Below are 118,137 nucleotides of genomic sequence, written 5' to 3'. Positions count from 1 at the left end.
AAAATCAGCAGTGGTCACTAATAAACTCTCAGTCTTCTTTTTCATTTCTATATGATACAATGCAAAATTACAATGGTTTTGATGGTACGTGATTTATTAATTTCTCTAATTCTGCATGGCTGAAAACTAAGAAAAACAACATGATGTGAAAAAACATTTTTAACTTTCAGTTTTGTTAAATCTACTACAGATTTTCAAAAATAAAATCAGGAAAAAAATATATAGGGTCTTTTTTCATCTCTAGATTGTACACTACAAAATAATCACTTCTTAGAACACTGATGAGATGCAAGTCTTAACGGTCCAGTACATTAATCAGTCATTTAAAAAATAGTCATTTACAATGTAAGCTTTAATTACAGACACAGTGGCAGAACACAAATAGAACAACATAATATTGTGAACTATATTTTTTCTAAGAGGAAAATTGATGAAAAACAAAACTGTTCTACAAAGGCGGATTGTTCCATAGTTTACAGTGAATTATTGTATATAAAAATTACAGATCGCAAGACATTAAATTCTATTAAAAATTAACACTTAAAATATAAATTATATATTATCAGCTATTTATTTTTGTATTATACTGGCCACAGATAAATTGGGTGAGTCTTTATTATTATTTATTTACAATCATTTATTCAGAACTTTTTCAAAACATTTTAATATTTTAATATTTTTTATCGATTTTTTAATCATTCAGTTAATAATAATACAATATTATATATATATATATATATATATATATATATATATATATATATATATATATATATATATATATATATATATATATATAAATAATAAAATACAATATATTATATAAATATAAAATGAAGAATGGGTGTCTACAAGCAACTACACTTACCCTTACCATGCTGACCTAAATTTTAGTACTATACAAGGTGTCCTATAGAAAAATCCATCTTCCATCTTTAAAAAGATTTTTATAGGAGAAAGAATCTTGCAGAAATTGCAATGGTGGCAAACAAAACTTTTGAATGTGACTCGCTTGCAAAAAAAAATGCTCAGTGCTTGATCACTGTCTCAGAGGTAAAACATGCTGATGCAGCACAGCCAGTGGAGAAGTCACGGGAGCGCACCGTGAAAATAGTACACCGTAATCATGGCAACTGCATTTCCCCTCTCTCTCTCTCTTTCTTTTTCTTTCTTTCTTTCTTTCACTCTCTGACAGCTTTAACAAAAGCTCCAGATTATTCTGTCCACTCTTTAATCAGTTTAATACTGTAAATGTTTATTTGCCTCCGTACTATTAAAAAAATTAAGGGAATCGGCTCCACCACAAACCAGAAAACAAAAGGACAGAAGAGAAGGGTAAGTTTAATTTCCTTTATGGTGAATATTGCCACTTCCATCCTCCCTTAAAGCTTTTCCCCCCTGTCCTCCAACCGAGCATGCCATTATACCATTCATTTTATGGCTAGAGGTCATAATGTCAGCTTCAATCTCCCACCTCAGAGTAAATGTTAAGAGGATTGACAAATTTATTGAATGTATCCAGGTCACTGTTGTTTTTATCTAATTATATTATATTCACATATACTCAGAATTATGACTCCAGGAGGAAGGTCAAATATTCAGAAGCTGGACAGAGCAGAGGCTGTATTAAAATTACCCCATGCTTAACAAAGACATGCTTTCATGTTCAAAACAAGATAAATAAATTGCAACAAAGATTCAGCAGTATGTATAACAGGTTAGTTGTTTAAATGGTTCATTCACTATGTACGGCGCTGGGAAAAAAAAAAAAAAAAAAAGACCACTTAAAAATGATGTTTTTGCCAAATAGAAAAGCTCTAGAATATAATCAAAAGGAAGCTGGATGATCACAAGCCATCAAACCAAACTGAACTGCTTTTTTTTCTGCACCAGGAGTGTGTAAGACTGGTGGAGAAGAATATGACAAGAAGCATGAAAATTGTGATTAAAAAAAATCAGGGTTACTCCACCAAATATTGATTTCTGAACTCTTAAAACTTTATGAATAGGAACTTATGTGAGGTCTGAAAGCTCTGCATCTTTTTTCTTATTTCAGCCATTTCCCATTTTCTGCATTTTTTTTATTTGGAATTTGGAAGAAATGTTGTCTGTAGTTTATAGAATAAAACAACAATGTTAAGTTTACTCAAACATATACCTATAAATAGCAAAATCAGAAAAACTGATTCAGAAACTGAAGCGGTCTCTTAATTTTTTTCCAGAGCTGTACTGTGTTTGTGATTATACAGTGCGATTTGTTTGTATCAACAAGAAGCTAAATTCGAACGAAATTCGAGAATTCATAAAATAATACCCAAACTCAAACAAGAAAAAATATTTGAACACTACATGAATGAAAGTATGAAAAATGCAAATAACAATTTGAAAAAATGTGTTTCTTCCAGTGTGAATTCAAGATGATTTACCGTGTTTTAAAATTCGCCACATATTCTCGATTAGAGATATATCAAGACCACAGGCAGGCCAGTCCAGAACCCATAATCTCTTCAGCAGCTATGCCTTTGTAGTGTGTGCAGCAAGTGGTTTTGCATTGCAAAATATGTTCATAGAATATGCAAGACAATGTTGAAAGATTAGCTGTAAGATGTGTAGTGAAACGGAGCTGCAACGTCACTACAAAGATCTGCCCCCTCTTTGACTGTAGTGCAAATGAAACTGTTAAACATCTCTTATTAGAAATGTGTAAGAGCGAAAGAAATGTGTGTAATATGTAAAAAAAAAAATTATGTAGTATAAATTGTAAGTTCTGTTTTGTATGGTGTCTTTAATGAAAATCTAAAAAAAAAAAATACTAAAGAATTCTATTGGCTTGTAATCTATGTTGTAAGGTGTAAATTGTGGAAAACAAGATGCAAAATAATCATAAATCAAATGCAAATCTCCTCCCAAGTTGTTTTTAAACAGGTTGGACGCGAACTGAAAAGATTTAAAAAAAATAAATAAATTACAGACGAACACCTGTGGACCCTAAATTGTCAATTTTTCTTTTGTATGTAAACTGATGTGTTTTATATATGCCCCTGTTTGTTGTGATGCTTAACTCTGTATGTGCTTGACATGTCTAATAAAGTTAATTTAAAAAATAATTTGTTTACATTCCTCCCCTGTTTCTCTATAGCGCTCGGCGTGACTTTAGTTTCTACACATTTCCTCCAATTCTTGATCTCCCTATCTCCTTATAAGGGTGTTTGTTTTGCTAACCATATCCTAATTCACTAGCTGGGGCAGGATTCGATCCTGCTTGAGGAGCGGTGCGTTTATTTATTTATTTATTTCCTTTTTTTCTTGGGTTTACCTGCTTTGAGTCAACTGTTCTGAATCTGGGTTCAACATCTCTCTGGGCTGGAGAGCTACTAGTCTGTAGCACTCCATCCCATTACATTTCATTTTCCAAAACCATGTGATGGCTTGAAAAATATCTGGCCCATGGCCAAACCTAATTGCTGACCCCTGACATAGAGCATCTGTGTGCAATTACATTTGTGAATGTAACTATGTAAGATCTGTTTAACCTGCAACTGATGACAGTTCTTGTGCCCCTGCCCAGACTGTGAAATATAAAAATCTAATCATTTGTTGTAGAAACGTTTAGAAAATGTATTTTATTTGCATTTACATACTCACATTTTCTGCTTTTGTGTGGTTTAATAGCCAAGAAAAACATTTTATTAGTCCTATAGAGCACACATCACATAAGCAACAACAGACTAAGAAACTGCAGCATCTAAACTGTGTAAATATTGTACAGTAAAGTTAAATAGATGTGCTTACCCAGAAATAAGAAACGTGTTCTTTAAAACACCCGGAGCTGGACGAGCCATCCTAAAATGTGCTTCTAAATTAGCATGATAAGTCTTGAAAACCAAATTAATGCCACACTAGCATGTTATAAAATATTGTACTGCTTAAAATGCTAGCTGGGATTAATCATTTTTATGTTTTCTACATGTAATTATTTATAACTCTCAATTAGCACTATAGTCTGGAAGATAAAGAAGACGGTGTAAATAAAGACAAACTCATTTGTCATCCAAACCTATTTGCTAATGTATACAGACTGTATGGGCTGAAGTGTGCATTATTTACAAACTGCATTCAACATCCACATGTAAAACAGTTGGCACAGAGACGTATAGTGCTGTTAAATAGTATATTATACACCATAGAGATTTCCTTAGTTTTTTTAGTATCAAGCTGTCACACTTTGCAGTGTGGGTAGTAGAGTCAGTCACAAGGTGAGCCTCTTTTAAATAAAACTGCTACAAACATGTCCACTTCTTCACAAAAAAAATGTAGCTTAACAACATAGCACCCTCAGTGCAAGAGTGATTATTGGTGCTTTAGGGAAAAATATACAATCCAAAAGATAATGATGACAAAATGTTTATAAATATATAAAGAACTACATATATAAAATTCAGAGAGCTTTAAAAGACTCTTTAAATTAAGCAGTGATCCACAATATCACCCTTTTACTACTCTTCTCACACCCCCAGCCATGAAAGACTGGCTCCTTTTGTAGGGCCTCCACTATTGGTTAACTGAGGAAGGACAAACCATTCTAGAGTGGAGGGGGGAGCCAAACATTTAAACACATGGTTGTACACAAATATATCTGCCACATTCAGACTATTAAGTAGAAAAGTACAACATTAGGAAATCTTGCTAAACATAGGGCTCAGCAACCCAACCATGACAAACAAAATGTAAAAAAGAAAGAAAATATGTAAAAACTCCCCCACACTGGGCATGCTCCAACTTGCCCTGGGCCAATAAAAGACCAGGTAAAAAAAAACATTTTGGAATCATTTTCTCTTCCAGCAAACATAACTTTACCCTGTGTAAGTATGTATGCGCGATTACGCCCAAAATATAAAATCTCGGTTCAGCAAACCCTGCAGTAAGAGTAAGAATTCTCTGAAAAATTATGGAAATGGCTAAGCTAGTATAAAATTGTGAGTACTACTAAACAGACAGAGGCGGTTCTTTAATTAGGCATCAGTTTGTGACTTTAAGCTCAGGTGTACTTGGGTTCTCCAAGTGGTTTTAAAAAAAAGAAGGTTTTGGAGTGTCCTAGTCAAAGTCTGACTGAAATGCTGTGGCATGATCTTAAACAGCCTGTTCAGCTCAAAAACCCTCTAATGTGTCTAAATTAAAACAATTCTACAAAGAAGAGAGGACCAAAATTCCTCCACAGAGATGTGAAAGACTCCGTGCCAGTTATCGATAAAGCTTGATTGCACAAGCAAGTAAGTAGGTTTAGGGGCAAATAATACTTTTTCACACATATCCAATGTAGATTTGGATAGATTTTCTTCCCCTTAATAAATTAAATCTTTATTTAAACCTGCTTACTGTGTTTACTCAGATTATCTTTGATATTAAAATGTGTTAACTCCCTAACAGGCTTTTTGTCAACTGCCTGACTTTACAGAAACTCATAATTGTAATTGTAATGTCAAAATATAATGAATAAAAAAAATAAACTTTTTCCTGAACTCCATTTTAAAATCAATATTTTCCTGAATACAAATTAAACATCATCACACCTATTGTTTCACTATGTCTAGTTTTTACGTCTATTTTCAAGCATGCAGAATCTGGGTTGATTCCTGTTACTGATCTGGAATTATTAAGTGGAGTAAATGGAAAACAGACAGCTTCTCCAAGTTTCCTGTAGGAAATGTCAAAGCCCACAAAACTAACTTTAAAAATACATTTTACTGCAGAAAAAAAGGGTTTTGTATCACCTACACCTGTAGCCTGTATACAGGACAAGGCATGTTAAGAGATTAATCTAAAAATGTAAGTATGATAAAAAGTATTTGCATCCCTACGGATTTCTTTTGTTTTTGCTTTTAAACAGCACTGTATATTTGTATTGTGTTTGTATATTTACCAAAGACTCTTATTTTTACAGTGTAGGCAGCAGTGCTGTACATGTTACTAAATGACACCAAACAGATGTAAAAAATGAGGAAATGAGTTTTCTAAGATATGGGCCATTTAAATTTTGATTCGAGCACAGCGGGGCCAGCGAATAGTCGCTGCACATTCAAGGCCGTTCTGCTGAGGTCAAGGGCCAAGGGAGACAATATGTGTTCTGCTGAAGGGCACAATGAGAGTGATGAGAGCAAGGGTCATCTGAACCTGCAGCAAACCAACATCACTTTGAGCCTCATTTGAGATTTAAAATCAATAACCTGATCTGAAGTGCAAATCCATGAGCTGCGGATTTCTGCTAAACAACGTGGCCAACAAAGCACAGCGAGTCGTCATGTGATGATCTGACAAGCTGAATGGATTCCATAATGTCCTATAGAGCCAGCCAAACATCAGGTGCAATTACATTTGCCTTCTATCAGGAAGTACATTGTGGTCAGGTTGAGGCTGGTGTACTCATCTGCTGTAAAAAGCCTGTGATAAGGAGATTGAATTACATACAGCCCTTCGTCAGACAAGACAACCGTGTGCTCTGACCCCATTGATTTTAAGCTGAAATCCAATCCGTCAACACAAAAGTGACACAGGCCAAATTTTACCCCTGCAGGAGGATGGAGTGAGGTAAGACGGGTAGTTCAAGATGCAGCCTATCAAAATAAATTGTACCGTTCATACTTTACAAAAGTCTGCATAAATATGATTTCTCTGAATAAATAAATAAATATACTTTTTTACTTGGCTTGGCTTAATTAAACTGAAAATTCTGGACTAATAGGTGGACTATTTAACAAAAGTTTGAACTTCGTTGTATGTTTCAAACACCCCAAGTTCATTTTACACTGGATTTCTTTAATTGCATGTCAGATACAAATGGATCCAAACCATTATCATACACTTTTTCATATAAAATAGAGAGATTAGGTTAGATACCATTTTTAATTATACAAATTTAATTAGATGTCTCATGATATTTGGCACATCAGTGTATAACTTCAAAACTTGTAAACAGCAACACAGTTTAACACAAATAACAAAAGTTAAATAAAAAAAAAAGATACAATCAACAGAACATAAGTTCACACCAGGGTGAGATCCCTTTTTTAATATCGATACTGAAATCTGGTGTACTGGTAAACACTGTTATTTTTAAGGTTAAAGTAGTACATGAGTAGTACATTTTACAATAAACTACTTGCAATACTTCCAAATAATGCACTAACAATGTTGAATACTTAAGTACTTGAAAAACACTGCAATATCTGCTCAATAGAGCACTTGTGCTTTTACTCAAGTCTGCAATTATTACTAATTATCTGCAGATTTCTAGCAGAGTAAAAAAATACATATATTTAAAACCTAAAAAGGGACTGTTTTCCCCTTGTTGGAGGCCTTGACAGAAAAAAAATGTTGTCTGGTCTTACACAAACAATTTTTACCTTGGTAAGAATTCTTGTAGAATGCCATTAGGCCAAGTCAGCAATATCAATTGGTATTAAATGACTTTGTGACAGTTTATCTATTGTATTATAACTCCATCACCATCACAGTAAAAGATACTACAGTAATGTACTTTACAAAATGCAGCTCATTTTACCTCGTGACCTGCAAAGTTAAACTAAAACTTTCTGTGGTTCTACAATCAGAAACTCGAGGACCTAACTAATTAAAAAAAAAAAACATTTAAGCTAAAACCCCTAAAACATTTATAATTGATTTGTAAACATTTACTCTGCTTCTTGTTTTAAATTATTTTCTACTTTTTAATCTATCTAATTAGTCCATCTTACCCAACTCTTACCTATAAAGCAAAACACTGTGTATGTATCAAATGTCTCTGATGACCATTTCAATACAGTCGCTGATCTCTTAACTAACCAGCATACTACGTTATAAAAGTCACAGATACAGTCAAAAGACAGTAAAAACTAAAGCAGACATGATTTTCAAAAACATTTATAACCTTATAAAACAAATAAGCATATCCTATTTAGGAGCAGCATTCAAGTTGCATTTTTAATTTTGTCCTGTGAGGAAACACTAGTTAAAGTGACTTAGAATCAGCCATAATTTTAAAAATAGGACAAAGAAAACCTCATAAAAATAACACTTGACCTTGGCTTAAGATTGCAAAACAGACAGACAGCTGTTCAAGCTTTCAGTTACCCCGACTTGCTCTCTGGCCGATGCTTCTGCAACAGTTCCTGTTTCTTCTCCAGATACAGCTTAACTAAGTAATCATCAGGTGTGATTTCGGCTTCTTTCAGCTCCGCCATGATCTTCTCCAGCTTCGTCAGGGTTTTGGCACTCTTTACTTTACGACCAGTGATGTACAGTGTGAAACGCTCAAAGTCCATGAGCTCGCAGGAGTCCACAGAGCACAGGTTCTTCAGGGGGTGAGTTTGATCAAGTTTGGGGAAGAAGGTCAGGCCTGACATTCTCTCCAGTTCAGACAGGCTCACCTGGTACTCCTTCAGCTGGTGATCAAATCCAATAGGGGCATTAGGAACCACAAAAGCTGCCATAGCCAGAGGCTCAGCCGACATATCTTTCCGTACAAGAACGACTTTGTAGAGATGAGTAGGAACTGCGACGTCGTCTTTCCCGATCAGCTGATTGAAACATATGGATGAGAAGAGAAGAAAAAAAGAAAACAATTGAGTCATGAACCAGTTTGACACAGCAGGGCTCAGCCAGACAGACACAAAACACCCTGTTCAATAAAGCCTCCTCACAGCCAACAGGTGGATGATTTGCAGCTCAATTTGATCATGCACCTGGTAAACAGAACATCTGCTGAGAACACACAAGTGACTTCAGACACTTTCTCTTAGCTACTGTTTCAGTGTCTGTCGGATTAGATGGCACTCAAACGACAGGTTAACTTAAGACTTAAGACCTTTGAAAATGCCTGCTGGCTTATCAACATGATCCTTTTTTAGTTTGTTGAAATCAGAGCCAAATACATGCATCATAAATGCATCTGAATTATAAAACATTAACATTAAAAATATCTGCAAGTAGGCCTGTTACGATACCATTTTTTTTTGCAAACAATATGTTGTTCCAGAAATTATTGCGATAAACGATATTGTTGGCATTTTAAGACTATTAAATGGCACTTATATAATGATAACACCCTTTTAAAAAGAATACACACTGCGAAGTGCAGAGGCATGGAAACCGTGGGTCCGCCCCACACCATGACGTGCAGCCCCAGTCTGTCCCAGCTGGCCCGCATTGGACCAGCATTAAAACCGTGCCTCAGCCTTCACTTGAGAAATACGCAGACAGACACTAAATGTAAGCGACTAGAGACACACTGGGCTGTTACCATGTTTCTATGTTAGTTTTGGATGTTGATAGAGGGCATTTTTTCCCAAATAAATGGTATGTTTTGAGTTTATTCACTCCCTGTGTCTGTCTCTTTCTGGGCTTTCGCACTACTGATTCATAGTGGCCATGCCCCCATCCACAGAAGCACAGTATATGCACGATATATGTGCATTTTCAAAGCGCAAACACAATAGACGATTCAATATCACGATTAATAAAATGACTGAGGTCATGTCCATTTATTGAACGATAAGTCGATAATGTAATTGTTGTGACATGCACAATAATAATCTGAAAGTCACATGCTGTATTTACATAAATACAATAAATTATTATTATAGAGAAACTAGGCATGTAAGGAATACGGTTTTAACATGCGTTACACTCAGAACCTTAAGCTGCATAGCGTTAGTGTGGCAAGTTAGCCAGTTAGCAACAAGTCATGCTAACCTCAATAGCTCAAGCTGATTGGCATCTGACTATGGCCAGTGCAAATTGGGTCTGTCTCATACTTTTGCTGAAATGACGATAGAACTGGAGGCTTGCTCTTTTTGTTGACATCACTAAGTTAAAGGAGAACTCCGGTGTGAAATGGTATTTAGGTGAATTAAAATGTAAAAAGTAAAAAGAAAAAAAAATGTACCTTTGTTAAAAAGACCACCTCCATTCTCCCACAGGTTTCTGGGATCCAGTATTTTGTGCACTTTGCACAAACAGGCTTTAGAATGAGTAAGATGGGGCATATTTTGCCCCTGCAGATAAATCACTTTTTTCACTGTTATTCAGGATCCAAGTAGCTCCACTTTTCATTGGTAGAATCTGGAGAGCCCTGAAATTTAAAATGAGGCATTTAGCACTTTAAAACTGTACAAGAAGTTTATTAAAAGCCACTGTTTACATCCCAAGGCATAAGTTTGATTAAATTAATTAAAATTAATTCCTTGGAAATGCATGAATTCCAGCTGTTGCTGAAAATATCTGGTTACTGTCAATATTAGAAAGCAAAGAACCAACAACAAATTACATAAACATTGCTCAAAATGTTTTACTAATCATGCTCGATGGATGATTATTGTGACTTACAGTTAAGACGAAAGCACCCAGAAATGTATCTACCCTATGTGATGTAAACAGTGTCCTTTAATAAACTTCTTGTGCTGTTTTAGTTCCTAATGCCTCGTTTTAAATGTCTTTGAGCCTGAATAACGGTGGAAAAAGCAATTTATCTGCAGGTGCAAAATATGCCCCATCTTACTCATTCTAAAGCCTGTTTGTGTGCACAAGTTCACAAAATACTGGATCTCAAAAAGCTGTGGGAGAACAGAGGAGGGCTATTCAACAAAGGTAAATATTACTTTTTATCACATTTTAATACACCCAAAGTCCATTCTGTCACAACTTGGCTGCTGAGGACTCTGTCCTCTAGACAAGGTCTTTTCTCTTCAGAGGATGATTCATTAACAAGCTAGTTTGTCAAAGTAAAATATTTTCACCTTTTTTTGACCCAGCTATCAGCAAGCATAGTTTGTCTAGTTTGAAATAAATATATGCAGGACAGTCCAGTACAGTGTGCTTCTTAGTTATGCCCATAATTAATAGCTGTAAAAATAAAATGGAGATCAGTATTTCACTATTTTCACTTTTTACACAATTCTCCCATTATAACATGTGTTGCATCCTTGCAGTCATCTCAGTATTTGAATATGGACACTGTGGAAAGATAACTGCATACTTGAATAGCTTGTTGTTTTACATTTAAACATTGAGATCATAATGTTTAAATGTACAATAGGCAAACATCTGCCCACATGTTTTACTTCAATCCTGGATAAACAGTGAGCATTATTCATTGCAGAACATGCCACATCATTATAATGACATGCAAGGAATTTGGTAAAAATTACTGTATTTTTCAATATAGAGTATTCCAATGAATTATCAATACAGTAGAGGAAAAATTGCGCTGGCATAGATATACATTTCCAGAGCTGATACATCAGTACATAAATATTTCAGATAACAGCAAATCAAACAGAAATCATTAAAACATTTTATGTAACAATAGTAAGAAGACGATCACTGGCTGTGTTACAAATTCCAAATGTTAAAAGTCATTAGTAGCTGTCATGCAAAAATCTTGAATCTCTATTTTTGGGATTGTGGTTTTTAAATATATAAATAAATAAATGTTACAATTAAACGTTTTCTTTCATACTGAATAAAAACATCAACAGGATCAACTAATAAATAACTTGGAATATTTTTTTTTTTATTTCTGACATTAGATATTGTTCTTTTCCAGTAAAAGTTGCCATTTTGGATATTTTACACGACAAAGACACACATCCATTTCTGTGTAAACTGTTTACAGTGTGACTTTCAAAACTCAAATTCAATTTGATGAACAGTGTATCTGACTTTCTGCAAAAACTAAACCTTCTATAGACTTTTATTTTATATTAGTCACAAGCAATATGTTTACGCTTGCAGTTGCAAAAGAAAAGTGCAGTTTATCATCATTTTCAGCAAAAAGGAAAGAAAGCTCTGTTCAGAGTCAAAATAAAGTAAATATCAGCAGCATTTTGAGGAAGCCGTCAGAACCCCAGCGCCCTGGGGCACCGCAATGGCATAAGCACCTCATTCCATAGAAGCACAAGGGAAATGAGAGGGGTATCTAAGCTACAGTCTCTCCTAGGGCCAGAGTGTGTACAGATCGAGGTAACATGGCTCCTGTCGCTGCCAATTTGCGATACATACTAGCCCTGGGGGCGGCTGTCTGTGTCGATTTAGCCCTAACGGAAAACCAACTCTTTCCCTGCAAGGCAGCTGGAGCTCCGCACCGGCTATACACAGCAGAGCTTACGGGAGAGTCTGAAGCCCAGCGATGGTTCTCATGAGAATAATGTGTTAGATAATCTAAAATTACAGGTATATGATATGGTTTTACATGTTTATGTTGTTTGTTTAGTAGCAGCAAAGAGCTGATGAAGATCACAGCATGCAGATTCATACATGCAGATGTGATTATAGAGATTACTCTGTATGAACTTTACTTCAGGGTCATGTCAGGCCCTAGGCCAGATTATAAACACGTACAGTAAAAACATGTTGAAAGTGAGCCAAAAACAAGTACAACACTGACATCTAGTGGACAGTTGCTGGAATTGCACATGTCTAAGTTAATTATTTGGCCATTGTCTTTTTAGTTTTTTTAAAAAAAAAAGGTAAGGGCTTTGTACTTAGTTTAAAGAAAGTGAATTAATCAACACTGGACTATTCTCTAATGTTTAGTACTCGGCTGTTTGGTAAAATGTAATAAAAAAAAAGAATATATATGATCCTTTTATGATTTGATTCAATTTTTAGAACCACATTTACAGTTTTAAACCTACAGAAAAATACAGCTTTTGTTGGTTTAAGATGGTCTTTAATAGTCGAATGTAAGCCTGTCACGATAATTACTTTATCTAATTACTGTGCAATAAATGGACATGACCTGAATAATATTTAATAATCGTAATAAAATCAATTGTGTTTATTTTATGTTTATTCACATATATACTACTGAACAGTATTTTATCTTCAATAACTGAGACTCCATGCACACAGTCTGGACTGCAGTAACGCTTTGTTATGCTACAAAAACAGAAACTGGTTTACCAGCACAGTGGATGTTGTGCTTTATTGTGGGCATGTTTGGTTACACTTATGCAATGATAACACAAAAAGTTAAAATATTGATAAAGTGTAGCACTAAAATGTGCAATATATGCATGTACCTGATATGAGACTGCTTTCTTTCCATCTTCACCTACACGTGGCAGAGTAAGTGGTCCTGAGATCACCCACACATCACTGAACCGCTCCGTAAGCTCTCTGCAGTACATCTCCAATCTTTAAAAATAAACCAACTGTTAATACAAAAACAGCACACACACACACTTACAAATAAAGATCTTCAGGAGGTTCTATTAACAGTGACATTTTTGTAAGAGATCTAGATCCTTCACTGAAGTGGAAAACTAACTTTTAAAAGGTCTAGTGAACCATCACTTGAAAAGGTTTTTCACACTCACATCTATTATAAATATGTGGTTCTTTAGTGGACAAATTTTCTTTAAAGGCTCAGTTTGAATAGAAGTGAATGGAAAACTGCAGTTCATCATGTCTTTTAACAGTTTTAACATACAATGTCAACATCAGCCTGTCTTCATAAAAAAAAAAGCAAAGTTATATAGTAAAATTAGATATGATTGGACTTCTTCTGTTTTATATACGAAAAATAAATGGCTAAATTATTTAATATTAGCCAACATTGTGATCAAAATATTCATATCTATAGCATATTAGGCTAATATTATTAACACTACTCTTATCCATATCCTTATTGTTCTGCATCACTGTGAATCAAATACTCGCTATTTCATATTATTATTACTACAGGGCTCTAGACTATTTGCACTGTTGTGCCCAACACAAACGTGCCTAACACAAAAGCACAGTTAGGTGCACCCACATTTTCAACTGCATTACATTTAACACTACAGTTTGATGTGTTTTTCCCCATTGCTGTCCATATAGGTAATATTGTAATGAACAATAATCTGTAATGAACAGACAGTAAAAGATGATCTCCTAATACTGTACATCTCTTACAACTCTAGACCATTTTTTATAGATTGAGGCACCTTTATTCGCCAAAATGACTTTATAGGAGAGGGTCACACATGCCAGAGATTATTTTAATGAGATTCCAAGCTACTTAAATACTAATTACACTCTAATAATTTTTTTTTTTACATCAATAGCTGAAACATCTTGCTCTGTAATAAAAAAATATACCAGTCAGACATAAAATGCTTAAAATTATGCAAATATTAAGAGAAATTAGATAGTTGACCATATTTTGATAAAGTTTACTAAGGCACAAATGAAATAAAAAAATCAGATGTTCTTTATTGTTTTTGGTATACAAGTATATGTATACGAGCCTGACTGAGGACTCAAGATTAGCCACAATGGCTAACATCTAACTGGCAATGCTAACTGTTTTCTTAATTAATTCTATTGATATCTAAGTAATATCACTGCCCTGGCTAGATAGAGGAAAATGTGCTGTTAAATATGATGTGTATAGCTGTATGTTATTCAGTCTTTCATTACTAACGTCAGAAAACTGGCATATAGCTACCCTAGTGGCTTAAAGGTTCTGAGTAATATTGAAATATAGAAAAGAAATCAAATTCACTTCTATTCAACCTGAGCAGAATATATTTCCTCACAACGGACATGCTTTTCTCACGATAATGTAAAGTGCTCTGCATCTCTGGACTCTTTCGAAGAGCCCCTTTAAAACCCCTTTATTTAGGAAGGGAAAAAAAAGTGTAACATTCTTATTTTATTGGTTGTCTTTATTTACCTGTTCCAGAATCCAGCATTGTTTTCATAATTCTGTGGGACGATATTTGACAGATAGAAACTTTCTTCCATTGATTGCTGTTAAAAGATGTACAATTAAAGAGACATTAGAGATGAGTAACTCCTTTAGTAAGAATCTTCAGTAATAGTGTATTTCCTGTGTACACTCTTTAAAAAAAGGGTTTTTCAAGTGTTCATCAGTACACTTAATAATGGTAATGCTTTGTTGATCCATGCCAGGCTTCACACAATATTTATTTTATTGATTTATTGTATCGTACTTATGTATCATAAACTTCTTCTGACATCAACAACTGTTAATGTGAGTGAGCTGATATGTTGAACTTATTTAAAACCAGTGGGTTTTATATACAATCAGAAAATGGTCAAAGAACACTTTTAGCTTAGAGTGTACCCATGTTTTACTCGTTTATGAGAATGAATGTTGCCTTGCCTCAGAAAATTTATTGTCCCCAGCTGGTGCCATGTGTCCCCGAGACCAGCCACTGCCAAGGTAATCTTCGTTGTGTGCAGTGAAGCACTGTGGAATATTGGGGTCTGGTTTGAACTTGCAGTGCTTTCGGTCTGCCCCTCCTGATGAGATTAACACAAGTCTGCATTATGTTGTGTTTGTTCACTCATTATAACAGCACACCAGTGACAATAGATACATTATAAATGTAGGTTCTGAGTTAAAATCAATCAAACAAACAAATACATAAAAAATAAAAACTATACCAACTAGTTTGTTGTTAGACAGATGCTCTGCCACCCATCTAGGAATCCTCCGGCTCTGATCATACGACAGGATATGGTTGCTGTAGCTTCTGGTCTCGGCTCCAGTCAGAGGAAGTCCATAAAGCTTTATAAGGCTCTGTACTGCACTCTCTGTAAAAACAAAGAGACATACACACATTTACAATAACATTCAAAGGTTGAATAGTTATCTGTCTGAATATAATCTAATTTTATGCACAGTATAACACAGATTTAAAGGATCCGATCGTTGTTCATCTGATTATCAATACCAGGGGACATTATGTAATCATGGTCTCGAGCCTCAAAGTCAAAAGCTCTAAGCTACGCAAGCAGGCGTACGCTACGCAAATGGCGCAGCACACTGTAGCCGTGGCTGCTCAAAGAGCAGCCCTTTCTCCAGAGAATGTGGACACTCTCATCTTCTTAAAGAAAAACTTGAAAATATAAAAATAACTGTTGTTTTGTCTAGACTCAAATATAATAATAGTTTTGGTACCTTAAGGAGCATCTTTCTCTCAGATAAAGCTAATAATATATCTTTGTTAAAGAAAAAACATGTCATTCTCAGGGACCGAAAAAGTCTTAAAGTCTTATTTTTCATGTTTAACTGTTATATAGTAGAATAGAGTTCAGTTTGTTAAGGCTCTAATTGTTCTATTATTTTGTACATGACTGTTCCTGTATTTTTTAATTATTTATTTTGTTATGTTGCACATTGCTGTTTTAATAGCGCACACTGCTGCTACCAAAAAAAGCCACTAGATGGCATTACATATATATCTTAATTAAATTATTTAAATTTGACCATTAGTGCCTAATGAGGTGTATTACAGATCACTTGTATCACTTTGCATCACTTATATCAAAAACCCACCTTTTTAAAACATTGTTTATACTGTTTATATTCAGTTGTCCTTATTTTTAAGAGGAGGATTTTGCACCTTCCCCTTGTAACAAAGTTCATTAGTTAGCTAGCTATTAAGATGATAGGTTTTTAGCTTGTTATGAATAAAACAACCGTTAAACATAGAAACTATACCTTCAACTAGGGTAATATAGTGCTTACTGCAATTTCTAACATGGAAAATACTTAGATGTGTGGGTTTTTTTTTTTTGGCACTTGTGCTGCCATCTTGCCAGCGATTTCTCATAGCTCTCTGTTTTTAATGTGCCTCTGAAAAATCTCTGTTTGAAGGGCTTTGTAGCCCTAACACTTCCCCCTACACCTCCAGCCTAACAAGAAGTGAGACATTCTACCTCCAGATGTGCACACGCAAAACAGAGGGGTATTGAAATTAAATGGGATTGGACCTAAAAAAATTGGTGCACAATTTCATTTCACTTGAAAAGTGAAAGTGAAAAGTATGTTACTACTTTATATGTTATGCTAAATTAAGTTTGCCATAAAAATATATATAATAAAACATGATAACATACTTAAACATGTTGAGAAATAGGTATTTTCTGTTGTCAATTCACTTCAAAAAGAACATTGAATTCATACATGTGCTATTTCATGATATATAAAGGATATGGAGCAGACTATATATAGGGATATGAATTTTGGGTCATATTACACAGCTCTATCTCAAGGTCCACTGGATGTTTATCTGCAAACACATTTTTTATTGAAATATCTTAATGACTTATTTCTGGACTGGAGAATCTAAACACACACACCTGCTGGACAGAATACTTTATGTAACAGGAAACCAAATCTTCAGATTAACCAATTATAGGGGGTTAATCTAGGGTTAGCAGTAAAATACAGTAAGGCAGCTAGTTATAATAATAATCTTGTTATTAACTAGTTAGTAACACAGCACAGCACGTGAGGTAACTTAGCTAAAGCTGTTACTGTTACTGAATAACACTGTAGATTAAACACTGAATAATAACTGTATAATAATCTTAGTGGGGAGGCTCTTAGCTTTAACGTTTGAGCAGCTTTGTGGGAATTTGCTGGAAATTAAATTATGCATTTTTATCAAGCCTAAACCCCTAAACCACCGTCATACACGACTAACTTGTGCGTGTAAGAGAGAGAGAGAGAGAGAGAGAGAGAGAGAGAGAGAGAGAGAGAGAGAAAAGATACCTGTCTGCGTCTCCTCGTGCTGTAGTTGTTGTTTAGTCAGGTAGAGTCTGAGTGCAGTGATACAGGCTCCAGTGCTCACACCGACCCCGCACACAAAACCTCCCACAAACCTCCCGAACTTCAGCCCAGAGGCCATGTCTCATTTCCCAGCTCCTCTCCCAGTGTTCTCAGTGTTTCCAGTGTTCTCAGAGCTTCATTCCTCCACATGACACTCAGCAACACCAGCAGGAGGAGCCCCGTGAAATGAGCAATGTGACTTTCCTGTCAAAATAAAAGTCCGCTCTTAAAACTTCTGAAATCCACTGATTTGTACTGTTCGCCTAATATAAAACATGCTGTCAGTTGCTGAAAGAAATATATTTTTCTTTATAATGTTACTTTTACTAAAGAGTCATGTCTCCTGAGTCAGAATATATTGATAAAGTGCCAGCGCAAAACTGTGTTACCCAGCAACACTAGTTTTAGTACAATTTCTTACTTTCTCTTTTATTATCTACATTATTTAAATGTGTTTTTAAGTTTTGAAAAGATTTTAATTAGTTTTAAACTCTACATATATCAAACTAGTTCATTATATTTCATTTACAGCCTCAAAACTAATTTTCATTCAATTTTAGGGGACTTTTATTTTGAGAGGAAATCGTTTTGGACTCTGGCCAAGTGTTGCTAGAACCATTAAAGTTGTTTGTCATTTTGTAGTCTGAGCGGGTTTTCCCTATGAGAAAAATGAATAGGGTTTTCAAAAACCCACCTCCATCACATTCTGTGGTAAATAAATCTGTTCAAACCCCTGTACGTTTTATTCTGTGTACATTTTACTTCTGAACATCACTGGATTCTCTGAATTATGAGATTGTTTAAGAGTCGTAATGAGAAAAATGCTAGCTATAAGCTAATGCTACAGTGGAACGAAACGATATTAAACACAGCTGAGCCAACTAATGAACTAACTGCCATTACTGAGGAGAGCTGAGAGTCTCACAGCATAAAATCACTAAAACCGGTCAGTGATACTCCAGAACCAGCTGTCACACGTTTTAACATTTAGCCTCTTTATTATTCAGTGAAATAAATTAGTGTTTCTGGTTGGTTGTTGCCTCAGTGAGGGCAGGTAATTAGTTGATTAGTTGATTAGTTAGTTGTTAGTTGATTACTTGGGTCAGGTGTTGTAATAAGTATAAACTAATGACCGTAATTAAATTCTAAACCTGCAGAGAAGCGCTGCTGAACTGAGAGCCACTTTCTCTTATTATCTGCCTTTTCTTTTAAATAGGCCAGTTTTTGAAAAGCCCATTCAAATTCCCCATTGACAGGAACGGCTTAGACACGGAACCCCAAAAATGGGCATAAACAACATGGCGCCGACTACAAAATGACCACACGACTTCAGTGGTCTTTGCTAGCAGGAGGAGGAGGAGGGTGAGGCACCGGGGCTGAGTGAACAGTACAATACAATTAATTAATCAATTAATATTTAATTGCTTTCTTAATGCCTATCACATTGAAAGCAATGTTTAACATTTTTATTTTAGATTTGATTTCACACACAATCCCTAAACATGTACATGTTTTGTTCAGAATCACGATAAAGGAGTTAAAATGAGCTTGCCTTACTTTGCTTTGTTGGCTCTAGTGCTATCATGCCCTAATGCTTGATATGAATGAGTTGATGTTGTTTTCCAGTGCAGTGGGCAGGGCTAAGCTACTGTTGCATTGCCTGGTTCATAATCTATTCTGATGGACAACAGGTCTGAATTAGTGTTATGTGCAACAAAACAACAACAAAAAAGAAAATACATGGTCTGAAAGGGTTAAGATAGAAAAAGCAGTTGTTAACGTGTTAAAGCTCGGTTAAAAAAAAGGTAAAATGGTTATCTGGCAGCTTGTATAATTGTAATATGTTCAATTTAGCTCACATTTTAGATGATCTATAAACACATTTTAAATTAGAAAAATATTTTCTGAACAATGGATTGGGTATTTTGGCTGAAAATACACAGAAACAGATACATAGCCAATTAATCTTTCAGCTCTATGAAAAACTGAAGTTTGAAAGCTTTAAAATGTTGTCTTCGGTTCTGAAACGTGATATTCTTCTGGAAATTAGTAAATTGTTCAGTATGAAAATTATTTAACATTTATAAACCATGATTTTGCTCAATTGCTTCATGTGAACCCATTAATTTTTGGCACCACGAGAGAACACACGTAATTCAGCAGTGTTTAAGCTAGAAAAAATATGGTTAAATGATTATCAGGTAGCTAGTATAATTTTAATATGTTTAATATTTCTCATACATTTTAGATTACCTATATTATAAACACATTTTAAATATTTAGTTAAATATTGTGTAATAGTAAATTTAATAATAATAATAGTAAATTACTATTTTATTTAAACTAAGTTAATAAATTGTTCTGTGTGTTTTTATAGGCATGCATGCCTCTCAGAAGCAGACTTTATTGGGAGGGGTTATTCTAATTAAATGTACAGTTAGAAGCTTACCATTATGCTGTTGCATAGCCATTCTTTGCACCTTGCTGGTTTGTGTGCTGTTCAGATAGAGATGGTGTTAAACAGTACGTCTGTTTAGCTTTTTAAAAAGATTGCTTCTTCCTCTGTCTACTTGGCAAAAGCTACAATTCTGCAGGACCAGAGTTGAGAACCTATAATTTACAGCTCTGGTCATCATTCGGAGTTCACACTGTATTCTCAAATCTACTTTATTCCTTAGATACAGATTAAAGTATTTTTTATAGTCTTTTCATAATGCTGTATTGCCACCTGTGGTAACATCGCCCTACACCTTCAGCTGGTCAGATCAGATGATTTTTTTTAGAATAATGGTCTATGTCCAGAATGTGATTTAAGCTAATTCATTATTCCTAAATCAAAATAAAATGTGACTTAGCAATTTTAATAGCTTTCCAAGAATGCGTCTACCTTTGCTGAACTCTACAATTCAGAGCTCGTCCCTAATCGGTAAGTGATAAGATTTTAACTATAATATAAAGTGTAATGTTACTTCTTATTTACAAAGTCTATACAAATTGCATAGTTTTTTTTAGTCTTATTGAGTTTAATTGAGTTTTTGTATGCAATTTTAGTAAGTAAAATAAAGTTATCTAGTGTCTTTGTGTCTGTAAATGTTAACCATTTTCTGTCTTTTCAATCAATACAGCCCCTCGAAAACAGTTCTAATGATGCATAAGTATATTGTTTTTTACATATATATAAAATATATCTTTATATAAGATCTCAATCAACAGCTAGGCCTACTTGTTTCATGTATGTATACTAAAACATTCTCAAAATGTTACCCTGATGATTACTAATTGGTAAATACATGCTCAAAAAGCCAGGAACCATTAGTTGTTCTGATGTATTTATGCAGGTAAATATGTCAGACTTAAATAAATACATGAAGTATTTTCCTGAGGTCCACTTATGATGCCAAAACAACCCTAATTCATTTTCATATGAACATTCTCCAATCTGTTTATTACCACTGGATTCAGTCCAATAGGAAAATGTTAAGATTTACCTAAATAAGGACAAAACCGCTCAGATCAGCGTTTTTCAGACAGTATTTTCAAACCAACCTGAAGTTAAATTCAGAGCTCTAAAAGCTAAAGCTGAAGTAAGAAATCTTTCAGTTTTAATGGACAGTGCTGTTCCAACAATCTTATACAGACTTAATCAAAAACTCATCCATGCTTTTATATGCAGCAGGGATAACTAATGCAATGGGCCTGGCTTCATAAGTAGATTTCCACAAAAGAGCAATAAATACAGCTCAAGTTTATTTAGACTGCTGCTGCTGCAAAACACAATACTTCAGTTCTTAAAACGTTTCACTGGCTTTCAATTAGTTACATAAGTTACTAGAAGAAGCTACTGGTCTTTAAGTCACTGAATTGTTTACTAATTCTTGTAATCACTGAAGACATCACTAATATGTTTAAATACTATGAGTCAGGCTGTGAGATGCAAGGATCCAAAAATTATTTAAGCTAATAGAGCCTAGAGTCCAAACGAAACACAGTAAAGCAGCATTAAGTTCTTACATATTACTGGAATTTATATCTAGATGATCTCAGATGAGCCACAAAATGTAGCACTTTTAAATCCAGGTTAAAAACAAGCAATTCTTTTCATTGTAACCGAACTTTACAAATTACACTGCTAAACAGACACAATCAAGAGTTTAAAAAACAGCAGACAAACCATGTTTTGTCAGTATTTTATTGTTTACTTTCATATACAAAAAGATAAAATTGAAATAATCCTTTCTAGTACTTTTTTTTCTCTAACAGTCAGGGTGTAGTTGTTTCACACTGGGCAAATACTACATTCATACTGGTTTATTCTGGCACCAATGAAAAGCAGAAACAGCCACATCCCAACCTCTAGGCAGATCTAGTCCAAACTCTGGATACGGAGTTCTAAAATTACCACAGGAAAAAGGAACAATGATCCACTGCAAATTAAAGAACTATGTTACAATGATCATTCAAAACAAAAAAAAAGAGCAAAAAGAAAAGAAAAAAGTCCTCAGTTCATTACGGCAATACAATGGATGTCTGACTTTCCCAGGGCATTTAATATATATAAAACTTTTTAACATACTTTTCAATCCAAAAAGAGGGGTTACAGCAACAAGCTCAACTCTCTGTATACATTTCGTCTTATACAGATTTTTAGTATATTTGTTAAAATCAGTAGTACAAGCCATCTCTGTTCTACAATTTTAGCTACAATAGTGAAACATAACCTACAACATGTACATTTCACATATTCTGATATAGAAACAGCACTTAAAGGATGACCCCTTGACAAGACAAGTGAGAACGCCTTCTTTCATCTCCTGTGTGCCAACTCGGAATATCAATTCTTCTTCTGCCTTGGAGGAATATAAAGACATAATAGAGCCACTACTCGTCAGTAACTGTGTATTGAGCTTATTTCGATTTTAGATTTTGTAGCATATGCTATGCTTTTGGCAAACTCTTGGGTTAAAAAAAAAAAAAAAGTCAATTAGGTTAAGTTAATACCACCTCAGACTGGTAAAGCCAAAAAAGGCACTATTGAGGGGAGAGCAATTTTTTATGTCATTGTGGATTAAAAAAAATAAATACGGATTAAAAATTAATATTAATTCCCCTGAGGGAAAGGTTTCATACTTGAGTACTTTATCCACTTTACACTTTATCCTGGCTTTCAAACTCGAACTGCTACACTTTGACCTGAACATTTGTCTTGAAAAAACATGAGGTAAAGAAACGCACCGAAACCAGCTCTTAAACCCACCCTGCCTTACTTAAGCTTAGTTGAACAGTAATGATAGTAATGGCAATAGTATAAAGGAAAGATCAATGCTTAAAATGTATTAACACCTGGGAGATAAGATGGGAGAGATGTAGGAAGCACTCAAGAGTTTCCCTGTTTAGTACCATTTATTTGCTTTTCAGCGAGTGGCAAGAGGCTTGAGAAGAAAGAGGCTTTTGAGTTGTCAAGGGGAGCGTCATACATGTCACACCAGTACAAAAGAGGTTCTCCTGTTTGTGTTTATGATAGTGTACATTATCTCTGTAGTGTCGACAACTAATCCAGCTAGCAACACTGATTCACATGAGCTCTGAGGTAATCGGTTCCTGAAAACCTGGATCTAAGACTGCATCCAGAGTTACAGCTGGTCACGTTTTAGAGATCTTATATTATATATAGATATATATAGAGTTTTCTGAAAAAGTAGCACAACAGAAGCAGAGAGAGAGACAGAGAAAGCGACAAAAAGAGAGAGAGAGAGAGAGAGAGAGAGAGAGAGAGAGATAGAGAGATGGAGGGGGAGAGAGGGGAGAGAGAGCGGTTGCTTCAGTATAAAAATACAAGAACACACAGGCACAGAACACATGACACCTCTGAAACCACTTCAGGAGGTTTACAACGTTCCTGATATTAGAAATGACTGAAATGTCGCTCCATGAGGCCATCTTTGTTAACATGAACCAGTAAGCCAAGCAGTTCTCCGTACATGAATAAATGAATGCACCTAGAGTGAACATTCTCAGGCTTTCAAAAATAAAAAAAGAGAGGCATATTTAACGAAAAAAAAAAAAAATCATGTTGATTTAAAAAAAAAACAAAAAAAACGATTGGTTATGCTGGTCCACACCATTTCTACAGCTGAACGATTCACAGGGAGGAAAAGGAGGGGGAAAAAAAAACACTCATTCAGTTGGCACATTTGATGATGAAACACAGAGGAAATACTTGTTATTCCCTTAACGTCTGTGAAATCTGGAAATCGGCTTGTGGTATTGCATATACAGAATTCACCCTGATCATATAAAAGAAGCCAGGCTTCGCTAGTCATTCTGATTGATCCTAAAACTTCTACTCAGTCTCGTTTTAAAAGAACCTCTTCAATCATTAATTGTTTGGAGAGTAGACTCTTCTAAAAAAGCGTAAAAAGGTCTAAAACCAGAGAAATACTTTAAGACAGAAACACTTACACCAATTCTAATAAAAAAGGTGTGCAATGAATGATAGCACATGAGTATAACCCAAATAATAACTGCCTTAAAATCATAGCATTTTAAGATGGAAACAGTTACACCTTTCTTAATAAAAAAATCATAATTCATCCAATAGAAAATAGCACATGAGTATAACTCAAATTATCAACTGACTTAAAAAGGCCTTAAAAAAGACGCTTTTCCTAATAATAATAATAATAATAAAAAAGTCCAATGGAGGCCACCACAGGAGTATAAGCCAAATAAATGTCTGCTGACAACAAACAAGTTATGAATATGCAGGACTAAAAGACTTTATCAAGGTAAGAGGGTGTCTTACTTTTATTTTTTCTTTTTTTAATAGAATCACGGATAGTAAATACAGAACAAATACTGAAAAAAAAAAATACTGAAAAAATACCGAAAACATCACCACTTTGGTTACCCTCTTGCAGATTCAAAATGCAAGCAATTTGGCTACATATTTTGTCGTAAAAAAAAGAGGTCAGTTAACTGAGGGATTGTAACGGCCCTCCCTTAATGGACATCTTTACCAAACATAACTGGACGACAGCAGCCCACAGTAGTAGATCACAAGGACAAAGAGATTTGGTAAGTTGCTTGTGGATCAGGAACAATGCCCAGAAGGTCTAACCCTACACTATTGCTGTGGATATTGCTTGCTACACTGTCCGAGCCCAATCAAAACACGCAGTTCCTGCAGTCGCTAAAGGCAGCGAGGAACCTGAAGAAAGATGACGAAGCTCCTGAATGTGTTGGCACCTGACAGACATACTGTAAAATAAGTGATAACCCAAGACTCGCCCAGCACTCGCTTTGAACGAAGCAATGAATCTAGTCACGCACTTCCTGTTTCCATCTCTGGTTTGGCAACTGACATTTTCAATTGCCGCAAAAAAAAAGTGGTCCCAAACGAGCCCTCATACAAAAAAAAGCCCTAAAACGACAAAGCTAACAAAAACGCATTAAAACACGCATTACATTGGTTCAGTTCTCAACCTCTTAAAAAAAAGAGGATGAACTTAAAAAAGGAAAGAAAGGGGGACACAAAACAAAGCACAGCTACAAGTCCATGAGTGCAAAGATGGCCTCTAAACATCCTGACCAACACTCTGATCATGAGCTGCAGCTCCAGTAATGCAGCTCATAGTAATTCAGACTTTTTTTCCCCACAGCAAATGGAGGTGGACATCCCGGAGATAATCTATGGCACCATGAAACAAACAAACATACCCAAAAAAAAAAAAAAAAAGGAAACTTTTTTTTTTCCTTCTAACTTAAAGCTCTGGTCAGGGAGAAGAATTAGAAGTAGTAGTAGAAAAAGAAGAAGCAACCGCTGCAGAGGCTTATGGGTACGAGTGAGAGGACAGGGAGGAAAGTGCACAGAGGACAAGTGAAGGACACTAAACCTTTATATATTTCAGCCCTGAAATAGCATAGCAATCAGCTGTATGGGGTTCATGCTGTTTCACTACAACCACAAATTTAAATTGGAATCGGCGTTAAAGGTCACATTGGAAGGGAAGCAACTGCACAACAAAAGGTCCTTCTGATGGTTCTTTTTTTTTTAAAGAAATGATGAGAAGAAGAACCACATTTGATATACAGTAATAAAGCATGAAGGTGGAAGAGATGAGTCAGTGTGAAGACTGACCCAACTCTTTTACATTCATGGTAAAAATGTGGTTCTTCTATAGCATCAATGCTAAATAATAATAATAATAATAATAAAAAAAGAACAATTCAGTGGACCATTATTTTTGTGTTTAGTTGCACAGCAGTTGAAGTATTTTTCATATAAAGGACAAAAGCAATTCAGCTAAAATTGATAAAGGCAGTAAGTCTCAGAATGGGGAAGAAGAAGCCTTTTAGATCTCAGATAAATATCTAAACGCTAAAGGTTTAATGTCCCTAGAGGCAACAGAGAAGAAAGGAGAGGATGAAGGAAATAGCCAGCACGAAGAAAAATAAAGGAATAATGCCCTGGTTTTGTAGATAGGCAGAATTCTACAACTGTTTACAGCTATTTACATGTTTTTTTTTCTATTTATACAACATAACTTGGTAGCACTTCTTACAAGATTTTGGACTTTTTTATTTCTCCAAAAACTCCCTAATCTTAAAAGCCAACTTACATCAAAATATACTTACTACAAGTCAACACAACTAACAGAATATATAACAGAAGTCATACACATAGAAAAATCTGAGGTATTTCTGGTTTGAGGTGGTCTGTGGTTCATGAATAATAATCTTTTTTTTTCGTCTTCTTCTTTTTCTAAACCTTTGTGTGTGTTTGTCCTCTCACTACTAAATTTATTGTTTAGAGTTGCTCTCGTTCACCTCGGAAGCCTTGTATGTTTTTTTTTTTTCTTGACATAGTGTTTTGAAATGCATTTCTGAAGGAGTTCTACTGAGAATTTGCACGTGTAATGCACAGAAGAAACTGAAAAAAGACAGAAAATACATCTTTGAGTTGAAACAGCAGCATTGTGGACATTCACTGTTACATTGTGGCATTCAGGAAAATACGGGATTCCTCACCTGCCACTGTTAAGTCAAACGAAACAAAAAAAGAAAATACAAAATCCATGTCCGTTTCTTCTTTTCTCCCTACCGAGCGAAAGTTCAGCCACTTTAAATTGAAGGTTCAGCTGGCGATCACGTGAGGACCCGTACGCCGGTCCGTTCTCAAAGTTGGTCCCTCTGAGCCACAGGTCACATGGGAAAAAGGGACAGGGCTGAAATGCACTAATTAAAATCCACCCTACAATCCGCTCCCAATCGCTTGTGTGAGCGCAGGCTTTCTAAATGAAGGTGAGACTAGTCTCTGCTGTTTCAGTCTAGGTCCTTAAATACAGATAACTAGTATGTGTATGGACGTGAAAAAAAAGAACTTAAAGGAAGTAAAGAGAGGAAAAAAACATAATAACATTAATAAAATAATAATAATAAAAAAAAACACTTATTTTGAGAGCCACTTGGGCTGAAACTTCCTCACCGTGTATTTTAGCATGCTCAGCAAACTCTCATACACACACACGCACGCACACACACACACGCACGCACACGCACACACACATGCCCACACGCACGCACACGCTTTCATCCTGCTCTTGCATGTACTATATAGTGTTAAAATTTATTAGGGCACCCTTTGACGTTTCTCTTTCCATCAATTGCTAGGGATAAATGGCAGTTCACCCAATCCCTCACCCCCCCGCCCCACCCCACCCCACCCCACCCCAGAACTGGATACCTGAGAAATAATTCCATACCAAACAAAATGCTTTACCCAAAACTCGTCGCCACTATCTCTAAACGCAAGCCAATTTCTAGCATCTAGATTTTGAAATTCTCATATCCACACAATACTATTCTGTACCAACCCCTCTTCACAGTCTCCAACTTCAACACCAAAAAAAATCATATGAGAAAAAAAAAAAAAAATTAAAACAAAAGTCCAGTTGTCTTCCATCTTTTGTTGTGTTCTTGAGACACCCGTTAGTTCCGTAAAAGACACGTTTTCCATAATTTTGAATAGCACACAGTCAGAGAGGAAAATGAAAAAAAGAAAATGTGGAGAAAAAAAAAACTAAAACAGAACTAAAAACCCCTTGAGGAAGGTTAATTGTGTGTAACAGTCATAATGTTCCTCTCAGGTTTTGCAGCATTGTTGTATTACCCAACATGGTGAATGGTCGGTTGATGTGTTGGTTGGTTTTGCCACAGGCAATCCTGTCCGGAAAACAGAAAAACACTGAATGAAAAAAGTTGAGGTACCTGCACCTTGTCAGCATTCATAAGTCGGCACCTGAATGCGCTTTGAGATGTCCTTTTGCTGTTTTGATATTTTTTTTTTTTCTTTTTTTGTTTTCCTCTCTTGATAAAAATACAGTAGAGAAGTGTGCTGGTAGAATTGATCCGATCACAATAATAATAATAATCAGAATCATAATAATAATAATAATAACAATAATAATAATAATGATAATAATTAACTTTAAAAATGTCAGGATAAAATAGCAGCTGCATTCACGTTGTTGTCTGAGATCCGCTGAGTCTGGAAAGACGAGGGTTGTTTCATTTGCTTGTGTGTGTTTTGAGTGTTTCTTCACTGTGTGAGCTCTGCAGGAGGACTCAGATACTGGACTCTTTGGGTGGCAAGTCCACGTTGGTGACCGAGGTCACCATGGATACGAGGCAGTCCGAGGTAGGGGGGCTGGTGAGGCGGCGGATCTGAGAGATGCGCTCCTCTACGCAGCCTGCTGACAGTCGCGCCTCAGCGTCGTGGTCCCAGCACTCCTCTATTGTCTCACACATCTGCTCCAGACCCTGTTCACACACACACACACACACACACACACACAATTAGATAACTTACACACAGATCAGCCTTCACATTAAAACACCACCTGCATAATACTGTGCAGTATGAGTTCTATAGCTCTTCAATGAGGTCAGGCACAACAGAAGTGTGTTCCTTAAGATTCTGAGATTAATTTTAAGTTCTATCTTAAATAACACATCAGCTACACTCTTTATTTACACTGAAAAAAGGTGAATAAAATCAGGAAATCACTGTACACTGTACTTACAATATGCTTTAACCAGCAGTCCTTCAATGCTGGTCGCAGCTTTTTGTGGACTACCACATCCTGCAGGTCCTCCAGGGACGGGTGCTGCCCAATTTCTTCTTCGAAGGGCAACATATACTCATCCACAGGACCTGAAAGTCCAAGCAGACCAATGTTAGAACCACAGAAACAATGGTACCTGTAGCAGCGCTTCAGAACCTCGTCCATCTGAAACTCAAATGCTGAATAACTGTATAAGAAGACCTCATCCTGTATTAGTTTTTTCAGCTGAACTCTGTACTGTAGGCTCGCTTTACATTTGAAGTAACTCATCTGATCTCTCAACAGATCCCTCAGCTCAGCACTGTAATAACAGCTCCTTCGTACCAGTAATTCTTTACTGTTCACATCCTTATTCATTTTCTGTTCATAGGAAACCTGAGTAACTTTATAATACTGTAATTTTTCCTAATTGCATAATTACAAATCAGAATTCCTTAACTTGTTACATTTGTGTGATTTCCTTTAGCAGTTCCATAGCTTGTCACATTACTACATAAGAAAATCCTTTAACTTGATGCAAGTATAAATTCATATACTTTTTTTAACATGCCAGTTCAAACGTATCAATTCTATTGACTATCTATTGAGATCTATTGAGAAGTCCATGCTTAGGTTAAACAAAATGTCATTATAGTGACATTGTTAATTGTATTGTTAAAAGACTATGTGAGAACAAGACATGTAACACTAATCTTAAGCTGATTGAGATGATATACAATCCAGCCTTGAAAATTCTAGATAAGTCACATCGTCACCATTAATGTAATAAAATTGTAAGAATTTTTTAAGTCAAACTGAAAAACCTGGTCATGTTTTTAAATTCAGCACTGGTCTTTTGCACGTGTGTGTAAAGCCACAAATAGGTCAAGTAGGTGATCTATAAGAAGTGATTGCACTATACTGTTTAGGTTGGTTGGTTGGTTGTTGGGGTTTTATTGCCACTCCAGCACAAATTAGGCTATTTGTGGCATACACTTGGTTTTAAAAGCGTAGATATAAACGCACAGTTGATTCAAACATTACATAGGCCTCTACGTGTGTCATATGAGATGTTTAAGATTAAGAGCCGATAAAAACTTTAAAATCTTCCCTGGTGGGTGTTTCCCAAAAAGGTCCTTTATGTTCTGTTCTTGATAGTACAATTTTCTTATATGGTTATGGGCTGGACAGTCATTACATTACATTACATTACATTACATTTGGCAGACGCTTTTGTCCAAAGCGACTTACAATAGTCAAGTACAATGTAAAATAAGTTTAAAGGTAAAACATCTTTGGATAGGGATAAAAAGAGGTCATAGGGGAATAATAGGATAGAGGAGTGAAGGAGGGGAAGAAGGAAATGAGGTTAGAATTAGTTAGTTTGTTAGAGGTGTTAGGAGAGTAAGTGCTCTTTGAAGAGCTCTGTCTTCAGGAGTTTCTTAAAGATAGTGAGAGATTCTCCTGATCTGGTAGTGGAAGGTAGTTTGTTCCACCATTGGGGAACTCTGTATGAGAACAGTCTGGATTGCTTTGTGTGAATGTTTGGCAAAGCGAGGCGACGTTCACTGGAGGAGCGCAGCGGGCGGGAGGTAGCGCAAGCCTTCAGGAGCGAGTGCAGGTAGGAAGGAGCCTGTTCTGTCATCACCTTGTAGGCGATAGTAAGAGCTTTGAATTTGATGCGAGCATCAACTGGTAGCCAATGGAGCTCAATGAGCAGCGGGGTGACATGTGCCCGTTTTGGCTGGTTGAAGACCAGACGTGGTGCTGCGTTCTGGATCAACAGTCGATGAGGATGTGTTTTATAGTTAGTGGGGTGTTACACGATTGACAATATGGTATTTCAGTGTTTGTTAAAAGGTGTCCATGTGTTATTTTTGAGTGGCCTATACGGCATCTTGTGTAAACTGTTTGATCTGATCTTGAGTTGTGTTTGAAGGTTGTCCGTCTTAACAGAGGTTGAAGTTGGGGTGTGTGCAGTTTTTGATGTATTCCAATGTAAGCAGCAGTGCATATGCTTCAGCTGTGAAGATGGTACTATGGCTTGGTAGGCGAATGCTTTTGTGAAAGTTTGAGGTTGAAAATGCTGCTGCTACATGAGTTTCCGTTTTTGATCCATCAGTGTAAATGTCTTGTGGGTAGGGTACATGTTTTGAATGTCAAAGAATTGAGTTTTATAATCATTTGGGTGGGTGTTTGATTTCTGGTGTCCGGTTAGTTTTAATATGACTGTTGGTTGGATAATTTCCCAAGGGGCTATTGGATTGTGTACTTTTTTCAAAGTTGTCATGTCAATGGCCAGCTTTTCCAGTTCTGGCTGGATTCGAAGTCCTAACGACTTGATCACGTTTGGTTTTCTTTCGTACAGGTCTGAGAGATTGTTGTTGAAGACGGAGGAATGTGCTGGGTTTCGATCATTTCCTTGAAGTTTTATAGTGTATTGAAGTGCCAGTTGTAGTCTTCTGAGATGGGGTGGAGGCTCGTCTGACTCTACGTAGAAGCTGTTAACTGGAGATGTTCTGAAGGCCCCCAAGGCTAGTCTCAGGCCTTGGTGAATAATGGTGTTCAGTGAGTTTATATAGGATTTTCTAGTTGCTCCATAGATAAAGCTGCCATAGTCCAGTTGTGATTGGATTATTGTCTTGAATAGATGCCTTAGCAATGAGTATTCAGCTCCCCATCTTGTTTTAGCCAGAATTTTTATTATGTTGAGAGATTTCTGACATTTCTTTTTTAGTTGCTGAATGTGAGGAATGAAGGAGAATTTGCTATCCATCACCAGGCCTAGGAACCTGGTTTCCTTCTCTACCTTGATGCATTCTCCATCTAGAAATAGGTTTGGTTCAGGGTGAAGTGACCTTATCTGACAAAAATGGTTACATACTGTCTTTGTTTTGGAGAGTTTAAATCCATTTTCTGTTGTCCATTTATGTATGTTGTTAATGGTCTGTTGCAATTTCCTTTCCAGGGTTGGCATATATCTGCTGCTGCTGCAGATACAAAGATCATCTACATACAAGCAGCACAGAATACTCGGGTCTATGGATTGTGTGATGTTGTTAATTTTGATGCTAAAGAGGGTTACTGAAAGAATACTTCCTTGAGGTACACCTAGTTCTTGCACGTGAGGTTCAGAAAAGGTGTCATTTACCTTAACTCTAAAATTTCTGTCCATTAAGAAGTTTTTAATGAAGATAGGCAGGTGCCCACGAAGTCCCATTTGAAACATATCCTTAAGTATACCATATTTCCATGTGGTATCATATGCTTTTTCAAGATCAAAGAAGACCGCCACTACGTGTTTTTTGTTAAGGAAGCCATCTCTGATGTACGTTTCTATCCGGGCTAGATGGTCTATTGTGCTTCTTCCTCTTCTAAAGCCGCTTTGAAACTTGTTTAGAATGTTGTTTTTTTCCAGGAACCACACAAGTCTGTGATTCACCATCCTTTCAATAGTTTTGCATAAGCAACTTGTCAGGGCTATGGGCCGATAATTGTTTGGGTCCTGGTGGTCCTTTCCGGGTTTGGGGATAGGAATAATATTTGCCTCCTTCCAGGATGTTGGTATTTTGCCTGTTGTCCATATGTCATTTATACTATTTAGGAGCATCGATAGAGCAATATGAGGGAGGTGTTTTAAAAACTGGTAATGAACATTGTCTGGGCCTACTGCAGTATCATGTGAGCTTTTAATGGCAATTGTAAGTTCCTCCATTGTAAAGGGTTGGTTATACTGTTTAGGAAAAGTGCTTTTGGCCAGACTGCTTTATCCTTTCATGCATAACATGAGAGGAATTCTCTCCCAGCTGAAGTAAAAGGGTTACCAGCTGTTGGACTGTTTTACAGAAATCTGTAGTCATGGTTATTGAGCACACAGATTTGTCAACATGATGTTGTGATTTATTAGTTACTTCAGCTGTGTTTTGTATGAGACTGATCCTTTTTATACCATCAATCCGCCCAGGGACTGCAAATGAAAATGGTCCATTTGGGTAAATCTAGCACATTTACATTATGAAATAATGATGCTGATTAATGCGCACTGTCCATGTTATTTAAATACATAAATCAAATTAATATATCTGTATTTCCAAAAATGCTACAAATATGTAGTAAAAAAATGTTTTATATTCTAAGTAACCTTGCACTAATCTTGCAGGTCTACAGGCATCTTACTTTAACCCATATATTTTATCTGGCACCTGAAAAACCTGAATGTCCTCCAAGAAGGCCTCAGTACTCACCATCAGCAGCTGTACAACGGGACACCAGCTCCCACAGCACCAGTCCCATGGCGTACATGTCTATTCTCAGGAATGCATCCCTCTGGAAGTTGATGGCTCCCTCTAGCACCTCTGGTGCCATGTACCTCCGTGTGCCAACCTGACAGAAGAGTAAAAAAGATAACCTTGATCAATAAAAAGTTATATTCTACATTATACTTCAATAAAGTCAGTGCACCTTGTGTATTCATTTTACCAGTCAGGTTGTAAGGAGCAGTAAAGCCACTCTGCTGAAGTGCAGCATTATACAGTAAAGTTTCTCCAGCACTGGGGCTGGACTAGCAATAGCATTAGCCGCTAACCGCTATTTCCCTGTTCAGAGGTGAGTATTAACGGACTGTAACCTGCTGCTTACCCCGGCTAGCACTGTTAAAACAAGCTACGTGGGACGAACCACAGGCTAATATCGCCCTGGTTTACTGGAACACTCAGCGTTTTTTTAGTGTGGTGTAGTCAGGCACTGTCAGGCAGCAGCTAACAGCTAGCAGTTACCCACTAATGCTAATACCCCAGCCTCAGTGCTTTAGAAATTTGTGAATCTAGGCTTACTGTAAATAAACGGAAGTGATTTACTCAGTTGATTAACTTCCAGCACTTATTAGACTTTAAAAGAAAGTCTTTTATTTTAATACAGTTTTGTTTACTTAGCTTAGATTAACTTAATTTAGTTAGCTACCCCCCACCACCACCCAGTGATGAGACCTGCTGAACTAGAAGTTCCTTATAGTGTTATAATCCGGTGCACTTTTTGTATGAAAATAGATAATCTAGTGCACCTTCATAGTACGAAAAATACAGTACTCATCATCTTTTCACTTTTTTGAGAATTTTTGCTCCCCCCCATGAAAAATAAAAATAAAAACCTAACCTAATCTAACCTCATTTCCTTCTTCCCCTCCTTCACTTCTCTATCGCATTATTTCCCTTCGACCTCCTTTAAGCCCTGTCTAAAAAATGTTTTATCTCTAACTTCTATTACTTTTGTACTTGACTATTGTAAGTCGCTTTGGAAAAAAGCTTCTGCCAAATGTAATGTAATGTAATGTAAAAAAAAAAAAAAAAAAAAAAAAAAAGCAATAGTGTGATTTGATAACTTTTCCCATGTGTACATTCTTACCTGGCCATGTGTGTCTCCTGGGGGCTTCCCAGGCTCAAACTTCACCGCCAACCCAAAGTCACCAACGACAGCAGTCAGATCATTCTTCAGCATCACATTTTTACTTTTGAAGTCCCTGTAGATCAGCAGAGCAAATATATGGAGAACATGAAACTACACCATATGGACAAAGGTACTGGGACATGTTGTGAATTTTAGTAAGCAGAGGAACAGCCCTGAACTGTTCAGAATTTATCTTGACGGTACCTGTGAGCAATAGCAGGTTTGGGGCCTTCTCCTTTGTACCGTGGTACATCTTCATGGAGGTAGGCCAGCCCACAAGCCATAGTTTCAGCAATGTGGCACAAGTCATTCCAGCTCACCACACTGCCCTTCAGATAATCAGTCAGAGAGCCCTGAAGAACAGAGGAACAGAACACATGAAGCAGATGCACGCAGACAACAGGGTATTTTAAAACTATGAACCAGCATTCAAGTATGTCATTTCAAATACAGTTGTTGGAAGCTTTAAAAAAAGTGCAGTTTTTAGATGTGCCAATCAATATGATAAACTAAACTTTGGGTTTTTTGACATTGAATAGAAAATCTGTACATACTTGTATAAAATAAGGAAATGTACATCTGCCAAATAAAACATATTTTAAGAAACAATTCCAAACTTCACAATAGTGAATTTATTTTATTGATATTAAAGTTCACTCCCTTCCCTTTCCTGTTGTAATGCAATGTAATGTAATTATCATTGTGTAAATCACCTAAATCATGTTAGCCCTGTGCACTCTAGGATTATGCTTCAGTTATTATTCCCAATGCAGAAATGATTATGATTTATTTGGTGACTGTTTGCATTAGCATACAGCTCTGAAAAAAATAAGAGACCACTTCAGTTTCTGAATCAGTTTCTCAGTTTTTTTGCTATTCATAGGTATATGTTTGAGTAAAATTAACATTGTTTTATTCTATAAATGACGGACAACATTTCTCCCAAATTCTAAATAAAAATATTGTCATTCACAGCATTTATTTGCAGAAAATGAGAAATGGCTAAAATAACAAAAGAAGATGCAGAGCTTTCAGACCTCAAGTAACGCAAAGAAAACAAGTTCATATTCAAAAAGTTTTAAGAGTTTAGAACTCAATATTGGTGGAATAACCCTGGTTTTTAATCACAATTTTCACGCATCTTGGTATGTTCTCCTCCACCAGTCTTACACACTGCTTTTGGATAACTTTATGCCACTCCTGGTGCAAAAATTCAAGCAGTTCAGTTTGGTTTGACGGCTTGTGATCATCCATCTTCCTCTTGATTATATTCCAGAGGTTTTCAATTTGGTAAAATGAAAGAAACTGTATAATGCTGTATAATGTCAAGTTGCACAGGGTTCTATGTTAGGGCCTATGAGAATTATGTTAATACAGGTTCCAAAGGCCTGTACTCAATGCAATACTGGCCCCTGTAGTAGTGTCCAGTAGCAGGCAATGAAACTAAAAATGCAGTATTATTACAAAAAGTTTCATAATTAATTATAAAGAACTATTAATAACTTATTAACTGAGGAAAAAAAATGTCATTTTAAATGCAATATTTAGTACTAGTAACTAGTACAATGAATCCAGGAACCTGGTTTTGTATTTATAAGAGTTCAAATATGTATAAAACAAGGCCTTTTAAACAGAATATGAGAGTGAATGAAAGTGACACCAGAGGGAACAGCAGCATAAAACAGTTATGAACTTAGTCTGCTGACCCTCTCATGGAACTCTGTGATGAGCCAGAGCTCCATTTCCAGGCTGGCCCCTCGTTTCTCAGCAGCGATGTACCGCAGCAGGTTGTCGTGTTTCATCCCTGGCGTGGAGAAGATATCTCGCTCATTCTGCCACGACTGCTTGTCCTGAAACATAAAGAAAAAAAAATACCTCAAGTTCATATGTAAACTACTCCTCCACTATCTATATGTATGTAGAACATTATTTGTATTACGACTAAGACAGAACCTTCTGGAAACAATATCCAGGCACAAACCTGAATAGGGAAGATCTTAACAGCTACATATTCATTCATCATCTGGGCCTTCCACACACAGCCGAAGCGCCCCCTAGCTTTAATCTCCAGCAGTTGTAGGGGTTTCAGTCCTACCAGGGGAGATGGAGGGGTTGGACCCGGATCCTGATTAAAGAGAAAAGGAGTTTAGACAAAACACTAAACTGTGATTATTAAGACAAACAAGATAAATCACGGCATTTGAGGCAACATACAGCTCTGGAAAAAAGTTAAGAGACCTCTTGATGAGTTTCTTTGATTTGACCAAATTTACTCCTCTGGAATATAATCAACAGAAAGATGGATGCTCACAGCCATCAAACCAAACTGAACTGCTTGGATTTTTGCCCCAGGAGTGGAATAAAGTTATCCAAAAGCAGTGTGTAAGACTGGTGGAGGAGAACATGCCAAGATGCATTAAAACTGTGATTAAAAAACAGGCTTATTCCACCAAATATTGATTTCTAAACTCTTAAAACGTTATAATATGAATTTATTTTCTTTGCATTATTTGAGGTCTGAAAGCTCTGCATCTTTTTTGTTATTTCAGCCATTTCTCATTTTCTGCAATTAAATGCTCTAAATAACAATATTTTAATTTGGAATTTGGGAGAAATTGTATCTGTAGTTTATAGAATAAAACAACAATGTTCATCTTACTCAAACATTATACCTATAAATAGCAAAATCAGAGAAACTGATTCAGAAACTGAAGTGGTCTCTTCATTTTTTCTAGAGCTGTATGTGCAGGAAAGGGGGAGGGTGGATCAGAAAGAGCGGGAGGGATGTGGAGGGTTTATTATTGTGTTTCAGATCTTATTTATCTGTTTGTAGTGTTATGTAGCTTTGGCAACTGTTGAACTAAGGTAGAAAACTAAAAAAAAAAAAAAAAAAAAAAAAAAAAAAAAGCATGAGAATCTAATGTGACAAGATGGTGGGAGCTAGACAAACCAGAGCTACCTTGGTAATGGTTTTATATATATATATATATATATATATATATATATATATATATGCTATACAGTGATTCTGCATTCACGTATATACCTATAATAGCTGGAGTAGTACCACTTGAGTAACAACCACTAGATGGAGACATGCATTAGCAAAGAGACTAAAAAAATCAGGACAGGCAAGACACAGGGAGAGTGAGAGAGAGGACAGTAAATAATGACAATAAGACCCGAGGAAAACAAATCAGAAAGGGTTATATAAATAGTGGTGTAACCTCATTGATGTCCACGTGGCCGTAGGGCGGCTTGCGGTGGCGGTACATCCAGAACGCCAGCAGCAGCGCCATGGAGAGCATGGTGATGGGCATCAGGGAGTAGACCAACACGTTCAGCACAGAGAGAGCAGGGGAAGGGGGCTCGATAACTGAGAAGACACCATGTGGAAAAAGGAGGGAGGGAGAGAGAGAGAGAGAGAGAGTGAGAGTGTGTGAGTGTGAGTGAGTACACTGATGAGAGCTAATGCTATGGATTAACCCCCACAGAGAGAGTGTGTGCCGGTTGTACGAGGGCTGATAAACACACATAAACCCTCGCCTCGTTAAAACTGGCAAGGACATTGCTGGCACTACAGAGTCCAGAGAGCAGCATGCCAGCCAGGGGGCGGCTCACAGTAAGCTATAGAACACTCACACCATTCTCGTGAAAGAGGAATACCACATATTTACCCAAATAATTCATCTCGAGTCTGTTAATAAGGAACAAGCCAGCTCGTGTGTAGCAGTGTGTATTCCCATTCACTGGATTTCCAATCTAAACGCATTCAGCTGTGACCGTGAACCGCCACTTTAGCGATGTAGTGCTTTAAAAGCCGAGGAACATCTAATATTTACAAGGTTCCATATCAAACGTGGCTCAGCAAAGCATGTCACAGGTAAAATCAATAGTGAAATATGAAGGTATGGGGTGTATTCTGTCCAGCATACACCTGCTGAATGAGCTGAACATTTCTAGCCCAGATTTGTGATTCAGTCTTTTAAAGGAAAAGGAAATTACTATGATTGAGTTCTATTCGTATGTTAATGCGGTAACTGTGAGGCTTGACCACAGCAGGAATTTTGAGGCTGATACGACATGAATTTTAAGGCATAATAAGCAGCCTGTATCAAATATCACAATTTTTTTATATTTTAGACTAAAATTTTATACTTCAGTAGTTTAAAGTAATTAGTGCTTAATTTGCTATCACAAGTACTAGTCCTACACTTTAATTCAAACTACAGAAACACATATAAATATTATAATGATAATGATAATTAAAGGTAGAAAAGCATATGTGCTAAAAACGTGGTAAGAATTTGCCAGGTGGCTATATATATATATATTTTTTTTAGGTCAAACACTGCATGTTAATCTACACAGATTTCTCTCCTGACAACTGTTTATTTGGGTGAGTAAAGCGCTTCTATATATTTCCAATAAGCTTAGATTGCCAAATTTCTCCAGTACTAAAGCTGGAGCATTAGTGGTTAGCAGCTAATGCCACCTAACAGTGCTACATTGAGGAATCCTGAGTGCTCTGGTAAGCCAGGGCAATATTAGCTATCTACGTTACATGTACCTTGTTTTAACATGGAAAAAGTGCAGGCTACACTCCCATATATTCACCTCTGAACACCGAATGCTAATGCTACAGCAGGTTATAGGCCGATAATTGTCACCTCCGAACAGGGAAATAGTGGTTAGCAGCTAATGCTAATGCTGCTCCAGTCTCGGTGCTGAAGAAACTTCACAGAAACTCCTGTATAACGCTGTACTTCAGCGGAGAGGCTTTACTGCTGCTTACAACCTGACTTGAAAAGGGCACTGACAATTTTTGGGAAAATTAAAGGATTTTAAGTGCGCCTTATAGTGCGAAAAAAAAACAGTGTTTTTCTGTCAATGCTTTTTGTGCAATATGTTTTGTATTATAATTTTATCTAAATACTAAAAGTTGGGTATACTAACAATGCTGGTATTTGCATACAAATTCAGCTCACAATATATTAGTCATCATCATACATTCACTATTAAAATATAGAATAGGCAGACCATGTTAAGGAAAGCAATAGTTCACTCACCTGGTCCACTAACATCAGGTAAGTGTGTGAACCTCTCGTTACAGAAGCTGCCCTCACAGCAGCAGAAGAACACCTGTGGGTTCTCCTCAGTGGCCACACACTCTTGCCTAGGGGATGAGAGAAGAAACAAAGACCTGTAAGTTAACTGAGAAGGCATGTTTAACGTGCATACACATACAGCCTTGCTGTGTGTTCATGTTCTTTTAAAATCGACTGCTTTTTTGCATCGTTCAATATTTATCAGCTTTAGATTTGTTTTTTTGGAAAGAAATTTAATTTGCTGCAGTATCTGTTTAAATCTGTGGGCCGAGTTTTCACCAGATTCTCACTGTTTAATTGGATGATTCTTGAGGACAACAATTTTGTAGCACAAATATTGATTCTCAGATGGATTGAGATCTTTGACTTGGTCACTGTTGGTTAATTACCTTTCGGCTGTTCTACCATTCATACACTTGAAATTACAATCCTGGTGAAAGGTGAAGTTGCTGAGAGTAAAGCTTGTAGTTGTAAGGAAATTATAGCAGATTGTTTTTTCAGTCTCTCTTTGCAATTTGCTCCAGTCCCCACTGACAAAAAAACATCCCCAAAATATGAGACAGCCACCCCCATGCTTCACAGCCGGAGTAGACCTGTCAAGATAATGGCTTTTTAATGACAATACATTGTTGTAATAAACAATACTTGCCATTTTAAGAGCATTTTATGCCTCAGTACACTGTTTTGAATCTTTTAAATATACTGTGTGAAATTATGCAGTCTTTGCTCATTTAGTCTGAAGTAACATATCTTCATTTGTCACAGTCCACTTTGTGTGTGTATAGAGACACTTATTGATGCATTGGGTACTGCACTGCTTTCCTAATATTAATAGGATTTGTGTGTTTTTGTTCATATCTTCAAGAACATCTGTATTGCAAAAAAAAAAATATATATATATATATATATATAAAAAGATACCGTAAAATATTGTAATATTATTTCATAGCTATATCGCCCACCTCTGCTGACCACAATCATTATCCCATGTTTTGGCTCGTTCACTGTTAACTCTTAATGTGTTTTGATCAGTTTTTTTCTTGCGTAATAGTTTCTGGCCTGTAGTAAGCAGAGATTTTGATATCACTGACTGTACGAACACAAAGAGAATGAACCAGCCTCCCCTCTGCAGAATGAAGCAGAAGAATGGCCGCTGAGCGGGCACGGCAGGAGTGCACTACTGACCTCAGCAGTGGGGACAAGAGGGAGAGATCTAGCACTAGTGTGATGATTCTGCTGATGGGGCACACCCTGACTAATGCTCAGTCAGCGCTCTGTGGCACACAGCCCGTTATTCAGCACTGCTCTATTTGTAAGGCCGGGACCGAGCGCAGGCCTTTGCCCTCGTTGCAGGGGAGCAAGAGGTGAGCCGAATTGCCCGAAGGAGACCGTTCACCCCTCAGAGGGATCAGTTAGGGGATAAAGCTGTGTCTGAAATGGCTCCCTACTCCCTCATCAGTGTTGCACTATATAGGGAGACACTATTTAGTTCAATAAGCAGAGGTGAAAACAGGAATTGAATTCAGAGAGTTCCTCATCATTAATGTGCGCTGAGCTCTGAATTTAAGTTAGTGACTGTATATAGCTGGACAGAGCATCGTCTCTCAGAAGTGAAGCCACCACAGCTTGGGCGCCCCCTGCTGTTCGGTTGCAGAAAGCTGTGTAACCCCACCCATCCCCATAGGTTTCAATGGCAAAACAGACAATTTTCAATCACGTTTTTTTTCAATATACTGTTATTCTACCTCCTTTATTTAAATGCAACAGATAGTGTAACCTCTGCTTATATTGTATTTTGTATATCCCCACAGAATTCGTTTTTTAAACCGTTATTTAGCTCTATTCAAAAAGGTGTGGTTATTGTAAAAGGGCTGGGTTACTTGCTTTAATTCAACATTCACAATATTTTATTTTAAGAATAAGCTACTATTTTATTGTCTTATACTGAAGAGGAATAAATGATTATTGCAGGGCATAAATAACTGAATGGTCTATTGAGGAGTAATTTTTTTGCTGGGGGATCCCCAGAGGCTGACACAATCAGAGAACAATTTCTGACATCCCCTGACAGTATCATAATATTGAAGTTTCCCCAGCAGGAGATACAAGCTGCTTTTATGCACATCATTAACAGAGATGAAAATGCCATGAACTCACACTAGGGCTAGGTGATATATTAAAAAAAAATAAAATAAAATAAATAAATAAATAAATAAATTACATCTCAATATGCTTCAGAGGAATGGCAATGTATAATAAAATATGATAAAAAGCTTAATAAAGAAAATTTTACAAATACCAGTATTTATTTGTAAGACCAAACACGCTGGATATTTAAACAGTAAATATCTAAATGTGTATTCAAGTAATAAACATTTTACATTTTTATAATGAATAAAAAAGGCACTTTTCATATCATACTGTATAGTATAATCTCTGAAGGATTTTAATAATTATATTCCATGGTAAAGTTCATAGTTAGAGAGTGGGGACGGGTAACAAATGCTATTTTTTTCAGTGTTCGAAGCAGTTTTTTTTTTAGTTACATACTATGCTTACTGTTTAATAATATGCTTAATAATAAAGTGTATTTTAAAGTTATTTTGTGTGAACATATATACATGTAATTTCCTGGGGACAAAAATTCGGCAGAATATGCCATATATAATAATAATTCTTTAAACAAAATTAAGTGTTTAGAGTCTCTTATTTCTGCAAAAGGAGGATCTACTAAATATTGATGTAATTTTTCTGTTGGGGTGCCCAAATTTATGCACCTGCCTAATTTTGTTTAAAGAGTTATTGCACACTTTATAAAAAAACTATAAACTTTATTTTACTTCTCAAATATCACCCAAACCCTTTTTAAAACAAATTAAAAATACAATATTTATGATGTGATTTATTATTAATGTAGTTTATTCCAAAAGGAATATATCGCCACTGTCCAATAAAAGCACTTATCTCCAAAATAGCAACTTTACAGGAGAGAGAATGGAATAGAATTTTAATGGAAGTCAATGTAAAAAGAGTTTATTTCAGGTGGTTTGGGAGAATTTCTATTGGCCCGTTGGCACAGTGTAAGGGACATTTTGTTCAAATTATGTAGTAAACTAAAAATCGACAAAATTGGAGATAATTGTTTTTCATAGGACAGCGATGATATGCTAAACTAGAACAGATTTATGTGCAAGTGTGTCTGCGTAAAGTCACAAGAATCAATTACAAGAAATCTGTTCAAAAATAAAAATAATAATAATAACAAAAAAAAAAGGATCCTCAAATAATATTCGATTCAGCCGCTGAGAATTCTGTTCAATACTTATGAATTAAGCTGCTCTTTGCTACACTACACTCTAATCCCCCTTCATCATTTTCAATCCAGGTACTGACATTGATTCTACATCCGAATGAAGAAATGCGATGACTATGAATAGAAATCGAGCTCTAAAATGAAGGCAATAGATAAGGCTGAAAAAAATCAGAGTACTGTGCAGCTCCATCTCCACCTTCACCAGTGTGCTTTAATACCCTGGAGGTGTGCGCTTATCCACGGACAGCCCACACCACGGCGGACAGACAGCGCTGCTTTCTCACAGCACAAACCTCTGTACGAGCAGCATAATCCAACACAGAGACTGATGCCCTAAAGATTAGGCAACCTGGGATTGCTTTAGTAATCTTTTTTAAGCAGCAGTTTTGGTGACTGGCCCACTTTCACAGTATTACAACTGCAGGGGAAACTGTTTCGCCAATACTCCCAGGGTGAGGAGCTCTTCGGAGCGGAGCATTAGGCGTTATGAAGAAGTCGTTCCTGTTTATATGACCAATTTCACAACATAAACTAGAAATCTTTCATTTTGTTGTTGCAGTGGAGTACCATAATACATAAAGCACAGAAATGTGCACTGGGAGACGATCCGCTACCTTCTATATCCCAGCGGATTCATTCACCAGTGCTGTTGACCTGTATAACTGGGAACTATGTGTTCTTTAAAACAATAGAAGGCTTTTGTTAAGATCTTGTTAAGTCATGTAGGGGTAGCAATATCAATTATATCATAAATACAACTATCTATTAACAGGATTCTTCATATAAAAGCATTACATTTTTTCTAAATAACTTTTGAAACTTTTGAAATTTACACTGTAAAATATATATCTTCACTGATCTGCAAAAAACTTTTCCGTTATTACCACTTTCATTATTGCCATTGTAATATTCAATGACAACTTAAATGGCAATTTCTTTTTAGGTTGTGTCAAAGAGCTGGCCAATATGATGGTATGATATATCGTGTCATGATAAATCTGCTTACTAAATCAACAATATATTTTTACGGAATATTATAAGTACTTATACAGCTGACCCAACTGTACATTACTTTAGTTTAATAATTACTGTACTTGGCATAATTATGCAGTTTTTTGTAGTAGTAGTATCTGCCACTGCTTATACATTATGTCTGTCAATACATACAGCTCTAGGAAAACCACTTCAAAATTATGAGTTACTTTGATTTTACCAAATTGAAAAACCTCTTTTGCAAAACCTAAAGACTAAATATGTAGTTTGTTGTGTTTGGGCACTTTTGGAGACACAGACCAAGCTGAGTGTAAACTGTGTGAGTGAGCCCTTTACCCCTCTCCCGTTGCACTTCTGTCCCTCAGCACTGTGTGCAGGTACTAAAACAAATTAGTCATATTTTTATAATCAATACGGTCAATGATACTGACTGATTGTTGCAGCCCTATTACAAACTCTTTATAACATTTAACCGTTACACTAATATCAGCACTTCAGGGTATGTTTGTTGTACTCAGACTACGGTGGAAACAATACCCTTGAATGATTTCAAATTTAATGGCACATTTCTGGAAATCTTTTCTTCTGCCAGTTCTACCAGTGTACAGGTAGTCACAAAAGTAGGTCAGCAGTGAGTACAGTGCAAAAAAAAAAAAGTAGCTCTACTTAAAAAAAGTAGCTCTACTTAAATCTTAGCTGAAACGACTCAATGATGTTTTTTAACGTTTTTAACTTTCAAACACAATACAGTTGTTAAGCCTTGGGGGGCAGGGTCATTTTAGAAGAATATCTTGCTGAAAAGATGATCTCAAACAGATAAATGATCAGATGATGAAACAGATAAATTCTCAATCATAAAATTTAAAACATTTCAAATCGCCTAAGAAACAAAGCAGTGTGTGTGTGTGTGGCTGTGTCCGACCTGTCATAGCAGTTGAAGTCGTCCAGCCAGCATCCTTTCTTCACCAGTTCGATGGTACCCGAGTTGTTGCGCCAGGAAGCGTAGCAGTGTGAGCGTTTGTCCTTCTCGCCCTCGCAGCGCTCCACTCCGCTCTGGTTGGTCTTCTCAATCTCCCAGTTGATGTTGTAGTACAAACACTCGCGTGTCTCCACCTCTCCATGGCTGGGTCCTACACAAACACACAAACAAAATGTAGGTCAGTGGTGCTCAGACTCACAACTGCTCTGTGTGGAAAGTCTTGGAAAATGGAGAATACTATGTGACTCTAAAAATATATCAACTTTGTGACACCAATCTTTAGTAGCTAAAAATCATGATTCCTTTCTTGATTCCCTGGGACAGAGCTTCCTTGGATTCTTAGCAAGTTTGAAGTCTCTTGCTATGCTATTATATTATCATTATGTCACTGGCATTTAATGGTCCTAAAATATTTATAATATTGTTTAACGCAATAATTTATGGAACAATATTTAGCACCACCAAAATTGTTAAGGGCCTAGTCGAATTGTGATACATTTTCTAATCAAATGGACTTAATACTTTTTTTTAAGCATATTGAATACATTATTAATGCTTAAAGACCACTGACCCAATAACAAATTCTGTTACAAATACTGTAGAATTTGTCCTGTTTAACTGATTTAAGGATATGACAATTTGAGTCAGAACAGTTCATAGTAATCAACATTTACACATTTTTACAATAATTACCATCTAAAACTACAATTAAAGACACAAAGATACGTATCAATGTTAAACAAACACCTTACTGGAGAAATGTCAATGTAAAAAAAACATTTAGTCCAGGTCATTTTTAGACTCATCATGAGAAAAAAAAAAGCTACACAAAGAGCAACTAAAAAAAATAATCTTATTTTTTACTTGCATTAATTATTAAGGACTGAAATCTACAAAGTCTCCACCTTAAATTTCCTAACATTATGTTTGTTTGTGTTTAGTATTTTACCTGTTACTGGCTATATGGCTTTAAAATGATATCACGGTATTTCATGTTTTTTTCACGATAACGATACTTACGATACGAAACACTGAATTAGAAGAATTATTTAGAATTTTATTGTTGCATATATGCAATATGATATGCAATATGATATGGCTAACTGAGATATTAAAAAAAAAAAGAATTTTATCAGATTTGTAACAAAAGTCTATGATCCAGAATGTCATGATACTAATAATAATGCACTCCAAATATATCCATATATCCAGGATTAAAGTAAAGTAAATGATACTGGACAGATAGATACTGGTAGATATATAATAGGAAATGAGAACAGTGTGAATTTTTCTTTTGCTAAAAACGGCAAAAAAGTAGAACCCTGATATGATGATTAGAAGTGGGTAATATGGCACAATATTTCAGGGTATAATATTGTTCATGATATTAAAATTGTTGCCAATATTATCACATACGATATGATACGGCACACCCCTAACTGTATTAACCAGAAACAATAATCAATCAAACAATTTACCATTCTAACTCTCAGACTGCAAGAAAGCAGACTACATAATTAACATGTGTCCTTGTGAAATACCCTATAGGTCGGTACTTCTAAAAGCTTTGAGAACCACTGCTCTACAAGGTTATAATGGACCCAATTTACTCAAATCTGTGCTAACTGTTCAGCTGCTGCAAACAGTCTCAGATCTGACACATATTTCTCCAAAAATCTAGGATTTCCAGGCCACTCAGTTTCACACAACCCGTCAGTTTCTCAGAACTAGCGCTCGCTCTCAGGCAAAACCATTCCGTGCCACAGCCTGCATTTGGCTATGTGTCAGAGATGAGCAACACAAGACCTCCATCCAATCATGATAGAGGAAGCTCTGGTTCCTTGTTTTGCCAAAACAGCATTTCAGAAACCGCTGGAATGAAAGCTGAGAACATTATTAAAGGCTAAATAACTGTGTGATCATGTGAACAGACCCACAGTAACCCCACAAACTACATAATACAGCGGGGCCACGGAGGGCCGAGCAGAGGCGGAGCGGAGAGAAAATCACACCCAGCGTCGCACTTGTAGTAAAGTCTCAAGATCTGGCTTTGAGAACAGGTCTGGAAGCGGTTGGGCCGATTTTGTGATGCAAGCCAAAGCAAAAGAAAGTCTGGGTCAAGCTGACCTTAATCTCACAATTCAGAATGTGTGTAAATCTTACACTCAGCTCAATTAAAATTCTGTGAGCAGGCCACTTCTACCGTGAGCTGGGAACCGTGCCAGAGCTGCGCCCCTCCTCTTAAAAAGCTCTTTCTTTTTCCAAACACTTAATGCTCTCTACAAACAGAACCTCAACTGCTAAAGTGACACTGCTGCTGCTGCTGCTTTCACTCTGCACTGACTCAGTGCAGATTCTGCTATTTATAGGTATATGTTTAAGTAAAATGAACATTGGGGTTTTATTCTATAAACTATATATATAAAAAACCCCAATAAAAATAACGTTATTTAGAGCATTTATTTGCAAAAAAAATCAGAATTAGCAGAATTAAAAGAAAAAGATGCAGAGCTTTCAGATCTCAAATAATGCAAACAATACAATTTCATATTCATAAAGTTTTAAGAGTTCAGAAATCAATATTTGGTGGAATAAAATCATTATTTTTAAGTGGTTTAATTTTTTTCCAGAGCTGTAGATTCACATCCATATAAATACTATATGTCCAAAATATCAATGGGAGAACAATAAAACAAACCAAGACTTCTTAACTTTTAATGGAAGTCAAGTAAAGATTTTAATCCGATTCATTTTGGAGCATTCTTCTCATTCACTTATAATGAAATTCTAATACACTGTAGAGAACAAATGCCAGATTTACACTGTGTTTAAAAGTAAAAAACAGCAAAGACGGAGGAGATACACCAGTGATACTATTTAAAACCAATTTCTCTCAGGGAGGAGAATGGTTTGGCTTGAGGAAAAAAAAAAAAGTGCAAAAACATTTTTGATAAAGCTAGGTTGATCTAGTTTGGTGAACAAGGCTTTATTCCGGACTTCTGCTGGATACAGCAAGTCAATTCCATAAGCAGCTCACCTGAATTAACAGCCTTAAACACTGATTTATCAAACCAGGCACTGTTTAATAACTAATGCTAGACATCCATGTTTTCTATTTTATTACTCTAATATTAGTGTTTTACTGAACTAATAAAGAAACATTTACTACATAGATAAGTCATAGTTTAATTTTAATCTTCATAGGTGCCTAAAACCTGTGCAATGTACATAGAATACATTCAGAAAGAAATTGTAATGCTGTATTAAATCCAAAGCTGATTAAAACAAGCCATTTCATTTTTAGCATTAATCATCATCATATTATACCTTTATGAAAATGATTGGACTGATAGTGCCATGATAAAGGCAGATTTAATCATGGAACACAGATCAGAGGTTAAACAGATTAGGATTTGCCCAATTATAAAGATTGTTAAAATAATACTAGTTAATTTACTACAGTGCAGAGTTAAAATACAGGCCAAAAGTTTGGACACACCTTCTCATTCAATGCGTTTTCTTTATTTTCATGACTATTTACATTGTAGATTCTCACTGGCATCAAAACTATGAATGAACACATGTGGAGTTTTATGTACTTAACAAAAAATGACCTGTCCTCCACAGTCACCGGACCTGAACCCAATCCAGATGGTTTGGGGTGAGCTGGACCGCAAAGTGAAGGCAAAGGAGCCAACAAGTGCTAAACACCTCTGAGAACTCCTTCAAGACTGTTGGAAAACCATTTCAGGTGACCACCTCTTGAAGCTCATTGAGAGAATGATGCCAAGATTGTCAGAGCAAATCACAGCAAAGTGTGTCTATTTAGAAGAAACTAGAATATATATCTATATATTTTTTTATTATTTCACCTTATTTGTTAAGTACATAACTCCACATGTGTTTATTCATAATATTGATGCATTCAGTGAGAATCTACAATGTAAATAGTCATGAAAATAAAGAAAACGCATTGAAAAAGAGAAGGTGTGTCCAAACTTTTGGCCTTTACTGTATGTTTGAAAAAAAAAATCTGAGATTTGATGGTACTTTTTTTTTTTTTTTTTTTTACGTGCGCTTGCATGTCAAATGTCAGACAAAAATAAGCACAGTGGCATATAATATATTTTCTTGACCTATAATGATATTACACTTATTCCATATAGCCCAGTCCTATTGTAAGGTTCTGTCAGGCTCCTGTTCTTTCTCACAGAGGTGTGATAGTGGGACTGAGGTGTCCTCAAAGCATCACTCAAAGCTGAAGTCTCAGAGGAAGGCAGTCTATAGGAGGCCAGCGTGGCCTATCTATAATGAAGTGAATGACCCAGGATAGCACGTACGCTAACGCTGCAGAGCCAGTCCCAGCACGACGACAGGGGGTTGCGTCACCCTCACGAGCGAGGCTGCGTATCAGAAAGCAAAGCTCAAGGGTGACCGGGAGGACTGTGTGCTAGAGGTGACGTCCTTTAGGAGAGACTCGGGCATGTTTCTGTGTCACCACATATCACAAATCAGGATAATGAAGATGCCTGGACAGAGAAGGTGGCTATAGGGATGATCCTGCTTTACTAAAACATAAAAAAATAAAATAAAAAAATAAAATATAAAATTAATAATAATGCGTTTATCCAGAATAGAGGAGAGCAATTCAACAAAATTTTGTTGTATTTAGGCAACTTATCTTACATGTTGTTTATTGTGTTTATTTGTATTTTTATATACATATTATATATATATATATATATATGACAGTGAACAGTATTTTAGCCAGTCACGTAATGACCAACGCAATATAGATTGCAGTAGGTGAAGAAAAACATGTATATTTCCCAAAATACGATAAATTACCAATTTGTTGTCGTTAAAAGGGTTTAATTGTTTTGCTACGCTATTCTATTATCATTATGTCAGTGGCATTTAATGGTCCTAAAATATCAATAATATTGTTTATTGCAATAATTTCTGTAACAATATACTGTATACAGCTCTGGGAAAAATTAAAGAAACCACTTCAGTTTCTGAATCATTTTCTCTGATTTTGCTATTTATAGGTATATGTTTGAGTAAAATGAACATTGTTGTTTTATTCTATAAACTACAGACAACATTACTCCCAAATTCCAAATAAAAATATTGTCATTTAGAGCATTTATTTACAGAAAAAAAGACCTCATATATTGCAAAGAAAACAATTTCATATTCATAAAGTTTTAAGAGTTCAGAAATCAATTTTTGGTGGAACCCTGTTTTTTAATTACAGTTTTCATGCATCTTGGCATGTTCTCTTCCACCAGTCTTACACACTGCTTTTGGATAACTTTATGCCACTCCTGGTGCAAAAATTCAAGCAGTTCAGTTTGGTTTGATGGCTTGATATCATCCATCTTCCTCTTGATTATATGCCAGAGGATTTCAGTTTGGTAAAATCAAAGAAACTCACCATTTTTTAGTGGTGTCTTTTTTTTGCACAAAAACAATCTTATTGTAACAGGTCTAGTAATATTATGATACATTGTCTTAACAAAACAGACATAGTACTTTTTTTTAAGCATATCAAAGACATCATCGTACACTGACCCAACAGCAAAATCTGTTACAAAGACTGTAGAATTAGTCCTGCTTAACTGCATTAAATATATGAAAATTAGAATAAATGGAATGGGACAATAAATCGATATTGCAATATATCGTATGTTATTTGGATAGATCTCCATAACTCGAAGACTCGCCATCGATTTGCCTTAGTAAAGTTACTTGTTGATTACTGGTTACGTAATAAATTGGATTAACCTGCAGTGAAGAATATTGGTAGTCATATTCAGACGCAATTTGTGATATTGAAACCAATACATTAATAATAATAATTCCTGATTTTTGCTTATTTACAGTCAGAGTATTTCATCCTATTTAGTAACACAGATGCTGTGAAGTATTGTAGAGACTTGTCTTTATATAAATATATTGAGTATCACAGAATCACAGTACCGTGGTATCATCATCATTAGTGTGGGCGATGTATTATAATAATATTATATTTTTGGGAGATGTCTTGTGATTCCTATTTCTAGTGTTTGTTGATGCATTTGATTGAAAATAGCATGTACTGTATTGAGAAATATGGTGAATCATAAAAATGTTTTTTTTTTAATATCATGATAAAAAATAATAATAATAATAATTTTGACCATATTGCTCACTCAGGCCTAATCAAAGAGCATATTGATCAGGAAAAAAAAAAAAAAATCAGACAGCCCGCTTTAACATCCTCATTATAAAAAGACAGCTGTTCATTTGATTTAGTGCAGAAATGCATCACAAAGTACCCCGAGAACTCTAAAGTTCATTAACTCTGATGCAGTCACTGTTAGCTGACAATTAAAATGAATAGCTGCTCACTGCAAACGCCGTCTTCTGCCACAGTCTGGAAGAAGCAGTGAAGAAAATCTGTATAATTTCTAAAGCTGTTTCCCAGTCTGGAAATGAAGCTCACCTCTGACGGGGTCGGCTCAGTATAAAATAATGAACTGCGCTGGGAATGCGTGATTACAGCGCAGAAGAACTATCAGCACATATTCCCCACGTAGACTGTAGGCAGATTTGTCTACAATCAGCTGGGCTGAGCTGAGAGAACCAGAACTCTCGGACAAGGGCAGCGTATCCTTGTGTGCGAGCCCGGTGGAGGTGGGGTCAGGGTTAGGAAGATAACACCTCAGGTGCATCCACAGATCCGAAGAGGAACTGCCCTATCATACTGATCCAAGATCAACAACCTTCAGGAGGTTTATCTGATAAAACCTTCAGAATGACTCGTATCGGGGGCTGTGGTGCAGCTGCTTAAGCTGTGTTTAAATAAATGTGTGGGAAACAAAAGTTACGTTTTAATAGATGCGAATTGCTAATTTGCTGATTTATATTATTCTTATGATTTTCTGCTGGATTTTTGATATTTTAACTTCCCTTAGAAATTAATGGGGTGGAGTGAAAACTTTTAAGAATCTTTTCACTGTAACACCTGTCCATCAACATGGGGTACCACAACAACCACCTGGTATAGCATAGCAACCTCTTACTGTACTAATCACTAGGTAAAATCATAGCAACCACCTGAAACACCATAGAAATTCCCTTGCCACATTGTAGCACCCATATAGCATCCACCTATATAGCAACACCATAATAATCACCCTGAGATACTCAGTTCACTTAACATGAAATTCTGTCTCATTGGCTGAGCGCTGCTACTATGATCAGGAGATTGCTGGTTCGAATCCTGTTCATGTAGCTTCCCATCAATGCCACAACTAGCATTGCTCTCTCCAAAGGGTGATGTCCACAGAACAAGGCGTCTGTGAGCTGATTTTTTACTTAATTTAAAACATACATACATACATACATACAGTAATAGGGGTGTCACGATTCTCTAAATCCTCAATTCGATTTTATTACCGATTTTAGGGTCACGATTCGATTCTCGATTTTATTTTTATTTTTTTTTACAGCAGAGAGGCCTATGCCAATTTTAGATTAGTCTATGGTCAGTCACTGGTTTGCAAGTTACAATATCTTATTTCAAAAGGTGGGCTTGATATAAGTGATGCAAAGTGATACAGGTGATCTGTAATACACCACATTTGGCACTAATGGTCAAATTTAAATAATTTAATTAAGATATATTTGTAATGCCATCTAGTGGCTTTTTTTTGGTAGCAGCAGTGTGCACTATTAAAACAGCAATGTGCAACATAAAATAAATAATAATTAAATACAGGAACAGTCATGTACAAAATAATAGAACAATTAGAGCCTTAACAAACTGAACTCTATCCTACTATATAACAGTTAAACATGAAAAATAAGACTCGGTCCATGAGAATGGCAATTTTTTTTCTTTCATAAAGATATATTATTAACTTTATCTGAGAGAAAAATGCTCCTTAAGGTACCAAAACTATTATTATATTTGAGGCTAAACAAAACTTAGAGCTTAGAGGGAGGGATCGTCGATCCTCTTTTTGACTTCAATGCTCGAGACCATGACATAATTTCGATCGATTTCGATGAAATATCGAAATCGTGACACCCCTAATAACTAATAATAAAACTGGCCTTATCAGTAGGTTATGGAGAAATCAATTAAAAAGCTCCAGATTTTGTGAAGGACACTAGAGATTCAAACAACTCAGAGACTTTCTTTTTTTAACTCTGAAAGTTTGATACATATTTTCGTTAATGTATTAACATTGAATAAAGCCAGTGAAGGACAGCTCATTAGAGACACCGGGTTTTTTGGTAAGCCAACAATTTCCTAGTTTGTTGTGACTGAGAATTTCATCATGTAAAGTCAGATCCTGTGTCTGACCTCAGATTAGAATAAAGGTGGTATGCTCCAGACTGAGTGTGTGTTTGAGGGGAAGTGTGTGTGTGTGTGTGTGTGTGTGTGTGTGTGTGTGTGTGTGTGTGAGAGAGAGGGAGAGTGCAGACAGAACAGTAGGCCAGTGAGCTGTTCATCCCCTGCCTGGCGGGACCTGCATGCGTGGAGTCCGTGTTTACTATATAACGTGAATTTGGCAGCGGCTGCGACGGCAGATGTTCTCGCCAATCTGTGCGTTGCGGTTGCTAGGTAACGGCGAATGTGGGAGTAGCACTGTCACCTCACCCCCCCAGACAAAGGCCTTTTTTCAGTGAATCGCACACACACACACACACACGTACACAGACACACACACACTGCTGGGCTGGGCTGGGCTGTAAATGAGGACAGGCAATGCCAATGTGCTGTTTGAGTTGCTGTACTACTAGGGGCGCATACTAAAAGCCCCACTGCCTCAGCAATGGACCCTCTTCAACATTCAGGGCCTTAATTTACGAGCTTCCATGGGGACACTGAGGCTAATGGCGATAGCAGATGTCAGCAACACAAAAGGAAGCATGTCCTAAAAACATTACTCGAGGAACCGGACCCTTTGAGACGAGTCTTATTGCCACTGGTCAGCCTGTACATTATGTGGGCAATATAATTTTAGTGTAACCAGGCCATTTTTGCAAGCTTTTTACATCAGCTGGCAGATTGCCACAATAGTTCCTCTTGCCCCTACTCTCACGCCCACTCCCCCTATTCTGAATGCAACACGCTCCTATCAACAAAAACAGTCAAATATCTTAGTGTGTTTCAGAACTGTCACTATCGATTTTTAGTAATTGAACAATAAAGATATTTGTTTAAATAGCAAACCCTTCATTGATTTTTTTAATGATTTTTTAAGCAGGGGTATGCCATATGGTATTGTACGCAATAATATCAGCAACATGTTTTAATATCACAACCACACAACTACCATGAACAACTGATTCAAAAATAAAACAGAAAACCTGATAAACAAGGTTTTTGTGCAACAAAGACAATACATACTTACAGGTTTAAGTTAATTAAGCACATTATTTAAAACCATTAATTTCAATAATATGATTATTTTTCTAATATAAACAACATATTACCTTAGAATTTATACACAAAAAACATAAAAGTAACAAAACTTTTTTAATTCAAGAAAGCTAGCCTGAATATTTCTGAATGCCCCAAGAGACAAACATTTAAATTCTATTGCCATCTCACCTGATTATGATCATTAATCATTAAGAACTGATTATTTATATATACACAAAGAATTTCAGTTAACAGTCATAACACATCAAAATTTTAATAATTAATTTGGACCAATAGAAATGCTTTAAAATGACCTGGAATAAAATATATTATCTTAAGTTTTCTCTCTGTTTTTCTATTAATATGCTTAAGTTAAGGAACTTTTTTCCTTACATTATAATTATGTAAACTACAAACTAACAAATACATTTTTTCACACATGTTCATTTCATTGACTTAATACCTTTAATGTGCTCATCTCAACTGCTTTAAAACTTTTTAAATGTTTTAGGATGAACACATCATGTATAACAAAAAAAAAGCTCAGAAGTCACAGCACAGCTAAGAGGCAGCTGGACATCAGATATGAGTATATTCCAGGTCTGAGCACCAGTGAGACTTGTGTTCACGAGTCTGTACGTGATTAAAGAACTGCAACCATAAATAAGCCACCAAAGTATGCCTGTCTGCAGTGGCGTAAATAGACAGAGCTGCTGGTCTAGTTAGAACATGTAGATCTCAGAACCAGTAGTAGGATGGGGTTATATGAACTTATCTAGATTAATCTAACATTTTACCTGGAGCACGATTCAGATAATTCATTCAAAAAATATTATTTAATACATGTTTTGTATTAGAACTGTAGAATGGGCAGAGTAGTGTCATGCTGAATATGCTATGCTTCTGACTTCTGACTGTGTTTTAAGGAAAGAATACATGAACATTAACACTGGGCAAATGCATCAACTATTTTTTTTTTAACTCAAGAAATATCTCTTAATCTTGACATTCAAGATTATTTCTACTCAATATCTAACTGCTGGCTTTTGATAAATTTTTGATTATGCTCTTTATAATGCTTCAGCTCTAACTATAGCTCGGTATCACTCGTGGTAGGGCTGCACAAATTCTGCACAGATTCTGTCTTTGCATGTGCTAAAATGTTCTGCACTACATTATTTTTATGTTATAGTATTGGTAAAATTATGATCGTTTAAATAATAGAAAAAGTTTACAGATTTAGTTTTTTAATAAATGTTTGAAAAAGATTATACACTAAACACAATTTAGACATTATGAGCTTTAATTTGTTGCAGTAGCCAATATTACAATAATCACAAAAATATACAAATTTGAGATATTATCTCATCATTTAATTAATTCAGGGAACAATATTTTGGTGAAATGGCAAAACACTAACATTTTTTGCAATAGTATAATCAAATACTAGAGTTTTATTTAGTATAACAGTTTTAAACATTCAGTAGAAAATCTTTAAGGTTTGTGTATTGAGTACACAGAACTTGACCAAGATTTAGTAAGAACATTTAGTAAGAAAATTATGCACAAAAAACATAAAATAATGCATATGCAAACAATCAATTGAACAAAAAAACGCTCTTTAAAATGTTACAAAATCATAGCTTTTATGACAGAATAGCACCATTTCTCACAATATAGATTTATTTTTTTTTATCGCAAACGATACAGTGTGGAGCACTGTACTGGACAGATATAATCTGTCCCAAAAAAAGAAAAGTGAGAAGATTTATTTGCATCATGCAGCAGAAAAGAAAAACTAGCGTAACTATTGTAGAAGTGCATTGAGCTGAAGTGTTATATTGTGCAACCATAATTAGTGGTCACTGGTTTCATAGCAGGAACTTTGAAAAGTAAAACAAATTGAAGAGCTAGTGAAAGTGTAGGGAGCAAAAGAAAAATAGTGAAAATAAGAGTGAAAGGAAGGCCCAACCGTCCAATCCTTTCAGTGGAAGCTGCTTTATGTTGCTGGCAGTGACGGCACCAGCACAGAAAGTCAACATCTGTTTCTGCTGTTCCTCTGAAACTTACACTCTTCCAAACCACACAGCCTTCTTTAAACTTCTCGCCTCAACCACAGCACAGCTCACTCACTCACACGCTCCAACAGCAAGCATCCAGCCACGGAGCAGAAATCAGAGAGCAATAACCACATACACACACCACAAACATCCACGCTAACATTCAAACCAGCTTACTAACATCTCACACTCCCACAACACTTTACAGAGAGCAGAACGCTGAAAGAGCTGTTACACATTAGCTTGAGGAATGTAGTGTGCATATCGTGAAGAATGATATTAACTGCTAGCTGATTCAGCTAGCAACGATCAGCCATCCAGGCCTACTGTACAGTTTGATCCAGAGGAACATCATCACTTTGCCACAGATAGAGGGCAGACAGTTTGGAACTTTGTCTTATTTACGCTACTACACAAGGAACTTTAGAGCTTGGAGGCCAAATGTCCCCAATGAAAAACAAAAACAAACAAACTAATTGCGATTTTTACATAGAATATTGCGATTGCGATTTAAATTGTGATTATAATTGTGATCCAATAAAGCCTAAAGCTGTATTATTTCGATTGGTTAACATAATATTTAATATAATTATATTTGATATAAATTATATTTTAATATTCTTCGGTTAAAGGCAGTTGTCAGTTTTATTTTTAAATTTCAAGGAACACGGTGACGTCATGGCATGCGTGCCACAACGTTGTGACGAGTCTCTGGAAGAGCAGGCTGCATCGTCACACACACACACACACACACACACACCCACTGGCGGGCTATTGGCTAATTCAAATCGTAGCTCCTGCGACTGAAAAATTGTGTCAATTCAAATCGCGATTTCAAATAAAAACGATTAATCGTTCCACCCTATACACAACACTATGGATAACAGCTCCTACTAAAGTGTAAATACACCCTTTACAGCCATATGTGTGTGTTCATTGTGCAAACCATCTCGGTCTCTGGTGAAAGCTTGGTTGGCATTGAAGGTGCTTTCACACCCACCTTGTTTGGTCTGGACTTTTTATTTAGCTGTGAAGTAAAACAGCAGGTGAGAGGGCTGCCTCAAATAGCAATACACTCCAGACCAAATGACCAAAATCTGGTCCAGCTAAAATAGCTTTGACTGGATTAGAATTTCTTCTACACTGCAACTAAGTGAAATATGTCGTAAATATAGAGACAAACCGCTAGTTAATATCACCCTGGTTTACTGGAAAACTGGAAAAAGGGTTTCTCAGTGTAGCACGGTCAGAAATCTGTAAATCTAAGCTTACTGTAAGTAAACGGAAGCACTTTACTCTACCAAATAAACAGTTATCAGGAGAGAATTGCATGTACAGTGCCCTCCATAATTATTGGCACCCCTGGTTAAGATGTGTTCTTTAGCTTCTCATGAATTGAGTTTTGTTCAAAATAATATAGGACCACGATGGGAAAAAAAAGTAAAGTCCAACCTTTAACTCAAGTAAATTTTAAGGGGGAAATAAAATCCCTGACTAAGAAATAATTATTCTTCATAAAATCACCTGTTCCACAATTATTGGCACCCCTAACAATTCTTAGGAAATAAATTTAATAAAAGTATTTCTGTCACTTCTACAGTAGTTTACGAAGTTGATCAGAGTATGTAGGAACATTTAATTAGTAATTCACAACTTCCTGTTTCCCTGGGGTATAAATATGACGTGACACAGAGGCCATTTATCTTCAACATGGGAAAGACAAAGGAACATACCATTCAAGTGAGGCAGATGTGTGTTGACCTTCACAAGTCAGGCAATGGCTACAAGAAAATCGCTACTTGCCTACACCTGTCCATATCTACTGTCAGAGGAATTATTAAGAAGTTTAAAACAACTGGAACAGTGGTAAACAAGCCTGGACGAGGACGCAAGTTTATTTTGCCACCACGCACAGTGAGGAGGATGATAAGAGAAATAAAAAGTTCTCCAAAGCTCACTGTTACAGAATTGCAACAAATGGTAGCTTCTTGGGGTCACAAAGTCTCCAAAACAACCATCAGGCGCTATCTACATGCCAACAAGCTGTTTGGGAGGCATGCACGGAAGAAACCATTTCTCACTCACAATCATAAACGCAAACGTTTGGAGTTTGCTAAGCGGTACTGGGACTTCAACTGGGACCGTGTGCTTTGGTCAGATGAAACAAAGATAGAGCTTTTTGGCAACAAATGCTCTAAGTGGGTCTGGCGTAACACAAGAGCTGAGTATGCAGAAAAGCACCTCATGCCCACTGTGAAATACGGCGGGGGATCAGTGATGCTGTGGGCCTGTTTCTCTTCTAAAGGCCCTGGGAACCTTGTTAGGGTGCATGGCATCATGAATGCTCTAAAATACCAGGACATTTTAAAACAAAATCTGGTGGCTTCTGCCCGAAAGCTGAAGATGGGTCGTCACTGGGTCTTTCAGCAAGATAATGACCCTAAACATGTGGCCAAATCTACACAGAAATGGTTCACCGCACACAGAATCAAGCTCCTCCCATGGCCATCTCAGTCCCCAGACCTCAACCCCATTGAAAACCTGTGGGGTGAGCTGAAGAGGAGAGTGCAGAGGAGAGCACCCAGGTCGTTGGATGATTTAGAGAGAATGTGCAAAGAGGAATGGTCAAAGATCCCTCTTTCTGTATTCTCCCATCTTGTGAAACATTACAGGAGAAGATTAGGTGCTGTTTTGTTGGCAAAAGGGGGTTGTACAAAGTATTAACATCAGGGGTGCTAATAATTGTGGCACACATGATTTGATGTTAAATAATTATTTCTTAATGTGGGATTTTTTTCCTACTGAATAAATTCACTTGAGTTAAAGGTTGTATTTTACTCTTTTTTTCCATCGTGGTCCTATATTATTTTGAACAAAACTCAATTTATGAGAAGCTAAAGAACACATCTTAACCAGGGGTGCCAATAATTATGGAGGGCACTGTAGATAAACATCCAGCGCTCATTTGACTTTAAACTCAACTGTTTAAATAATTTAGCTTAACTTTACCACCACCCAGCAGTGAGCCTTGTTGAATTAGAAGGAAACATGGTGATACCCCTGTTCCTAATTAGTATCATATAAAGTACCTTGTAATCCGGTGTGTCTTACAGTCCAAAAAATACGGTACTACTACTACTACTAGTACTACTACTACAGCATTGAGACAAAATGTCTCAAAAACAGAAGGGGAATGCAAAATTGCAGCTATCCCCTATGAGATCAAATGCTAATAAGAAATAAAAAAAAATAATAATACTATCTTCATATTACATGTCAATTAAAGGAAATTACAACAAATTATGGCTCCTTATTCTCCATTCACAGACTAAACAACGCTTATCCTCTATTTAGGCCAAAGCAGAAAAAAGCTATCCAAAAATAGTGTTTATAACTAAAAATACACTTCTGCTATAAAAAACCAAACCAAACTTCAGAGATTATTCCTAGGATCAAAGAAACGCTAGCAGCCGTGCGTTTAAGAGTAAGAGAGAAACGACAGAGACAGAGAGAGAGAGAGAGAGAGAGAGAGAGAGAGAGAGAGAGAGAGAGAGAGAGAGAGAGACTCATTTTCTTTGGCCCATAAAGGCTGTCAGTCTACACCACTGTGTGAGCATGCAGGCCTTGAAAACACAGCAACACAAAAACCTCAAATGCCACAGACATTCCTGACAAGACCTTGCATTGTAATTGGAAACAGAGACAGCAAACCACAAAACAAAACAGTTGGCTCTTCATCAAACCAGACATATTTAAGTTTTCAGCCAAGATCCTCCTAGCATGTTAAGTTCAGTAAAAAAACGAGAAATCCAGTCCGTGTTCGGAACATCTGTGAACTCAAATGACACTGTTAAATAAGGAAAGTTCCAAAATTATACACAATATAATATAATGTATTTGATGATATTTCTTAAAAGAAAAAAAAAAAAGGTGTCAAGTCAAGGTTATTTTTTTCTCTGATCTTTCGTTTCAAAACACGTGAAATACATCTTAATCCAAACTCCAAAAATAAAAAGATATCCTCAGGGAACAAAACCAATGAGGCAGACATTATGTATTTTCTTCAATAAGAACACCCAATCCCTCAGGTGTGGAAAAACTGGTTGCCCAGTTTCATTCAAAAGCTGGTTACATGCCCTTTAGCGGTACTAACATCAACTAAACGCTCTCTGTAAGTGCTGGGGTTTCCAATCCTGGGGTTTCCAATCCTATCCTATCCTAATCTTAAACTGACTCTACTTGTTTAGTCTTAAAACAACTGACTACATGCTTCTGCTTTGGCTGGAATGAAAACCAGCAGCCACACCAGCTGTTTTGTAGGTAAGACTGGACAAAAACTGGACCAGGCCATTTAAAAAGTACACTACATTTTTCACAATGGAAAGTAGAACTGATTTAGTGATATCATTGTCTTTGCCAAAATTTTTAACTTTAAAAAGGCAGTGATTTCACAGATATAAGAGCCAATGTCAGACAAGAAGCTCCACTTCAGAATAATCTGTGCAGAACACTTTGTTCCAGAACTAAGAAGGATAATCTAGGTGCTTCTTGGCAAACTTGAGGTCAGTGATTTTCTGGTGGCTGAGTCAATAAACTTGACCTTAGCTGAGGACAAGAGATTAGATGCTGTTCTCTGATCCTTTGTCACTTTCTGGATAAGTTCTTTTTGCTCTGCTCTTTGTACAGATTTCGAATGGATGTCCTCTGCTGGAGAGATTATGGGGTCGATGTATTATGGACGCACAAGGTAAGAAAGGGAATGGAATTCTATGTACTGCATGTTGTGGGGAATGGATATTATATTTTATTAAAACATTTATTGTTTACAAACAACATTCTTAGAAATTTGAAAGTGGCAGTCCATTTTATTCGGTTTCCAAATTGAAAGCAGAATAATTTTATACCATTGAATAATGTATAAAATATTGTGTTTAATTGTATCAGTTTGCTAAAACGACCATCCCTGCTGAGCCAAATACATTATATATTTATATATAGTATATTCTAAAAACTGGGGTATCGGGTCGCTTTTCGTGGGAGTTCTTCTGGCCACATCACGCATCTTTATGTACTTACGTCACACGTACAGCCTCTAAAAAGGATCCGGCTCAGTTTTATTGAACGCGAGCTGCTGGTGGAGCAATGGAGACTTCAGAAGGGGAAACTCAGAGCTCAGTATCTCATTCACTCATAGTAAAAACAAACTGTGTAGTTGAAGTAGGCCTGGACAATAATTCGATATCGGTATTTATCGCGATAAGAAATGTTTCAATAACGGTGATATCACTTTTGTGGTATATCGATATGTATTATGTACAGAATCTGTCACGGACAGGCGTTTTTTACTGGCGTCAGCTCGCCGCAGAGCCAAACACATTCAGCCCCCATTAGCTGTGCTACCTCAGTGCGTGATGACGCAATCACACAGGCACGTAGCCAGATAGGCTAGGCTAGGCTAGGTTAAAATGGCTAGGCTAGGCTAGGCTAGGTTAGGTTCAGGTCCGCTCCGCTACGCATCTAAAATGTCTCGAAACGGAGCCGGGACGAGCGGATCCAAGGCTAGGGTAGACTCGGTTCGGTCAGCCGCTGTTTCGCTCGCCCATTCGCGCGTCCGCTCGCTCGTCCGCTCGCTCATCCGCGGCTCCGCTGGCCCAGCCGCGGGTCCGCTCGCTCATCCGCGCCTCCGCTCGCTCATCCGCGCCTCCGCTCGCTCATCCGCGGGTCCGCTCGCTCATCCGCGGCTCCGCTCGCTCATCCGCGGCTCCGCTCGCTCATCCGCGGCTCCGCTCGCCCAGCCGCGGGTCCGCTCGCCCAGCCGCGGGTCCGCTCGCCCAGCCGCGGGTCCGCTCGCTTGCCGCTTTGCTGCAAATTGTGCCGGTGAGTGGAGCCGACAAGCAGCGTAACGTTAATACATCTAATCTGTTCCACCACCTCAAGCATCTTCACTACATACAATATTTTCCTTATACTGACTGAAGCACTTTAATAGATTATGTTGAAACTAAGTTATTTAAAGTTTATGAATCCTTTAGGTTTGTTTATTTGCCGTTGATATCATGTTGAATACCTCTTGTATTCTGGCTGAAGCACTTTAATAGATTATGTTGTCACTAAGTTATTTATAGTTGAAAAATCCTATAGGTTTGTTTATTTGACGGGAAAATCTTGTTGCTTTTATGTATATAAAGGCTTCTTGTATTATATATCCTAGTTAAAAGACTTTTGTTTTAATCTGTTAAATTTGTTTACAATGAATAAGAAGCTCTGCCTCTGTTGTCATTTAAAGTTATTTTTATTTGTAATAGTTATATAGGCTTATGTTTGACAGGGATGTCATGTTATTATTTTGCTATATGCAAATAAAATTGAGCATTGATTTATTTTGACTACTTTTATTTCTAAAGTATTAAAGTTTTTGTGAAAGGAGGTTTCAAAGACTTAAAAAACATTTTCATACAGTAGTAGGTACAGATTTCCATTAGATAGATTGATACAAAAAGTGCAAATACACAGTTAAATAATAATTTAAATTTGCAGTGCAAGCTGCAGAGATTGCAGGGATTCTTTTTCTGAGGCCTTCAAAGTATTTATCGATATCGAAATTATATCGTATCGACCGAAATTTAAGGAATATATCGTGATATAAATTTTGGCCATATCGTCCAGCACTAAGTTGAAGTAAAATTTCTGACTGCACGCACTCTCTATCTCTCTCTCTCTCTGACTGAACATAACCTGGATTCGGATTCATCAGCTCTGAAAGGAGACCGCATCACACCCGCCCCGTTTAAAATGATTCTTCCGCATGCTCTGTGAAATGACCCTTTCTCACCAGAGAGGGCCCTAAATCCGAAAACTTACAAACATCAGTAATGACATTATTTTATGTATATGGCAGAATGCCAATGATTTACATCAAACAAAGCCAATTAATTTTATTAATTAAATTATTTAATTAAGTATTTAATAATAGGCAATACACATAGACTTTTCTCTGACATTTGCCTACAGTGTGCCTTCCCTCATCAGTCCTCTGACTTCAGTGCAGCACTGAAATCTTCTGCATACTCTGGTTCAGGTCATTACTTTCTGCTCTGCTGGTCTAATTGCTTCCCCCTGGCTAATTACAAGAGGCATATGTAATCTTTACTTTGGAACGAGAGCAAGTTGGAGAGATTACACTGGATAAACAAGCTGTCAGAGCCTCTACTCAAAGACGGAGGTTTGGCACAGATGCTCAGACCGCATGAAAAGCTTGTGGTTCACCAGCATGGTCATGATTCACTGCTGGCTGAATACAGTTACAGGAGCTTGCAGACATCATTGTACATTTCCTTCTGACCAAAGACAAACATATGTGGCGGTGAGAGGAAAAAAAAAGCTACACTCCGGGTAGACTGACAGTCAATATGTGAAGAGAAACAATATTATAGTATGTGTACGTCAATGCTTTGGTATAAGTATTCAAAAACGTTTGACAGTCAGTGGAGATGTCGCTTAAACATTAACAGAGTGTGGTAAATTTGAGATTTTGTGTATTTGTGTATTTTTGTATTTTATTATTAATCCCCCATTAAAGGCTGCTGCTTTGGAAACAATAAGAGACCACTTAAAAATAATGAGTTTCTTTAATTTTACCAAATTAAACATTTCTGAAATATATTAACAAGAGAAAGATGATGAGCCTTGAGAATCAGAGGATGATCACAAGCCATCAAGGAGTGGCATAAAGTTATCCAAAAGCAGTGTGTAAGACTGGTGGAGAACATGCCAAGATGCACGCAAAACTATGATTAAAAACCAGGGTTATTCCCCCAAATATATGTTTCTGAACTTTTAAATCTTTAGAAATATGAACTTTTTTTTATTATTATTATTTGAGGTCTGAAAGCTCTGCATCTTTTTTGTTGTTTCAGCCATTTCTCATTTTCTGCAAATAAATGCTCTAAATTACATTATTTTTATTTGGAATTTGGGAGAATTGTTGTCTGTAGTTTATAGAATAAATAAAATATACCTATAAATAGCTAAAAAATAAATAAAAGCTATATATGTAAAATACTTACAAACAAACACACACACACAGATACCAACTTTTATCCAAAGGTGTGCCATATGACACACTATAAATTTTATAAAGCAATTTTCATAATATGCAATACAGAATAAGCTAGTCAAATACGATGTGTTACAAATGGAATAACTGGTAAACTGGTAATGCTTGGAAATTAAAAATGTTGGTCAAAATATAAAACATTTGTCTGAATACTGAATGTTCCGAGTGTTCTTCCATGAAAGAACAAATTAAACAGTATACATGTTTTTCTCTTTGCTTTTCAAAGAAAACACACTTACAAAACTACAATTTAAAAAATTTAACATTCCAACAGACATGCAAACAAAGCACAAGATGACTTCAGATAACTTATCTATAGTTAAGCCAGCGAATAGACCAAATAATTTATGCCCTTTTTGCCATTTTTGGCTGAATACCTTTGGTTTCTGAATATTTGGTGCATCCCTAATTTGTACTACCTCTCGTTTCTAGGCAGTTTAAACTGTTTCTGTGCCCGGCCCTGCCTTCCCCTCCCAGAGGATGTAAATAAACTTCACTTGTGAGCCAGAAGTGCCCTGCCCTTCCCCTGTGCCTTTCGGTGCCAGATCACCGGCTTTTTTAAGGCCTCCAGTTGATTTCCTGCCAGAGCCTCTGCCCCTGTTGGCGCGGGGACCCTCTCTGGGCCCAGCCTCGTCACAGCACTGGAGCACTGCACTCCTGTTCTTGGCAGCTTACCTGAGGAGCGGAACTTGACCGTGAGCTCGCCACCCCCAGCGGAGCCATCCGAGCAACCTCATCTGAGTGCTGGTGGCAGGAGTACAGTCCAGTACAGTGCAGTACAGTGCAGCCCATACGCTCCAGTTTACTCTGCTTTTCTCCTGCACTCTGCTCGGCAGAGAGAGCCGGGTAAGTAGGAGCCCTAGCACTCATAACGAGGCTGACAACTGAACAAAAATATCCCAATTAGCATAGCAGGCTTTCTGCTACACTGCCCTAAGCATCCAGAGGGTCACACAAGGACGGAGGCTTTGGGGGATCTAACCAACAATGAGCGCTGCATATTCTGCCCAGTTGGACTTTTTTCTATGATAACTAGCTTTCAAACCTTATTACCACTGGATGTGTGTAATGAATTGCTAACAACATGGGTAATCTCAATAGCTGTGCACAGTGATGGCCCAATTTCCACTTCTGCTCGGTGTGGCATGTTGAGAAGTTTTATTCCATCATTTATGCACTGAAACCCATTTTTTCCACTCTAATCCCAGGCCTGCCTAAGCCTATGGGAGATTCCTCCTATGAAATAAAGCAATTTGATCAACTGGTATGAGCATGAAAGAGTGCGTGTCAGTCGTGATGGTATGTTTCTTTAAGATGGCAATATCAATAAATTATATCCTTCTAGGAAGAGCTTTAAGAATATAGTCTTACTCAACCATGTGACTCCATATAAGGCAAAGCCAGAGGGACATAAAAAATAAAAAGTATCATCAATTCGACTCCTCAGGAACTCCATTTATCCAGCTCTGGGCTTTTTAAGCACAGTACCCGTCCATAATCCTCAATGCTAAACAATGATTTCATTCACCACAGCTGTCCAACATTCAGAAGCACATGAGAAGTTAATCATCAACATCTGCCACTGAGAACTTCTTGGACGTGCAATACAGAGAAAAAGAAAAGTATAAATACAAGCCAAATGGGGAAAATGGAGAGAGAGAGAGAAAGAGATGGAGAAAGAAAGAAAGAAAGAAAGGAAAAAAAAAAGTGTGCGCACTGGCCTGCATTGTCCACCAGGAAGAAAAGGACCGGCATTGTTACTCTGGTGCTGAGTCCATTAAAGCATTCATAGAGGAGGCAGCACAAAGGACCGCCTCGGAAAAGGGATTCTACCATTCATTCTGCTCCACTGACAAACTCCTGACAGAATGAGCGCTGTAGAAACACTTTAACCCTGTGATATGCTGCTGTAGAGCTAGCTGATAGCATGCATATTGTAGGCCACCGTAGTATGTTTTAAACACAATGAGGGAAACAATAGCCTCACTTTTTAAATCTAATTAAATCAATTCTCAATACTGGCTTCAGTACTTTTGTGATAGTTTGTTAACCACCCCGGGGTCAATAAACACACCAATGCATCAAAAATAATGTTTCTAGAAGTTTCTATTAATATTGTTGCAAAACTACAGTGCAGAAACATAGATCAAATAACTCCTGGATCTGTAGAGTCTGTTTTTTAATGCGTCTTAGCTCAAGATCAGGCGTGACTCACAATCAGAATCATGAGTCTATAAAAATGAAGATTTTTTTTGATGATTATGTGCAAAGACAAAGAAACAAACTTACTTAAAAGGCTATGTTTAACAATAAAGTAAGTCTTTAGTGATTCTGAGTCATAATTGGTCAATTACTTAAACATAAAACATAGACAGACTCACAAATTCAACAGTTAGACACAGGCTATGTTCACATTTCAAGCAACATTGCTCAAATCTGATTTTTGCTTAGATCTGATTTGGCTCAGATCTTGACAGTTCACATTCACAAATGTAAGTGATCTGTATCTGTCTGTAATGTGAACAAATCTGTCCATGAAATGCCTCACATGAGCACATTGATACATGTATATACATCGCCTTCTTCACCAACAATAAAAAAACTCATATTTGAGTGATGACGCGTAGCTGTATAAAGGGAAATGGATGAGTTAGCAGCTCATATGTGGAGCATCTTTAGCTGAAGTGGAGAGTAAACAGCTGGTCTGAAGTACATGCTCAGGTCAAGGAGGTGAAAAAAGATCAGGCGGTTTGCTTTTGCTGTTTTTGCACCTATAGTGCATGAATAAAAGCAAAAAGAGGCATGAATTCCAATTTGACTGTTCACATATGAATGTGACTAAAATCTGATTTGAAAAAAAAAACAGACTTGGCACATTCACACAACCAGGAAAAAATCAGATCTGAGCCACATTGAGCAAAAAATCGGATTTGAGCCACTTCAGCCTGGTAATGTGAATGTACCCTTAGACACAGTTAGACACAGCATCAAATTTTATTGATCGTAACCGGTTCAGGGTTAAAAACGATGCATTTCATCAACAGCTTTAGAGTGATTGTGATGCTACACTGATCAGGTTTGGTACAGTGTTAACTGCACTGTAACTCTGGTGATGAAAATGCTTTATAACCAGATTAATTTTTGTGTATAATCCTATAATATTACTGTACTCCTTTTAGTTCACATACAGTTTTCACTTTCAGTGATTTTTTAATATGTTGTGTGCTCTCAGCAATGCATTTCTCAACAATGCTAGTCCACATAGATGTAGTCTCTACTGTCCATACTTGATACTTTTCCACTTAAACCTTAAAACAAATGTTGAAATTTGGAGTAACCAACTACATATTTAAAAACCCCAAATTATGCTACTACATCCTAGAAATAAATTAAGAATAGTTCTTAAAAAAAAACATGTGGAGCTGGAGGAACAGTGCCTCCCCACAACCCTGATCTCCAAAGCTCACTGTCCATCGCTTCCCTCGCTGTGACAAACCCACTGCCTCGGTCAGGACTTGTTAATGAGTTCATTATCTGGGTCAGGTGCGCTGGGAGCAGCACAGGACAAAGGTGCAGGACCTCTGTTTTAGAATGCAGGAGCATCTCTCTAGGAGAGGATGCAAGGAAACCTTGATAAAATTTGACACTGTAATAGAAACTGCCACCGCCACTGTGAGCGAAGAGTAGAATTTCTCCTTAAAACAGGGACAGCACTTGTATCAGCGCAAACAGTGACCCCCTAATGCATTTTTGACATGTTTATAAATTATACAACTAACGCGATGTAGATTCTGTTAAAAATCAATATTAAGCACAAGATAGTGATATATGATATGTCATGGCCACACCTCCCGGGACTACAATGCGAAATGCTAAAATTATTTCATTATTTAACCCTTTGAACTCCAGCCTATTTTGGTGCGTTTTTTTTCTCCATTTTTGTCAGTTACCCTTTCACTTGTTATAACACATTTATGATAGGAGACAGTCACATGCTATTAGTTTTCTTTATACCAGAAGACATTAAGCTGCTAAAAATGTAATCGTTTGAGATGTAAATGCTTCCAGAACTTGTAAATCTTCATGGACTTGATCATGTTTCGATCAAAATTATACCCAGCACCTGTTTTTTGTTTTATTTTTACTTATTTTTGAATGTACAGACTTCAAATCAATTCGCACTTTAACACTTTTCTTTTCAGTAACAGTTAAATTTGATTGTGTATTAGTTTAAAGTATCAGAATTTTTATGATTAGTTCATTACATGGCTTATTACTTTGACAAAATACATGAGCATCACTATTTTTATTTATTTACTTTTCATTTATTTTTTTTATTTTTATTTTTCCAAGTTCTGTTTAATGGCAAGCAGTTTCTAAGCTGTTTCTCTGGACACAGCTGGGTTTATTCAAATGTTTTTTTGATTTCATACCTCATATAAATATTTTATGAGCACTAGAAGTAAATATTGTTAAGCGCTTTTTCATTTATTATTATTTCTTTTTTACGACTCAGCAATGACGTCATGAGACTTACCACTGACCCCAGAGAGAAAGGAAGTAAACACGCGGTTATGGTGTTGAAAATATGGAAATATGACGGTAAGCCTATTCTTTAGGTGTATTTCACAATAGATTTCTCAAAAACATGCTATTTTTAGATACACTATGGTTCCCTGTTTGTCACAATGTATCGTGAATCATGGTGGTGCGCTGACGCATTCCTGAGTAATTAATCTGTATAAATAATGCACGATTTTTGACGCAGTTTACATCAATGGGGTTCTAAGGGTTAAAGAAAGGAAGGTACAAGTGCCTGTGAATAATGTTAGACAATAGCAGAGAAAGTGCCTCATGTGCGAAACCACACAGAAAACTCTGCCACTTTTAAATATAATAAAGTAATCCTCACCAGCATAATTAATTTTTTTTATTTTTAAATTCACAAAAATGTTAATCTAATCTGTCATATATGCTTAATCATAAAACAAAATTCAGGATAGAATTTTTTTTTTTAATTATTATCATCATCATTATTATATTTTTTTTTTTACATTTTAGTGTACATTAAGTGTAGCTGTCATTATTCTAGCTTCATGAGCTCTGCATGCCAGAGTGCTGGCGTAATGAGTGCAGGCTATAATATCACCTGGAAATTGAAACCTGCCATTGAAACCATGCTATTACATATAAATAATGTGAGAGAGAAGGCATCAGTGGTCACTTTGTGTAATGGTGCATTTAGGTCAGGGATTAGTTCACCCCCCCAGAGAAACCCAAACAAACAAAAACTGGAGATTTATTTTATCAGCTAAAACACAATCTGGCAATGTAAATTACAGGCAAGTGATGACAAGAGTACTAAAATACACACGTTAGGAGCGTTGGATTAATACTTCAGTACCTCTATTTAAATAAATACAAGGTCAATGCCTTCAGCAAAAATTGTGGATTAAAAATAGTACTTTTTACTATCATATTTTTGGCACACCGGATTTAATGAACGTTTATTTTTTCTGAAAAGATATTTAGAATTTTATTTTTGCATGCAATATGATATGGCAAACTGAGATATTAAAAAATAATTATTTTATCAGATTTGTAACAGAAGTCAATAAACCAGAATGCCATGATACTAGTAATGCACTCCAGATATTTCCATATATCCAGGATTAAAGTAAAATGAATGATACTGGACATATATAATCTGTCTCTAGTAGATATATAATAGGAAATGAGAACAGTGTGAATTTTTCTTTTGCTAAAAACGGCAAAAAAGTATGACCCTGATGTGATAATTAGGGGTGGGTGATATGTCACGATATTTCAGGATATAATATTGTTCACGATATTAAATGTTTTGGCGATATTATCGCGTACGATACGATATGGCACACCCCTAGTCTATATTCATACATCAGGCACACTAGTTTATAAGGTGCATTATGCAACACTAGTAAGGAACAGGGGTGTCGCCATATTTTCCTTCTAATTAACCATAACAAATTAAAAGTACAACACGGTTTGTTTTTTTACCTCACTAAAAACCATTCAGAAGCTTCTGAAATTAAACAAACCTACACACACAATGGCACTCTTTAGCACACTCTTTTTCATATGGAACAGTCTAAAGCCTTCAACAGTATGCAATCTCACACAGCAGTGGTGCAATCAGGACATCTGTGAATATATCAGCCTTTCTAAATTTACATCCATGTTTTTCTTCACAAAGCTGGCACAGACTACAACATTTGTCATTTTGACAGGTTATGATTTGCTCATGCTCGTACTTTGGAAAGAGTTCCACAGATAATTGATATTTGTATATTTTTTCCTCATTTCAGAACAGTTTTCAGTGTCGTTAAGGGAAAAAAATATATATATTTTTATATATATATTTTTTTTGGGGCCATAATTGCCCAGCACTACCTGAAGCTACATGCACACATCCACTGAGGTTTTAAAACATAAACAGACACCTCCAGACATCCAAGTGTTTAAGCCTCACATCAGAACTATTCTCCTTTATACTAACCAGCATGGAAAAGCACATCACTAGACAATTCATTTACACTGAGCAAAAAAAATAAAGACACATTGCTATATCAGGTGCAGAAAATACATTCATCAAGGAAAGTCATGTTTTAATTAAAACACTGTAAGCAGTAAAGTGTTCGTCTTGCCCTTTCGTGTCTTCCTACATATAGACTATATAGTAGCCGGTTAGTGTTTAAGCTCAAATTCTTCACATATAACACAAACACTACATAACACACACTGTGTAATACAATTTTTTTCATCAACATTTGTCTGACGTTACAAATGAGTCTCGAATAAATCAAGAAATGTTGTAAACACACATCTTACTCCTCTCCCCTCAGTTTCTTGTCTTCTCTCACATCATTAGCTCTGCTGGGTGCCCGGAAGTCCTGAAGTCATACTGAGAGCAGCATTTATGTTTGTTTACAGGATTTTTTTGTAAACTGTACTACAGTTATACAGAGAAAAACAAACAATGACAGATAACAACCACGACCATAATCCACTTCAAAGCCACACACTGTTCCTTCAGACTTTCAAAAAAATCTCAATGATCACTTTGAAAAGCGGCATTTACAGTATGTGCGCATCATCCACACTATTCTGACATTTTACAACAATGGACAATAAACAGCACATTCAATGATTGATATATTCTTTAGCTTTAGCTTTACCTTGGCTACGTTCACATTACCAGGCTCAAGTGACTCTATAACAGATTTTTTGCTCAACGCGGCTTAGATCTGATTTTTTCATGGCTGTGTGAACGTGACAAATGCGATTTTTTCAAATCAAATTGGAGTCACTGTTATACGTGCTTCTAAATCGGATACGTATCCAATTTATGGACACGCGACATGAGAAAATGTGAAAGGTCAAATCAGAATTTAGGAGTCTTTTTGTTTTTTTTACACATCTCTTCTTGCAGCTGTGCAGCTATAGCTGCAAAAACAGCAAAAGCAAACCACCTGTTTTTTTTTCTTCTCCTCGACCTGAGCATGTAGTTCAAACCAGCTGTTTGCTTTTTCTCCACTCCAGCAAAAGATGCTCCACATATGAGCTGCTAACACATCCATTTCTTTTTATAAAACTACAAGTCCTTTCTCTCTCAAATATGAGGTCTTTTGTTGTTGGTGAAGAAGGCGATGTTTATACACGTATCAACGTGCGCATGTGTTATCGCGAAAATACTATTCCACGAAATATCGTGAAATTATTTTAAGGCCATACCGCCCACCCCTACTAAAAAACATTACATTGATATGGACTGCTGGCAGAGTGTTGCAAAAGTTACATGACGTAAAGTGAAAATGTATAAGTGTGGACACAGCCTGGCAAAACCCACGCACAATGAAACATACAAATAATATAAACAAGCCTATATGCTTTATGATATAATCCCAGTGTGAAATGCTTGTCCTTCAAACTTTCCAGTGTGCTGGATTAATTAACAGCTCTTTCACAACAAAGCGCAAACTGTCATGACAGGAAAAGGGTTTATTGTAAAGGTAAGCAGTGTATTTACTAATGAAGAGGGTGTCTGTAAAAGAGAGAGGCTGACAGGAAATAAAACAAATGCCTACACAGATGCCTACTAATAGAGAAGTGAAATCAAATTACTTTTAACCATCTTTTTTTTTTCCTTACACATGCTAGTGTTACTCAGTTTTATAGGCGATACTCTCCTGCGTTCTGTAATTAGCTCTTGACACGGTACAAGTTTAACATGATTGAACTGCGTAAAATAAGACTACATGCTTGCAAACGCCACACAAATGCACACACAGGAAGATGACGTGCCGATGACTTCCTCATCACATCTCTGCTATGGTTTAATTAAAAAAAAATCAAAAATGATTGTGTTTTTTTTTTTTTTTTTTTTTTTAAATGCATTCCCTCTTTTTCACATACACAGCGCTAAACACAGGCACTAAAACCACTAAGGCAGCTGCTGTCTTCCTCCCTGAACCTCTCATAGCCCTTTACACCAAATGTGGAACGTTCTCCGCTCCGGTTTAGGTACCTAATTCTGAAGCGCTTGTCACATTTCCACAAATAAAAATAGGTTTGGGAAAAAAAAAAGAAAAGTTCCCAGATAGAACCAAAGAATAGTAGGTTCTTTGGTGCATATCGAGAGCCATAGTGTGCAACTCTCTTTGTTGATGACGTATTCTGTGATTATGTATCCTTCTGGTGCAAACACTAGCTGGGCTATCAGTTCCTGGGATTATACTCCTTTTAACATATATGCAAGCAGACAACCGGATACTATGAAGATACTATTGGTTACTGCTGGTGGTTTCTGTAGCAAATAGTCTGCTAGTGTTGTGTGAAAGAGATTTATACGGCCCGCAAGCATGAAACATCCGGCCTGTGAGGTTGTGTGAACTATAATGAACGATAATGAAAATAAATAAATAAAATAAAACTGTTCTCTGGTGAGCTTTTGTTTACATTCCTCCCCTGTCTCTCTGTCGCGCTCGGTGTGACTTTAGTTTCTGCCCATTCTCATTTTTTTCCCTATTTTAGGGCTTCTTATCTCTTTATAAGGGTGCTGTTTTTTCCCCAGCCACGTCCCAATTCACTACCCTGGGCAGCGCTAGTGTATTGGACCGTGACCCTGACAACGCGGGTTTGATCCCGCGTGAGGAGCAGTGTATTTATTTTTTATATTCCTTTCTTATTGGGTTTACCTGCTTTGAGATCAACTGTTCTGAAATTGGGTTCAACAACCCTCTGGGCTGGAGAGCTACTAGTCTGTAGCACTCCATCCCATTACACTTCATTTTACAAAACAGAATTCTTTTATTGTGGCCCGCCACATTATGGCTTAAAAAAAAACCATTCAACCCTAAAAATAACAGCTGAACAAGAGATTTAAAAGGCATTTAAATGTCTGGATGTTGTTAAAATGTGTAAATTAATGATATTTAGTGATTAAATGTTATCTGTTGTGTTTGGGCACTTTTGGAGGCACAGACTAAGCTGAGTGTAAACTGTGCGAGTGAAACATTTACCATTTACCATTGTGCTTCTGTCCCCAGCACTTTGTGTAATGCACTACTGTTACAAATTAACGATTAGTCGCCAATTAAATCTGTAGTTGACAAATTTAAATATTTGATATTGTTGGTTATATCGATTAATCGTTGCAGTCCTACCAGTCACACTGCACAAATGGCCATCAAGTTAACAGACTTGTCTAGAAGGACTTCCTTCTTTACAAGTTGGATGAACTAAAACCACACTTACAAACTTTTAGACTATAATGACTCTGATTTAGTGACTGCTGTTAGACAGACAGCTAGCTAAAACTGGAAGTCTTTATTCCACTGGTGGAAGATGTGTAGCCCACTTGCTAACATTTATTTACCTATTTTCGATGCTGCTCCACCAATTATCACACAGGTTAATGTGCGTTCTGTACTGATGTTCTGGCATTAAGTTAAACCCTTTTTCTCTCCACAGTCTATCTGTTGCCTGTAATTGTCATCTTCCAAACATAAACACCTTTAATACACAGTGGCAAGTGGCACTGAATTAAAAGATCTCAACCCCAATCAACACTTTTTCTAATTAATATCCTTGACTTTGCTGAAAACTCATTGCTGTTTTTAAGTAAAAGCAACCTTAATCACAGCTCCTCCAGAAGCACTCCACTATCAAACAAAGCTGCTTATTTTAACACCATGGGCACTACCAGACTTTTCATCTTGCTAGCACACAGTGTCAAAAAGTTACCATTCAGTGCTCAACATATTCCTGCACTTTTCAGAAAGTGAATACAAGTCATTAGCCCCCTCTAACACACAATTTCAGCAAGGAATGCAATGGAAAATAAACAGCAGCTGTAGTTTTCTAGCAAAACTTCCAGTATGACGAATCACAATACAAGGAATACTTTTTAATATATCAAAGAAATATACAAAGAGATGTATAAAGAATATTTTAAAAATCAAAATGTAAGAAAACAGTCATATTATACATAAATAAGTTTACTTTAATGAGATCACAGACAAAAGTGGGATCTAAAAACAGAACAAACCACTGTCTGCCATTAATCTTTACATGTAAACTAATAATTAAAAATGTACACTGCTGCTTTTTATTAAACCCAATATTGCACACACCAAAATATCACATCACAACATCTCCAATATATTAATATTTTCTTAAACCTAAAGCTTTTATTACTGTAATATTCAGTAATAACACTATAAATTGATATTAAACTTGTGTTATACTTGTGCAACAAAGCTTTTGAAAAATATATATATTTTTGAACAGAATTTACAGTGTTTATGGAACTATTTAAAACAATTAATTTTGTAAAGAAAGCCATGTTAAAATTGTTGCCGTCTATTGTTTATATTCCTTAGCTGTTTTTCTGATAATGAAGTCTGATTTCTTCATATATTGTGTCATTTTGTAGGACAAATTAAACCAAATAGTAATCAAAGTCTCAATGTTTTATATTATATTTACTTCTAACAGTAGAGTAAGTCACAACCCTATATTAAACCACAGTCATAAAAAAAACTATAAATATATAATAATTTGAAAACAATTCTGAGATTTACAGTGAAACCTTCAGAATCTCACAAAATACCATGATATGCATTTTTGGTCATACTGCCCAGCACTAATGTAAATGTAATGTAATGTACCATTTGAAGCAAAGCCTAAACATAAAAAAACTAACTTTGGTAAAAAAAAGTTATATGGTAACTGTTATATAAGTGTAAAAAAGTGAAGCTAAAATGTTTCACATGCAAAATAAAATTCTATAAATTTATTGGCTCATTCATTAATAGTTCAAAGATGCCGTAAACAAGCTTTAAAGCAAATCATGTCTTCAGAAATGTCAGACTTCAAAAATGCAGATAAACCGCTCGCATTTCCATGGTGGTGCATGCATTAGAAAAGCCCTATGATCACACGCTACCATTTACATTTGTATGGATGTGTGTCTGACCCGACGTCTGCTGACACAAAGGCTGGTAATGAAATGGGCATGGGCTGTTTGCATGATAATACAGAGTTCCAGACACACATACATCTGGCCAGTCCACCATATGCTAGACTCTAAGAGACATCTCAGACAACATACCGATGGTAGCGATAGTAGGTTCCCTCAACACAATAATGTGAATAGTGAAGACCTGCATAGGAACAGTGGAGGCTAAAAGAGATAACATAGTACCAGTAATGTATACTGCAAATACAACACGTCTTACGACGTATTAAACACAAAACATGCTGCTTTAATCTTGATGCTGCCGACAGATTTCTTTTCTGGTTTTATTCAACATTAAGAGATTATATTGAAGGTAAAACTGCAAAAGTGAGTACAAAACAACGTTTCAGCAAGTTATTCCGACCAACTGACCCCACCAAACCTCTAACCACTGAGCCACCACTGCCTTAAAACTAGCAAAATCATTCAGTAGTTAAAAACATTGAACCAGTAGCAAATCATTTAGAATGCAAGATGAAGTATGCAGAATTAAAAAATTAAACAGCTCTTAAGTTTTTGGAATAAAAGTACTGTATTTAAATTTGTATTGAGTCCCCTGTCTTTGGGAAATAATTGTGTCCCAACAGTAGTAATCCTGTCTAACATGGGTATTGAACCTGCAACCTTGTCATTGCTGACCCAGTGCTCTAACAACTGAGCCACCACTGCCCCAACTGCTAAGCTACCAGTGCAATTTAGATAAATATTAAACCTCAAGAGGAGACCTATGTGAGAAAACTGAGCTCTTTTTCTCAAGAGAGACATTTAAGCAGCAGGAGATGTATGCTAAAGTCTTAAACTCTTATTATTATACCACAGTTACTGCAATGTGATTGGCTGAGAGGCGTTCTACGAGTGCAGTTATCAGCCAAACTGTGCAGCTACAAACAGAGCAGCAATGGAACTATTTTAATTTTTAAAAAGTGGAGTGATTATAACAGCGATAATGGAACTGTGGTATAATCACAATGATACACTTAAGGTTTGTGCTATAGCGTGTAATATTGGCACTGCTGTGCTGCGGTTGTACGCATGAGGCCACAGGCCTCCCTCTTGTGTAGTATTGCTTAATTAATATTCAATAATTATAAACCTAAGACATAGGCTACCCCACAAACAAATCATACTTTCATCAGTTTAAAAGGTTACATTATACACATATTAAACATTTCTCTGGCATATCTTGCCCAACAGGCTTGGTAAACTTACTTGAGAAAGCCCAATGATTTCATAGTTTTACTCAGCAAATATACAGCAAATATTCAGATTCAACAAAAAATATACTCAGGTTGGGATAGCACCACATTTAACACTTGAGGAATATCTGAGCAAGATCATCTGCTCATTTTTCCCTCCAAATCCTCAACAACCTCACAGTTCCCAATCAAAATATCAATAAATTAAGGTATTCATTGCAGGACAATCTTCACAAATATTACACTGCTTTCCCCAAAGCATTTTAAATACACTGTAGCATTTATTGGACATATTCGTAGTTACAATATGTTACAATCTAGACGCAACACTGGTATATTCTTCATATCAGGAAGCTATAGTACTCGCGTATGACTAATACGAATCTAAATGGGTTGGATTTCTTATTGGGAAAGCCTAAAATTTGAGTTCCATCGCGTGCTTTGGATCTTAATAATCAGCTGCTTACTCACAAATGAGCGGGTGAATGAATGACATGATAACAATCAGAGTGTCGCCCTATTCAGCCGGGTTGGAGAGGCTCTGACGGATGATAACGCACCAATACTCTTCTCATTCACGGGGTCTTTTATTTCAAGAGACAACACATACACACTCTCACAAAAAGCAAGCTCTTCACTCCTCTTTACTCGATCACCTCCAAAAACACTCGGTGGCTCAGCTCCACTCCAGCTCCAGGGTTTGGCAGGCAGCCAGCTGGATGCCAAAAAGGGTTTTTCCTTTTCTGCCGCTCCCCCTCATTCTGACACAAATCTATTTATAGCCTCTGGCAAGACACCAACCACAACTCAACCGCATAACCACCGTGCAAGGAAAAAATAATAATAATAATAATAATAATGATGATGATGATGATGATGATCGAGGGTACAAGGCTCACAGACACACACACACATACACAGAGAGTGGGAGAAATAGAAAGAGAGACAAAGAGAGAGAGAAAACAAAAAGTAGGTCTAACAGTTGAGCGCTGGTGATTCAGTGGGAGTGAAGCGGACGGTTTGAAGACGAGGGTTTCTCGGGTCAGCCCGGCTTCCAAAGGTAAAAGTAATAAGGCCAAGCGGAGTTTGGCAGAAAAAAAGAGAGGGAAATAGAAAAAATCTGAACATGTGAACAAGTGAACATGCTCTGGATCTTAAAAAGCCCTCGCTTCAACCCAGACAGTGGGATTTCTCCCGTGTGTGTGTGAGCGAGTTCTTAAGTGGGTCACGCTTCTGCCTGGCACATACTGTGAACCTATACCGCCTTATACAACTCAATGAGCACGTCCTCGAATGAACCGACACAGCCGACACAGATGTCTTTACAGCACATCTAACAGCAGAGAGTACAGTTATATAGTCTATATGGTATCAAGAAAAGAAACAGGTTCTTAACCATCAATTATCATTAGTTATTAGCTATCGTTAACATAAATAATACAAAAAAATAAACTAGTATTGCTTATTCCAACAAGTTCTGTCACATTTATTACATAGACAAAATTAGGCAATCTATTGTCTCCAATAAAGGAATGTATTAAATAATATTTTGTTGGCTTGTTCTTAATCGTGCATTTGCACAGATCTCCACATTGATACACAGAAGCAAGTCAACCTTCCTCCACATGCAGCGTAAGCAGAAAGCTGATTGTTTCTCTTTTGTAAAAAAGCAGAAATTGATGAGTAAACAGACGCCACATAGAGCGATACAAGAGCTGCCATTTATATTTTTAACAGCCTTCTGTTCTCATTTATAATGTCTCTGTGGATGAGGCATAAAATGTGACAGTTATCTAATATACAAGCACATCTAGAAACTAGTTAGCATAACTGGGACACATACTATGTTTTATCTTATAAAAATTATACTACAGCTCTGAAAAAAGAGACCACCTTTAAAATGATGAGTTTCTTTGATTTTACTCAATTGAAAACCTCTAGAATATAATCAAGATGAAGATGGATGATCACAAGCCATCAAACCAAACTGAACTGCTTGAATTTTTGCATCAGGAGTGGCATAAAGTTATCCAAAAGCAGTGTGTAAGACTGGTGGAGGAGAACATGCCAAGATGCATGAAAACTGTGATTAAAAAACAGGGTTTTTAATCAAATATTAATTTCTGAACTCTTCAAACTTATTTGAGGTCTGAAAGCTCTGCATCTTTTTTGTTATATCAGCCATTTCTCATTTTCTGCAAATAAATGCTCTTAATTACAATATTTTTATTTGGAATTTGGGAGAAATGTTGTTCGTAGTTTATAGAATAAAACAACAATGTTCATTTTACTCAAATATAAACATATAAATAGCAAAATTAGAGAAACTGATTTAGAAACTGAAGTGGCCTCTTAATTTTTTCCAGAGCTGTGTATGTTTTAAAGACATTTTGCTGTTGGGAACTGGCGATCATTGACAGTTCACAATTATGACAATTCACTAAACACTGTTTAGAAAGGCTAAAGTGTATTTACTTTTCAAACGCTACAGGCCATTAATAGCAACTTGTGGAATTTCTAGACTCACAAATCCAACATCAGTAACCAAAACTAATCCATTAATATCAGTCCTCCTAATAAACAGAGTATCTATTGAGAATAAAACCTTTAACTTTTACAGACTACAAAGAATCAGTATGGGTCTTTAGAACTTCCAATAGTCTTGATTAATGTGAAAAAAAACAAAAACAAGAGCAGACCCACTGCACATTGTGTAAGCAGACCATTCTTCACTAAAGATGCACTTAAAACACAATGCACTCTTCGCACGAGGTCAAAAAGGTCTCCAGCTCATCTCAGCCAATTATTACAACAAAAAGCAAATAATATATTTTCTGCAAGTTCCCACAAAGCAGCACGCAGAGGACAGCCCTGAGGACAGCCACATCAGCAGGCTCACCCACAAGCTCCAGCAGCAGGAGAACACACTATTCCCAATGCATTTCAGGCCCTGGAAGGGAGTTCCTCTCCAGTTTCCCATGTATCTGTAGACAGCCATTGTTGGGTTCTCTTCGTGGCAGGTGGTCAAGTCCTGGTTTACCATGACAAAGGGGAGCCCTCTGGGCCCTTCGCCTGCCGTCACTGCATATATCCAGATAGGAAAAGTCTTACTACAGCATGTGTCCTTCCACCACTCCACACACAGCTCCACCGGGACAATGACGGGGAAAAACACTCCATCCCACTGGAGTTGTTTTAAAGAGGACAACCACATATTATTAAATTCTACACAATTAAATAATTAAGATGTTAACAGTAGGAACACACTAATAAAGTTTTCTGGCTTTCGGTTTAGGGCTGTAAAACTATGCATCAACACAAAGGGCTATGATACGATTCAATATATGGCAATATAATAAAATATATATATATATATTTTTAGAAACTAATATGTCTCTTACCATAATACTACAAATGGTCATTTGGTCATTTATAAATTTGAATTAGAGTTCAATTTATATGAAATTACAACAGTGTGATCTAACAAGAGAGTAAAACCCTGCCATCTAGTGGTCCGGGTTTAAACACAACACACAATGAACCACTGTCTACCACCAATCTTTACATGTAAACTAATAGTTCAAAACTGATATGGTGTTGATTTCTGAAAATCAATACTGTATTAAAATACAAAATACTACAATACATAATACACTGTTTTTCCTAAAACCCTCTTGTTTGGTGAAACTGAACATAATGAATTATTTGGGCAAAGGTCGAGAATCAGGGATACATTGAATGTAATTGATTAATTGATCATTAAATTGATTCAATTTAACAATGAAAACAAGCAATTTATTTTACCCCTCACGAGACCCGAACTCTTGCATGTATTTGTTATTTCTCTTATCTATTTGGGCTAATTTGCACCTGATTAGTGTTAAAAACGAAGAATGATCTTTTTACATGATGTAGCTTCTAAAAAAAATCATGTCCACATATGAGGATTTAGGTTTGATATTTCGATAGAATCACATTTAAGTCGCAATTAATACTGATTTGCAAAGCATTTATTTTGTTCCTGAACATAGCAGCATTTATTTTGCAAAACAAAGTGCAAAACAAAAGTAGAAACAACAATTTTTCAAATGAGCAATATGGCTCATTTGAAGTGGTGCATGAAGTGCTACACGAAGTTTTGCCTGTATTTACTGTTCATTTAAATTTCTGAACAAAAAACTATTGTATTAAGCTCTTCTGCCTCCACTAGACTTGTTGCCACTTTATTTTACCATTGTATACAAATAAAAAGCTTAAATATATATAGTTTTGCTTTTTTATACAAAGAAAACACAATTACAAAACAATTAAAAATATATATTAATACTGGAATAAATTAGTCATTTTTCACTTATTGTGCTTAAAGTGATTAATAATTTCTGTTGGCAAATTAATTAATTAATCCTCCTTCCTAGTTAGTTCTCATCGATTTTTCTCAAATGTTTTAATGCTGCCTGATGTCAATATGATGTGTAAGAAAACATCAAATCATACTTTGATATTTTGTTTTCAAGTACCGTTTTAATTTTGAAAAACACAGTATCGATTTTTAATGACTAGTTTACATTTGAAGACAGTGTTTCATTTTGTGTTGTGTTTAAACCCCTCCCACTTGATCTCTGTGCTCTATTCTATTATTAGCTCCTGTGGTTCTGATTGCACAAAAAGTAAACTTTTTACATCCTCAGATTTTGTAAATTTTCACAATATATATCACATCACAATATACTGAATCATATCATAACTGTTTTGCAATAAGAGTTCTTTCCTATACACAGCCTTAACAGCAATAATGAGACATAGTTTTATGACTGTGCCAAGAAGATTCATAAAATCCATATCACATTCTATACAAGGACATGTTTACATAGGTACAAATTTGGTGACTAAACTAACAAAACGTGGGACAAACATTCCCTCTATGCAAATATAATTTGATCCTTTCATGGTTTTTAGAGGAAAAAACCCAGAGGAAACCAAATGTTCAGACGGATGATGTCCCTCGACAGCTGGACGTCGAGAACAAGATGGAGGGGTCACCAAAGGAGCCTGGGAGTCAAGATTACACACTGCATACCTCCATCTGGAGCTGGGAGGAAAGGGGAATGGGACAAGCATCTGCCACATCTCCATCTCAAAAGCCCCCACAAGTTCAAGCAGAAGGGAGGCAGGCAGAATAATGAGGCGACCTCACACAGTGGCAAGGCCAGCCCGCAACCCCTTCTAAAAGGTCTCTTGTTCTCACAGGAGCTCCCCGAGTGCCGATGGAGCTCTACGGTCAGCTTATCGACCTCTCGCCGGCATTAACACGCTTTACAAATTTCACAGCAACCACTACAGGTTCTCAAAAGACCTACCAACTGCTTCTCTGTGATGAAAGTATAGATTTCTGAGTCCACAATATATACTGCAGGTTTCACTGAAGATCCAAACAGCTACACTTAAAAGAACCCCCCAAAAAATGTATGGTATTTCATGCCTCAAAAATGCAGCCCTCAAAAAAGATGAATCGAAGATACATTAAAAAAAATAAATAAAGAAAAAAGACAAAAAGCTTCTTTTATGCACAAGAATCTTTAGTCAATTCATATGTGTGATATGAAGCCTGGCTTACCTACTCCACTGCATACCAAAATATTCCTGAATGACAAGGTATTAGCAGGGGTATTAGCTGGATGGCACAATACAAATGACAGTACGTATATAGGGGTATGATACGATGAGATACAGGGGAAAATGAAATTTTATATTAAAAAGAAATCAGATCTTACAGGGGTTTGCATGTAAATGATGTTGGGCTCTGAATCCCAGTGATATGCTCAAGATAATCCCCTTCCCCTCTTCCTCAGAAAGATTAAAAAAAGAGAGAAAGATAAAAATAGACTCCAAAACAAGCAAAAATGAAGGTGAAAGGCATAACATTTTCTTTGTATTAAAGACTTCAAAACACCATTCTATATGGTCTAACTCCTTTAAAGCCCTATGCGGCCAGGATTAGTTTCCCGGGGACGTCTGTGAAAAATATTTCACACTACTACACAGTGATAAAACTGTTGCATCCGGACTGTAATTGAAAAAAAAAACAGGAGGACCAGTGAGTTTTTTGTCTTTGTCACGTGATATCAGGTTTTGCTAGCTATTCTATTAGCTATTTTATTAAATGAGAGGTGAGGAAACTCAGAGATGTGAGTCTAGACGGGATTAAAATTACCGGAGGACCACTGAGTTCAGCCAAAATTAGTAGGTAATTCAGCCTGTAATTTTCTCAGAGGACGTCTAAGTAAAACGCATACATGGTCGTTCCGGATGGGAATAAAATCACAGAGGACCCCCCCCCCCCCCCCAAAACAGAAAATAACTAACATATTAGTGTTTTAAGTCATTTACACAATTTTTTCACCATATCACAAAAAATCATAAATGTAGTAAAATTTTAAAACATTTTTCCAATGCACAACAGGGCTGTAAAATGTGTAATCTCATTAAACACATTTCCACACTACAGAGCTGGTAGGCAACAATAATTTGTCCGATTAGTCAGCGATTATTTCTGCCATGCCCTCCCTCCCTTACTGCTTGCTGTGGGTGCATCTCCTTTTTCTAGCTTTATCTATCGCTTTCAAACAATAGAAAAAGTTGAACGACAGATTTAACTGCCTTTCAAATGTCCAGTAATTTGCCCTTAAAATGTGTAAAAGTGCTGCAATTTAGTGAGGAAATGTGTAATCTATTGTATCTGGGCACTTTTTAGAGACACAGGCCAAGATGAGTGTTAACATTTAGAGACAAGTTTTTATAATCAACATGTCGATTATTGCGACTAATCATTGCAGCCCTACACAGAGCCCTAACACACAATATGCATCACAATATCTAGATATAATGCAGTTCTACTATATGAAACATAGTTGGTCATTGTTCTTCAAGTCCACAATAAAATCAGCATTAAGTAGCTGAACCATTAAATACAGTCATTCTGATCTCTACTAATTCCCTCTACTTTGCTGTACTTAGGTAGAACAGACTTACAGATCATACACTAAAGCTGTCAGGATAATGATATGAGCTTGCTTATTTTCAATTTTCCTAATGGCTGCCTTACAGTAAAGCACAGAGCAGCAGACGATCTCAAACAGCAAGATCTTTGGGTTGTTGCTGGTCAGCTGAGGTAGGTTCCAACTGACAGTGTTTTGAGGAAGGGCAAATCGAACTGGCAACAGGGAGCTGGGAACACAGCGCTTATCAAAGCATTAGAGCTACAAACACTATCCTATCGGGGCCAAACTGACAGAATGGCACAATGTAGCACAAGTCACAGATATTTTTTTTAACGATGGTCATGGGAGGAATATCACAAAACAGTGTCTGCTGCACTGGCTTGGTGCCAGATGCCACAGGGCACCTTCACAGGCCTCATAACCTTTTGACTCACTGGTGTATACTGCAAACACAGTGACATACATATACAGTGCCTATGGAAAATCTGCATATTTAAAAGTATTACCGTGAGTTTAACTAAAGTTTACACTAAATTAACTAAATTCCTTATATACTTAAATATCTTTAAATATTTAATATTGACAAATTATTTCATGTTAAAGTGTGAAATATCTGGTTTGGATGAGTAGTCTGGCTGAACTTGATATTCCTTGAGATTTCCAATGACATTCAAGATCAACCTTTAATTTTATTGTGCACAGAAATAAAAAGTATTCATCATAATAGAAAAGGTGCTTTGAAAAGAACTTTGAAATAAACTTTTAGAATGTCAACAGTTACAAGAAGGATACTAACAGATTTTACAGACTTCACAGATTTTAAAATCTCTTTTCAGAGAATTTTACGAACCAAAAAGAAGTGAAAGTGTCCAACCCATATCTAATTAGACCAGGCTATTCCTTTAAATCAAAAGACCAATGCAGGAGGAAACTGATCCAGGAGGCATCCAAGACGCCAGACGTAGTTTTACAGGACTACAGGTCTATATGGTTGACATTGGCTGGCATGTGTGTGTGATAATCTTACAGCTCATTTACAAAAAGCTGTGATTTACAGCAAGGTGTCAAGAAAGAAGTCTCACACAAAAAAGTCAGGTTTGCTTTGTGCAAAAGAATCACGTGTATGCCATATGGAAAAGGTTTTATAGTCATAGGAGATCAAGCCTGAACTTCAGACTGAGCTCCAATGTGAAGCATGGTGGTGTGAGCATCATAAGCAATTAGTCACAACTTAGGTGTAAAGTTCTTCTAGAAAAATAAAACCAAGCTTGATCACATTACCAAATAGTAATGCACTAGCCTAAGGATAGGAAGGTGAGTCAGGTGATCAGAGCCCTGATCTAAACCCAAAAGACCATCTGTAAATGGACTTCAGTATACAAGTCCATTGCTACTAACAAAAAAAAATATTTGAATGCAACTGCAATTTTGCATGACAAATATTCCTATGCAAATATTCATCAATCCAACAATCAAACACTCAAACATCTTTTGCCAGAACTTTGTCCTTTAAATGTGATATTTAGTGAGTAAATGTGTAATCTGTTGTGTTTGGGCACTTTTGGAGATGCAGTCTAAACTGTGTGAGTGTCCCCAGTATTTTGTGTATTGCTGCAAATTAATGATTAGTCGACAATGAACATTTAGAGTCAACAAATATTTACAAATCGACATTGTCGATTATATTGACTAATAGTTGCAGCCATAGAACCAATCAGTGTTTTGTTTTGCTGTTTTAAGAATGAAAGTATAAGTAATAGAGGAACATAATTCTTTAGTCATTTGTAACTGTTTACTATGGTTATTCATACATACATTTATATAAAAAATATTGTTTTGGCCAGTTGTTCGGCACATTCTGAACAAATACAAACAGTAGCTTTTTCGTCCTGTCTCTATTTTTGTTTTTTTTTAAGAAAAAGGAAAACATGTGGATTAGGTAGAGATGGTGTCAACAGGGAGCAAAGTGTCCAGCAGCCCCTCTACCTCTGCCCCACCCCCACCAAAGGCCTCTGCATGGGGCTGGGGCTCAACAATCAGCCCCTCTGCTGCCTGACATATCTCAGCACAGACGGAGTGACACAAAAGCAGAGGGGGGCCTCCACAGGGGCTCGGCCTGCTCCACCAGACAGGGCCCCAGCCTTGTAGACAAATGGCTTCCAAAGGAGAGACACACACACACACACGAAGAGTGCATGAGAGCCATCAATTCCATAGTGAAAGGGCCCCACCCCCCTTATTCTTTGCAGGCAAGAAAGAAACTTCTGCGACAAGCAAGGTCCAAGTCAACAGAGTGGTGGAGGGAGCGCTCCATTAAGCAATCAGCTCAGTGTCAGTGTGAAATGGAGAGATTCACAATAACACCCTCACTGCACACTCAGCTCTGCTCTTTCTGCAAGCACAAGATTTTATTATCAATCAGATAAAACCTTGTAATATTATTAAATCAACTCGGACCTCAGGTAATGCCGTTTAGTCCTTTATTTAGAAAACAATTAGCGCCTAACTCAAATTCCCACTGCACAACGGTAAACATCTCGCACGCAACAATTTCACAAAGCGTGGCACAGTTCCTCTCACGCTAAACAAACGCTGAGCTAATCCCATCCCTCAGCATGCTCGCGAGGACTTTGAAAGCTGCGTGTGATGTACGATGCGGCCTACGGCAGATAAGGCCTGCAGAATATCATTGTTAACGTACTGCATTCCACCCATGCAGCTCAACCCCAGATAAGCGCTATCGCCGAAGGTAAACAAACGCGAGGGCGAGAACACTGTGCCTTCTCAGCAGCACGCGACTGCGCTGCGAGAAACGCTCACAATCTCTCGCACTCTCGCGCGCGCTCTACTTCAAACACTGCTGTCTCATTTAAGAAAATAATGGAGTTGGGAAAAACGCACGGAACCTGGGAAATTATCCAAGACTTGGCGAGCATGTGGTTCATTTGCAATCAAAAAATATTTCCAAAGTATGTGATAAAAGAAAAAAAAAGAAGAAAAAAAAAGAAAAACGCAGCACATGGAAGCCTATAGGGGACCATCTGATTTCAGTACCCTGAAAACAGCACCTCTGAGAACATGCACACAATGTGACAAATAGTCTGTGCATGTAAATCTAACAGCAGTGCTATCCGGGCAGGGATCCAGCCATAACTTTATGGGGAAATCATGTTCATGCATAAGGGTGTAATACTATCGCTTTTTTAGACGCACAAACTCCTTCAGACTGCTGATAGAAATGTAAAGCCTTGCCCTGACAATAAAGCAACACCATACTGATATACAGGGCAACACTGCAGGACAATTTCCTTTCTAAAGATGCACGATATATTACAGTAAAACAGAGTGGCACGATGTCGCTCATGTCTGAGAACTACTACAGAATATACAGATTTCACATTCATACTGTGAGAAAGACGACAGATAAACACAACAACTAAAATGTAGAAGTGTAGTAGACAGTATAGCAGTGGGTAATATGGACATATATTATTATTATTATTGTAATACACATAATACAGTACTTCCTTGATTATATGAGCATTGTCAGTGTTTAACAAAACTGAACAAAAGCTCATTTTAGTACAGTGAGTATAACTTTAAAAATTACAAAAAGGCAGCAAAAAGCAGAATAACTGGGCAACAGGCGCAATGTCTCGGAGTTATTCATACTATAATTATAAATCTTTTATATATTTTTTTAAGTTGTTCATGTTTTATAGTTCTACACAACTTAACAAAAAATATACATAATACATTCTGTGGCATAACTTGATTTTTGTTTTGTTTTTTTAAACCCATTTACAGTATAAACCTTTTTTATTTAAAAAATCCTCTGCAAGCGCAAAGATAATCATACCTGTCAAGTCTCCCGTTTTGGCCGGGAAACTACCGTATTTTACTCCTCTTTCCCGCCGTCCTCCCGTATTAGTATTTTCCCGTAAATTTCCCGTATTATACTAAATAAAAAAATATATAGGCCACAGGCGACAATGCACTGACCGCTGTGTGTCTCTTAACCAATCGTGGTGCCGGTTCAAGGAGAAAGTCCCGCCTTTCAGGAGAAACAGCCAATCAGCTTGCTGGTTTTGCGGAGAGCTGTTTAGTGTGGGGGAAGCCCCGCCCCTCCCCTCGCTGTGAGTTCAGGCAGCTAGTCGGAGCAGCTGTGGTTAAAAATAATCTGGATATACGGAGATTTTTCTAAAAGAAAGGTAACTAACCATGTAAACTGTGATGAGATTGTTTCTGATAGCTGGTTAAAAAGACTCTTCTCTGAATCAAAACATAAATTAAACCCATTGTGTGTTTAATAAAATCCAGCTTGTGACTCAGTTAGCTTAACTTTAGAATTAGCTAGATAGATATTCAGGGTTTGAGAAAAATCTACATATATATATATAATGCCCTGCCCTGATGTGCCTGATCAGCCAATAACTATAATTTCCAAACTCTATTTGTTCAGGGCTAGTTTTAGGGTTTGTTAGAATTTGTTTAAATCTCAAGTATTGTGGTGTAATGTATTATTTAGAAGGGGTAGAAGAGATGGTTGAGCTGGAGAGAGAGAAAATGTGGAGAGGGCTGAAATTAACTGAACTGATCAGGAGTGGACTGAACGATAGAAAGAAGTATTAATGAAAGATTAGTAATTGTGTAGGCCCCTTAGGACTATTATTTACTTATGGAATATATCTGATCCATGTCCTTCTTGTAAATTTGTGCACCCTTCAATTTCATATATATATATATAAAGCACAAGCCCTCGGTTGGGCTGTTGGGGCGGTGGAAAAAATCCCTTATTTTTAAGTCCAAAACTTGACAGGTATGGATAATTTAGTGCCAAAACAACACAAACATACAGACATTATGGGAGTTGGCATAACAAACCCTGCACAATCACCACTCTAGAAACTAAAACAATAACTACTTACACTTATACTAACTACATACAGCTGTGTTGTTTCAGTCAAACTCTGCTTGAAGTTACTGTATAAATAGTAGAGATGATATGGCCGACATTTGTATCACAATACATAATTTTTTCAATTATGGTCGATAAAATATATATATATAAATATATATCTAAACGATTCACAATATGAACCGTACAAAAACAATTGAAAAACTGCCAAAAATGCCTACAGTGTATGTCTGTACCCTATATCTATCCCGATATATTGTTATTGAACAAAAGTATTATACAGCTCTAATGAATAGACCTATTAGAGGGTAGTTCACTCAGAGTGTGTGTGATACTAAAGTAACAGTGTGTGTTTTAGTTTGTGTTCCAGCAATACTCCAGTTATCTCTCAGCAGACCAAGAAGACGGCACCAAGCCACGTGGCTTATTCACTATAACTCACTGCGTGTGATTTGGTGACATGCAGTCCACTTCACTTACAGTAAGCTTCTTCCAGGTCTTGTTAAAATGGGTCTAGTGTTATAGATGGTAAGTGATCATGCAACAGATTCTGTGTTTTTGCAGGTTCTCCTGCCACCTTACAGTTTTTATCCCTTCTACTCACCTACTGGGATGACTAGAGGGATAACACTGAGATAGGGCCCCCAACATTTAATGAGCATTGTTTGCTAGCATGCAGTCAACAATTTATAAAAATCCTATCTATTTACACATGTCTGCCTTGTGTAATATTTTTCATTACAAGTTTCTCCCATTTCTCCAACAGTTTTTCCCGCAGTCCTGTTTCCAGTCATTGGTCATAAAGCAGAGTTGTTCTAAATGACTCCACTGAGTTCAGTTCCAATTTCTGTCAGTACAGTTCAGTCAGTACAGTTTACATTTTACGTCATAGAGTAATGAGGTTGGAGTATGCAACTCTATAAATGTACAGAACTTCTTGAGCCTCCTGTTTCTGGATCTGAAATGAGCCTGTTGAGTAAGTGTGAATGATGAGTAAGGTAAGGAAAGTGTGGTAAGTATAGAAGAAATTATGCATATATTTTTGTCATAAAAATATCAAGGGGTGAGTCCCATTTGAAGACTACATTATGATGTTATATGGCAAGTTAATATTTTGTATACTAATATTGCTAAACAGGATAGTAAGCATTCCTAAGTCAACATGAAGGTGCCATTTTTTCCAAATTATTCAAATGTGACTGGCTTCTAACTTTGTTTTGCATTGCATTGTGGGACAACAGTGCCCACCACATAACCAGTCGTTTTTGTATTATTTTTTATTGTCATGTACTTTTAAGACCACTTTATGGGCAGGGAAGTCTTCAAATTACATACTTGGTGCTTAAATACTAAGTCTCTATTAATAGATTTAGATTTAATGTCACAATATTTTTAATGGTATTTTTTCCATAACGATCATGCCGAAAAAAACAAAAAAAAACTATAAACATTTTATAGTTTAATATGTTTCTAGTAGATATAAAATGGATATATGATATTGGATATATGATGCATCATTTTTTTTTTTTGCTAAAAACGGCAAAAAGGAGGATTGGTGGGTGATCTGGCACAATATTTCAGGGTATAATATCATTCACAATATTCAGTTGACAAAATTGTTGAGTACAATACGATATGGCATACTCCTAATATGTATATAAATATTTTTCTTTTAGATTCAGCAAGTTGTGTCATCTCAGGAAGGATGGTCCCTCCCTTAGCTTGGACCTCTGAAAGTCTGAAAGTTAGGGCTGTCGAGTATACTCTGGACCATGCACATTTTTTAAAAATGAGCTTCAGTCCGCATGCTCTTGAAATAATGGTGTGCAACAAGATTAGCTTTGTGTTTATTTATAAATACAGTAAAGTTCAGATACAAGTAATTTTGGACAGCTGACAATTTGCTAACTGGCTAAATCTACAATAATTACTTTTTGTCATTTTTTTCAGATCTAGCTACATTGCAAATGCATCAATCGTGCCATCTCTACCCTGAAGGTATTACTCTCAGAAACATTATTCCAAGGTTTTTGTTCATTACCTCAATTCAGAGTGTGCTTAGTGAGACACTTCATTTTAAAAAAGCCATTCTTATATCATTATGATCAGTATGATCTCAGCAATTAGTGCAGATCAATTGTTTAAGCCTCTTACTGATGAGCATCCATAATGTGTAGAGAGTTCTGGCTGTGCTATAAATTGGAAAATGTTCTAAACTGCAGTGTGTTAAAATCTCTAGCTTTAGCTTTTTCACCATTCAGATTATTTTAAGAGAGTAGTGATCTTCTAATACTCATTTAGATAAGATCCTCTCATGCTCTTTATTCAGGTCGCATATGTTCTATTTAGGCGGTTTGTTCATGCTGGACCTCAGGAGCGATCAGAATTTTTGGGTCTGCAGTAGTGAGCATGCTACAGGGCCATTTGAGTGGAATGCAAGAATTTTTATCTACACTTATCAAATTAGCCCATGTTTGACAAGAGGGTTTTGAAGGGTCTGTAGCAATTTAGGACGGGAGCCACGAAGTAAAAGCCCTGATTAATGGATTCCATGCTTCTGCATTCACTGCTCTATAAGCAGAGCACTATATGCTTTTTCAGAGTTTGCCAAACATTTCATGTTCAATCTAAACCACCTTACATAGCATGAAATGGAAAACAGAGACGCTTGAACGGTTATGCTGGCTTCCACTCTCAAACTAAATCCTCTTAGTAGATTCCATTTCCTTCCTCAGTAAAATGACAGTCCTGAAATGGAATTAATGCAAGGCCTGCTCTTGCACATATTAAACCATAAATACCTTCTAAACACTGCTTTAAAACAAAGTTTATTTTAATGATCTAATCTCGTCACGACCGGATAAACACTGCAAGTAGGCTATTACATGTATTCCCAAACTGTTTCAGCCCACAACACCACCATATTAAATTCTCAACACTCACACAGTCACCCAGTTTGATTGCATTATATATGTATGCATACATTTTATAGGCAAAGAGGCTGCAATCTGTTGCTGGAGAGTGGACGGCGCCTCAGCTTGTTAATGCAGCAGCACAATTCTCCTTAAGAACACAAAAAAGACACTTCTAATCTGGTAGCTTTTGACAGATCATAATATCTGCATCTGTTATTACTTATTATTATTATTATTATTATTATTATTATTATTATTATTATTATTATTATTATAGACAGTTGTTTAAATTAGAGCTATATTTGACATTTATTGACTAAACTGTCTGTAATAGAAAGGCATCATCAGATATGTAATAGTGCTGGGCAATTAGAGGAGGAACTCACAGGGCGTCTTATGATATAATGAACCATACGTTGACCATGATAATTGATATCATGATACTGTGATATATTGCTGTACTGACTGCAACTCTTCCAACTGTGGCTTTAATCTAATTATGTAACAGTTCTGATGCTTTAAAAATGTCTAGGTAGAACTACTGTATTTTTCACACTAAGGTGCACCTAAAATCCTTTAATTTTCCCAAAAATCATCAGCCGTCATTTGGCCATTCAAAGGTGAGTATTATCGGCCTGTAGCCTGCTGGTAAGCCCGGCTAGCACTGCTGGAGTAGCATTAGCAGCGCTAGCGGTTAGCCGCTAATGCTAATGTTTCAGCTTTAGTGGAAATCTGGAAATCTAAGCTTACTGTAAATAAATGGAAGCGCTTAACTCGACCAAAAAACTGTTTTCAGGAGAGAAATCTGTGTAGATTAACATCCAGCGCTCAGTTAAACTGTCTGACTCGTATTAAATGTTTAAGAATTACATTTTGTTTACTTAGCTTAGCTTTACAGTTCTCTCCACTCAGTAGTGAGACCTACTGAATTAAAAGAAAGAAAAAAAACATGGTGACACCCCTGTTCCTTACTAGAGTCGTATAAAATGTGCCTTATAATCCGATGTGCCTTATGTATAAAAATAGACCAGAAAATCAAAAAAATATCTATAATAAATTTGATGCCACATATTGATCATCTTCTGCAAACGAAAGTGAAGCAATATATCGGCTGTATCAATATTTTGCCCCTCCCCTACAGGCAATATGACAATATTTAGGTCATATTGTGATAAATATATTAGAGATTTGGGGGAAAAAAAACTGTGTTTAGTGCTGTTTAATTGGATGAAGTGCAGCAAATTGTGATAAAAATCACTGTATTTAAATAAACATTATTTTAATAGAATTTTGAAGATTTGCTACTAATACATTTAAACAAAATGTCAGATACACAGATACACTGCTTCAATAAAAGCACAATAAACTCTTTTCATATACTATCTGTAACTATATCCAACATTTCTGGGAATGATGTGGCTTTCTAAGGCTGAGATTCTGTGAAAACAAACAATGAAAATGCTTCAGATAACATTTCCACGTACTGAGAGAGGTCTACACGACCATGTGAAGTGCATCTTAGAACATTTCAGCCATCAGCCCAGATGAATGATGAATTTTCACACAGGGGTTAGAATTGGAAGAGAATACTTCAGATGTTTGTTCTTCACATATGTAAACAGATCACGATACTCAAGACTAGTATACAAATACAACCACGCATTTCACATCGAGAAGATAAAGTAAACCCAAGAACATCAGTCTGCTCCTGACTGCTTTTAATATTCACTTGTTTTTTTAAAGACCATGCAATACCTTTAAGTGACATCACAAAATACGCAGCATCACTTTGAGAACGACAAGCAACAAACTAATTATTGGTGGAATCACTTGGCATAGTAAACATTACCAAACATATGCCAGTGAAATACAGTAAAACATTATATCACAATATTTAAAAAACATTTTAATACACACAATGCTTATCTCCATACACATAATTACAGTCTAACAGCATCAGTAGTGACATATCGTTAATACCTACAGCAGTTGTCCCATACTGAATATAGAGATTTTTTTATATACATTGTCCTTTCCTCCATCCAGTTAAACTGGCCTAAAGCCACTCTTTTTAATGGAATTTACAGGTGGACCAGTCTTCTTTAAGCACTGATTATACCCTCAATATGCTGCTATTATTGTGCACCATCATTGAACGTCTATTTTCTGGTCTATTTGCATACATGAGGTGCACCGTGTTATGAGGTGCATTAATTGATATTAGTAAAAATGCCTACATTGAAGTGAGCAAGGGTGTCGCGATGTATTCCTTCTAATGGGGAAGCACCTAAGTAAACAAAAGTAAAAAAAAAGTTGAACGAGCTGTTCGATGTAAATCTACACCGATTTCTCTCCTGAAAACTGTTTATTTGGGTGACAGTAAGCTTAGATTTCCAATATTGTTGTGGGTGAGTTTTAAGGGGGAGTTTTTAGTGAAGTTTCTCCAGCACTAAGGCTGGGTGCAACAGCATTAGCTGTAGCCGCTAACAGCAGCGCTAGCGGGACGTAAATGCCGCAGATACTGCTAGACTGAGGAACCCTGAGTGTTCCCATAACCCAGGGCACTATCGGCTAACAGTTCGTCATACATAGCATGTTTTAACACAGCAAACAAGCAGACTACAGTCTAATATACTCATCTCTGAACAGCGAAAAACCTAGCACTGTGATTAGCAGCTGATGCTAATGCTACTGCACTGTAAATCTTCACTGAAAACACACCCTTATAATGTTGGATTAGGCAGAGTGGCTTTACTGTTCCTTACAACATAAATAGGTATAAATAGGTTCATCATTACAAGCTTAAGATTAAGGTTTATATCTAGCACATCACTGTTGAGTGTGGTTGGGTACTGAAGTCTGTGTTATTTTGAGTGCTTTTTATGGCTATTTTACCAAGCAATAATTCACGTTGAATAAATTGATGCCAACTCTTACTGCAATACATCCATCTCCATTAAGTCAAAATGAAACCCTGACATGAGCAAAATCTAGTCAAACGTAAAATAATTAGCTTTAATAGCTAAAAATTACACAAAAGCTATTTTAATAGCATTTTAAACAGCATAAGTCACTTAAACAGCTGACAGTAACATTTGTAGAATGAATGCAACCATTGCCAAAGAATCCAGTTAAACACCACATGTTTTTATGCCACTCATTTTCTTTTCTCTAAATACAAATTAATTACTTTGTTAACTTCAGTTACTTTTGTTAAATGTCTCTGAGCAAATCTAAGAAAAGTCATTCCTGTCATTCAAATCAACAAATAGTATAAAAAAGAAAATCAAAAGACTCTTCCTCTTATCACAAATCATACACTTCATTTCCATTCCTATTATTTACTTCCAGGATATCTAGAATGATTGTATGATGTTTCAAATGAAACATTGCTGAATTAGATCACAAAATATTAGGCAATAAAAAAAAGTATTTAAACATCTTTATTGTCCAGAGCATTTTAAATACATTCTTGTTTAGTTAAAGCTCTGTTTTATGTGGATGAGGGCTCAAAAAACTGATTTTGGTGAGCAAAACAAACAGTAGGAAAAGCATTTAGCATTTGTTTTAGGGATCTCTCACTCTCTTTCTCTTACACACTCACTCTCACAAACACAATAAAAACGTGTCACAGTCGACTCTACATGGATTTACACTCCAGCTTGCGTTCATACTTCCCTTACCATTAAATTATCTTTAATGGTAAGGGAAGCATTACAAGCACATGTGGGTCTTTAGTATTGACATATTGCTCTGGCTGCATTTGCAGTTAAGCTTTAAAAAAAAAAAAAAAAAAAAAAAAAAAGAGAGAGACCTGCCTTGTCTTATTAGAAGAAAGAAACAGCCCACATTTACATTCATTTCAACATCAAGTTTGAAGTTGAAGGTGTTATATACAATTAAGCTTAATGATTTTCATGTTTATCATCTTCTTGTATTCCTACTCTGCCTACACAAAGTATGAGCATTTTATATTTTTAAATAACCTCAATTATTATGCCCATTAAGGTATGCCTGCCCTAGAAATAAAACATGGAAAGAAAAACTACATTATATTGTGGTTTAACTGAAAATTAGCCTGAGAACGAAGCGCTTTCTGTTGAAGCTTTAACTGAGAGCAAACTGAGTCTGATAAATGGAGTGCTTAAAGATCAAGTGGCAAAGTAAACTAAATCAGACCGTCAGCTTACATCACTCAAGGAGACCATAACTCAAGTTGTCATTAAAAATTTTGACCCCAGCTCCTGTTACATCTGTGCTTTCACAGACGACACGTCGTCGCCTCAATCCAAACGTGGTTCTAGAAAGGGATCTAGAGATGAATATTTAGTGCAAATACATAAAAAAATTAATAATAAACTAAAATAAAAAGGTCAGAAACTCACATGCTAAAAGCTATATTTGTGATAATTTGATATACTTTCCACCTCAACATCTTTTTGACACAACAGGAGAGGTAAATCCATGCACGGTCTCTTTAAATCCTTGTTCTTGCTGGAGGCTACCCATCCCCCATTTCCCTCAGTGTCCCCCACCCCCCATACTCCTCTCTCTCTCTCCCTCCCTCTCTCTCTCTTTCTCTCTCTTCCCCCTCCCCCTCTAGCTAACCTTACACCACACCACACCACAGGATCTCTCCATGACAGAAAATTCAAACAAATAAAAGGTATCTTGCAGAAATTCAGACAGTGAGGTGATGCACTCTTTAATTACATATCACTGCAACGAAACTGGGCTTAAACTGTGTCCCGTTTCAGCTCACAGAGCAGTTTAACATCCTCTAATCGCCACCCTCTGCCCGCTCCCCTCGACCATGTGGCCAAGCATTTCGGGGGTGGGGGTGGCGAACAGCATCTTAAACACAAACATAGACATATCACACTGCCACTGATTCAGCCGTACACTGAATAGCCACTGGATGGGACTATATGATACCTTCCCTCAAACACACATTCAAGACAACATGCACACACCCACGCCAGTATGTAATACAAACACAATCATGGATGTGTGGGCAAGCCAGGAGAAACCCGCCCTCTGTCCATTTCAACCACCTCGGTCTCAATCTCTCACACACTAGTGGTGCCACTATACGCACACTGAAGAGGGTTGGTGATATGACATGCACTGTGAGTCACCCACAACGTCATACATACACGACACATATATAAATATATATAAAACATATATAGTAGCACATATAAAAGAATATTTATAAAACCAGACATAGCATCACATTGAAATTATTTTACCAGGATGGTGTCTTTTTTTTGAGTGGAAGCAATAATCCAAAATAACATGATATTCATAATGCTCTCAAAAATGGGAGTAAGATTAAATGATGCAGGGTTGACTTAATCTGTAATCTGATTCAATATAATCTAGTCAGGATCTTTATAAAAGATAGTCCATCATGAAATTGTTTTAACAAATGTAAAGAAGAACTGCCAGATTCAAATAACAAATATATATAGAATATATAGAATATTCCTTCATGTAATTATGAATTATATCTTTTGAAACTGAAAATATAGAAAACATAATATGCATTGAATTAGGCCAGTGGCATATTGCAAAAAACATTAAATCACAATGTTTAAAGACATTATAATGATACATGTCCACTGTGATACATTGTGATTGTACTCAAAATGCATAATTAGAGCCAGATCCTTAAAAACACTACTCAAATACTCTCACACAGAGCACAGTAACTAAACTGGAATAATTACTGGTATTGTCCTTAATATGCTTTAAATAAATTGTTGTCATATTGCTCACCTCTACATTAAATCATAGAATACACTATAATATGTATATGAAGAAGTGCACAACTGGAATCAGCCAATCGGACCCTTTGTGCTCCAACAATGCAAAAGAAGTGAATTTATTGATTGATTTTAACATATTTCTATCAATATTGCATTTGCCTCTGTTTTACTTTATTTCATTTCATATGGCCCAATCATCACACCCCTCACACTCAACCAAAATGGCTGGGCAGGTCCAGCCCCAAACCACATCCACACAACTATAAGGAATTTAAAGCCAAACTGAGCTTCTCGTACACCTACAGGAAGAGAAAGAAACAGCAGCACACTGACATAACTGAACAGCAGCTAAGATAGAATCACTAGCAGAGAGAATGGCCAGCCAAAGAGGCCTCCTTTGTTTCCTTGGAGGGACAGGCTCCTGTTTAAAAGGCATACACAGCCCTCCTTGCCTTTCTCCCCGTCCCATCACCCCTCCCCCCCCTTCACCCCTCCTCCTGCTGCCTTGGAATGCATTCAGCAAAGCCCATTACACAATACAAGCAGCAGCCAAAACATCAAGTTTTATGGGCCCCTCACAGCATTGCAAAACCATTTACAATTCCAGCTTCAATGATCTGAGAATGAGTGAGGACACAGCAATGGGATTTGTAGTCATCATCCCAACACTTTCCCTGCTACCGTGTTCCCACCGACCAAGCAACAATCTAACAAACAATGCTGTGGCTTGTACGCAATCCACAAGTGAGGAAGAACCTGGATATGGAGCAGAGCAGAAGCCTGCATTGTTTGCAGGCTCCTTTTGTATATTGTGCATTCTTGAGATGCCTGGCTCACTGACTTTATTTACGATTTCTCTATATTACTCTATTTAAAGCAGCCGTCCGTAAGATTTTTTCTTCTCTTAAATTAAAAGCAGTAGTATTCCTGAGTTGGGAGGGGACAAAATATTTTAATTATCGGCATCAGTGTCCTGGCACAACCATCCCTGCACTTCTAGTATAGTATAGGTTTGTTGGGGGTAAAAACAGAATTTCACACACAATTTTTTACATTAACCTGCATTAAAAGTACACTTTCACATGCTCTGTGCAATGACAACTTCTCACCAAAAATCTCTAAATTCACAAATTCCCATAACCTACAGACTCTCACTTTAAAGCCCTGATTGGAAAGGCTGGTCTACTTAACTGAAATATCTGCTTTGTGTTTATTTAGCTGTATTTGTAACACTACACAAACAATTGGTACATTTTGCTGTATTAGAACAGCCATATTCATTTTTATTATTTATTTTCACAAGCATCTGTGTTGGCATTGGCAGATATGCATGTAAACAATATCAGCTTCAGCCCAAAACTCCCATGTTGCTATTGTGCAGTCCTAATCTGATACAGAAAGCAGAGCCTGAAACCTTCAATTTTTGCTTTCCAGTGGTGACAAAGAAAATGATAGGGATGGTTATGCCACTTTCATTAAAATTAAACCACAGCTGGCAAGAGACACTGATCATTTTAACAAGGTGAAGCCTCTTACAAACTGAAATCCCAGAGATGCAACCCCTGTTTCACAGTGCTTTGATTTGACAGCTGCTGCAGCATTTTTTTCAGGCTTCAGAGTAGTAACTATGTAATCTAAAGAGTAATATTAAAATATAGTTTATTACAAATGACCCGATTTAAGAACTATTCAGCGTTTCCTGAAACATGACCTGGATTAGGAGAGCTCCAGCAGCCTCCGTATCCTCCTAGGCTAGAGCATTAATAATCTGTGCAATATGATTAGATAACTGTTGCACAGATATGCCCGTATTTTCATTTTAAACAATCCTCCAGTGCCAAGAGTTTGGATTTCCTGAGAATATAATACACATTAATACAAACATCGTGCATGAACAAATTGAGCTTCTACTGAGAAGCGATCAAGTTATTCTTCACTAACAGTAACAGCTGTGCAGAACATTTCCATCACAGTACATCTAAATAGTTGTTTAGTGAAGAAATGATTTTCTATCCCCACTGGCACGGTTCTCCCAGGATTACAGGCATGACATTGTAACTGAGTAGTTTGTGAAATAAAGACTAATTAAGACAGAAGCTGATTGCTGCATTTCTGAGTGAATGGCCTGAGGAGGTATGAGTGTGCTCCTTTCAAGATAGAGGACAGTATAAAAACAAAAAATACACAGGGCTGGGTGATATGACTAAAAACTTCATTTGTTAATATATTTCAGAAGATCTGTGATACACGATATGATACTGTATGATGAAGGCCTAAACAAAGTATAAAGTTAAAGTATCAGTATTTATTTATCACAGCATAAATAAACCATATAGTACTTTTAAATACTAAACTCTAACTGTTACTGACTCTGTAAACTGCATTGGAATATATTGTTTGAGTAGGTGATATCATTATCATCATCATCATCATAATCATAATCATCATCATCATCATCATCAGTGATCATACAGATACCTTTGATTACAATGTTTCTGAAACATATTTTGCACAAGACTACCTCTGCTAAGTGTCATATCTTTGGAAACCAAACCATTTTCACAGAAACAACCCAATTACATCCTTTTTTGGTGATAAACCATACCCACATGATTGTGTAAAATGTTTTTGAATACATGAATATTCACTATGAATTGCCTAGCCCTACTTCTAAGCAAACAAACATCATTATCATCGTCATCAAAATCATTATTACCTTGTATTTCACAGGTATTAACTTAAAACTTGAAATATCTAGGAAGATACCTGAATGAAAAAACAAACCTTTGCATGCTGTTATTTTGATTTTTGACAAGGAAAGAGGCTTTACTTTAGCAACAGCTTGTAATATTCTCTGAGGCAATATTGTATAATCTAATACAGACACATAACCTTGCATTGTCACATTTCTACATGTTACTTTAATATGCTATAATATAATACCTTATATAAACCATACAGCACATTTAAAGTCTAAACTCTTACTGTGTATCTAAATACTGTTAGAATTAAACTGACTTAGTAAAACACACTGGTATATATTGTTTGAGAAGGTGAAATATAATAATCATCATCATCATAATAATCAGTCATCCTGCTATTAACTTTGATTACGATGTTTCTACAACATATTTTGCACTAAAACTGTCTCTGTTTGAGTGTCATGTCTTTGGAAACCAAACCATTTTCACAGAAACATCCCAAGTGTGTTCTTTTTTTTGTGAAAAATTACCTACATAGAGGGCACAATATTACAATATGGACATTTTTTAAAAAGCTTGTATAAAATAAATTTAAATACAAAGATATTCACTGTGAATTGCCTAGCCCTACTTTTAAGCTAACAGACTAAGAAATGTATTATTATTCACTTGTATTTCACAGGTATTTACTTGTGAAAACTCAATCTCTGTGAAGATACCTGAATGAAATATCTAGCGCGTATGACAAACAAACCTAGGGTTGCTGTTATTTTGATTTTTGACAAGGAAAGGGCTTTTACCTCAGCAGCAGCTTATAATATGCTCCGAGGAAATATTGTATAACATAATACAAAAACATATAGCCTAGCATTACCACGTTTCTATATTCTGTTACTATAATATGCTGAAGAAAGTAAAAGTATGAACTACCTAGCCCTACTTCTGAGCTAACAGAATAAGAAATGTGTCATTATTCACTTGTATTTCACAGGTATTTACTTGTGAAAACGCAGAATATCTGTGAGGATGCCTGAATGAAACATCATCTAACATGTAGGACAAAAACAAACGTGCTGTTATTTAGATTTTTTGACTAGAAAGAGGCTTTACCACAGCAGCAGCTTGTTAATATTCTCTGAGGTAATAGTGTATAATGCAATACTGACATATAACCAAGCTTTCCACGTTTCTATATTCTGTATGTCACTATAATATGCTGAAGAAACTAAGTAACACAATGAACAAGCTGGACTTCAGTTCAAGTTGGTTGTAGGGAGGTAAATAAAGGGAGAAAGCTAAAGAAAAGGCTAATAACAACAAACAACAGTTGGACATGTTGGAAAAACGAGCTGAGGTAAAATACAGGGAGCCTATGTGAACACTGTGGACGTTTTACACGTTTTAAACCATGGTCCCAGCTTTATGTATTCACCAAAAACGGCTCTACCGTTTAGTACTATGTGAAACATAGTGTCCTTTTGCTTTAGCAGTGTAAAATCAACAGAAAGCAGGGGCTCCAGGACCACCCCTCCCCCCAAAGTCACCCAAACAGGGAGGAAACTGCACAACAAAGCGGTGGGGAGGATTTTAATACCAATCCACATTTCCACCGCGTTAAATCGCTGCTACGGCCCGGGAGAAGCCGTCAGCAGGGCAGCGCAAGCTTTTCTTTTGCTTTGACACCGAGATAAAGAAAACCAGGGTAATGGCAGACCACCGAGACCCTGAAAAGCGAAGGAAGCACAAGGAGGAGAATCCCCGTTTCCCCTCGTCTCGCTAAAGCATGCAGTGCACGCGCGTGCGTACGTACGCAGCCTACGTCCACGATACCGTGCCTAAAAACAAGGCGTGAATGCTTTAATGCAGAGACCCCGGTCCACAAAACGAGCCCACTCTGCAGCCAGAACCACAACAGTGGATATGCACACATAATACAAACACACACATCCCCGCAGTGCAATATGGGGATCATGAAGGAAAGAAACGAGGCATTCCCAGTTCTCCAGGAAATTCCCGGGAAAACAGTGTTATCAAGCTTGTGAAAATAGACAGCCCATGCTTTGTGCTCAATTTAGCCCAAAAAATCCAAAACACCCAGGCCACATGACCACGAATAGTAAAACACTATTAGAGAGGACGGATTCATTCACATCAGAACCCAGCCCACACACACATGCACGCACGTGTGTGTGTGTGCGCGCGCGTTTGTGTGTGAGAGCACAGGGAAATTAAATATAAAATAAAAATTCACAAAACCAATGGGTCTGAACACTCGGCTTGGGATTTAATTTAAGCACTCACAAGAGCAACATCACCACGTCACTCAAACACATTTGTTTATATCTCATCTGATGTGCAAATGAACATAATGAGGTAGTCAGCTAGGATGTAGGATGTAACCAAGCTATAACAGTGCATAAAGGTGCATAAACGAAACAGGCATGTTTCCTATAGCTAGCTTTGAGAGTATGCGCCCATATTGTAGTGCTATTTATGTATGCCTAACTCTATACAACGCCTTTATCCATTTAACGTTATATTTATCTTTCCTTATTTATTTGTAATAAAAAAAAACAAAAACAAATGCAAGCCAATTAAATATAGATAGGAGACATGGAGCCAACATATAGGTTAGCATCTAAAAAAACATGCAAGACACAAGTGCAAAGTATTAGCTTTAGTAAGCAAATAAATAAAAGGGGCAATAATGAGGTACCATTAATTAGGATAGGACACATATAACAGTAATGTGCATAAACCAAACAGGGTTATTACATTTAGCCAAATATAATATGTGGGTATGAGCACACACTACTCTGGAAAAAAAATAAGAGACCACTTAAAAACGATGTGTTTCTTTGATTTTATCAAATTAAAAGCCTCTGGAATATAATCTAGAGGAAGATGCTCGAATTTTTGCAACAGGAGTGGCATAAAGTTATCCAAAAGCAGTGTGTAAGACTGGTGGAGGAAAACATGCCAAGGTGCATGAAACTGTGATTAAAAACCAGGGTTATTCCTCCAAATATAATCCACCAAAGATTTCTGAACTTTTTGAAATATTTGAATATGAACGTATTTTCTTTGCATTACTTGAGGTCTGAAAGCTCTGCATCTTTTTTGTCATTTTAGTCATTTCTCATTTTCTGCAAATAAATGCTCACAAAAATGAACATTTTACTCAAACATATACCTATGAATAGGGAAAAAGGAAACTGATAAAAAAAACTGAAGTGGTCTTATTTTTTTCCAGAGCTGTATATTACAACTATTTAACTATATTTTATGTATAAATCTATACAATGCATAATAGGTTACATTCATATAATATTGCACGAGCTCAATCAAAGCAGTTGCCTGAAGTAACCTAACCTATGTTATAGCCAGCCCAATACTGGTGGCTCATAGCCCATATAGTTAACCTAGCTATATCACTGCCCAGACCAGAGCAAACAGCAGCACAAAGTAATTCATTACAAAGTAAATAACCACATTCCCGTGTCCAGCTCCCAGTCTGGATAATCAATGCTCTTCCCATCTCATATCACTTCGCAGCACGTGAGGTTAGAACACAGCCCCCTATAGCACGCGCTGACGCTGGAAAAACCCTGTCTATAAGATAGATAAATAGCTGTGTATCTAGGTTAGTTAGCGTTAGCTAGTTAGCTAATAACATAACATAGCTAGGTTATAGCTCGTAATTATCCCCCAGCAGCAGTAGCAGCAGCTGCTGAGTAGTAGTAGTAGTAGTAATAGTAGTATCCTGGTAGGTGAACAGCGAGCATGCAAAAAGGCACCAAAAAAGAGGGATAGAGAGAGAAAGGAAAGAAAGAAACAAATAAAACACACGCGCGAGCTTACCTGCACAGAAAGTTCCCCAAAGTGCAAAAGTCAGCCAGGGAGCGAACATATTCCTCCGTTTAAGAACAAACGCACCGGATTTTCCCCCTTTTTAATCTCCCTTCCTTCACGAACATTTAAAACAGTGGTCGGGGGTGAAAGAAAAAAACAACACGCACGCGCGCGCACACTCTCACACACACGGTCTCTCTCTCTCGTTAACAGACACGCATGCACCGAGCGAACTGGCCGACGGCCTCTGTGCCGTGCACGGAGCTCCAGGCGCCGAGGAGTTCAGAGCGCGGGCGGATCCATCCGGGAAAACACACAGAAAAAGAGAGAGAGAGATAAAGAGGGGGAAACAGTCCCGCGCGCGAGCAAAAGGAGCGCTCTGTATCCGGGTCTCCACAGCCTGTCTCTCCGCCTGCCTGCGAGTGTGTGAGTGAAGCTCTGGCGAGGCCCCGCTCCGCTCCGCTCGGTCCCACACCGATATACACACACACTCACACTCTCTCTCTCACACACACACACACTCCCGCACACACTGAAGACAGTCCAAAATGGCTCCTGATGGGGAGGGGGGGAAGACCCGGATGTTGCACTACAAAGGGAGGAATGCAGGGAGAGGGAAAGAGAGAAAGAGGGAGGCGAGGCAGGGGGGAGAGAGAGAAGCGCGTGCACACACTCACACACCAGCTTAGAACACACACCCTATAATAATACACAATTATTCCATAATGCCTTAATACACTATACAGCATAATACACCATTCAGCTTAATTCAATATAACGTTACATTATACTACACCATATGGCACAATACCTCATACAGTATGAAACACAAAACAGCTTAATTCACTATACTATATCATAATACACCATATGCTATAATTCACCATGCAGCATAACACACCTTACATCATATAACACCATACAGCATAATACCTCATACATTTTATACCATAATTGATCATCATTCTCTATTTATTATAATATATGTTATATACACATAATACAGCACACAACAAAATAAGGCACCATAAATTGTAATACATTATAAAGCTTGATACACCATGCACAATAACACACCATACACCATACATCAAAATACACCATAATACACCTTACACCTAGTACACATTACACCATACTACTTCATAATACACGGTACACCATAGTACAGCATACATCATAATACATCATACAGCATAATACTCTTAATACAATAATCCACCATACACCATACACTATAATACCTCATACAACATAATACACCATACACCACAACACTTTCTACATGATAATACACTATATATCATAATACACTATACAGCATAATACACTATACAACATATTACACTATACAGCATAATACATTATACAACATATTACACTATACAGCATAATACACTATATACACCATACATCATAACACTTTATACATCACAATACAATGTACAACATAATACACTATATACACCATACACCATAATATTCAATACACAATAATACACTATACAACCTAAAACACCATTTACATCATAAATCATAACATTCCATTCATCATAAATAAACCCCACACACAGCAAACCTCCTAACACACCATACATCATAAAGCACCATAAATACACCAATTACCATAATACATAAAACTATCATATAAAAAAGAGATGAACCATACAAAGAGATGAAAACACACATAATATAACTTTAACTTGATAGGTATTTTTACACGTTCATGATGTAATAATACCAGATTGGATATAAGCACAGTGGTGTCCAGTTAGCAAGTAACATAATATATGTAATGCTGGCATTATGGAACTGCTAGAAGAGAAATATATACTATAGTTTTAATGAAAAAGACAGTAATCAGATTAGGGCTACAATAGTTAGAGCTAAAACACTAACGGGTCTGTTACAATTACTTTAAAAATATTACGTTGTCGTCTTGTTTACAACATTTGTTTAATTCCACACGAATCAGGCTTAGATATAAACAGTTGAACAGTGTTAGATATAGAAGTAGTGAATATACTGCTTTCTGTATTACAGCTTTATAGTAAATAATTTAATATTACATTTATTAATGGAGTTTGTTTCTTCTTTTTTAGTAACACAAAACCTGCCTGAGCACTGTTCGCTCCCTCTTGTGGAGGCCTCAGGACATTTTAGGTACTGTATATGTGATGTAATACCTTAACAACTGACTTATGGAAAGATAACTAGTGCAGAGTTTGTATCATCTTTTCTGTAGCTCTACACACACACACACACACACACACACAGAGTTGAAAGTTGTACTGAGTCAATTTAATGTGCAGCGTTGCTAGCTTTATGTGTCAGCTTATTAACAACCTGCTACTTCAAAAGGTCCTGTGGTATGCAGAGGAAAAAAAAATACTGAATAGATACAAAGAGATACCATGCAGTGTGATAGAAGAGATTTAAATTTTTTTTATTTATTTTTCTAGTAGAAAAATCAAGCTTAGAACTAAGATTATAATATTGGCCTCATGCCAAGTACAGAATGATAACGTGATCTAATTAAAAGAAGGTATAAAAAAACAGTGTTGTTCAGTAATGGGTGATGAAAGTACTGCATGTATATGAGTGTTGTAAAAATTAAAATGACGGATGAAGAGAGAGAGAGAGAGAGAGAGAGAGAGAGAGAGAGAGAGAGAGAGAGAGAAAGAGAGAGGAAGAAATAAGTACTTTACTGATCCTGAAGGAAATAACAGCATTAGCAATAATAGCTGTAATAGCAGCAGTGCTAAATCTTTTTGCACATAAACAGACATTCTAGGCAAAATGGAAAGGGCAGTAATGAGCAGCAGGCCTGTTAATAAGCTGACCTTACCACACTGGCATGGTGGTGGTGTGTTAGTGTAAGAGTTCAGAAATCAATAATTGGGCGAATAACTCTGTTTTTTTTATCACAGTTTTTTAATGCATTTTGGCATGTTCTCCTCCACCAGTCTTACTCACTGCTTTTGGATAACTTTATGCCTTTACTTCTGGTGCAAAAATTTAAGCAGTTCAGCTTGGTTTGATGGCTTGTGATCATCCATCTTCCTCTTGATTATATTCCAGAGGTTTTCAATTTGTTAAAATCAAAGAAAATTCCCAATTTTTAAGTGGTCTTATTTTTGGAGACCATTGTAAGACAGAAAAGTACAAAATGTAAAACTCACAAATGTGTAAACTGTAAAAGAAACAATAGTCTTTTAACTGTGTATTAGTGCAGATAGTTAGTGGTTTAGTGGATTCTACTTTTTTTACATAGACGTTTATAGTATAATAGTTGTTTATTTAAGAATAACCTCAACATATGGCTTCAATGTAACTAATACAGGTGCTGGTCAACGAATTAGAATAAAAACATTTGCTCAGCTGAGCTTTCCAAAAGGCCCATTTAGGCCATTTAACTGTGACACTGTTGTTTTATTGAATTAGAATAATGGAGAAACCGTTTCATTGAATTAGAATAAATGCTCGAATTTTTGTTTTCTGTGAAGAGTGTTCACTGTGCAGTATAAAGTCAGGGTAGAATTTCTAAGTTGTAAAATCAATCATGGGTAAGCAGCGCGACCTCTCAACCGGAATAGTGGCTCAAATTCAAGCTCTTCGCCTACAAGGCTTGACCCAAACTAAAATTGCTGAGCAGCTCGGCATCAGCCAGTTTTCCGTCTGCAAAGCTCTCAAGAAAAACTGCAGCAAGCGCACCAACTGTTCCGGCGTCCGAAAAACTTCTGCTCGCGACAACAAGCAGCTGAGAAAGATCGCAGTCAGCAACCGGTTCAAGTCCACTTCCGAGCTCACCGACTTGTGGAACAAGCAGACCGGCACTGACATCTCCAGATCAACCACTTACCGTCGTCTGCGCGAACTCGGCTTCAAATCTCGCGTTCCAGCAGTAAAACCGATGCTGAACAAGAAACAAATGGAGAAACGGCTGAAGTGGGCCAAAGAACACGCTGAGTGGACTGCTGAAGACTGGCAGAAAGTGGTCTTCAGTGACGAATCACGCTTCTGCATCTCCTTCGGTGACCAAGGTCCTCGTGTCTGGCGTCGTGGTGGCGAAACCTACAACCACGAGTGCGTGAAAAGATCCGTCAAGTTTCCCCAGAGCGTTATGGTCTGGGGATGCATGTCCGCTCGAGGTGTAGGGAAACTCTGCTTCCTCAAGAAGACTGTCAATGCTGCCGTATATCAAGATGTTCTGGAAACGTTCCTGATTCCGACTGTTGAGGAACAGTTCGGCGAAGAAGACTTCATATTTCAACAGGATCTTGCACCGGCTCATGCGGCAAAGTCGACCAAAGATTGGTTCACTAAAAAACAGCTTGAAGTTTTGGCATGGCCGGCCAACTCGCCTGACCTCAATGTCATTGAAAACCTTTGGGCCATCGTCAAGCGGAAAATTCGCGACAGAAAGCCTACTACGCTGGACCAACTGAAGCAGAACATCGCCACTGCCTGGGAAGCTGTGAGTGCGGAAACTTGCGACAAGCTGGTCAAATCGATGCCGCGGAGACTTCAGGCAGTCATACAAGCCAAGGGGGCAGCCACAAAATACTGAGAAAGTGATGATTGTAATTATAATAAAAATTATTCTAATTCAATGAAACGGTTTCTCCATTATTCTAATTCAATAAAACAACAGTGTCACAGTTAAATGGCCTAAATGGGCCTTTTGGAAAGCTCAGCTGAGCAAATTTTTTTCCAGGTAACGAGTTCTGTGATTAGTCTAACGAGTAGGACAGGTGCGGTGAACACCTGATTTGCTTTCTGCACAAAAAATGCATTCAAAGAATTTCATGATTGCACTATTTCAAATTATTCTAATTCGTTGACCAGCACCTGTACGCCGCAGTTATTTTCACTACCGAGATCTGAAAGCGAGTGCGTCTCCTTCAGCGGTTAGCCTGAAGAGACCTGAAAAACAAGCGAGTGAGTTTATGGCAGTATAAACGCTCACTGCTTTAACGGCATATGGAGATGGTTTCTTATTAGAGCATCTGAGCTACGGCAAATAAATCTACATTAGTGCAGTCTCTGAGTTGTGTGGGTCTCAGGCAGGGCCCGGCTAGGCCCGAGCCTGCAGCAAGCATGCCTGGTTATTTCTCACTGTGACAGCAGCAACATTAGAGTAACCGAGAGCAGCCGGTTTTCAAAGGGAACGCCGCCTCCCGAAGACTGAGCAATGAGCGACTTGCATGCCTGGTCCAAAAAATCTGTTAAGTAGGTCTGCCAAGGAGCACTTAGCCAAATAAAAAATATGACAACCTGGGTAGAGTCATTAAATAGCCTCCATGATTCAACACAATGCTAACAGTCGGACTGATATATATTTTGGCCTCAGTTCCAGTCCCGGTCTGTTTTAGACGAGGAAAAGTGGACGCATTGATCGCAGGTCCTCTAAACTGAGCGCCGGCTGGAGATTTGGTAATCATTGAAGACTATACAACACCCTCCTCCCGCTCCCCCTCCTCACTCCCCCGTAAATCTGCAACTTGGCTCAGCAGAGCGAGAGGTGAAATGGTGTGCACTTTACTGCACAGCATGTTCTGCAGGCCTTGTGATATTAGGAACAGCAGGGCATGTAGCAGGCCGATTTCATATGCACATCTGTACATTTCCTATTGCCGCTGAAGCATCGCTTCAATCCACACTGCGGCCTCCAATATATTGTTGTGTCATTAAGTCACAGTGGGTTCACTTACGATGTGTTTCGCCAAATGATAGAAGGAAAAGGTCACAATGATCATCACCATGAAGGTCTACACTACTACTGCATTGTTAAAGGGAATTCCACTGATCTTTACAAAATTTGGATTTTAAGATATAAACAAAGTCATACTAATGGTTTTGGTAGTGTAAAATAAAATAAAATAATGGTAAATCTACAAAAAATGTTTCAATGAGCATTAGTTCATTTTTGTGAAACTGTGAAATATACAGAACACAATAACAACTATTATTAATTCAGCAATCTGTTATAAAAAAAAACTGAAAAAAAAAAATCTGTTTGAAAAAACACTAAAAAAAGAAACAGAAGCATCACACAAAGGAACATGCTGAACTGGAGTTGACATGAGAACTGAGAAAATATAAGTCTGAGATCATTTTAAACCAGAGAAATACAGTGGTCAGGTACACACTAAAAAACAGAGGTACCATATAAGTATTCTATTGTACTGAAAGGTACACTTTTTATAACTGTACCCTCACAGGTATAATATTGGTCTTTAGAGGGACAGATGTGAAGTCTTTCCTGACAGCAGGAAGTACAGGTTTGTACCATGTAACCAGACAAAAGGTACATTCTGCATTCTGTATGACTGTACTAATAACAATATCTATATTCTTATTGTACATTTTCATTTAAAAGCCAGACAATTGTGGATAATCAATTTCAGTTGATGATAATGTTTATAATCTTGATAATCTTTACTGGTACAGAAAAACATGGGTACAAAAAAAAGAGTTTCACTGAGAAGTGCTCTGTTGTACCTCAATATAAGGTACAGCCCGAATGACAAGCTTCGTACTCTTTTAAGTACAAATATGTGCACATTTTTCTTAGTGTATACTGCGTGCATTACTAATCATCTCTAACACAGGTAGTGAATGATAAACTCACTGGAGTGAATTACAAAGAACTATCAAAACATCTCTCAAAGAAGCAAATCATTGTAAGCTGGATTTTGTTTATAGATGCATCATTTTGCTCTTAAGCAACTTATTTGTTGGTTCTTCAAAAATCAAATGTATTAAAAAGAGTTTATTTTGCTACCTACTACTAAGATTATTGTACCCACAACTCTCTAAAGACCCCTAGAACTGTGTGAAACACACTTTGCTATACTGTATCTGCAGCACCACTTCTGATGTCGCCCCTGATTATAAAATTTTATTTGATATGGACATGTACTGTACATGAACATAGAAACAATGAATTGTTTCCCTAGCTCCTACTAGAGAAAAACATGGATGCGGATATTTCCACAAGTCCACAGTACTGTATAATGTACTCTCTCTGTTTTTGTCCACTTCTTCCAGTCCTGACCAGCACCATCATACAGCAAAGAAGGCAATATACCACCTCCACCATCTCTGCAGTGCCCCTTATAAAAAAACACACCTTTCCCCGATGCCCTCCCCTGTGCAGCAGGCATGATCGAAACAAGCCTGCGCTGCCTCTCTCGCTCGCTCTTTTTCCACTGCAATAAAACTCGTGCAGTGGGAAATGACTTGGATGCCACCCAAGTTAATGGAATCCTGACTCCAAAAATGTCTTGAAAGCCATGCAAAAACAGGTGCCGTGGTTACTATGGTAACCCCGGCCCGAAATTTACCCCCCTGCAAAAAAAAGAGAGAAAAAAAATGCAGCATATGCTCCCCAATTAACGCACATCACCTCATTCGGCTTTGGCACATGCGAGGCAGTTGTGATTCAACCCCGCTTGCAGTTAAAAGAGTCCTGTGACTAAACAAACAGATTTAGCCTCTATAAGACTAGAAGGTATTGATTTAACATCCATTTCTGCCTGGAACCTTCTCTGTAGTCAATAGAGAAAAACAGTAGTACTGGGACTAGACTGGATCTCAGGACAACATTTTTTTTACCAGAGGATTTACTGTAGGGTCAATATTAACAAAATGTAACAATGTAAACACTGCAAAAATGCATTGTTCCACATTTTACTTAAGGAATATATTTTCTGTAGTAACTCATAATACAATCAGGATGCATCATCAGATAGTAATGAAACATGCAGAGAACTGGTTGCCGGGTATAGACAACAGCACGCAAACAGTGATTTTTTTTTCTGCTAAACAGATAATCACTGAGCTTCAGTAAGGTTGCTAACCATAGCTGAGTAATTTACCACCACCACTAGCATGGTATAGGCGGGTATTTTTGACAATGACACGTATACATATTTACTGATCAGGTACAGAGTAAGACTCTGCGTTGCTTGCCATTGTGGGTTAATCTGGCAACCTACGTGAGCTTCATCTCTGGGGAGGAGTGGAGTGGATATAGTGGATCTCCAGTGTATATAGAGAGGGAACTATATATGATAGACATGAAAATAAGCAGCATGCAGATTAAAGTATCCACATATTATAATGAGTGATTAAAGAGCAGGAGGCACCCACAGAGGAAAGACACTCTTCCACTTTCTCTTTTTTTTTCTTTCTTTCTTTCTTTCTTTCTTTCTTTCTTTCTTTCTTTCTTTCCTTTCTTGTTTTCTTTCTTTTGCTCTATATCTTTCTCTTTCTCTCACACATGCTCAGACATACAGAACACACACACACACATAAGCACACTGTGGGTGAACGGCACGTAAGTGGGATATTTCTCGGAGCATTGATTCCAGCCTGCTGCAGGCCATGTCGTGATTCAGTGTGGAGGACAGGGAGGCTTATGAATCAACAATGTGCTCTATGAAGGACAACTGACAGGGTCAGCTCCACAAGCAGGAACATTACAGGAATAAATCTAAACGCATGTGTGCAGTGCATTTGGCCTAACCGTGATGAATATAGTGGTACCTTTGTTGAAAAGTGTGACAAGATATCACTGTGGACTGTCACGATCACAGACATCCCACGTTGCAAAAAAATATTTTAGGGAGGTACCCTCGGACCTGGACTTGAACCCCCCCAATTCCCTGCCCAAAAGCCCCCCCCCCCCCCCCCCCCAAAAAAAAAAAACGCGCACACACCTAAGGATACCAAAGGATAATAGAACTTTACCTTTTGGCTATTATATACATATATATTATATATATAGTCACATTGACTCTTTTATTTTAGCAGACATGGATATACTTTAGAGTAGTCAGAGGTGAAATGGTACATTATCCGATACATCAGCTCACAGATGTGGGGAGAGCAAGGCCAGTTGTGCTCTCTCAGGGCTCTGGCAACTGATGGCAAGCTACATGACCAGGATTCAAACAAAAAAAACCCTCAGTTTATAAGAAACAAGGTGGTCTTGTCCAACATCATACTGTGATTAAAGAGAAGTATTCTTTGTGGGGGACGAGATCCAGTCCCTCAGTGCACTGGCCCTGCAGTGTTCATAAATACAGTGCCCTCCATAATTATTGGCACCCCTGGTTAAGATGTGTTCTTTAGCTTCTCATGAATTGAGTTTTGTTCAAAATAATATAGGACCACGATGGGAAAAAAAGTAAAGTCCAACCTTTAACTCAAGTAAATTTTAAGGGGGAAATAAAATCCCTGACTAAGAAATAATTATTCTTCATAAAATCACCTGTTCCACAATTATTGGCACCCCTAACAATTCTTAGGAAATAAATTTAATAAAAGTATTTCTGTCACTTCTACAGTAGTTTACGAAGTTGATCAGAGTATGTAGGAACATTTAATTAGTAATTCACAACTTCCTGTTTCCCTGGGGTATAAATATGACGTGACACAGAGGCCATTTATCTTCAACATGGGAAAGACAAAGGAACATACCATTCAAGTGAGGCAGATGTGTGTTGACCTTCACAAGTCAGGTAATGGCTACAAGAAAATCGCTACTCGCCTACACCTGTCCATATCTACTGTCAGAGGAATTATTAAGAAGTTTAAAACAACTGGAACAGTGGTAAACAAGCCTGGACGAGGACGCAAGTTTATTTTGCCACCACGCACAGTGAGGAGGATGATAAGAGAAATAAAAAGTTCTCCAAAGCTCACTGTTACAGAATTGCAACAAATGGTAGCTTCTTGGGGTCACAAAGTCTCCAAAACAACCATCAGGCGCTATCTACATGCCAACAAGCTGTTTGGGAGGCATGCACGGAAGAAACCATTTCTCACTCACAATCATAAACGCAAACGTTTGGAGTTTGCTAAGCGGTACTATGACTTCAACTGGGACCGTGTGCTTTGGTCAGATGAAACAAAGATAGAGCTTTTTGGCAACAAATGCTCTAAGTGGGTCTGGTGTAACACAAGAGCTGAGTATGCAGAAAAGCACCTCATGCCCACTGTGAAATACGGCGGGGGATCAGTGATGCTGTGGGCCTGTTTCTCTTCTAAAGGCCCTGGGAACCTTGTTAGGGTGCATGGCATCATGAATGCTCTAAAATACCAGGACATTTTAAAACTAAATCTGGTGGCTTCTGCCCGAAAGCTGAAGATGGGTCGTCACTGGGTCTTTCAGCAAGATAATGACCCTAAACATGTGGCCAAATCTACACTGAAATGGTTCACCGCACACAGAATCAAGCTCCTCCCATGGCCATCTCAGTCCCCAGACCTCAACCCCATTGAAAACCTGTGGGGTGAGCTGAAGAGGAGAGTGCAGAGGAGAGCACCCAGGTCGTTGGATGATTTAGAGAGAATGTGCAAAGAGGAATGGTCAAAGATCCCTCTTTCTGTATTCTCCCATCTTGTGAAACATTACAGGAGAAGATTAGGTGCTGTTTTGTTGGCAAAAGGGGGTTGTACAAAGTATTAACATCAGGGGTGCTAATAATTGTGGCACACATGATTTGATGTTAAATAATTATTTCTTATTGTGGGATTTTTTTCCTACTGAATAAATTCACTTGAGTTAAAGGTTGTATTTTACTCTTTTTTCCCATCGTGGTCCTATATTATTTTGAACAAAACTCAATTTATGAGAAGCTAAAGAACACATCTTAACCAGGGGTGCCAATAATTATGGAGGGCACTGTATGATGTACACATCTGACTTTAAGACACCTTTGAAGTATTGCAGAAAATCCTGTTGGGGTTTGATGTAAACATTATGTCTGGCAAAGCACAGACAGTCAACAAGAGCCAGACTGCTGCCTTAATACGTCAGCTTTAGATCTGAAGAAACGAGGGAACTTCTGATCTGTTCAATTTTCTGTTTATTCTCAAAAGACTATGAGGGAGGGTTTAGTAATTTTACTTAAGTATTAAGTATTTTTCTTAAGTATCTGGAGATTTGTAAATAAGTATTGTTGACATTTTGTACAGTAAGTTTTAATACTGTAGCTTGACTCAATAACATTTCCCAACTACAGTATATTTTTGTCACGGTATATCCTGTCTTTGCATCTCCCTAGTCTGTCCCTATTTCTTTTACCCTCTGCACGTGCCCTCTCTGTCTCCACCCCTGTCTTCTGAGTGCTTACCTGTTTGTTTGTAGCTCCGCCCCCTTGTTAGGTCCCAGGTGTTTCCTATTTCCTGTCCTCTTCTGTGTGTATAAATAGTCCCCCTTGTTCCTTTTGTTATTCGTTGTACATTGTTATGCCAGTCAGGCTTTTCTGTGTTTCTTTTTGTTTCTTTGTTTGTTTTTTACCTTGTTTGCAATAAACACTTGCAATTGCGTCCGCTTTCTTCGTCTCCTTCCTGCTCCCTACCTGATTTTTTTTTTAAATATACACTTACCCTTTTATTTATACATTTAAATCTGACTACAAATCTCAAAGGACAGATTTATCTGTTGTTAATTAGTTGGACTTGCACATCTATTTTTGTTTGTTTGTTTTGTTTTTATTAAAACAAATTGAATTTATATCTGTGTAAAATAAAACTTCAAAATGCACTTTTTGTCTTTGTGGTACAACCAGTAGCATTGATTTTTACAGTTTTTGTCTCGGTACTTTCAATTTTTATTAACCTACAATTTTGTTTTTTTTTTATATTTGAGCTTTGTAAATAGATTCAGCACGGTTTATCATTTGAGGTGCACAAGCAGGGTGAGAGGAGTTGCCTCTGGTCATGGCCTTTACAATACGATCAAAAATGACCAGTGTGGACGTTTTTACTGTTATGTCAGGCAGCATGGCTGCTCTAATAGTTAAATAGGCGTCATGCATGCTGTAGCATGGGGTTTGTCTGCTTTCCAAACATGTCTGTTTAGAGTATCGCACTGTTGAAGCAGTGCCACAAACCGACTTACCTCAGCCTCTCTCTGTGCATGTTTACCTCCAGTTCTCTCTGTAGATTTGTTTCTCCAAACAGAATGGCACAAATTGCCAAGGCAGTTTATTTCTCTGTGTGGAATATTCTCCCATTCTCAGGTGATCCTCTCTCTATTGGTTCTTCTTTTTATACATTTTCTATTTTATGTTGCTGTTCTGGATACAAAAGTCCAACATTTTGTGGACGCACAGTATAAGCAGGTCGCATCAGAGCATTGTGCCCTATAGTGTTAGAACATGAATCATGAGCTGTGAACTTTTAAACTCTTGTCGTACAGTTTTTTATTTTTATTAAATCAGTCAATGCAAGCTCAATATTGTTATGTTCGTGTTCTATCTGTGTTTTTCCTGCCTCCTGTTTGTTTATTTACCTTTCTCCTCAGCTCATGGCTCTCTGTGCTGTTTTCATTGTCTCTGTCCCTATCTTCAGCCCACTCTTCTTTGCAGAATTGTTGTAAATCCACCACATTCCACCAAATTGGTTTTCTATATTTTCCATTTTTTCTGTTCATGAAATCCCTATGAAAATAAATACATCATCATTACATAACCCCTATGGGTTTGGAGACCAAGCAATAATTTACACTAAAAGGGAAATATGATAAAAACATATCAAACAAAAAACAGGTATTATATTTTTTGATTAAAGGTCACATTTCATGTTTTTTTATTATTAATTTTGCGGTGGTCTCTAGTATGAGTGAATGCCACGTGCACTGTTTTTTGTGAAAAAATGTTCCGGTGCTTCTGTTTCAGGCTGTTTTATCTCAGTGAAGGAGTGAGCAGGGAAAAACGACAGGATTTCGTATCTGAAATATTAATGACATGCGAAAGTGTCATTCCCTCCATGGCTCTAAAGTAGGCGTTGCTATTTATAGGTATATGTTTGAGTAAAATGAACATTGTTGTTTTAAACTACAGACAACATTTCTCCTAAATTCCAAATAAACATATTGTCATTTCGAGAATTTATTTAAAGAAAATGAGAAATAGCTGAAATAACAATGCAGAGCTTTCAGACCTTAAACAATGCAAATAAAACAAGTTCATATTCATAAAGTTTTAAGAGTTCAGAAATCAATATTTGGATATTGGATTTGTAATAAACATGGTTTTTAATCACAGTTTTCATGTATCTTGGCTTGTTCTCCCCCACCAGTCTTACACACTGCTTTTGGATAACTTTATGCCAATCCTGGTGCAAAAATTCAAGCAGTTCAGTTTGGTTTGATGGCTTGTGATCATCTATCTTCCTCTTGATTATATTCCAGAGTTGTTCAATTTGGTAAAATCAAAGAAACTCCAGATTTTTCCAGAGTTGAATATCACTGTTCGTTGGAAGGGCTCAAATATTAAAACCTTTTTAAGTTAAAAAAAAATGTATATTTTTTTATTTTGAAGAAAGCCCTTATGATGATCATTCATGTTCTTTTTCGGTCCCTTCAGACATAAGAAGCAAGGCAGGAGCATCATATCGATTTATATCAGCGGGCCTGGGTCAATATTTGAGGGTAGAAAAATCACGAGCAAACACAATCAGGAGCTGTTCTCTGACACTCTTCCTTATGTAAGCCTCTCATTTGTTATGTAAATATGCGCTTTGTATGAACTGGTATGAGTTGAAAATCGACAAAATCAGAAACCAGTCGTTGCATTTGATTGGATGTTTGAAATGGGGTTAAACTGTTCAAGGTAGAAAAAGGTTTTCACAGGGAAGATGGACTGGTGGATGAAAATGGTGGTTGCATGTGAGCTAACTGTGCGTGGCCTATGACTGAATTCTTTCATTGCCACTGTTGGACTGGTTTTACAGAATGTTGGCAGAAATCTATTTTAATAGTGAGAACTTGTAGCCCTGAATAACATAGTTGGCCGTGTTCTGTACAGCCCATCCCACAAAAGCTGCTGTGATAGAATGCATTTGTGTGTAGAGTATACATTTTACTCGTCATATTTTAGAGAGAGCGCATTCCTGCATGTGCTTTATTCTATTATATTCCACAGCACTTCATCACAAGCCTTTAAAATAGCTCAAATAAATCTGTGTAAATAGAGGTAAGACCAGCACAGGTGGAACAGGCCTGAAAACAGCCTCTGCATCTCAGAATTACAGAGAATGCAGGGAC

The 118,137-nt window shown here is 37.0% G+C and overlaps 2 protein-coding genes across 2 annotated transcripts; both read right to left on the bottom strand.

Moving 5' to 3' along the window:
- Positions 1-7,035: 7,035 nt before the first annotated feature.
- On the bottom strand, positions 7,036-17,796 carry LOC103039129 (exo/endonuclease G). Its single transcript, XM_007233881.4, has 6 exons — positions 17,570-17,796; positions 15,454-15,603; positions 15,170-15,309; positions 14,717-14,793; positions 13,077-13,191; positions 7,036-8,573 (listed from the first exon to the last, which is right to left on the bottom strand). The coding sequence occupies exons 1-6, from the start codon at positions 17,703-17,705 to the stop codon at positions 8,124-8,126; spliced, it is 1,068 nt and encodes a 355-aa protein (XP_007233943.3). The 5' UTR covers positions 17,706-17,796; the 3' UTR covers positions 7,036-8,123.
- A 9,558-nt stretch (positions 17,797-27,354) lies between these two features.
- Positions 27,355-104,573, bottom strand: acvr2ba (activin A receptor type 2Ba). Its single transcript, XM_022673874.2, has 11 exons — positions 104,082-104,573; positions 44,507-44,714; positions 39,240-39,346; positions 37,398-37,546; positions 36,152-36,295; positions 35,877-36,020; positions 34,375-34,523; positions 34,129-34,243; positions 32,973-33,111; positions 28,708-28,838; positions 27,355-28,444 (listed from the first exon to the last, which is right to left on the bottom strand). The coding sequence occupies exons 1-11, from the start codon at positions 104,128-104,130 to the stop codon at positions 28,250-28,252; spliced, it is 1,530 nt and encodes a 509-aa protein (XP_022529595.1). The 5' UTR covers positions 104,131-104,573; the 3' UTR covers positions 27,355-28,249.
- Positions 104,574-118,137: the final 13,564 nt, after the last annotated feature.

Source organism: Astyanax mexicanus, chromosome 6 (assembly GCF_023375975.1).
Source record: "Astyanax mexicanus isolate ESR-SI-001 chromosome 6, AstMex3_surface, whole genome shotgun sequence".
NCBI classification, from domain to species: domain Eukaryota; kingdom Metazoa; phylum Chordata; class Actinopteri; order Characiformes; family Acestrorhamphidae; genus Astyanax; species Astyanax mexicanus.
This window is presented reverse-complemented; position numbering and strand designations above follow the sequence as displayed.

Coding starts and splice junctions, on each gene's coding strand:
- LOC103039129 (XM_007233881.4), bottom strand. CDS start 17,705: ATGGCCTCTGGGCTGAAGTTCGGGAGGTTTGTGGGAGGTTTTGTGTGC. Junction 15,604..17,569: donor GCACGAGGAGACGCAGACAG/GTATCTTTTCTC, acceptor TTGTTTTTACAG/AGAGTGCAGTACAGAGCCTT. Junction 8,574..13,076: donor AGAAAGCAGTCTCATATCAG/GTACATGCATAT, acceptor TGTTTCAATCAG/CTGATCGGGAAAGACGACGT.
- acvr2ba (XM_022673874.2), bottom strand. CDS start 104,130: ATGTTCGCTCCCTGGCTGACTTTTGCACTTTGGGGAACTTTCTGTGCA. Junction 44,715..104,081: donor TTGGGGAACTTTCTGTGCAG/GTAAGCTCGCGC, acceptor GTGTTTGTGTAG/GACCCAGCCATGGAGAGGTG. Junction 36,021..36,151: donor TTAAGATCTTCCCTATTCAG/GTTTGTGCCTGG, acceptor TTTATGTTTCAG/GACAAGCAGTCGTGGCAGAA.